At 53.2% G+C, this 121,770-nt stretch overlaps 9 protein-coding genes and 1 pseudogene across 58 annotated transcripts; 5 read left to right on the top strand and 5 right to left on the bottom strand.

Annotated features, from left to right (window-relative positions):
* Positions 1-4,399: 4,399 nt before the first annotated feature.
* KIF1C (kinesin family member 1C) lies at positions 4,400-30,561 on the bottom strand. Of its 3 annotated transcripts, none has more exons than XR_012425163.1 (24): positions 30,362-30,561; positions 28,546-28,666; positions 28,162-28,294; positions 27,665-27,741; positions 27,114-27,293; positions 26,392-26,457; positions 25,874-26,052; positions 25,673-25,784; positions 24,836-24,913; positions 24,631-24,696; positions 24,473-24,548; positions 23,579-23,657; positions 23,223-23,368; positions 21,488-21,657; positions 21,229-21,308; positions 21,029-21,104; positions 15,254-15,333; positions 14,321-14,415; positions 9,227-9,249; positions 9,019-9,102; positions 8,420-8,606; positions 8,219-8,291; positions 6,405-7,022; positions 4,400-5,624 (listed from the first exon to the last, which is right to left on the bottom strand). XR_012425163.1 is itself a non-coding variant. In XM_015437514.3 (24 exons), exons 4-24 carry the CDS (start codon positions 28,265-28,267, stop codon positions 4,941-4,943), a joined length of 3,312 nt encoding a protein of 1,103 aa, XP_015293000.3. In that variant the 5' UTR covers positions 28,268-28,294; positions 28,546-28,666; positions 29,459-29,492; positions 30,362-30,561; the 3' UTR covers positions 4,400-4,940. The 3 variants fall into 3 exon arrangements, 2 of the variants coding, with proteins under 2 accessions (XP_015293000.3, XP_005582690.3); XM_015437514.3 differs by lacking the exon at positions 9,227-9,249 and adding an exon at positions 29,459-29,492; XM_005582633.4 differs by lacking the exon at positions 9,227-9,249.
* Positions 30,562-30,932: 371 nt separating this feature from the next.
* On the top strand, positions 30,933-38,775 carry INCA1 (inhibitor of CDK, cyclin A1 interacting protein 1). Of its 8 annotated transcripts, none has more exons than XM_045376328.2 (7): positions 30,933-31,022; positions 34,993-35,074; positions 36,643-36,756; positions 36,979-37,018; positions 37,320-37,471; positions 37,955-38,120; positions 38,351-38,775. In XM_045376328.2, exons 2-7 carry the CDS (start codon positions 35,031-35,033, stop codon positions 38,498-38,500), a joined length of 666 nt encoding a protein of 221 aa, XP_045232263.1. In that variant the 5' UTR covers positions 30,933-31,022; positions 34,993-35,030; the 3' UTR covers positions 38,501-38,775. The 8 variants fall into 8 exon arrangements, 7 of the variants coding, with proteins under 7 accessions (XP_045232263.1, XP_045232262.1, XP_073874458.1 ...); XM_045376327.2 differs by having other exon boundaries at positions 37,275-37,471; XM_074018357.1 differs by lacking the exon at positions 37,955-38,120 and having other exon boundaries at positions 37,275-37,471.
* Positions 35,187-39,921, bottom strand: LOC135967834 (uncharacterized; annotated as a pseudogene).
* CAMTA2 (calmodulin binding transcription activator 2) lies at positions 39,239-60,391 on the top strand. 31 transcript variants are annotated; one of them, XM_005582627.5, is made up of 23 exons: positions 39,239-39,316; positions 40,616-40,710; positions 40,913-41,016; positions 44,115-44,182; positions 44,266-44,401; positions 44,998-45,069; positions 45,319-45,472; positions 45,791-45,925; positions 46,530-47,467; positions 48,508-48,634; positions 49,942-50,076; positions 53,254-53,369; positions 54,003-54,187; positions 54,530-54,608; positions 54,782-55,004; positions 55,235-55,539; positions 57,859-58,055; positions 58,305-58,488; positions 58,690-58,761; positions 58,871-58,891; positions 59,056-59,243; positions 59,417-59,491; positions 59,565-60,391. In XM_005582627.5, the coding sequence occupies exons 2-23, from the start codon at positions 40,680-40,682 to the stop codon at positions 59,626-59,628; spliced, it is 3,609 nt and encodes a 1,202-aa protein (XP_005582684.3). In that variant the 5' UTR covers positions 39,239-39,316; positions 40,616-40,679; the 3' UTR covers positions 59,629-60,391. The 31 variants fall into 31 exon arrangements, 22 of the variants coding, with proteins under 22 accessions (XP_005582684.3, XP_005582683.3, XP_005582681.3 ...); XM_005582626.5 differs by having other exon boundaries at positions 44,983-45,069; XM_005582624.5 differs by having other exon boundaries at positions 39,239-39,956.
* A 184-nt stretch (positions 60,392-60,575) lies between these two features.
* On the top strand, positions 60,576-70,141 carry SPAG7 (sperm associated antigen 7). The gene is made up of 7 exons (XM_045376329.2): positions 60,576-60,669; positions 68,519-68,586; positions 68,826-68,914; positions 69,055-69,139; positions 69,262-69,351; positions 69,457-69,613; positions 69,729-70,141. The coding sequence occupies exons 1-7, from the start codon at positions 60,585-60,587 to the stop codon at positions 69,836-69,838; spliced, it is 684 nt and encodes a 227-aa protein (XP_045232264.1). The 5' UTR covers positions 60,576-60,584; the 3' UTR covers positions 69,839-70,141.
* Positions 70,142-72,232: 2,091 nt separating this feature from the next.
* ENO3 (enolase 3) lies at positions 72,233-78,989 on the bottom strand. 3 transcript variants are annotated; one of them, XM_005582617.5, is made up of 12 exons: positions 78,939-78,989; positions 77,625-77,711; positions 76,947-77,042; positions 76,728-76,786; positions 76,500-76,569; positions 75,996-76,129; positions 73,932-74,154; positions 73,626-73,823; positions 73,218-73,419; positions 72,681-72,789; positions 72,472-72,530; positions 72,233-72,384 (listed from the first exon to the last, which is right to left on the bottom strand). In XM_005582617.5, exons 1-12 carry the CDS (start codon positions 78,961-78,963, stop codon positions 72,315-72,317), a joined length of 1,332 nt encoding a protein of 443 aa, XP_005582674.1. In that variant the 5' UTR covers positions 78,964-78,989; the 3' UTR covers positions 72,233-72,314. The 3 variants fall into 3 exon arrangements, with proteins under 3 accessions (XP_005582674.1, XP_005582676.1, XP_005582675.1); XM_005582619.4 differs by lacking the exon at positions 78,939-78,989 and adding an exon at positions 78,353-78,416 and having other exon boundaries at positions 77,625-77,814; XM_005582618.4 differs by lacking the exon at positions 78,939-78,989 and adding an exon at positions 78,353-78,416.
* Positions 78,990-80,995: 2,006 nt separating this feature from the next.
* PFN1 (profilin 1) lies at positions 80,996-83,868 on the top strand. 2 transcript variants are annotated; one of them, XM_045376335.2, is made up of 3 exons: positions 80,996-81,290; positions 82,691-82,883; positions 83,518-83,868. In XM_045376335.2, the coding sequence occupies exons 1-3, from the start codon at positions 81,159-81,161 to the stop codon at positions 83,613-83,615; spliced, it is 423 nt and encodes a 140-aa protein (XP_045232270.1). In that variant the 5' UTR covers positions 80,996-81,158; the 3' UTR covers positions 83,616-83,868. The 2 variants fall into 2 exon arrangements, with proteins under 2 accessions (XP_045232270.1, XP_045232269.2); XM_045376334.3 differs by lacking the exon at positions 83,518-83,868 and having other exon boundaries at positions 82,691-83,107.
* Positions 83,869-84,288: 420 nt separating this feature from the next.
* On the bottom strand, positions 84,289-89,349 carry RNF167 (ring finger protein 167). 8 transcript variants are annotated; one of them, XM_065532269.1, is made up of 11 exons: positions 89,210-89,349; positions 88,710-88,949; positions 88,443-88,563; positions 88,279-88,359; positions 87,018-87,143; positions 86,821-86,908; positions 86,547-86,637; positions 86,208-86,313; positions 85,989-86,082; positions 84,877-84,957; positions 84,289-84,800 (listed from the first exon to the last, which is right to left on the bottom strand). In XM_065532269.1, the coding sequence occupies exons 3-11, from the start codon at positions 88,524-88,526 to the stop codon at positions 84,499-84,501; spliced, it is 1,053 nt and encodes a 350-aa protein (XP_065388341.1). In that variant the 5' UTR covers positions 88,527-88,563; positions 88,710-88,949; positions 89,210-89,349; the 3' UTR covers positions 84,289-84,498. The 8 variants fall into 8 exon arrangements, with proteins under 8 accessions (XP_065388341.1, XP_065388342.1, XP_065388344.1 ...); XM_065532270.1 differs by lacking the exon at positions 89,210-89,349 and adding an exon at positions 89,076-89,124; XM_065532272.1 differs by lacking the exon at positions 89,210-89,349 and adding an exon at positions 89,076-89,124 and having other exon boundaries at positions 88,443-88,513.
* A 45-nt stretch (positions 89,350-89,394) lies between these two features.
* Positions 89,395-92,139, top strand: SLC25A11 (solute carrier family 25 member 11). Its single transcript, XM_005582612.4, has 8 exons — positions 89,395-89,625; positions 90,230-90,382; positions 90,467-90,673; positions 90,850-90,940; positions 91,023-91,113; positions 91,199-91,298; positions 91,378-91,429; positions 91,554-92,139. Exons 1-8 carry the CDS (start codon positions 89,531-89,533, stop codon positions 91,707-91,709), a joined length of 945 nt encoding a protein of 314 aa, XP_005582669.1. The 5' UTR covers positions 89,395-89,530; the 3' UTR covers positions 91,710-92,139.
* A 952-nt stretch (positions 92,140-93,091) lies between these two features.
* GP1BA (glycoprotein Ib platelet subunit alpha) lies at positions 93,092-97,503 on the bottom strand. Its single transcript, XM_065532267.2, has 2 exons — positions 97,415-97,503; positions 93,092-97,187 (listed from the first exon to the last, which is right to left on the bottom strand). Exons 1-2 carry the CDS (start codon positions 97,493-97,495, stop codon positions 94,887-94,889), a joined length of 2,382 nt encoding a protein of 793 aa, XP_065388339.1. The 5' UTR covers positions 97,496-97,503; the 3' UTR covers positions 93,092-94,886.
* Between the last annotated feature and the right edge of the window lie 24,267 nt (positions 97,504-121,770).

Raw genomic sequence — 121,770 nt, 5'->3', positions numbered from 1 at the left:
TTTTTTTTTTTTTTTTTTTTTTGAGGCGGAGTCTCGCTCTGTCGCCCAGGCTGGAGTGCAGTGGCGCGATCTCGGCTCACTGCAAGCTCCGCCTCCCGGGTTCCCGCCATTCTCCTGCCTCAGCCTCCCGAGTAGCTGGGACTACAGGCGCCGCCACCACGCCCGGCTAATTTTTTTGTATTTTTAGTGGAGACGGGGTTTCATTGTATTAGTCAGGATGGTCTCGATCTCCTGACCTCGTGATCCGCCCGTCTTGGCCTCCCAAAGTGCTGGGATTACAGGCTTGAGCCACCGCGCCCGGCCAATAAATAAAAGTTAAAAAAAAAAAAAAAAAAACAGGTGTGGTGGCTCACGGCTATAATCCCAATACTTTGGGAAGCTGAGGTGGGTAGATCACTTGAGGTCAGGAGTTCGAGACCAGCCTGGCTAACATGCCAAAACCCCATCTCTACTAAAAATACAAGTATTAGTCGGGTGTGGTAGCACGCACCTGTAATTCCAGCTACTCAGGAGGCTGAGGCAGGAGAATCGCTTGAACCTGGGAGGTGGAGGTTGCAGCAAGCGGACATCGTGCCAGTGCACTCCAGCCTGGGTGACAAGAGCACGACTCCATCTCAAATTAAAAAAAAGGTTTGGGGGAGAACAATTTCAAACCAAATCAAATTTGAAGCTCTTAATATAGAAAGGTATAAATAAGACTGGTGGAGAAAAAATGTATTCGATCCCCAAATTTATTCAAGATACAAAAGTTCCAAGTGACAACAACAACAACAAAATGTCTAAAAGAATAACCAACATATGCTGGTATGGTGTGGGAAGTTAAAAATAAAATAGTGACCAACAAGAGGAAAGAAGCTCCAAAGAAAGACAATGAAAAAAAGCAAATTAATTTCCAAGAAAACAAAGGATGACATTGTAGAAATGTCAAGATTGAGTGAGCTAGAAAACTGAGATTGTTTGGGTGACTTATGATTCCAGAGGTGGCCCATGAAATAGCTGCTCTCACTCACAGGACAACCTGGGCAATTTGGGAGAGAACAGAAACTAGATCCAAGTTCATGAAATACCTCGGAAGATCTGATTTGAGGAGAAGGCCTCGTGGTTTCTAGGAGAGGTGATGGTGATGTCTGATATTCTTTTTATTTTTTATACATATTTTTGAGACAGGGTCTCCCTCTGTCACCCAGGCTGGAGTGACAATCACAGCTCACTGCAGCTGTGACCTCCCAGGCTCAAGCCATCCTCCCACCTCAGCTTCCCAAGTAGCTACAGGTGTGAGCCACTACACCCAGCTAATTTATATATTTTTTGTCTTGCTATGTTGCCCAGGCTGGTCTCAAACTCCTGAGCTCAAACAATCCTTCCACCTCCGCCTCCACCTCCCAAAGTGCTGGGATTACAGACATGAACCACCACACCCAGCCAATATTGGATGGCCTAGAGGGATGAGATGGGGTTTCGGCTTTAGTTACATTGACCTGGATTGGAATCCTAACTTTGCCACTTAAGAACTGTCTGAATTTGGGCAAGTCATTAATCTAATCAAATCTGTCTTCAGGAGCCAGGCACGGTGGCACATGCTTGCAGTACCAGCTACTTGGTTTGGGAGGCTGAGGCAGGATTGCTTGAGCCTGGGAGTTAGAGTTCAGCCTGGGCAACATAGCAAGATCTTGATTCTAAAAAAATAAATAGGCCGGGCATGGTGGCTCATGCTTGAAATCCCAACATTTTGGGAACCAGAGGCGGGCGGATCACCTGAGGTCAGGAGTTGGAAACCAGCCTGGCCAACATAGTGAAACCCCGTCTCTAGTAAAAATACAAAAAATTAGCTGGGCACGGTGGTGGTGCCTGTAATCCCAGCTACTCAAGAAGCTGAGGCAGGAGAATTGCTTGAACCCGGCAGGCGGAGGTTGTAGTGAACCAAGATTGTGCCATCGCACTCCAGCCTGGGCGACGGCGTGAGACTCCGTCTCAAAAAATACATAAATAAAAATAAACAAAACATCAGTCTTCCCATCTGAAAAATGCAGACAAAAGACCTATTTTACAGGGGTACTTTAAGGACTAAATGAAATGCGTATGGAATGCTGGCACATGTAGCACAGATAAAAGATAAGTAGGCAGCCGGGCGCAGTGGTTTACGCCTGTAATCCCAGCACTTTGGGTGGCCGAGGCGGGTGGATCACGAGGTCAGGAGATCGAGACCACGGTGAAACCCCGTCGCTCCTAAAAATACAAAAAATTAGTTGGGCGTGGTGGCTGGCGCCTATAGGCCCAGCTACTTTGGAGGCTGAGGCAGGAGAATGGCGTGAACCTGGCAGGCGGAGTTTGCAGTCAGCCGAGATCACACCACTGCACTCCAGCTTGGGCGACAGAGCGAGACTCCGTCTCAAAAAAAAAAAAAAAGAAAAAAAAAAAAGATAAATAGGCACTACTCTGAATAAAATATAAACAAGTTTGCCTGCATTATTATTTTTCATTTTTATTTTTTGTAAAGATGGGGGGGTCTCACTTTGTTGCCCAGGCTGGTCTCAAATTCCTGGCCTCAAGTGATGCTCCCACCCTAATATCCCAAAGTGCTGGGATTACGGGCGTGAGTCACTGTGCCTGGCCCACGCACATTTTTAAAGATTGACTTGCAAGGCTGGATATGTTGATTTTTTTTTTTTGAGAGGGTCCCATTCTTGCCCAGGCCAGAGTGCAGTGGTGCCTTCATGGCTCACTGCAGCCTCAATCTCCATGGGCTCAGGTGATCCTCCTACCTCCCTAGTAGCTGGAACTACAGGCACACACCACCACACCCAGCTAGTTTTTGTATTTTTTGTAGGTACAGGGTTTTGCTATGTTGCCCAGGCTGGTCTCGAACTCCTGGACTCAACTGATCCTCCTGCCTCAGCCTCCCAAAGTGCTGGGATTACAGGTGTGAGCCTCTGTGCCTGGCCATAAGTGCATTTTTAAAATTATGGATAATATACATTTATATAAGGCAAGGTCTTTTGGGAAAAATAATCCGTCTTTTAAATTAGCAAGCTATTTTTCTCATCTTGAACCCCACAGTGTTCTCTGTAACACTCAGCTCCCTCTGACCTCCAGAGAACTTTGTATTCTATCATTTTCTTGCTCACATTTAGTCTCCCTGGCCAGATTTTAAACTGCTCAAGCAAACACTGTTGCCAAACCATCCATTACATTCCAGGTCTTGGGTCACTGTCGACAGGTCTGTGAAAACCTGGCCGTCAGAGGTGTCAAAATAAAGGTAGGAGCATCGGGGTGTGGAAACCACACCCTGTGGAAACCAAGAGTAAACCTAATCCTTCCTTCGCCCAGAGCCGTGGTTTGGCTGCAGTTGGCATATCCATGGTTTTGGCTGCTTGCAACTGGAGACTGGCCTCAGAAAGCTGTGCAGTAGCAGCTCAGAGCTTCAAGTGGGTCAAAGTGTTTTCCTGAGAACAGGATGAAAATGTGGGGACTCGAGTCTGGCAAGCCTACGGCAGTGCTGGAGTATAATCTAACCTGCAAAATCCTGGCAATGTGGCACAGTCAAGGGCTCGCTGCCTCGATCCAGAACATTAAAACAAGCAGGCAACAGTCTGGGAACAATGACGTACCCCCGCCCGAAGGCAGGTGACACAACCAGGATGAAAACTATCAGGAAAGCGCTTGCCCAACCCATTCGCTATCAGGAGAAACTAGCTACTTGGGAGACCTTTCAAACAAGTGAGGTGACTTAATAAAGCAGAAACTCCTCTGTGCCCCACAGATCCTTCTGTATCTGTCCGCAACAGCCAGTTAGGCACTGACAGGCTGGCAGTCCCTCTACCTCCCCTCGCATCCCCCCTTCTGTGCTTTGTCCATAGCAGACAGTGGTGTGGCTGGCACAGATGGAGACACTGGATAAGCAAAAATGAAAGCAGGGGAGGCCAGGTGCGGTGGCTCACACCTGTAATCCCCAGCACTTTGGGAGGCCGAAGTGGGCGGATCACTTGAGGTCAGGAGTTCGACACCAGCCTGGCCAACATGGTGAAACCTCGTCACTACTGAAAATACAATAATGAGCCGGGTGTGGTGGCACATGCCTGTAATCCCAGCTACTCGGGAGGCGGAGGCTGCAGTGAGCCAAGACTGCACCTCCAGCCTGGGCGACAAAGCAAGACCCTATCTCCACCCCTCCCCCACCAAAAAAGCAGCAGGCGGAAAAGACCGGGCTGCGCACCCTGAAGGAAGAGACAGGAGGCTGCAGTTCAGGACAACAAGATGGAAACATTCTTATGTCCAGATCCGGGTGGTGCCTGCACAGAGCACACATGTAAAACTTCACTGGTAAGTATGCTTAAGACCTGTGCCGTTTCCTTATATAACCTACACCTCCACGAAAACCCAAAACAAACAGGCCACAAGCTCCCTGTTCACTATCCTTTATTAAAGGGGCCACATCCTCATGGGACTCCAGCCACACCAGTCAGGTCCCCCAAATACAGCAGGAGGCCTGGAAGAGGAGGGGAATGACTTATGATCCTACCATGTCTCCCTAGAAACAGAAACCACCACAGACAGACAGACGGACAGGGGCTGGGGAGAACTTGCCTCACTCTGTCCTCTCCCCCTTTCCCCTACTTAAAAAGAAAGTCAAACACTGGCTACGCAGCCCCCCAGCCCCCCACCCCACCCATAGCAGCGTTTGTGGGACCCACCCCCTTGCGAGGGGTGGCCCCGAGGCAGCTTCCTCTCTCGCTTCACTTTGGTTTGCTCCTGGCAACTCCGTGCCCTCTTCCTTTCCTCAGCCTCCAGCTCGGCCTCCCCTGCGTCTTCTATCACCTACTCGGACCTTCTCTCTCATCTCCTGGGCCTCCCTGCCCCAGCTTCCGGGGAAGCAGCGTCTCGGGCGTCTTCCCTTCTCCTAACAAGGGGCCCCACCAGGCCCTCTGCCCAGGATGTGGGACTCACACAGCCGCCCCACTCTCCTTGAGGTCAGGGGCAGAGCGCTGCCGTCTCATTCGTGGGGGAGTAGTGTATGGGGGGTAGCGGGGCCCTGGGGGCCGCTGGGCTGGGTAGGGTTGGGGCGCCTGGGGATGAGAGTTGTGCTTTTTGGGCTGGAAGTGCTGGGGTTCAGGCTGTGCAGAACCCGCTCCCCGGGATCGGCCCCCTCCATCCAGGGAGTTCCTGCGGGGATGGTGGGACCTTCGGGGACTCGGAGGCCTGCGGGCAGGGGTGGCTGGAGGGGGAGTGACCTCCTCAGGGGGTTGGGGTGGAGCTGGAGCCTCCCCGCTCCCCATCCCTGGCCAAGACTCCCGGTGCTGGGGGTTGCTCTTGAAGGGGAAGCGTAGCTTGCAGTCGTGAGGGGGCACAAAGCGGGCTGGGGGCCTGCGCAGCCCCCCGCCCCGGCCCCCAGAGCCCTGCAGTCCCTGCAGCCGTAGCTGCTCCTGCTTAAGCCAGCGAAGACGACCACGACGGAAGGCAGGGTCCTCCTCCATGAGCCGTGACACCCGCTCCCAGCTTGACAGTGGTGGCGACGGGGGCCGGGCTGATGGCATGCGGTCACTGGGGGCTGCCTCCTCTGCTGCCTCTGATCCTTCAGGCGGGGCCCAGGGGACCTCACCACCTTCTTCATTCTCATCCTCATGATCCTGGGAGGGAGGAGTGAGAGAAAAGGAGAAGGGATGTGAGGAGAGCTGAATCCTCAGGACATGTGGATTCAAGAGGGACCTGGAGTGCCTGGAGGTCAAAGGGTCTGGAGAAAAGCCTTGAGATAAGGAAGCTCGAAAAATAGGGGTTTAGGGCTGGGCGCGGTGGCTCATGCCTGTAATCCCAGCACTTTGGGAGGCTGAGGCAGGCAGATCACAAGATCAAGAGATCAAGACCATCCTGGCCAACATGGTGAAACCCTGTCTTTACTAAAATACTAAAAAAAAAAAAAAAAAAAAATTAGCCGGGCATGGTGGTGCACACTTGTAGTCCCAGCTACTCAGGAGGCTGAGGCAGGAGAATTGCTTGAACCTGGGAGGCGGAGGTTGCAGTGATCTGAGATGCGCTACTGCACTCCAGCCTGGCAACAGAGCGAGACTCTGCCTCAGAAAAACAAAACAAAACAAAAAAACCCTGCACACTTTATATCAGTGGGTCTTAAACTTTGCTGTACTTCAGAAACACCCAGAGCTTATTACAAATGCAGATTTGTCCCCAAAGATGTGATTCAGTAGGTCTGGGGTAGAACCCAGAAATCTGCATTTTTAATTAGCAGTCTGGTGACAGTGAGGCATGTGGTTCATAAACGATATTGGAAAAAAACTGTGCTATACTTCAGTGAATTTTTTTCCAGACTCGGGGAAGGTTAGGCTCTGAGATGGAAGGTTCAGATTCCTAAAGGGAAGAGCTGAGGGAGAAGGGCGGGAGAAGGCCAGACCTACCTGGGCCAGGGGGATGACCCTCTCCATGCGGAGCATGCGGTCCCGCAGGGCCTGCAGCTCCCGGTCCTTGCTGCTGTTCTGCAGCTTCACCTCCTGCAGAATCCCCGTCAGCTTGTCGATGTGGGCCCGGAGGTCCTCCACCTCTGCCCCTCGGGCTCCCTCCTCACTGCCACCACCACTGCCAGCTCCACCTCCTTCCTCCTCGCCCACAGTGTCCCAGACATCCCGGGCCACGGCCCTCCAGGCATCTCCGGGGCCCTCCGGCTTGCCATAGGTGCGACACAGCTCCCGCATCTTGAGGGCGGCCAGGGCCTCAATCTCAGCCCGCCCGTGGCGGAAGTCAGCCAGGGCCACCTCGTAGCAGATCTCCTTCACGGCCTGCATCTTCAGGTCAGCCATGGTGGCCCAGCGGGGGTCTTTGCCCTGCAGCCTCCGTCGCTGGGGGATCTGATAAACTCTGCGAGGGGCCCTGCGCTTGCCACTGCTGGGCAGGCCACAGCGTTTGACAATGGTCTGGACCGTGGTGGGCGGCAGCTGCTCTCGCAAGGAGGAGATGAGTCGCCAGCTCTCTTCACAGGAGCGCTTGTCAGAGTCATCCCCGCTGTCTGAGTCCGCATACTGGGGCCAGAGAGAGAAAGAGGAAGAGAGGGCTAAGGACATCCAGAGCCCATGTGTCACTAAGTGACACTGGAAACGCACCCATCAGGGAGCCTGGGTTCAAGTCCTGCTCCATCCCGACAGCACACCCTTGGGCAGACTGCTTAACTTCTGCTCCTCTAGACAACAGAGATAATGACGGTATCTACCTCCCAGATCCATTTGGAGTACTTAGAACCATGGCTGGCACAGAGAAAGTTACCATAAGTATTAGCTGTAGCTAATCAAGTGTGGAACTTTGTGCAAGACTTAAAAGACCATTGAGGGGTGGTGGCGCGTGCCTGCAATCCCAGCATGTTGGAAGGCCAAGGCAGGAGGATCGCTTGAGCCCAGGAGCTGAAGACCAGCCCGGGCAATGTAGTGAGACCACCATCTCTACAAAAAAAAAAAAAAAAAAAATGTAGCCAGGCATGGAAGTGCACACCTGTAATCCCAGCTACTCAGGAGGTTGAGTTGGGAGGATTGCTTGAACCCAAGGAGTTCGAGGCTGCAGTGAGCTATGATCAGGTCACTGCACTCCAGCCAGGGTGACAGAGCAAGATCCTGTCTCAAAAACAAAACAGAAAGTCCACAGCCGGGCGCAGTGGCTCACATCTGTAATCCCAGCACTTTGGAAGGCCAAGGCGGGCAGATCACGAGGTCAGGAGTTCAAGACCAGCCTGGCCAACATGGTGAAACTCTGTCTCTACTAAAAATAGAAAAATTAGCCGGGCGTGGTAGCGGGCTCCTGTAATCCCAGCTACTGGGGAGGCTGAGGCAGGAGAATCGCTTGAACCCGGGAGGCAGAGGCTACAGTGAGCTGAGACTGTCCCACTGCATTCCAGCCTGGGTGACAGAAGGAGACTCTGTCTCAAAAAAAAAAAAAAGAACAATCTTAATAGCAACACAGGTAGTACTTGGATACGGTGAAAATCATAAACGTGGCACGATCAACTGGAGTATGGGAAGCCCTGGTCAACTGGAGGAATCTTACTTCCTTCCTCACAATGGATTCCTCCTGTAGTCACATCTCTCTCCTGGCTTTTTCCTCTCGGACCCTTCCCCTTAGCCCCATGCCCACTTCCTTCCTACTCTGGCTCAGGGGTGAGCACTGCACTCGGACTCAGGCTTGCTGCTCATCCGCCGTCAGCCCATCTCCAGCTCCTGCTGCCCCTCACCAGTCGCTGCTGCTCCAGCAGAAGATCGGCTTCTTCCTTTTCTTTCCGGTACTGATTCTCCAGATCCTGCAGCCTGGGATTGGGCGGGGAGGGAAGGAAGAGCAACCTTGGTGAGGTACCTGACAAGAGGAGGACACGGGCCCAGAGGCCTGGGAGGGACGGCCTAGAGGGCCGTGGGGCACGTGGGCATCCCCCTCGCACCTCTTCTCCATTTCCAGCTTGATGTCGATGCCTTGCTGCTCCAGCAGTTCCTTCTGGGCAAAGTTCCAGTCGACTGGCTCAGAGGGCGGTCCTGGGGGTGGGGGGACCCCTCGTTCCCGTTCCAGCCTCGCCTGCTCCGGGTGGTTGAAGCGGAAGACGTGGTTCTTGCCCATCACAATCCTATTCCCTAGAGATGGGAGGAGGGAAAAGTAAACTCGCTCCCCAACAGCACCAAACCCATCCCTACACCCAAGACAGAGAGGATCTAGCACAGGGGCTGTGACACCCTCTCTTCCATCACCCCAAGTCTGAGGGCAGCTGGAGCCTATGCTCCCCTGGCTGACACCCAGGGACCAACCCCATTCCTGTCGGCCAAAGGGAATTGCGAGAGCTTGGTATCCTCTTCCTGTTCCCTGGGACAGCAGGAGAAACCAAGACCTGACTCCTTGACCTTCGCTTCCCAGTTCCTTCTTTATATCCCCGTGCTATTTCTGATGTATTTCAGGGTCCGCCTCTAGGATGCACCCAGAAGGCCCTCCCTTGAGACTTCCTCCATATAGCCAGGCCCCAGAACCCACACTCTGTGACACATCTTCTACCTGACTTCAGCACCAGCGGCTCCGTCACAAGCTTCCCATTCACATATGTCTCAGCTCCTTCACAAGGCTCCAGAGTGACCACCACTGAACGGAAGGGCAGAGGAAGGGGAAAGATCAGACCCTGGAGGAAGGTGGGTCATGGTCACAGATTCCCACCTTGCCTTACCCCGAAAAACCACACATGCACCACCAGTCCCACCCCCAGTACCTGTGGGGGGTGCCATGGCCCCTCTGGTGGCAGGCAGCACGGGAAAGGAAGAGCAGAAGGAGGGTTAGAGCCCCAACTACAATTCCCAGAAGCCTCTGCAGTGGCTCCTGACTCACCCACCTCTATCCTCCCCAGCAGCAGCTTAGAAAACCAGTAATTGTCAAAAGGATTCATTCCTCATGTTTAACTGCTCAGAGGCCCTGTCATTTCTGCCTTCCAGATGTCCATTCCTACCTTTCCCACTGACATTATCCCTGGTGGGGCCTGGGTTTCTCCAGCAGGCTTGTAGCCCACCTCTCTGCCTCATGCATCTTGCAAACTGCTGCCTGACTCACCTTCTCAAGACACAGCTGATACATGACAAGAGAAAGTCAACCCAACCCAAACATCCATCAAGCTGCTCCTCAGTACAAATCACTGAGCCTGCCAGTTTCTGGGGACACAAAGATGCATGAGGCAACTCCCTGCCCTCAAGGAGCAGTGGCCATTGCCACAGAGGAACCCTGGTTTCCCAAAGGCCCAGGCTCTGCAGCTCCTTAGCCAGGGATGCTGAACAAGTCAATTTAACTTCTGCGATATTCTATTAGATGGGATAATGAAGTCTGAATGAAGAGTTGTTAGAAGGCCCAAATAAGTAAACTATAAAATAACATGCAATCATGTTTTATTATTATAATACTTATACTAGAAGTAATAGAGAAACACAGAAACTGGGATGAACTATAACATCAGGCAGGGATGGGGACAATGGATGCTGCTGGGAGAACAAGGAGAGCAGAGGACTCAGCTTAGGGGCAGAGGACAGGAAATGAGCCAATGCAAAGAGAGACTCAGAAGACGATGGGGAGAGAGGCAGCCAAGGGCATCACGGTGGCTCAGGGAAACGGCAGCAGCAGAAGTGGACAGCAGGACGGGATGTGGGTGCCTAGAGGGGGTGCCATCTATCCCCATCTTTTCTTCATTTCTCATCATGCCCCAAAATTCATTTATTGATTTAAATCCAAATATACCACACTCCTACTATCTTCCAAACGCTATTTTATTAGGTCTTAGAAATACAGTGGTGATATAAAACAAAAAATCCCTGCTCTCATAGACCTTACTTCCGGCTGGAAAGACAGACAATAAACAAGATAATCTAAAGTCATTTAATCGTGATGGTTTTTTTTTTTTTTTTGAGATGGAGTTTCGCTCTTGTTGCCCAGGCTGGACTGCAATGGTGCAATCTTGGCTCACTGCAACCTCTGCCTCCTGGGTTTAAGCAATTCTCCTGCCTCAGCCTCCTGAGTAGCTGGGATTACAGGCATGTGCCACCACACCCAGCTAATTTAGTATTTTTAGTAGAGATGGGGTTTCTCCATGTTGCCCAGGCTGGTCTCTAACTCCCGACCTCAGGTGATCCACCCGCCTCAGCCTCCCAAAGTGCTGGGATTACAGGTGGGAGCCACCGCACCCGGCCAGATGCCATTTATTAAAACGAAAAAAAGAGGGGAAAAAAGGCATTTAATTCTATTAATATTTTTAAAAGCAGATAATCTAAAGTCCTCTCTAAAGAAGGGAGTTGGGTTGGGCACAGTTGCTCATGCCTGTAATCCCAGCACTTTGGGAGGCTGAGGCAGGTTGACTGCTTGGGCTTAGGACCTTGAGACCAGCCTGGGTAACACATTAAAACCCTGTCTGTACAAAAAGTACGAAAATTAGCCAGGTGTGGTGGTGCAGGTCTGTAGTTCCAGCTACTCAGGAGGCTGAAGTGGGAGGATCGCTTTAACCTGGGAGGTTGAGGCTGCAATGAACCATGATCGTGCCACTGCACTCTAGCCTGGGCAACAGGGAAAGACCCTGTCTCAAAAAATAAAAACGAAAATGAAAATAAAAAAGGAGGGTATAGGTGTTATGCAGGGTAAGTGGGGCTGGGTGAGAAGACTGCTCCAGCTTGGCCCAGGCAGCCTTACCCTGAACCCATGATAATCTGACAGTCCAGGGCAGAGTTCCCAGCACAGCCCCTGGTGCCTTCCATCCTGTGTCTGAATCCAGTTCTGCCATTTTGTGTGCTATTTTGTAAATCACCTAACCCCCGAGAGCCTCAGTTCTCTCACCTGTGAGCTGTGTGAGACAATGTAGATGCACAGAGTAGATGGTTAGTAAAAACCATTCTTCTACATCTGTACCTGTCTGTGCTGCCCCCGTCCTCCTGCCTGTCTCTGGCCAGGACTTAAATCTGCTGTTAAGAACCGAGGCCCAGGCCGGGCGCGGTGGCTCACGCCTGTAATCCCAGCACTTTGGGAGATTGAGGCGGGAGGATCACAAGGTCAGGAGTTCAAGACTAGCCTGACCAACATGGTGAAACCCCGTCTCTACTAAAAATATAAAAATTAGCCAGGCGAGGCCGGGCGCGGTGGCTCACGCCTGTAATCCCAGCACTTTGGGAGGCCGAGGCGGGCGGATCACAAGGTCAGGAGATCGAGACCACGGTGAAACCCCGTCTCTACTAAAAATACAAAAAAAAAAATTAGCCGGGCGTGGTTGTGGGCGCCTGTAGTCCCAGCTACTCGGGAGGCTGAGGCAGGAGAATGGCGTGAACCCGGGAGGCGGAGCTTGCAGTGAGCCGAGATCGCGCCACTGCACTCCAGCCTGGGCGACAGAGCGAGACTCCGTCTCAAAAAAAAAAAAAAAAAAAATTAGCCAGGCGCAGTGGCTCATGCCTGTAATCCCAGCACTTTGGGAGGCTGAGGCGGGCGGATCATGAGGTCGGGAGATCGAGACCATCCTGGCTAATACGGTGAAACCCCGTCTCTACTAAAAATACAAAAAATTAGCCAGGCGTGGTGGCGGGTGCCTGTAGTCCCAGCTACTCGAGAAGCTGAGGCAGGAGAATGGTGTGAACCTAGGAGGTGGAGCTTGCAGTGAGCCAAGATCACGCCACTGCACTCCAGCCTGGGTGACAGAGCAAGACTTCGACTCAAAAAAAAAAATAAAAAATAAAAAAAAATTAAAAAAAAAAAAAAAAAAATATATATATATATAAAATTAGGGCTGGGTGCGATGGCTCACACCTGTAATCCCAGCACTTTGGGAGGTCAAGGCAGGCAGATCACCTGAGGTCAGGAGTTCGAGATCAGCCTGACCAACATGGAGAAACCCTGTCTCTACTAAAAACACAAAATTAGCCAGGTGTGGTGGCACACACCTGTAATCCCAGCTACTCAGGAGGCTGAGGCAGGAGAATTGCTTGAACCCGGGAGGTGGAGGTTGCAGCAGTGAGTCAAGATTGCACCACTGCACTCCAGCCTGGGTAATAGAGCAAGACTCTGTCTCAAAAAAAAAAGAAAAAAAAAAAGCTAACCATACAGGCCCCAGGTCCCTTGTTCCCTGGAAGGTGTTAGGCCAAGCACTCCTAGTCTCTGAGGCACAATGCACACACCAGGTCCAAGCTGACAGACGGCACATGTGTACCATGTCCTGCCTCCCTGCCCAATTCATTTTCACAGAGACTTTGCTTGAGTTTATGTGAACCCAAATCATTCTATTTTTTTTTAAAGTGTCAGAACTAAAACAAACTGGCGACCTCAAAAATACACCTCAGCAGGTGCAGTGGCTCATGCCTGTAATCCCAGCGCTTTGGGAGGTCGAGGCAGGCGGATCACCTGAGGTCAGGAGTTTGAGACCAGCCTGACCAACATGGTGAAACCCCGTCTCTACCGAAAATACAAAAATTAGCCTGGTGTGGTGGCACGTGCCTGTAATCCCAGCTACTCAGGGGGTTGAGGCAAGAGAACCACTTGAATCCGGGAGGTGGGGGCTGCAGTGAGCCAAGATCACGCCACTGCACTCCAATCTTGGGGAGACAGCGAGACTCCGTCTCAAAAAAAAAAAAGGCCGGGCGCAGTGGCTCACGCCTGTAATCCCAGCACTTTGGGAGGCCAAGGCAGGCAGATTACCTGAGGTCAGGAGTTCGAGACCAGCCTGACCAACATGGAGAAACCCCGTCTCTACTAAAAACACAAAATTGGCCGGGCGCGGTGGCTCAAGCCTGTAATCCCAGCACTTTGGGAGGCCGAGACGGGCGGATCACGAGGTCAGAAGATCGAGACCATCCTGGTTAACATGGTGAAACCCCGTCTCTACTAAAAAATACAAAAAACTAGCCGGGCGAGGTGGCGGACGCCTGTAGTCCCAGGTACTCGGGAGGCTGAGGCAGGAGAATGGCGTAAACCCGGGAGGCGGAGCTTGCAGTGAGCTGAGATCCGGCCACTGCACTCCAGCCTGGGTGACAAAGCAAGACTCCGTCTCAAAAAAAAAAAAAAAAAAAAAAAAAAACACAAAATTAACCAGGCATGGTGGTGCATGCTTATAATCCCAGCTACTCAGGAGGCTGAGGCAGGAGAATCGCTTGAACTCGGGAGGTGGAGGCTGCAGTGAGCCCAGATAGCGCCATTGCACTCCAGCCTGCACGACAAGAGCAAAAACTCTGTCTCAAAAAAACAAAAACAAAAAGAAAAAGAAACTTCGGCAATCATAGCTGGATAAAAGCAGGTTTTCCACAGGGATAAGTTCCGATATTCAAATACAGGTTTTTATTTAAAAAGGATCAGGGTGCTAGTTTTCATTAACAAGATCAAGAAGGGCAGCATCTTCTCTTCAGCAAAATCCCACCCTCTGGCTCACCAGTGTTCCATTTCTTTTTTTTTCTTCTTTTTTTTTTGAGACGGAGTAGAGACGGGGTTTCACCATGTCAGCCAGGATGGTCTCGATCTCCTGACCTTGTGATCCGCCCGCCTCGGCCTCCCAAAGTGCTGGGATTACAGGCATGAGCCACTGCGCCCGGCCAGTGTCCCATTTCTACCTTGGGACCCTCACCAGTTCCTAAGCATGCAGTAGTCTGCCCTCTCAGGGTGAGTGCAGAGGGCCGGGCCTGGGGTCTTCCTCCATTCATACCCATGAGCCCGAAGCCCCTCTGAGGACAAGACCGCATCCCCTCTTTATATGGCCGCACTCCCTGGTGCCCGACCCAGACCTCTGTGTTCAGTGTCTGGGGTGGAACATGGGGGCCTCTGTGTCTCCCCATCTGGCCTCTCTCATCCCCTCAGCCATTACCTTCTCCATCTGGCTGGGGGATGCTGCGGAAGAGACAGTGTTGCTCCCGAATGAACTGTCCGGTCAGCTTGATGTCCATATCTACCTGGCCGACCCTGGGGAAGCAGTGGCCAACATGTGTGAGCATACGCCAGACTTTAACCAAGCCCTGAACACTAATTTATCCAACTCAATGAGCCAAGCAAATTACTCCCATTTCACAGATGAGGAAGCAGAGGCTCAGGGAGGAGAACGGGTATGCCCAGGGTCATTCTGGTGGGCAGTGGTGATGCTGGGATCTGAGCCCAGGTCTGCCTGACTCTGAAGCCATGCTCTTAGTCACCATGTTATACAGCAAAGGGGAAAAGCAAACCTGGGAGAAAGGGGCACCCTCAGCCACAGGCCTCCACCCATCCTTAGGCTGATGATCCTGAGAGCTCACTCCCTACCCACGATGCTCATCAAGGACAGCCACAAATGCCTGTGGTGGGAGGGGAAGGGCACCCTCACCCCTTTAGGGCAGGCACCGAGCCCCCAGGACTTCATAATACCAGCCCAAGGAGCCACATGCCTTTAGCTGCCCAGCCCTCAACCGCACAGACCAGGCCGTGTTTCCCTTCTCCCACCCCCAGGGAAGGCCCTACCAAGGGAGGCCAAGGCAATGGCATCAGGGGCTAAGAATGCGGGGTCTACGTTTCCCAACTCTCCTGCCCCAGTAAACAAGGATGTCTCGCCCTAACCAGACTGGCAGGTGGAGGCAAGACAACCACTGAGTAGGCAGGCTCAGCGACTTCTCTTGAAGCTGGGAGAGCATGCAGGGCTGTGGAGGCAGCTGTTTAGAGATCTGAGGTATCTCCAGGGACCACCAGGGAAGGGAGACACCAATGTGGCCAACCCCCTGCAGCCACACCCCAAAAGCAGAGGCTGCCCCCCAGGCTGCTGGGTACACGCTACCTGGTGACGCCATCCTTGATGTGGTAGAGCAGACACTCAGACATCAGAGGGTCTTCGTTCAGGTTCACCAGGTGGGGAGTCTAAGATGGGAGAGAAATGTGGTCAGGGGGAGCCAGCCAGGGCTGCTATGGAAAGGAAGAAATGGAGCTATGGGAGGAGACACCCCTTCAGGCCTGGCACTGCCAGCTGCGCCCCCTCACTCTGGAGAGCTCTCCTGCCCTCTGTGCTCCTCCCATCGTCATCCTTCCACCCTGAGGATCATATTGGTCCTTTGGTTCCCACCTCTCACACCAGCCACCTTCAGGACAGCCTGATCCACCCTCTCCTCACACAAGGCGCCTACAAAAATTGCCCCACCCATCCAGCTGTGTCCAGGTCAGCAACCCTCCCCAGGGCCTGTCTCTTCGGAAGCACCTCGACCCACCAGGCTCCCTGACCAGAAGTCCCGGACCCCCCTGCATTCCCTTCTTCTTCCCTATATTCCTGTCTCAGGTCCCATCATTTCTTTCCTCAAAATGTACCTTGCAGCTTCTGGAGAGTTGGGGGAGACTGAGTGAGCAGACTGGTGCTCCCCACCTTTCATCAACCTTGAATTTCCTACACACATGAATCACTTTCACAATTTAAAAATGAAAGTGGCGCTTCAACTTAAAAGCAAATGGAACAAACATGTTTCTTGAAGCGGACTCCCTGACTCTTCCCCAGTGACTACCTCTCCCTGGACTGCTTCACCTCAAGCCCGCGTCCCTGCAGCGCCTGCCTGGGGCTGTCCTTGCCTGAGCCCCTCAGCGAATCCATCCTGAGTGACTGTCATGCTGCTGTGCTGAAAACCCAGCCCATTCCGTTCTCCCAAAGCACCTTCTCCCGACTTGTTCCTGTTACAGCAGCCCTGCCCTTGCTGGGCAGTACTCTGGGTGGCACACAGGCCTTGCTGCCTCTGTACCCGTTCATGCCACTGCTGCCACACCTGAGGAAGCCTCCCTTCCTGCCAGCTGCTGCCCCCTCACACACCTGTCCATCCCTGGGCACCACCCTGTCCCAGGCCCACCTGCCTTCCTGCCACCCCTCAGGTCTCCCAGCTTCCTGCCCACACCTCGCTATGGCCGTGTCTTTGCGTCTCTGCTGAGACCTCTCCAGCTGGAACCCCAGGCCCGCAGGACTGGAGCCTGTTTTTTCCCCTGGCATCCCTGGGCCTCCTCCATGTCCCAGCTCTAGTCCACCTGTCCAAGCCCCCCTCCCAGGCTTCTCTCCCAGGCTCTGGACTTCCACTCAGCGGACCCCTGAGCACTCACTCCAAAGCAGGCCTCCCTGACCGCCAGTGTCCCCAACAACAGCCCTCCTCCCACCCTGCCCCCACCTGCCAAAATCATTCACTTCCTTCACGTTCCTCCCAGTGTCTGAAATGTACCTTCCTCCAGGAAGTTTTCCTGAGCCTTCCATCAGAACACAAGGCCCCTGCCTCTGCTGCAGAAGGACTGACTGTGGCCTCTCCACCTCATCCTGGTGGAGCACGAGGCGGGGCACAGAGATGAGTCAAGCCCAGGCACTGCTGTCCAGTCAGTCAGGAAATCAGAGTCAGCTAGGGGAGGTGAGGCTTGGCATGGAAACACCATTACAAGTGGGAAACGGATGCCTCATGGGGGAGTTTCTGATCGTCTCATGCCCTTGCTTAAGTTCATTTGTTCATTCATTTGTTCCCAGGGGGTTGAGTGCCTCTGTGTTCTGGGAGGGACTCACATGCAAAGAGGAACAAAGTGAAGAACTGTGGGATTTCAAGGGGACCAGGAGGACTTAACGGAAGGGCAACGCGGGAGCCGGCCTTGGAGGATGAGGAGGGCGTGGACATGCACAAGGAAGAGCGCTCCAGGAAAAAGCAGCCCGGACGGAAGCACGGAGGCAGAAAGCACAGGGTACAGAAGGGAAACAGCATGGAGTCAAACCTCTATTTCTCTGGGAGCCACCTGAACACTCAAGAGCCCAAAGCTGTGTCCCCCACGGGTGTCTGTGTATCCTGTGCATCCGCCCTTCGCCCAAGTGCTCCAAGGATCACTCCTGTGACACTTCTCCTGAGGGACACCCATGTCCTTCCCTGCACTGCAGTGTCAGGCCTGCTCTGGGACTCACAAACACTGATGGGCTCCAGAAGCGGAAAGCAATCTATCCCTGGGGAGAGGGAATGCGATTTGGGGCAGTGCTTTTCAACTTTTTCTTCAGCCCTATAACTCTTGGTTCAGAATGAAACCTTCTCTAGAAGCCGAGGACATCAAGCAGAGAAGCAAGAAGCCGCTCAGGCCCAGGGTGGGGGTGGGAGCCCCGGGGTCTGGTCCTGCCCCTCTCCTCAGCCCCTGAGAAGGAAGCTCAGAACCAGGTTTGAATACCACTGATTCAAGCAATCCTTAGCCCCAGTGAGGGGGGTCTTAGCAAGAGGGGACTCCCTCCAAGACAAACTGTAGTTTTTTCCTGTAGGACCCAACCATTCCCTGTTGGAGCTATCCACACCAAACCCATTTCCCCCATGAGTCTAACAGTTCTCTCTTCTGGCTTCAGATCCCATGGCTTTCAAACATGAGAATAGTTTTTTTTTTTTTTTTTTTTTTGAGATGGAGTCTCACTCTGTCACCCAGGCTGGAGTACAGCGGCGTGATCTCGGCTCACTGCAAGTTCCGCCTCCCAGGTTCACGCCATTCTCCTGCCTCAGCCTCCCCAGTAGCTGGGACTACAGGCGCCTGCCACCACGCCCGGCTAATTTTTTTTTTTTTTTGTATTTTTAGTAGAGATGGGGTTTCACCGTGTTAGTCAGGGTGGTCTCGATCTCCCAACCTTGTGATCCGCCCATCTCGACCTCCCAAAGTACTGGGATTACAGGCTTGAGCCACCGCGCCCGGCTGAGACAACACATTTGTAAGACTATGCATTGTAGCCTTTTTTGTAGTGTCAAGGAATGGAAAACATGCTGAATGTCCATCAGTGGGAAGCTGGTTAAATACATTATCCTACATCTACACAACAGAATACCCTGACACCGGGGAAAAAAATAAAGGAACCTTTAAAATAAGGTATACGGGCCAAGCGCAGTAGCTCACACCTGTAATCCCAGCACTTTGGGAGGCCAAGGCCGGCACATCATTTGAGACCAGGAGTTTGAGAATAGCCTGGCCAACATGGCAAAACCCCGTCTCTACCAAAATACAAAAATTAGCCTGGCGTGGTGGCGGGTGCCTATAATCCCGGCTACTCAGGAGGCTGAGGCATGAGAATCACTTGAACCTGGGAGGCTGGGTTTGCACTGAGCCGAGACTGTGCCACTGCACTCCAGCCTGGGTGACAGAGTGTAACTCTGTCTCAAAAATAAATAAATAAATAAATTAATTAATTAAATAAAATAAACTATGCAACTACAACTATTAGAGGCCGTGAATGTGTGCAATGTGTATAGTTCTACATAACACATGCCCGTACACGTATTATAACGTCCCCTAGACAGCCTCTCTAGGAGAACATTTTTTTTTTTTGAGACGGAATCTCGCTGTCACCCAGGCTGCAGTGCAGTGGCGCGATCTCTGCTCACTGCAACCTCCACTCCCGGGTTCATGCCATTCACCTGTCTCAGCCTCCCTAGTAGCTGGGACTACAGGCGCCCACCACCATGCCTGGCTAATGTTTTTGTATTTTTAGTAGCGATGGGGTTTCACCATGTTAGTCAGGCTGGTCTCGAACTCCTGACCTCAGGTGATCCACCTACCTTGGCCTCCCAAAGTGCTGGGATTACAGGTGTGAGCCACCGCACCCGGCCTTAGGTAGTTTTTTATAGGAGTGTGAGAATGGACAAATACTACTATATTAATAAGTCATAATGGGCCGGGCACAGTGACTTACACCTCTAATCCCAAGACTTTGGGACGCCAAAGTGGGTGGATCACGAGGACAGAAGTTCAAGACCACTCTGGCCAACATAGTGAAACCTCATCTCTAATAAAAATACAAAAACTTAGCTGGGTGTGGTGGTGTGCGCCTGTAATCCCAGCTACTCAGGAGGCTGAGGCGGGAGAATCGCATGAACCCACGAAGCAGAGCTTGCAGTGAGCCAAGATCATGCTGTTGCACTCCAGCCCAGGTGACAGTGTGAGACTCCGTCTCAAAAAAAAAAAAAAAGAACTCACAATGAAGGCTGCCTCTGAGAGGGGAACTTAAGGGTGGGAAGGATGGAGAGTTACTTTTTTCTTTTCTATAACAAAATGCTGTAAACGGAGAGACTTTTCACTGTACACACCTTTTATAACTATTAGAATGTTCTCTCTGGTGTGTATTACTTTTATAAGAACAATTAAAAACAAAACAAGAACCCCCTTCTTTGGTCTCCAGGCTTTGGCAGGTGGCATCTCTGCAAGCTCTCCAAGGAACAAACCTTCACCCCACCAGTCTCCCACTCCTTTCTGCTTTTTCTCCATCCTTGCGACCATGGTGGAAGTGGCCCAGCTCCAGGTATACAAAGGTGGCTGGAAGCCATGCTGAGAGCGTCTGTAGCCCCTCTCTCCACCTAGATGTGGCTGCGTCCCAGAAGAATCTGGCTCCTTCAGAAGGACCCCAAAGCCCCGGGTACCCAGCCCCAGACAAGACCCCAGACAAGCAGCCTGGCCTGCTGCCCACAGCTCTCTTACTCCCTCACTGTGGCTTGGGCCAGGCAAGGCAAAACCCCTCTCTTCTTTTCAGAACAGGGGTTCAGTGATCCTTGCTTGCTTAGTCCCCCAGATGGACCTGACTTTACAAAACAGAGAAGAGCCTCGTTCTGATAACCCATCACCTCTTCCAGGCAGCCCCCAGTGACTCTATCAGGCCCAGAGCACAGTGTATCTGATTTAGGGCCTGATCCTCTGCTGCTTCACACCATGGTCCAATGGGCTGGGCTGGTTCCCTGGTGGAACTGGAAGTTCATGCTTTGCTCAAACTGGCCTCTGCACCATCCCTTCATTGGTATGCACCGGTACAGCAGGGTGGCTGTCTATAGCCAGTGTCCTTTCTGACTGGTCAGTCCCTCTGCCGAATGGTTATTAATATTTTGAGTATCATTCCTGCCTCCACCTGAGCCTGACCTCTCCTGCCCTGTTCCTTCCTTCCTTTGAGCAAAGATTTATTAGGCACCTAAAACCTGGCGGCAGGCACGCGTTGGGCACTGGCATGTCCCACTCACCCCAACACGTACCCCAGGCTGTTCAGCCTCATGTCGGCCCTACTCCTCCATACCCCCCAAGTCCTGTCCATCTTTCAGGTTCCACTTTCCAAACCACCTTCTCCAGGAAACCAGTTGCAGCATAGCTCCAAGCCACATGGGTGCCTCTATCTATAACCAACCCCTTGCTGCACTGGCAACCACTGTCTTACATCGCAGTGCTTATGCCTCCTCTATTCCTTTAGTCTAGTCCTCCCAAATTATCCTTTTGAAAATAGATTCCTCTAGTTATTTTTTTAAGCATGCACAGAATACAAAACTCAAATGATACAAAAGCATGCACAGTGCCTCAGTCTCTATCCCAACCAACCTCCGACTTCCCAGGCCCTCTCCCTCTCCTGAGGCTGACTGTCAAGTGGCTGGGGGGAGAAGGCAGGGATGACTAGACAACAGAGAGGAGGTGGCAGGGTGTGGGCAGAAATGATGGAGGGACAAGCCAGGGACCTCAAAGGGAGCGATCAGGGACAGCATTCACTACCCTGCACCTGCTGCCTCTTTTCTAAGCATCCAGAGGCTCTCTAGGTCTCCTCGCCCGATTCCTCACTCACCTTCTTTGGAGAGAAGACGCCCACAGTTCCCCCGTCCTCCCGGACGGCCACCCCCATCTCAGCCAGCAATGCTTCTCTGTGGGCAGAGGAGAGGCAAATGTCAGTCTTACCTTCACTGCCTGTGACCTCCTTCCCTGTGGGACCTGATCTCCCTCGCGGCCTCCAACTCCTCCCAGGACCCCAGCAGTCAGGCCTCACACCTCTCCATCCTCAAGGCTTCTGTCTTGCGTAGCTTCTCCTCCCACGTCTCGTTCAGCTCAGCTATTATCTTCTCTGTCTCCTGGGAGTATAAGGGTGGGTAGGTTTCAGGATGGTCTGGGACAAGCAGACCCAGGGTAGGGACAATCTACCCTGGGGCCATGCTACTCCTAGAATTCCTTCTTTCTCAAGCTTGACTTTGGAGAAGTAAACTCCCAGGAACGCCCAGAGCCCCAGCCCTTGCCAGCTCCAGCTTCCCACCTGTAGCCTCTCCATGGCTTCCTCAGGCCCAATCTGGGGCTCTGTGTTGGGGGAGAATGACGGCTCCAGCTCCCCATTATGTGTGGTGGGTGATGAGGGTGAAACTGGAGCCGGGGGAGATGACACAGCTGGCAGGGCGCTTCCGACATTCCCTTCCTCCGCCTTCAGGCCTGGGAGGGAGATGGGAAAAAGAATGAGGCTAAGGAAAGAAGGAGCTGATGAGAGACAGCCAGGAGACCAAGAGCTTCACAGAAGACCATTCTGTAAGGACTACAGAAGACCGCTGGTCAGCCTCCTACCAGGCAGGGAGTCCTCCTACTACGGCCATGACAAACGGGCACCCAGTCCCTCTGCATGAACTCCAGGGGTGGAGAGCTTGTTACTGAAGAAGGCGGCCAGTCCTTTCCACTATTACATAACTTGCACCATCAGAAAATTTTTAGGTGGGGCCAGGTGTGGTGGCTCACACTTGTAATCCTAGCACTTTGGGAGGCTGAGGTGGATGGATCACCTGAGGTCAGGAGTTCGAGACCAGCCTGGCCAACATGGTGAAGCCCCATCTCTACTAAAATACAAAAATTAGTCTGGTGTGGTGATGGGTGCCTGTAATTCCAGCTATTTGGGAGGCTGGGGGAGGAGAATCACTTAAACCCAGGAAGCGGAGGTTGCAGTGAGCTGAGACCACACCATTGCATTACAGACGGGGTTTCACCATTTGGTCAGGCTGGTCACGAACTCCTGACCTCAGGTGATCTGCCTGATCTGGCCTCCCCAAATGCTGGGATTACAGGCATGAGCCACCATGCCAGGCCAAAACCCCCATCTCTACTAAAAACACAAAAATTAGCCAGGTGTGGTGGCAGGCGCCTGTAATCCCAGGTATTCAGGAGGCTGAGGCAGGAGAATCACTTGAACCCAGGAGGCGGAGGTTGAAGTGAGCCAAGATCGAGCCACTGCACTCCAGCCTGGCGACAGAGCAAGACTCCGTCTCAAAAAATAAATTAATTAATTAAAAAGAAATTCTTGGCTGTGTTGAGCTGAAACTGGCCCCACGTCATGTGTGCTGGTGTTTCTAGTTCTGCCCTCTGGGATAAAAAGTTCTTACTGCTTTCTCTTCTGCAAGACAATCCCTCAAATGTTGGAAGGCAAACATCCTAGTTACCTTCTCCTTCTCTTCCCAAGAACACTCATATTCTCTGCACTGTGCCCTCAGCACCCTAACCATCTTCAATGCCATGATCTCAATACTGAATGCAGGGCCCATTCCTGACCCAGTCAACACAGATTACACATCCTCTGACTTGGACACTGTTTCCATCAGCGAGGCTGAGAATGACATGCCAGAAAGCAGTCCACTGCGAACTGCTAAGCTATGGTCCACCTGGACTCTGGCGTTTTACAAGAACTTCTGTCAAGAAAGTTACAGTAGCCTAGCCTCTTCTCAACAATGTACCGTTTGACCTCTAAGTCCAGATTGCCATTTTTTCCTATAACGGTCATTAGTTCCAGGAGCCTGACAGGTCCCTCTGGATCCTGACTCTCCCCGAGAGTATTAGTCCCTCCCTGTAACATCTGAAGACATACGTCCCCTCTCCACATCTGTGTCCACGTCACTGAGGACATGGAGGGTTTCATAGTGCGTGGTCCCTCCCTGGCTCCAGGACTGGGCAAAGGCAAGGGAGGGATGGGGTGGGCCAAGGGGCATCCCTGAGCTGCCCCTCCCTGGAAACTCGACCTTCTAGAGCAGAGGCTGACAGTCCCTGAGCCATCAGTAGTTCCCGCAGCCGGGCTACTTCCTCCTGCAGCTCTCTGATCAGCCGGGCATTCGGGTCCTCGTTGATGACGGCATTGCAGCGGATTTGCTTGGTGCGGTCAGCGTACCTGGGTGAGAGAAGAGAAGGGTCGGTGAGGACTGGGTGCATGGGACCCTTGCTCTGCTGTTTCTCCTTCCCTCTCTCCCAGGTCTCAAGATATTGTGGCAGGGCTCGGGCATCTCCCCCATCTCGTCTCACGAGCAGGGTCCTGAGCAGCTCGCTGAACGCCTGGCACTTTCCTATGCTGCCCCATCCCTGCCAGAGCCAGAAGCCGCACCTGAGGGTGCTGAGAGTCTCCTCGTAATTGATGTCAGCAGGGCTCAGGGCTGCAATCATTGCTGTGCGTGAGTTCCCACCTGTGAATGGAGTGCAGGGAAAAGCTTTAGCTGAAGCAGGGGCTAAGAAAAGTCAGACCGGGGCCGGGCGCGGTGGCTCAAGCCTGTAATCCCAGCACTTTGGGAGGCCGAGACGGGCAGATCACGAGGTCAGGAGATGGAGACCATCCTAGCTAACCCGGTGAAACCCCCGTCTCTACTAAAAAATACAAAAAAAACTAGCCGGGCGAGGTGGCGGGCGCCTGTAGTCCCAGCTACTCGGGAGGCTGAGGCAGGAGAATGGCGTGAACCCGGGAGGTGGAGCTTGCAGTGAGCTGAGATCCGGCCACTGCACTCCAGCCTGGGTGACAGAGCGAGACTCTGTCTCAAAAAAAAAAAGAAAAGAAAAGTCAGACCGGGTCACGGGGCTGGGGCCCACTGCCCAGGTGTGGGTCTTATAGGGTCACGGTCTGAGGTAGGGGAATCTAGTGGGGTGGAACTAACCATGACATGTGGTTGTGGTAGGGAATGAGGTCAGGGAGATACATCTGCAGGACAGTCACAGAACCATGGAAGGGGGATGAAGTGAGCAGTGCAGCAGTGGGTGTGAGATCAGGGATTGGGGATCAGGGAGGGGTCATGAGTAGCCAGGTCAGTGAGGCCCTTGGCTTGGCGGAGGGTATGGCCTTGTTCTCAGCATCAGGAAATCTTCGAAGGATGTTTCCTTTGAAGGGTCAAGGGGAGAAGTGAGACAATGGGATCTGGGATTCTCGGCATAGCAAGGGGATTTGTCAGACGTATAAAAGGAGTTTGTGGGATATGTCAGGGTCAGCAGGCAGAGAGGAAGAGGCCCTCACCCAAATTTTCCTTGAGCAGCCAGGTGAGCACAGAGTCCCTGTAGGGGATAAAATCCGACTTCCGCTTCTTTGATTGCTGGGGAATAAAAAGGTGAAGGAGTTAGGGTGGGTCACCCCCCTTTCCCAAGCCCCTTCTCTTTCCAACACCCAGGTCTCACCATATCTGCAAGGGCCGAGATCACCTTCCCTAGAGTAGTTAGGGACTTATTAATGTTGGCGCCCTCCTGGAAAAGGATAAGGAATGTGGGGGATAAGTGTGCTCTCCCAATCCGATCCATTTCCCCTTCCTACCTCCCCAGTGAGAGTCTCATGTTCCGACTGGAGACCTCCACATACGGCCCACAACACTGTGAAGCCCCTCACCTTCAGGCGCATGCCCCGGGCCCCTGAGGAGTCGGCTCGCTCACTCCCAGCAAGGTCCACCAAACTGATCTTACTGACCTGGGGTCAGAGGAAACAGGCAGGAGATAAGGTGCGGGTGGGGGATGGGGCAGGCAAATCAGGGAAGCACCCAGCAGGAATGTGGGCAGCTGGCAAGGGCTAGAGAGAGCCAGGAGGAGGCGAGGGAGGAGGCCGGGGGAAACAGAATACATGACAACAGTGAGACGGTGGTTACTCACTCGATTACAAATAGCTACAGGCCCACCGCAGGCACGGACAAGGGACACACAAGGGATCCAAGCCCTGTCCTGGGTCTCGTAAGAACAGCCGGGTGCGGTGGCTCACATCTGTAATCCCAGCACTTTGGGAGGTTGAGGCGGGTGGATCACCTGAGGTCAGGAGTTCAAGACTAGCCTGGCCAACACGGCGAAACCTTGTCTCTACTAAAAATACAAAAAAATTAGCCAGGCCTGGTGGCACATGCCTGTAATCCCAGGTACTCGGGAGGCTGAGGCAGGAGAATCGCTTAAACCCGGGAGGTGGAGGGTGCAGTGAGCTGAGATCGCACCACAGCACCACTGCACTCCAACCTGGGCGACAGAGCAAGACCCTTAAAAAAAATAAAAAAAGACAAGCAAACAGTAGAGGGGGACAGATTGATCTGATGGGAAAACGGGGTCGGGGTGGGGCAGGGTCATGGAAGGCCTGAGGAGGCACTCAACCCAGCATGGGCAAGGAGGGCCCAAGACCTTCTACCATGTCACTGTCCCTGTTGCCAGGGGAGGTTGTGTCCAGTGCAGGGCCAGGGAGCAGTCTCACCTTCTCCGAGTCCAGCCCAGTGAGCTGGTCATGGCAGCGCTGTGTGAAGACGATGGTAAAGACGGCATGGGATCGGCTGCTGGTCTCATTCATGTTGGTGGCAGCCACAGTCCTTGGGGGCAAAGGAAGCAGTCACTGGATCCTGCCTCTCACCTTCCCAACCCTGGCCCCCTTGCCCTCTGCTCCATCAGCCTGCCTCACCGTGCTTTATTTCCACAGTCCATGAGGTCAGCAATGTCTGCATAGGAGGTCACAGCCAACTTGGACAGGTCCTGCACGTAGGGGCCCAGGATGGGATGCTCCCGGACCCGCAGAGAACCCCGACTCTTGGGGTTCAAGAGGTCTCGTACCCGCTCACAGTAGATCTCCATATAGCTCACCTGAGTGGGAAAAGCAAATGAGAAGTAACAAAACTAGCAACAACAATGACAACGAAACTTAATCTGACTCCACTGGACATGATCCAGGTGACTGCAGCTAATACACAGTGCAAAGCATTCTGCAGATGCTAGCTCAGGGACCTGTCCAACAAGCCAGGAGGTGCATCTGATCATTAGCATCTCCCAGATGAACATACGAAGCTGAAGGACAGAATCACTGCCCCAAAGTCACAGTTTGTAACCAGCAGAGCCAGGATTAGATCCCAGGCTGTCTGATTTCAGCAATAGCCCTCAGCAGTCTGAACCGCTCTCAGCCCCGCCACCAGGACCCAGGCTTACCTCCACAGAGTAGGATAGCTGAGCACTCTGGTTCTCACTAACACGAGAGAAGAGGTCCTCACAGAGCTGGAGGGGGACACAGGGAAATACAGAGAAGCTCCTAGTTTAGGGCACACCTAAAGTATCCAGCCACAGGCCAGGCCCAGTCCCAAGTGACCCCATTTAACCCTTGCCGCAGCCCTGAGGGAGGGGTTATTCCCATTTCACAGATGGGAAAACAACCTCAGAGAGGTTCCCACTTGCCCAAGAACATAGGCTAGCGTTCAGCCAGCCAGGGCGCAAACCCCAGGCGTCCTGACTCCCAAGCCTGTGTGCCAGGTTGCTATGCTGGACAGCCAGGGACAATTATGGTTAACTCTGTTATCGCAATTGGCGTTTCTACAGTTAACACTCTGCGATGGTACACAAGCCTGCAGGAGAACCATCCTCATAAATTATTATGAAACTAAGTAAAACAGTAATAAGTGGTAACACTGGCGCTCGAACCCAAGACTCACTGATGCCAAAACCTTGCTCTTCTCAATGAGGCTCGTTGCCTCCAATAGGGACAAAGACCCTCCCACCCCAAAGGGTTGTCCAGCTTGAGTCAACCTCTATCTCCCATCACCAGTGGCCTCAGAGCCAGGTCTCTGTTCCACAATCCTCAGACCCCGGTCCTTCCTTCCTCAGGGGGCAGCTAAAGATGTTCCTGCCCTGGCTGCCCCACCAGGTCCTAGGTGTACCTGGGGCACGATGCCCTGCTGCCCTGGCTCCTGCCGCCCCATCATGGTATAGGATTTCCCAGCCCCGGTCTGCCCATAGGCAAAGATGCACACGTTGTAGCCTTCAAAGGCGTGGAGCAGCATCTCTTCTCCAATGTCCCGATACACTTGCTGCTGAGATGCAAACTGGGGGTCCTCCGCCTAGGACAAAGCGGGGGCAGAGAAAAACAGAAGGAACCCTGGATGTCTTTATCTTTTGTGTCTGTCCCAACAGTCTTGCTTCCAGAACTGATGATTCTCCAAAGGTCCTATGTGCCCTCCCACCCTCATCATTGTCCTAATCACCCCGAGGATCCTATCCAGCCCCTGCTAGTCCTAATTACCCCAAGGGATTCTGCCTTCTTGTCATGGCCTCAATCACAGCCTAAGGGTCCTACCACCCCCATCCAGGATCATCCTCCCAATCAGCCTGAATAATCCCCTGGGGGTCCTATTTCTCAACATGTCCCCTCCCCAGGACCTAAATCCACTGTCTCTCACTGCCCTGCTCTTCCCCCAGCCCAACAACCCACCGAAGTGTGTGACCAGTAGGAGTAGTCAAAGGTGAAGCTTTTGGGGGCATCTTTGCTCTGTTTAGGATTGATGATGGCTGAGGAGCAGGAGGGGGTAAAGGAAGGAAAGTCAAGGTCAGGTACTCCCAGCCCCTGCCCATACCCCCACCAGCCCCTGGAATCCAAGCATCCCACTCCTCACCACTGCCCTGACTCATCTCTCCCCTTTAATATTCCCCACCCCCTCCAGCCACCAAAGCTAATTTTGGCTTCCTAGGACCCGCCCCCACTGAGCTGCCTCCCTGGATTGGGCAATGGAGGGCTCCAGGCCAACATTCCCCCTCCCAGAAGACTGGGAACACGGGAAAGGCCAGCCTGCCCCAGCCCCCGCCCTCACGACTAGCACCTGCCCTGTGCCCGGCACAGAGCTCCTCTTAGTTTGGCCCAGCGGGACTGGCCTGTGCGGTGGGCCCGGCCTTCCCTGTCTGTGCCCAGCCAGGCCCCGGGGACTCACTCACAGGTGGTGTTGCCCTGCATGCTGACCACACACTTGGCATCCTGGCTGGTCTCACGGGCGTTAAAGGGCCGAACCCTCACTGCTACTTTCACCGAGGCACCAGCCATGGCTTCAGACACTCCTGCCCTCCTCAGCTGGAGGACAGAGAAAGGAGTGGTGGGGTCAGAGCCACTGGGGGGACCCAGACATTGCCTCCCAGCTTCTTCCCAGAACCAGTCTCTTCACATCTCCCCCAGAGCCACCCAGCCTCTCAAGGACCCAGCTCTTATTCCCCTGGCTTTCCTCCCAAATGTCACTGTCTTGAGAGACTCCCAAAGGTATTTCTGCCTCTCTCCCCAGCCATATTCCACCTTGCAGGAACCTGGGCGGTCTCCCCCAGAGTTACCTGGCGTCCTGGCTCCAGACCAGGGGGGCTGTATCAGTTCTCGCTGCCACTGGCCCTCGTAGGGGGAGCCCCATCCTACTACTGGGACCTGGCCACACCAGCTGGGGCTCTGGGAGACACCCTGGTTGTGGGGGAAGAGTTGTTAGGAGGCACCTGTGGCTCCAGAGACCTGTCTGGGGTTCCCAGGTTGGAGGGCCACGGTTAGGGGGGAATAGTACAAAACGTTATGGACAGCTGCCCCTCTGGAGTGGCAGAATGCAATGTGAATCCAAGGGCAAGGACGGTGATATTTTTATTCCTCATCACTCGCAAGTGTACTGAACGTTCAGATAGAGGAGAGAGAGAGAAAGAGGCTGGACAGAGGGCAATTCAGAGAGGGGCACATGGGCAGAGACGTGAGGGTGGCGGGAAGAGAGAGACGAGGGGTAGAGAGTCACAGACACCAAGAAAATGAGAGAAATAAGACAAAAGGCAAGCCTGAGGTCATGCTATGAAGGAAAGAATGGGAGAGGAAAGGAGAAAGAGACACAGCACAGCAAACACAAGCTGTTAAAGAGGCAGGAACTACGGGGCCAAAGCACAAACTGGGAGCCCAGAAGAGAGATCAGAAGAAACTGCAAATGCAAAACCTGTCCTGAAATTCCCCACAGGGTCGGCAAGGGAGAATCCAGTTTCCACCTAAGGCCCACAACCTCCACACACCAGGCCGGTAGTGCGGATGGGCAAAGTCCAAGGACAGTAGATAGGGCCCAGGACTGGGATCCACAGGGCCAGCTGTGTGGGCTTTAAGCCCCTTGCCCAGCCCCCAGCACTTCCTCCTCAGGATCCAGGACAATGGGCAGGGGAGGGTGGGGTCATCCTGTAGCCATCAGACCAACCCTCAGGGCTCCACCCTTGGGGTGCCCAGAAATACCTGTGTTTGAGGGTAGAGGGTCCCTGGGGCCTCCCTGAAAGGGAGAAAGAAAAGCAAAAGGAAGCCGGCTGGCCAGTGCCAGCCCCAGCCTGGGGCTAGTGCTATGGCGTCCACTGCCCTGGGGAAGGTGCCAGGCTGGAGCCCAGGAATGTGGGTGATCGGGTGCCCACACCCTGTGAGGAGAGGCTGAGCAGCCTACGCCCACGGACAACAGGGAGGAGAACCACGAAGAGGAATAAGGGATGCTAAGCCCCCTCCTGTGACCCCAGTGGGCCCCAAACTCCCGTCACACTGGGCCTCCCCCTCACCAGCCTTCCTGGGCAGAGCATGGGAGGGTGAGGGGCTGGTCTGTCCCAGGACAGGAAGGGAGTAGCTGGAATCACAGAAGCTGGCTCAGGAAGAACAGCCCTGACCCCCTAGACCCTGACCAGGGGAGGGAAGGACACTGGTGGGGACAAGCCATGGTGACGCCGTTGCTGCAGCTAATGGGACAGGGAATGGGGTGGCATGGCTGGGGGCCAGCAGGGTAAGGGAACAGAGGTAGGGACAGGGGTCAGCCGGTGCAGCTGTGAAGGAGCCGTGGGGTACAAGGAGGATACTGGGCGGCTGGGTGGGGCCGCCCGGCCCGAAAGGGAGTCTTGGGCCACCTGCACCTTGCCCACCCGGCAGTTCTCACACATGTCCCCGCCCGGCCTCTCTGGGCGGCCATGCGGACCGGTCCTCCTGTCTAGCCCTAAGCCGGTGGCCGCCCGGGCCTGGCACCTCTCTGCGCCTCCGCGGAACAAACAGCACATGATCCCGGCTCTCGAGCCTAGATCGCGCCGCCGGACCCCGGCTCCCCGCCCCCCAACCTGGCACATTCCTCCGCGGGCGTCCCTTCCCTCCCCCTTGCCCAGCCCTCACCTCGGCGCGGCGGGGCTCCCGGAGTGGCTCGGCGGAGAAGGACAAGCTTTCCGGGAAGCGTGAGGCGGCGGCGGGAAGGATCGGGGGCCGGTTCGGAGCTGCCCCCGCCCCTCGCCGGGTCCCCGGGCGGCGGGCGGCGGACTCGCGCCCCGGGGGCGGCAGCAGTAGCGGCGCCAGCGGCCGGCGCCCGCCCGGGCAGCGCGAGCTGGGGCGGGAGCGAGGGGCGGGGGACGCGCGGGCGCGCGCGGAGAGGCGGGCGCGCGCCGTCCTGGGAAGGAGCCGGGAGCGACCCGGGCTACTCTTGTTAAAGGGGCAACGCTCCCGGCCTGTGGGGCCCAGCGTGCAGGGACGCGGGGACCGAGCTGCGGACGCAGAAGGGCGAGCAGACGCCGCAACCCAGGAGGGTTGCAGACGCCTGAGGAGCAGGGAAACGTCGGGGGCTGACCCGCGGGGGCACCCAGGCCCCGGCCCAGCTCATGTTGCCGCCGTTGGAGGCGCGTCCAGGGGGCGGAGCCTCCTACCGAGGCCCGCCCAGAAGGCGGCTCCGCTCAGGCCCCGCCCCCAGGCGAGCACCGCCCGCCGGCTCCTCCCGCGGCTCGAATCGCCGTCTCTCTCCTCCCCGCCCCGCCGAGTTCTAGAATTCGCCGCGCAGCTGCTTCAGGTGCTGGGGCCAAGTGCGGCCGGCCGTGGCGCGGCTACTCGGGTGCTCTATCCCCGCCTGGCCCTCAAGTTCGGCCGCCCCGGACGCCGCCTCAGGCCCAAACAACCCCTTCAGGCCCGGGTGCCGCCTAAGGCCGGAGCTGCCCCCTCAGACGCGGGGCTCCCCTCAGGCCCCAGCCTGCCGCTCAGCCTGGGCCCACCACCCCAGGGCCCCTCTCGGGGGACGCAGCCCCCAGTCGTCGCAGCCCCCAGGCTGGGCTGCCCGGAAGGTCCGGCCACGCCCGGTCCACCTGTCGAGGGTCCCGGTCGCCCTTTCAGGCGCCCGCCGCGCTCTCCGGCCCGGCGCTTCCCTCCAGCGGGGCTCCAGGCAGCCCCTCAGCCCCAGCCTGACTCTCGGGTCCTCATCCACCCTTGCAGGCCCGGGCTGTGGCTACCCCGAAGTCAACTGTGGAGGATCCTTCCTGGCTTCCTTCAGCTCCATCCTGCCCTTGGATCTAGGTCACCCGCTTGGGCGCCACTTATCTGAGGCCGGAATGCCCCGCAGCTCCCGCTGACCCCCCCGCCCCCCGCGTTCTGCTGACCCCCCTCCGAGTCAGGACATCCCCTTTAGACCCCACTTTAGGCCCTTTCAGCTCAACTCCAACCTTTGACCTCTCTCCGCCTTTGACCTCACCTGCTTTCTCACCCCATCCCTACTTCCCTTGGATAAATGCTAGTTCACCCCTACAGTTCTAGCTTGCTGCTTCTGTCCTTCAGGAGCCTACAGGCACTGTCTCCTAACTTATCTAGTTTTTGTTTTGTTTTGTTTTTTTGAGACGGATTCTTGCTTTGTTGCCCAGGCTGGAGTTCAGTGGCGCGACCTCGGCTCATGGCAACCTCCGCCTCCTGGGTTCAAGCAATTATCCTGACTCAGCCTTCTGAATAGCTGGGATTACAGGTGCACACCACCACACCCGGCTAATTTTTATAATTTTAGTAGAGACAGGGTTTCACTGTGTTGGTCAGGCTGGTCTCAAACTCCTGATCTCAAGTGATCCGCCCACCTTGGCCTCCCAAAGTACTGGGATTACAGTCTTGAGCCACCGCGCCTGGCTTTTTTTTTTTTTTCTTCTTCTTCTTAGAGACAGGGTTTCACTCTGACGCCCAGGCTGGAGTGCAGTGGTGCGATCTCACCTCACTGCAGCCTTGACCTCCCGGGGCTCAGATGATACTCCCACCTCAGCCTCCCAGATACAAGCGCACACCACCACACTTGGCTAAATTTTTTTGTATTTTTGTAGAGAGGGGGTTTTGCCATGTTACCCAGGCTGTTCTCAAACTCCTGGGCTCAAGTGATCCACCCACTTCCACCTCCCAAATCGCTGGGATTACAGGCGTGAGCCACCGTCCCCAGCCTTAACTGCCCTTTCTCCCCACCCCAACTGGCCTTCAGGTCATCTTTGGCTGTCCCTCATTTTAGCTATATGCAACTGACCTCCCTGCTTACCTTCCTATCCACAGGCATTCCCAACTGCCCCCTCCTTCCCTGTCACCAGTTGACCATTATGTCCACACCTAACTTTTAAAAATTTATTTACTTTTTTTTTTTTTTTTTTTTTTTTTGAGACGGAGTCTTGCTCTGCCGCCCGGGCTGGAGTGCAGTGGCCGGATCTCAGCTCACTGCAAGCTCCGCCTCCCGGGTTCACGCCATTCTCCTGCCTCAGCCTCCCGAGTAGCTGGGACTACAGGTGCCCGCCACCTCGCCCGGCTAGTTTTTTGTGTTTTTTAGTAGAGACGGGGTTTCACCGTGTTAGCCAGGATGGTCTCGATCTCCTGAGCTCGTGATCCGCCCGTCTCGGCCTCCCAAAGTGCTGGGATTACAGGCTTGAGCCACCGCGCCCGGCCTAAAAATTTATTTACTTTTGAGACAGAGTTTCACTCTTGTTGCCCAGGCTGGAGTGTAATGGCATGATCTCTACTCACCACAACCTCTGCCTCCCCGATTCAAGCGATTCTCCTGCCTCAGCCTCCTGAGTAGCTGGAATTACAGACACCCACCACCACCCAGCTAATTTTTGTATTTTTTAGTAGAGAGAGGGTTTCTCCATGTTGGTCAGACTGGTCTCGAACTCCCAACCTCAGGTGATCCACCCGCCTCGGCCTCCCAGAGTGCTGGGATTACAGGCATGAGCCACCACACCCGGCCAACTTTTTTTTTTTTAAATAGAGATGATGTCTCTCTGTGTTGCCCAGGCTGGTCTCCAACTCCTGAGGTCAGGCAATTCTCACGCCCCGGCCCCTCAGAGTGCTGGGATTACAGGTGTGAGCCACAGCGCCCAGTCCACACACTTAACTTTCTTTTTTTTTTTTTTTTGAGACGGAGTCTGGCTCTGTCGCCCATTCTGGAGTGCAGTGGCGCGATCTCAGCTCACTGCAAGCTCCGCCTCCCGGGTTCACGCCATTCTCCTGCCTCAGCCTCCAGAGTAGCTGGGACTACAGGCGCCCGCCACCGCGCCCGGCAAATGTTTTGTATTTTGTAGTAGAGACGGGGTTTCACCGTGTTAGCCAGGATGGTCTCGATCTCCTGACCTCGTGATCCACCCGCCTCGGCCTCCCAAAGTGCTGGGATTACAGGCGTGAGCCACGGCGCCCGGCCTCACGCACTTAACTTTCACTAACCACTCATAGTTGATTCATTGAGAACCCTCAATTCTGTCACTTCTCTTACCCCCAAATGCCTCCGCCCCATCCAATCTCCACTGTCATTATTTTTCAATTTCATTGTTCCATATTGCCAGTTGTCACTTAACTGCCATCTGTAAAATTTTTTTTTTTTTTTTTTTTTTGAGACGGAGTCTCGCTCTGTCGCCCAGGCTGGAGTGCAGTGGTGCAATCTCGGCTCACTGCAAGCTCCGCCTCCCGGGTTCACGCCATTCTCCTGCCTCAGCCTCCCGAGTAGCTGGGACTACAGACGCCCACAACCGCGCCCGGCTAATTTTTTGTATTTTTAGTAGAGACGGGGTTTCACCGTGGTCTCGATCTCCTGACCTTGTGATCCGCCCGCCTCGGCCTCCCAAAGTGCTGGGATTACAGGCGTGAGCCACCGCGCCCGGCCCATGTAAATTTGACTTATTTTGTACATTTAGCTTCAGAAGATTTGCTTTCTCCTTTATCTTTTTACCATATCCACTTTTCCTGTGCTCACTGTCTTCAACCTAATGTTCAATTAATAGTCCAGCACTACAAATACCTTTTTCTTTTTTCTTTTTTTTTGAGACAGAGTCTTTCTCTGTTGCCAGACTGGAGTGCACTGGTGCAATTTCAGCTCACTGCAACTTCCTACTCCCTGGTTCAAACGATTCTTCTGCCTCAGCCTCCCGAGTAGCTGGGATTAGAGGCATGTGCCACCATGCCCAGCTAATTTTGTATTTTTAGTAGAGATGGGGTTTCTCCATGTTGGTCAGACTGGTCTCGAACTCCCGACCTCAGGTGATCCGCCTACCTTGGCCTCCCAAAGGGCTGGGATTACAGGCGTAAGCCACCGTGCCCAGCCGCTACAAATACTTTTTAAGCTCTCTCTTTTTTTCAGCATCCATATGTTCTTTTTCCAGTCTCTAGATCTGCTACTGGTCTCATCCCTACAGACATTATATGAATGAATGTCTTTTTTTTTTTTTTGAGATGGAGTCTTGCTCTGTCCCCCAGGCTAGAGTGCAGTGGCATGATCTCAGCTCACTGCAACCTCCGCCTCCCAGGTTCAAGCGATTCTTCTGCCTCAGTCTTGTGGGTAGCTGGGATTACAGGCGCACACCACCACACCCTACTAATTTTTGTATTTTTAGTAGAGAGAGGGTTTCACCATATTGGCCGGGCTGGTCTCGAACTCCTGACCTCATGATCTGCCTGCCTTGGCCTCCCAAAGTGCTGGGATTACAGGTGTGAGCCACCATGCCCAGCTGGAATGAATGACTTCTTTTCCATTATCCTCCCAGCACCAAAAAGGAAACTAGCTACCCAGCCCAGTCCAGTCATGCAGGTGCAGGATGATGGAGGCAACCTCATCCCCTTTGCCAAGTGAGTCCTCCCACTGGGTGGGGAGCATGGGGAGGGGATGGAGGGAATATTGCATGCCTGGGTCCTTCCCTAAGAGGATTAGGAAATAAAGAACAGGAAATGCAATGCCTGGTCTCAGGGGATTGATGATTCATTAATTTATTCAACAAATAGTTTGAACACTACAGTGTTCCAGGGACTGTATTAGGCACTGGGGATTCAGCAATTAGCAGGATAGAGGTCCTGCTCTTGTAGAGCTTACATTCTAGAGAGGGGAACACATTCTAGAATGTGTAAACAAATAAAATTTCAGCTAATGACGGGTACTATTTAAAACATAAAACACAGGGCCAGGTGTGGTGGCTGACTCCTGTAATCCCAGCACTTTGGGAGGCCGAGGCGGGCGGATCACCTGAGATCAGGAGTTCAAGACCAGCCTGGCCAACATGGCAAAACCCCATCTCTACTAGAAATACAAAAATTAGCCAGGCACGGTGGTGCTCACCTGTAATCCCAGCTACTCGGGAGGCTGAGGCACGAGAATCGCTTGAACCTGGGAGGCGGAGGTTGCCGTGAGCCAAGATCGTGCTATTGCACTCCAGCCTGGGCGACAAAAGCGAAACACCATCTCAAATAAATAAATAAATAAATAAATAAAATTATGAATTTTTTTGTGAATTTTTTTTTCTTTGTGAGATGGAGTCTCGCTCCGTCCCCCAGGCTGGAGTGCAGTGGCGCCATCTTGGCTCACTGCAAGCTCCGCCTCCCGGGTTCCCACCATTCTCCTGCCTCAGCCTCCTGAGTAGCTGGAACTACAGGCACCTGCCACCGCGCCCAGCTAATTTTTTGTATTTTTAATAGAGACGGGGTTTCACCATGGTCTCTATCTCCTGACCTTGTGATCCGCCCGCCTCGGCCTCCCAAAGTGCTGGGATTACAGGCGTGAGCCACCGCGCCTGGCCTTTTTTTCTTTTTTGAGACGGAGTTTCTCCCTTGTCGCCCAGGCTGGAGTACTATGGCGCGATCTTGGCTCACTGCAACCTCCACCCTCTGGCAGGATTCTCCTGCCTCAGCCTCCCAAGTAGCTGAGATTACAGGTGCCTGCCACCACGCCTGGCTAATTTTTTGTAATTTTAGTAGAGACGGGGTTTCAACATGTTGGCCAGGCTGATCTCGGACTTCAGACCTCAAGTGATCCACTCACACTGGCCTCCCAAAGTGTTGGGATTACAGGCGTGAGCCATCACGCCCGGCCAGTGTTCGTGTACTTTATGTGTGGCCCAAGACAATTTTTCTTCTTCCAATGTGGCTCAGGAAGCCAAAAGATTGGATATCCCTGGTATAGAGCTTAGACTCAGTGAGATCTGAGGGTCAAACTACAGCCAATCTCCACCCTCAACCCAGCTTCAATTTCCTTTCAAGGCAGAGGCCTTACCACCTTCTTCAGCTAAAGTGGTTAAGAGAGGACACGGCCTGAGGGAACCTGGGCAGCTTTATAGTCCCATGGAAAGATGGCCCTTGAATCCTTCGGGTGAGTAGATTGCTGTAAGGGAAGAGCCAGACCTGAGCCTACCTTGTCCTCCCCTCAGGTGTTCCAGGGTGGTCAGCCGATCTCCACCACCAAGGTTGCCTTCCCAGAGCCTCAGACTCATGCCCCAGCGTTATGGAGATGTCTTCTGGAAGAACCTCAGTCAAAGGCCCAGGTGAGTAGAGGAGAAAATGGATACCAGCTGGATGTGGTCTTAACTGGATTAAACTACCATAAACCCATATAGCAATAGGCCCTAGTCTGGGGTTAATTTCCCACTGGCTGGTGGACATTGTAGCTCCTAATGACAGAAAGGAGGTTGGGAGAGACTATTAAACAAGCAATATGGATGGACGTGTCCTCTCTGCACTTATAGCCCCCTTTTTGTTCTTCACAGCCTCACTTGGCTGGAGGAGCAGCACATTCCACCCATGCTGGTAAGACAGGCCCTCTGCCTTCAACAGTTCTCTGTTAAAATTGCACCCACTGCTGTCCTGTCCCAAGCTCTCCTCATCACCGCTTCCCTATGGTATTCCCCAACCAGTGCACTTCCTTTCTATGAATCAGTCATCATGTTTTCGAGATATCACAGGGGTCTTCCTAAGACCCCGGACTCCCTACCTAGTTCAATCCAAGCTCCCTTGAGAGAGCCAGTTCTTTTTTCTAGCTCTTTTTCCCCATTCTCTGGCACAGAGAGCCACTGGTTGCTCCCAGCTTGGTCTGTATCCTCCTGAGCAGCTCCCACCCCCTGAAATGCTTTGGAGAAGAAAGAAGAGGAGGCCATGTTTGGAAAGAATGCAGCAGCAGGGACTTGGGGGTGTCCCCGCCCGGGTGAGGGCTGTCACTTACCACCTGGAGGACCTAAGAAGGCGTCAGAGCATCATCAATGAGTAAGGAAGGGAGACATCTAGGTTCTGGCAGTCATGCAGGATTTGGGGGCAGAACAGTTTGAGCTAAGGAAGGGGTTGAGAGCTTTGAGGGGAGGTTTGAGGGGAGCTTTGAGGGGAGACTGCTTGGGAGGAAGCTGTGGGCTTTGGTGTGATTGAAACAGATTTCTGTAATATGAAAAGGAGGAGGGAATTGCGGTAAGGAGGATGAGCCACTTGAGCTGGAAGGAGTAGAAACTGGATCACTGAAGACAGGAAAGCAAACCATAGAACTGGAGGACAATGGGGAGGCTGGGGTCGCCTCTGGGTTCCTAGACAATATGCTTCAGTCTGAGGGTAGCAGAAAATTGGGAGTGGAGAGTTAGAGGTCAAATGACAACTCCCTGGAGTCCCAGCAGGAAGTATTTCAGAACAGAAAGGTGAAGAATGGAGAGACAGGAAGCCTGGCCTCCAGGTACTTCTCTCCTCAGCCTAAAGTCTCCACAGACTGAAGAAGGCCCAGTGGGGCAGCTCTGGGGCTGCATCTGAGCCAGTGGTGCTTGGCGAAGAGGGCTGTGGATTTCCCAGCACCAATGAATACCCTGATCTGGAAGAGGAGAGGGCAACCTATCCACAGGAAGAGAACAGTTTTCTCACTCCTGGCAGGGCCCAGGTATTGTTGGAGTGGAACTGGGTGGAGTGAGAGGGAGTGACGTGGGTTTCTGGTCTTGCATGGAGATGCAGTAGAAGCTGAGAGCCAGGTTGGAGAGCTGGATTTGAGAGGAACAAAAATAACGTAGCTGAGAGCCAGAGACTTTGAGGTACCTAAGCTTGGGTACTAGGAAATCTGGAAAAAAAGACCTACTTTTCCATTCTCTTTTTCAATTTCTCTCATCTTTACAGCTGCTTTGGTCTCCCTGGAGTCCCCTGGGTCAGGAGGCGGCTTGTGCCTCCAGGCAGCTGCACTCTCTGGCCTCCTTCAGCACTGTCACAGCCAGGAGGAACCCCCTTCACAATCCCTGGGGGATGCAGTTGGCAGCGTCTGAAGAGTAAAGAGAAACCACTGATGCCGAGATACTGGTGGTGCCCCAGGAACCCAAGACGAGTTCCGTCACTAGAGTCACCCCCATTGCTGACATGAAGGCGTTTCCCCTTCCTTAGCCTCTCCAACTGCCTTTCCCATCCTCTGAACTAGGCATTAACAGCCCCCCTGGGCTCCCAAATCAACCCACCGCTCTCACAGGAGCACCCCAAGTCCTGTTTTCCTCCAGGCCCCGCCCCTGGCCTTGTGTTCTCTCTGCTCTGTTATTAAAAAGCAAGCAAGCGGAGCCCGAGTTGTCTTTCTTCTTGGGATGCAGCGATGGAGAGGCCAATGGGGAAGGTGGGCTCCTTTCGCTTTCTCGAGGACTCAGCTACAATGAAGTCGGGCTGGGTCCCCAAATTCAAGGAGTCTTGTCCGAGGCGAGAAGGGTCCTGCTCCCAGTCCTGTGTTCCTCGCCCGGCCCCTCGGGTTCCAGCACCGGTCGGCCGCCCCTGCCCCGTTCTCTCGGACTGGGAGTCCGTCGGCCGAGCTTCCGCCTCCAGTACCCTGGAATCCTGCCCCTCAGCGCTGCTGCCTTTTTGGGGACTTCCCAGTAGTATGTCCCTCGGCCTGGCTCAGAGCTTCAGAAGCCGCGTCCCTCTGCCCAGCGCCCCACCCAGAACCCCACGTGTGCTGACCCCAGGTTCCCTTCCTGACCCCCATCCCCTTAATTGGGAAGCCCCGCCCCGTGCGCAGTGACGTCGGACGCCGCTGTCAGCCGGCGCTGGGGGGGGGGTCGGTGTGGGGTAGAATGGCCGCTGCCGCCGTCACCCGCGGGACCCCGGGAGGTAAGAGCCAGGGCCTCTCGCCCGCCTCTCCGCCCCCGCGCCAGGGGGCGCAGCTCCTCCAGGCCCTGACGCGGAGCGCCGCGCCGGGGACCACCGTCCCTCCTCCCCGTTCGCCCTCACCTCCCGCTTCCGTCCTCCTCCCCCGCGCCAGGGGGCGCCGCTCATCGCAGGGCCCCACGGCCGACCAGCGCGTGCCGGGGACTGTCCCGGAGACCCCCGCACCCGGCACCCGCACTGTCCCTCGCCCACCGCGTGCCCGCAGACTCTGCTCCCGGCTTCTCCAGAACATCCCTCTATGCGGGCGGGACCCTCCCACCTCGAAGGTTCTCCTGGGACCACCACTCCGCCGGGGGGCCGCCCAGAGTGCCAAGTGTCCGATCCGGCGCCGCCCAAGTGCGGCCCGAGGACCCGCTCCCTCTCCGCACCCTGGCAGACTGCCTTAGCCGGGACTGCGCACCTGCGCCCTGGGGCGGAGTCCTTACCCCAACCCCAGCTTCACTGCACACAGTCGAGCCCGACCGGCCTCCTCCCATCTCCATCCTGGACACCTGGCGGAGCCCGTGCTGAGAGCCTCCTCCAGCTCCCATCTGTTCCCCCAGAAGGGCGGGGGGCTCAGGCTGGAGCCAGAGCGGTAGATGGGGTAGGCTAGGCCTGGAGGCCAGGGGAGGCAGAGGCGTTTGGGGAGAGGGAGGTAGAGAGGGCTGTCAGCTGGAGGGCGGGTGGTCCTGAGGGTGGGAATCTGGGTGTCTGGCCCAGATTGTATCAGGTCCTAACCAACCTGGAAGAGAGAATAGGTTAGGCTCAGTTATCAGATCTGCCCTTCCCCCTTGGAAAAATCAAATAGAGAAGGAACTCAGGGCGTGTCTTCTAAAGGCCTAGCTCTCTACCGGAGGTAGAATCTCCTGCCCTGCCCCCAGGATCCTGGCTGTCTCACCAAACCATCCTCCAAGGACCGGATGGCCTGAGTCCCAACCCCCAGGACCTGACCCAGCCATAGCCCCAGTCTGTGCAAAAGCTCAAGCTTTAGGGCCTCTGAGGCCCCAGACCTGCCTGTCTTCTCCCCTCCCCCACCCCAACCCATTTCTTCCTGCTCACTCTGTCCAGTCTCCTCACTCATATTGACTCCAGGCACCGTGTCTGGTTCTCCCTTCTACTGTCACATCACAGTCAGCCCCTCCCTCCCTTTCCTCATCCTTCCCAGATACTATGACCCAGTTCTATACTCACTCCCCACCTCATACTTCTCATCCTGGATTAATGTGGGGGCTTCTGCCATGACCTTGTTCTCTCCCTTCCCAGCACAGACTCCCCCTCCCCCCGGCCCCTCAGGCCGGGGGTGACCTTGCCCCCTGGAACCCTCACCATGAATACCAAGGACACCACCGAGGTTGCCGGTAAGTTCACAAAGCAGGTTCCCAATGTGGCCACAGCCTTTCGTTCTCCCCATGCCTTAGTAGCCCTCTAATTCTTGGATTCCTTGTTCTCCTTAGTGAGGTTTCAGTTCTCCCCAGTGCTCTGCATTGCCTTCAGCCCTTTCCCCTTGGACAGGGATGCCCCGGGGTAGCACACTAAACCCTCCCTTCTAATTCCCTTTAGAAAACAGCCACCACCTGAAGATCTTTCTCCCCAAGAAGCTGCTGGAGTGTCTTCCTCGCTGCCCGCTGCTGCCTCCAGAGAGGCTACGGTGGAATACAAATGAGGTTTTCTAGGGAGGCTGGGGGTTGGGGCCCAGCAAGACCTAGTAGGCTGGAGGAGGGTGAGTGGGGGGTCTTTCTGTGTCTCTCGACACTCTTAACTGCAGAGCACCATTCTGAGCTCTTTGGGGATCATAGGAGAGGTATAAAGAACATGGATCTTGGCCGGGCGCGGTGGCTCACGCCTGTAATCGCAGCACTTTGGGAGGCTGAGGCGGGTGGATCACCTGAGGTCAGGAGTTCAAGACCAGCCTGGCCAACATGGTGGAACCGTCTCTACTAAAATTACGAAAAATCAGCCAGGCGTGGTGATGTGCACCTGTATTCCCAGCTACTCGGGAGGCTGAGGTGGGAGAATCACTTGAGCCAGGGAGGCGGAGGCTGCAGTGAGCCGAGATCGCACCACTGCACTCCAGCCTGGGCGACAGAGCGAGACTCTGTCTCAAAAAAAAAAAAAAAAAAAAAAAAAAAAAAGACATGGATCTTGTAGGAGCCCTCTTTTCCATGGCATAGCCCCCTGGGTAAAAACAAAGGCTACTGCCAATAAAATATTCTTTACATACTAGGCACTGTGCTGAACACTTGGCCTGCCTTGTCTCGTTTAATCCTCTAAGGATGCTACAGAGCAAGCCCTGTTGTTGCTCCTATGTTATTGATGAGGAAACTGATTTACCTCATAGTTTATCTAACTTACTCCAGAGCCCCCCTTTTATTTTTTTTTTGAGACGGAGTCTCACTCTTGTTGCCCAGGCTGGAGTGCAATGGTGCGGTGATCTCAGCTCACTGCAACCCCTGCCTCCTGGGTTCAAGCGATTCTCCTGCCTCAGCCTCCCAAGTAGCTGGGATTACAGGCATGTGCCACCATGTTGGTCAGGCTGGTCTCAAACTCCTGACCTCAGGTGATCGTTCTGTTTCGGCCTCCCCAAGCGCTGGGATTACAGGTGTGAGCCACTGAGTTCGGCTTTTTCCTTTTTTTTTTTTTTTTTTGAGATGGAGTCTCACTCTGTCGCCCAGGCTGGAGTGCAATGGTGCGCGGTCTTGGCTCACTGCAACCTCCGCCTCCCAGGTTCAAGTGATTCTTCTGCCTCAGCCTCCCGAGTAGCTGGGACTACAGGCGCACCACCACACCCAGCTAATTTTTGTATTTTTAGTAGAGACAGGGTTTCATTAGGTTGGCCAGGCTGGTCTCGAACACTGGACCTAGTGATCCACCCGCCTCGGCCTCCTACAGTGCTGGGATTACAGGCATGAGCCACCATGCCCGGCCAGAACCTTTGTTTTTAACCACCACTGATACTGGCTCCTTCTGGAGGGGGCACAGTCCTTGCGTACACACCTTCTGTATTCTGCATACTTAGTGCCTTGTATGTAGTTGGTTGTTAATATTTATCAATTTGATGTCAGAAGAAAACTGTCAGTAAAAGGGTGTGCGTACGTATGTATGTGTGATTGTTGTGCTATAGAGCCTTTAGGAAGGGCCAGTGTGGTCAGCAGGGCTTCATGGAGCATCTGAAAAGGGGTTTGGTTTATAGAATGGGTAGGATTTCCAGACACGGAGAGGTGTGCACATGGTACCTGCCTTGTAGGGTACTAACATGCAGGAGGTAATTGTTCAAAGCATGTTCAGGAAGGAATCAATGGACCCATCTGGCAGGAATTATAGGAGCAGTATGGGTAAATAGTGGGCACAGTGAAAGTTTGATCCTTTGTTGGGGAGAACCTTGGAGTCAGGCTAAAGAATCTGAAATTCCAGGCCGGGCGTGGTGGCTCAAGCCTGTAATCCCAGCACTTTGGGAGGCTGAGACGGGCGGATCACGAGGCCAGGAGATCGAGACCATCCTGGCTAACACGGTGAAACCCCATCTCTACTAAAAAATACAAAAAACTAGCCGGACGAGGTGGTGGGCGCCTATAGTCCCAGCTCCTCAGGAGGCTGAGGCAGGAGAATGGCGTAAACCCGGGAGGCTGAGCTTGCAGTGAGCTGAGATCCGGCCATTGCACTCCAGCCTGGGCGACAGAGTGAGACTCCGTCTCAAAAAAAAAGAAAAAAAAAAAAAAATTAAAGAATCTGAAATTCCTGCCAGGCACGGTGGCTCACGCCTGTAATCCCAGCACTTTGGGAGGCCGAGGCAGGCGGATCATGAGGTCAGGTGATCGAGACCAGCCTGGTTAACACGGTGAAACCCTGTCTCTACTAAAAATACAAAAAATTAGCCAGGCGTGGTGGCAGGTGCCTGTGGTCCCAGCTACTCGGGAGGCTGAGGCAGGAGAATGGTGTGAACCCGGGAGGCAGAGCTTGCAGTGAGCTGAGATCACGCCACTGCACTCCAGCCTGGGCGACAGAGCGAGACTCTGTCTCAGTCAATCAATCAATCAATCAATAAAAGAATCTGAAATTCCTGGCAGTGTCAAACTACTGAAATTTTTTGTTAGGAAGGGGCACAGAGGCCAAGCGTGGTGGCTGACGCCTATAATCCCAGCACTTTGGGAGGCCAAGGCGGGTGGATCACCTGAGGTCGGAAGTTCGAGATCAGCCTGAGCAATGTGGAGAAACCCCATCTCTACTCAAAACAAAACAAAACAAAACAAAACAAAACAAACAACAAAATTACCCGGGTGTGGTGGCGCATGCCTATAATCCCAGCTACTTGGGAGGCTGAGGCAGGAGAACTGCTTGAACCTGGGAGGCAGAGGTTGCAGTGAGCTGAGATTGCGCCATTGCACTCCAGCCTGGGCAACAAGAGTGAAACTCCATCTCAAAAGAAAAGAAAAGAAAAAAAAAAAAAAAAAAAGCAAGGGGCACAGAAATGAGATTTTTGGAGAGTAAAATAATTCACAGTATGATGAGTGGACAATGAAGAATGTGGGCCTGCCCCCAAGATAAAGGCCCCAGGTGGGAGTAAGGGAAGGATAAAATGTTAGACTTTTGTCTTAGGACAAAAGAGGGGTTCTTAGGAGGGCAGTGGGTCTTGCTGGGTCCAGATACCTAGAAGCATCCTCCACTAGCTGCCACAATTCAGCAGAGAGAGACACTGACAGGATGACCAAGAGGCCAGGCTGAGACTATGAAGGAGACACCCACCTGAGTGCCTACTCTTCTACAGGAGATTGCATCCTACCTGATCACCTTTGAGAAGCATGATGAGTGGCTGTCTTGTGCCCCAAAGACAAGGTGAGAAAGTTTGAGAACGTGGGGGAGTGGCAGGGGTCCTGGGTTCTGTTCACAGAATTCCAGGGCAACCCTTCCCTTCACAGGCCTCAGAATGGCTCCATCATCCTCTACAATCGCAAGAAGGTGAAATATCGGAAGGACGGTTACCTCTGGAAGAAGCGGAAGGATGGGAAGACCACCCGAGAGGACCACATGAAGCTGAAGGTCCAGGGCATGGAGGTAAGAGAGTCAGACATTCAGCTCATCTTCCCGAGCCTGCCCTCCTCCACCCTTAGCTGGACTCTAGCCCTACCAGGGCTTAGTGGCATTGTCCACCTCAGCCCCCACCCAGTTACTCTTCCCTTCTCACTCACTCTGGGTCGGCTGACATTGCTTTGGCCACTCTCCACTTCCCATTTCCCTCCACGACTCAACTCTCCAGGCTGTAGGCCGTGCCTCCCTTCCGGAACACTGATGCCCAGGCCCCTCACTGCTCTTGTGTTTCCCTCAGGGATCCCAGCAGTGATGCTGTCAGCACAGGTTTCTCTTCCCCAGATCACTGCCCCTCATCTCAGATGCGTTCTTGCTCTGCCCTCTGGTTTCTAGATAGTCCCATATCTCAAATCTGGTCCTCACTGTAAGGCCCCAGCCCCACTGCTCATGTATGACTCAGGGCTGCTGGGCTTCAAAAGGGATGGGGACTAGGTGGGGGCGAGGGTGGGGGAAGGGTTGAAGAGGAACTGGTGGAAAGATTGGGATTCCTGCAAAGGGACTGAACAGAGGAAGAGTTGGGGAGCAGACTAGCCCTCCCCCCACCCCAGCCTGTCTCCTGGCAGTGTCTCTATGGCTGCTACGTTCACTCTTCCATCGTCCCCACATTCCATCGGCGCTGCTACTGGCTGCTCCAGGTAAGGACGGAAGAGCCCAGGGAGCCACAGTCTTCCTGGTTGTTTGAGGGTCTGAAAGAAGGAAGTGAAAGGATGACTAAGTTCTGAGTGAGGAAAGGAGCCTGGGAAGAAGAGAAAGGGGCTTGGGGATGGAGAGAGTCAGAAATTGGGGGTGAGGTTAGGAGGGTGCCCAGGAAGAAGTGAGGATTAGGAAGCTGAGCCCCTGGACCTCAGGACCCCATGGCTCTGTGTGTCCCCTTATGCTCTCAGAACCCTGACATCGTCCTTGTGCACTACCTGAACGTCCCAGCCCTGGAGGACTGTGGAAAGGGCTGCAGCCCCATCTTTTGTTCCATCAGCAGCGACCGTCGAGAGTGGCTGAAGTGGTCCCGGGAGGAGTTGTTGGGACAGCTGAAGCCCATGTGTAAGGCAGCAGGGTGGGGATAGAGCTCCAAGGGGAGAGTAGAAACAGGGCTCCCAGCGGGGCCATGGTTCTGGACCCAAAGCCTGAGGGCTGATTGTCTCCCTCCAAGCTGGGAGGGTGCTAGGATTCCTGGCGTGTTCTCAGGTATTAGAATACGGAGAAAGGACTAAAGCGACATGTCTGAGCAGTCTTGAGGCTGCTGGCCTCTGTTCACCTGGCCAGAAGTCTTGAAGCGTGTCAGGTGCTTGGAGGAGCCATCAAGGTACTCTGGGGCCTGTTTCGTGGGGGTCCCACAGCACTTCCCCCTAACTTCTCTAGTTCATGGCATCAAGTGGAGCTGTGGGAATGGAACAGAGGAGTTCTCTGTAGAACAGCTGGTGCAGCAGATTTTAGACACCCACCCAACCAAGCCTGCGCCCCGAACCCACGCCTGCCTCTGCAGTGGGGGACTTGGTAAGTTACTCCCTGACCTTTTGGCTGTCTTCCCACCAAGCCACCCTGCTCTTACGCAAGCCAGGGGGATATCCGTCTTGATGGGATTTGCATGCTGATTTGCAAGTCTTTTGCATGTCCCAGAAAGATGAGCCAGATGAACAGAGATGTTCCCATCTGGGTGCACACTGGCTGCAGCCTGGCACTCAGCTGTCCTGGCAGCCTCTGCCCTTCTTGTCTTCTACCTTCAGCAATCCCTGTCACCTCAGTACCACCAAGGACATTCAGCCTTAGCCTTCCTCCTAGTTGGCACCCCCTTGGTTCTGTTCTTTTGTCCTTTTCCTATGCCTTTACCTTTGGCTTTTAGCTACTCTCCCAAGCCCTCAGTTTTCCTCTGCGGTGTTCCTCTGGTTTTGCTTGTTCTGGGGGGAAATAGAGAGGGGGAGGGGCAATAAAGGGTAGGGGTAGAGAACAGACATTTCTCATGCCTCCCAGTGGCTACAATCAGTATTACACCTCTGGTTTATAGGGATGTCCCAGGAAATACTTCTGAGGGCTTCGAGGTAGAGAAGGGTACGGAATGATGTGTCTTACCTTCTCTCCTTCCTACTCCTCTCCACTCCAGGTTCTGGGAGCCTTACCCACAAATGCAGCAGCACGAAACACCGCATCATCTCTCCCAAAGTGGAGCCCCGAGCTTTAACCCTGACCTCTGTCCCCCACACTCACCCCCCAGAGCCTCCTCCGCTGATAACCCCACTTCCCCCAGAGCTCCCTAAGGCACACACCTCCCCATCTTCTTCCTCTTCTTCCTCCTCATCGGGATTTGCAGAGCCCCTGGAAATCAGACCTAGCCCACCCACTTCTCGAGGGGGTTCTTCAAGAGGAGGCACGGCTATCCTCCTCCTGACAGGACTGGAGCAGCGGGCTGGGGGCCTGACGCCCACCAGGCACTTGGCTCCCCAGGCTGATCCTAGGCCTTCCATGAGTCTGGCGGTGGTTGTAGGCACTGAGCCTTCTGCCCCACCGGCTCCTCCCAGTCCTGCCTTTGACCCTGATCGTTTTCTCAACAGCCCCCAGAGGGGCCAGACATATGGAGGGGGGCAGGGAGTAAGCCCAGACTTCCCCGAGGCAGAGGCCGCTCATACCCCCTGTTCTGCCCTAGAGCCTGCTGCTGCCCTGGAGCCCCAGGCAGCTGCTCGGGGTCCCCCACCACAGTCGGGAGCAGGTGGGAGAAGAGGAAACTGCTTCTTCATCCAAGATGATGACAGTGGGGAGGAGCTCAAGGGTCAGGGGGCTGCCCCACCCATACCTTCACCCCCTCCCTCACCCCCACCCTCACCTGCCCCCTTGGAGCCATCAAGCAGGGTAGGAAGAGGAGAGGCCTTGTTTGGAGGACCTGTTGGGGCCAGCGAACTGGAGCCCTTCAGTCTTTCATCATTCCCAGACCTTATGGGAGAACTCATCAGTGAGGAAGCTGCAAGCATCCCTGCTCCAACCCCCCAGCTCTCTCCTGCTCTTAGCACCATCACAGACTTCTCCCCAGAGTGGTCCTACCCAGAGGTGAGGCTCAGGCTTATCTCCTCCCTTCTCCCTCCCATTTGTTTTCTGACTGCCCAAAACAAATTGTATGAATGCTTACCCCGTGGTCTGTAACCTAGTTTCCCTCAGTTTTCATGGCTTCTTAGGCTTTACTTAGTTCTCTATCCAATCCCTGTCTTTTTTTTTCTTTTTGAGAAGGAGTCTCACCCTGAGGCCCAGGCTGGAGAGCAATGGCACGATCTCGGCTCACTGCAGCCTCCACCACCTGGGTTCAAATGATTTTCCTGCCTCAGCCTCCTGAGTAGCTGGGATTATAGGTGCCCGCCACCCCGCCTGGCTAATTTTTGTATTTTTAGTAGAGACAGGGTTTCATCATGTTGGCCAGGCTGGTCTCGAACTCCTGACCTCAGGTGATTGCCTGCCTTGGCCTCCCAAAGTGCTGGGATCACAGGCGTGAGCTACCGCGCCCGGGCGCCAATCTCTTTTTTACGTAGAGTGAAGCTGCTTTCCTGTTTCCAGAGTCCTCAGCAACTTAACCTTTTTTCTGTTCCTCTCCCTTTCACGTGTTAGCACGGTTTCTGGAGTCTCGTGGGACCTCATTCCCTTCCTGACTGTTTTCAGGGGTAGGGAACTGGGGCTGTGCAACCTGGAGAAGAAAAGAAAGATCAGGCATGTGATTGCAGACTTTGAGTAGCTGAAAGACTGTCTTCAGCAGTGCAGACGTTCTGTTTTGTGCTGCCTTTGAGAGGGAAAGGAGGAACTGCAGTGGGGGTGAATTAGACCAAGAACAGAACTTCCTTCTGCTGACAGCTCTGTGGTAGCTTTGGGGGAGGCCCTGAATTCCCAGTTGCTGGCAGATTCAGGTAGAGACCAGGCAACCACTGAGCAGGAATGTTGGGGAGGGATAGACTGACTGACCTCACCCCACTGGGTCCTGTCTATCCCTGTACCCCCAGGCTCTAGCACAGGACGTGCCATACCCTATAAGGGTCTGAATACATGAAGGAGGGAGTGGATGAACACCCAGCTCCAGTCACATGGTCTCTGACTTCTGTCTGCAGGGTGGGGTCAAGGTGCTCATCACAGGTCCTTGGACCGAGGCCGCCGAGCATTACTCCTGTGTGTTTGATCACATCGCAGTACCAGCCTCACTTGTCCAGCCTGGTGTCTTACGCTGCTACTGTCCCGGTATGAGGATTGGGAACTGTAGGGGGAGGGACTGACGTGGGCAGTTAGGATAGATCAGGACTTCCAGGCTTCCAGAAAGCACTGGGAACGAATGGGTTGTTTTGAGAGCACAAGGACTTCATGCAGTCCTGAGGTTGAGCCCCATGCTCTCCCAGCAGGCAGAAGAGCCTGGACTTAGGTGTCAGATCTAGGTTCTGGTCCCAGAAATCTACTCCTTAGCCAACCAGTGACCTCAGATAACTCTGATCCTTCCTGAGGTCCTTGGCCTCCCCTCCTGTAGGGTTAGGCATTGACCAAAGGGATTTCTAATGTCCGTCCAGGCTTTCTGGCCTAGTTAGAGCCAGAGTCTCCCACTCCACTCCCGGGGGAAGGAGAAAGAAGACATGTGGGTGTCCTCTAACCAGTCTTGGGACTGAAGGACATTGGCTTTTAGAACTGTGGTGTCCAGTATGGTAGCCATTAGCCACATGAGCCTATTTAATTAAAGCTAAAGAATACTTAAAATTGACTTCCCCAGTCTCACTGACCACATTCCAAGTGCTCAGTAGCCACAGGTGGCTGGTGTTACCCTGTTGGATAGTGACGACATAGAACATTTTTGTCACTGCAGAAATGTTCTTTTCGACAGCACTGGTCTAGACTTCATTGCCAAGGTTCATCTCTGCCCTTTTGCCACCAGCCTTGCCCTTACCCTCCACTCAAAAATCAGCCTTACTAGGGGACCTCAAGGACCACCAGAGTGAGAGGTTGGCAGCTTTGCCGTCTGTGTGTTCGCCCCCAGTCTCTACAGCGGCATCCAGCATGTGTGGTTGGAAAGGGGATGAGACCAGAGAATCTGGGGACTGGGAGAAAAAGTCTCAGCACCTGGTCTTAGGATCAGGGCCTGCTGGTTCCATCCTTATGGCCACTGGACACTGTTTATGAGCAGCGAGCTCCCCTTTCCTCCATCTCAGCAACAAGGTCGTAACTTCTGGACTCTGATCCAGGAATCAAGAGGATTTTCCAACATCAAATTGTTCATAATTAGTCTCTTGACCCTCAGTTTCCAAACCTTCTTGCTGAATAACAAATATCTTCAACTACAGGGTCTAGAATCCAAGGGCTGTCTGGCCCACAGTATGTATTAAGTTCTCAAACAAATGGACTCCCTTCTTAATTAGTGCCAAGGCCACCGAAGCCAGGGGCCTCTTGGCCCACAGCAGGGCAGTAGGGGAAATAGCTGTGGAATAATTGTCTATGGCTGACCCAGGTAGCCAGAGAAGGAGCCAGGCAAAGAGAGCCCTTCTCGCTGATCCTGCCCTCTCCAGCCCACGAGGTAGGGCTGGTGTCTTTGCAGGTGGCAGGGCGGGAGGGGCCCCTTTCTGCTTCTGTGCTCTTTGAGTATCGAGCTCGCCGATTCCTGTCTCTGCCTAGTACTCAACTTGACTGGCTGTCACTGGACGGTGAGTACCTAGCCCTCTGACCCCAAGTATCGGGCCCACAGCCTTCGAGCATGACATGCTCCTAGACCCCTCAGGGTTCAGGTGACCACCAATGAGCCCCAACTTTACCATTCTTTTTTTTTTTCCAATTCCTGTTTCATTAGTGGTTTCTCTCTCTTTTTTTTTTGAGGCTGAGTTTCGCTCTTGTTGCCCAGGCTGGAGTGCAATGGCGCAATCTTGGCTCACTGCAACATCCGCCTCCCGGGTTCAAGCGATTCTCCTGCCTCAGCCTCCAGAGTAGCTGAGATTACAGGCATGTGCCACCATGCCTGGCTAATTTTTTTGTGTTTTTAGTAGAGACGGGGTTTCTCCATGTTGGTCAGGCTGGTCTCAAACTCCCAACCTCAGATGATCCGCCCGCCTCAGCCTCCCAAAGTGCTGGGATTACAGGCGTGAAGCCACCGCGCCCGGCCCTTCATTAGTGATTTCTAAATGTGGCAGCAAACTTCCCTCACCTCCTCTTCCCCATAAATCTTGGGGTCATTTTTATACCAGTTCTTTTTTTTTTTTTTGAGACCGAGTCTCGCTCTGTCACCCAGGCTGGAGTGCAGTGGCATCATCTCAGCTCACTGCAAGCTCCACCTCCTGGGTTCACGCCATTCTCCCGCCTCAGCCTCCGGAGTAGCTGGGACTACAGGTGCCCGCCACCACGCCCGGCTAATTTCTTTTTTTTTTTTTGTATTTTTAATAGAGACGGGGTTTCACCGTGTTAGCCAGGATGGTCTCGAGCTCCTGACCTTATGATCCGCCCGCCTCGTCCTCCCAAAGTGCTGGGATTACAGGCGTGAGCCACCACGCCCGGCCTTTATACCAGTTCTTGACCTGCCCTCCATCCCAAAGGGTGGAATCTAGACAACGAAGGTCAACAGGCAGGGCAGGGACAGTGTCTAGAGCAATATATAGGTGCTATGCACAAGTTTATATATTTATTATTTATTTTTCTCTTCTTTTTTGAGACAGAGTCTCGCTCTGTCTCCCAGGCTGGACTGCAATGGCATGATCTCAGCTCACTGCAACCTCCACCTCCGGGGGTTCAAGTGATCCTCCTGCCTCAGCCTCCCGAGTAGCTGGGATTACAGGCGCCCACCCCCACGCCTGGCTAATTTTTTGTATTTTTAGTAGAGACAGGGTTCTCTATTTGGTCAGGCTGGTCTCGAACTCCTGACCTCAAGCAATCCGCCCCGCTCAGCCTCCCAAAGTGTTGGGATTACAGGCGTGAGCCACCACACCCAGCTGTAGTTACATCTTTAAATTTCTATTGTTTTTCCTCTTCTGATTATAAAGATGCGTTCATTAATGGAAATTCAGAAATTACACAAAAGCACAAAATAGAAAATAAAAATTCCGACTGGGCCTGGTGGCTCACACTTGTAATCCCAGCACTCTGTGGGGCCAGAGCAGATGGATCACCTGAGGTCAGGAGTTTGAGACAAGCCTGACCAATATGGTGAAACCCTATCTCCACTAAAAATGCAAAAATTAGCCGGGCGTGGTGGCGGGTGCCTGTAGTCCCAGCTACTTGGGAGGTCAAGACAGGATGACTGCTTGAACCTGGGAGGCGGAGGTTGCAGTGAGCTGAGATCGCACCACTGCACTGCAGCCTGGGCGACAGAGCGAGACTTCATCTCAAAAAAAAAAAAGAAAAGAAAAATTTCCTATACTACTACTTCTCAGTGATATCCATTGCTAATAACATGGTGTACTAACACAAACACAGAGGCACACGCATACATGTATATATATGTGTGTGTATTTATTTAAATCTGGGATTGTTTTTGTTCCTGTTACTGGTTATCTCTCTCGTGGCCTTGAGCACTGTTTCCGTCTGCACCTGCTGCTTTCTCAAGGTTTGCTTTTCTCCCTGTCTTCCTCTTGGTGTCTTTGTTGGTGCCTCTTGGTTCCTCTCAGTGCTGCGGCCGTCTGTGTTATCTTAGTCTCTCTCTGTCCTTACTTCTCTCTCCGGAGCTCTGGTCCCTAGTTTTGCCTCGGCCTTGGAGCTGGCGCCCACACAAAGCCTGCGTGTGTGCTGGGTTGCTTGTCTCTGACTTGAGTCTGCCTACCTTGGGCTCTGGCCAGGTCTCTCAGTCCTGTGCTGTCTCTGTCCTGCCCTGTGACTGTTCATTATGTTCTTATTTCCCTGTCCCTGTCTAATCTGCATTTTACCATCTCTCCTATGAGTCTCTTCCATCCCTCTTCTTTCCATTTCTTCTTGAACCAACATCTTAACTTGCCTCTCTTTGATCATCCTTTCTTACTGCTTGTTTGGCACTTTCCCCTAGCCCTCCTTTGTCCTTTCTCTATTCTCCTTCACTTGATCTTTTTTGCTCTCTCTCCTCCCTTTGTTTTACTTGGGTTTCTGTTAATCATTCTGTGTCCTCCTCCCTTACTATCACCTGTGTACCTTCATCCCCTTCTATCCTGGCATTTCAGAACCTCTCCAGCCTTCACCTTGTTTCTCTGCGTCTGTTTTCCTATGGCTCTGATCCCCTCCCACCTCCCCTTCTTGTCCTTGTTTGATCTCAGGCCGGGACACATGTAGCTTGGGGGGATGTGTGTGTCTGTGCATATGTGTGTGTTTGTGTATTTGTGTATGGGGGGCAGAAGGAGGAGGAGAAATGGACATGGCTATCCATCTCTGTCACCTTCCCTCCCCCACCATCATCTTTGTGGACAGCTGCAGGGGGCTGGGAGGAGGGAGAGGTGCTTTTCAAATCACAGTCCCTGAGCTCTTTGGGGCAGTGGTTATTACAGAGGAGGGACCCTGGAATCCTTCACCTTCACCATGGGGGACAAAGGTAGTGTCTGCTGCAAAAACTGATGGAACGTTTTACGCAGGAAAAGGCTGGGGGGAAGAGTGTGTATGCATGGGATTTGGGATAGCAGAAGGCTGGATGGCCATCTGGGAATTCCTACTACCTCTGTACCTTGAAGGAAACAGTTTTGGTTCCAGATCCGGGTTCTAGGTCAGTGGGCAGTATTCACAGCCCTAGCTTAAGGACTGAGTCCTGATGGGCTTTATTGGGGTAAAGAATATGGTTCTATGTCCTCATCCCCAGATCTTGGGACAAGTCTACTTTTGGTGTTCAGGGCATCACCTAGACTCTGCCCACTCAGCCTCCCACACCCGTTCCCCCTCAGACAACCAGTTCCGGATGTCCATACTAGAGCGACTGGAGCAGATGGAGAAGCGGATGGCAGAGATCGCAGCAGCTGGGCAGGCGCCTTGCCGGGGTCCTGACGCTCCTCCAGTTCAGGTACTTCTGTGAGGAGGGAGGTGGTCTATGGTGGGAAGCAGGGGGAGGATGCAGCTGAAGAAAATGTCTGGCACCCGTGGCTCTCCTCCCTCCCCTGTCCCCAGCCTCCTCAGCCTGTCTTCCCTCTCCCTGACGTCACCCCGTTCCCATCCCCACCTCACGGATAGAGTGGCTATTCTGGGCATCCTCTTGGCATGACGGGCTTCAGACTATTTCTGGTCGGAAGAAGGGTGGAGGTGAAGGAGAGGGCGGGGGAGGGGTCAGGAGCATTTTGGGGCTTAGATCGCAGTGGGTCCCAAGTTTCTGAAAGAAGAGGGCTGTGGAACTGCTCAGAGAAGGCTCTGGCTTCTGAGGGGAAGAAGCCATGTGTGAATATGGCACTCATCTGAGCTGATGGGAAGGCACGTGGGCAAGATTGTGTGAGCTCTGGCTGCTGGATGGGCCGGAGGAAGTGGCTATGGGAGCAGGAGTCACTGAGGCCACACAGGAACTTTAACTGATGGGATCCTAGAGTGGGACGCGTGGGGAGGGGGTAAAATTCGAAGCTGGGAGGACAGATGTGAGGTGGCCAAGGCCATCCCAAGCCAGGGGAGCAGATACCTGGGTCTCTGCCTAAGAGTGTGTATGTCACAGGATGAAGGCCAGGGGCCTGGGTTCGAGGCACGGGTAGTGGTCTTGGTAGAAAGCATGATCCCACGCTCCACCTGGAAGGGTCCTGAACGTCTGGCCCACGGAAGCCCCTTCCGGGGCATGAGCCTTCTGCACCTGGCTGCTGCCCAGGGCTATGCCCGCCTCATCGAGACCCTGAGCCAGTGGCGGTGAGCAAGGGCAGCTGGGTGAGGGCTGGGCAGCCTCTGGGACAGAAGTGTCAGGGGACTGAAGAGGGACTGAAGAGGAACTGGAGGACCTGGGGCCCTACCAAGTGGGAGCTGGGGTCATTGTGGGAAGGGAGGGGGCTGGGAGAGGACTTACATTTTGGGGAACTTTCATATCCTGATTTAAGACACTTTGACTTCTTGACCTCCTTAAACTAGTGTCCTTGACTGCCTTTTCCCACCGGCCCTGTACAGGTTGCCTCCTAGTGCCTTTACTTCTTATGTTCTTACTTTGCCCACTTCTTCCCTCATTGGGCTCCGCTGTCTCTCTCCCAAACCCTCCAGGAGTGTGGAGACTGGAAGCTTGGACTTAGAGCAAGAGGTTGACCCGCTCAACGTGGATCATTTCTCTTGCACCCCTCTGGTGAGGATGACAATTCCTGAGTGCACATGGGGCACTGGGCAATGGGAACCGCCCTTGAAAAGGAAGATCCTGAGGAATGCAAGAAGTGGGGTGGGCTGGGGTCTGAAGACCTGACTACTGGAGGAAGAGCCCCGGGCCTCAGCCTCCACCTCCTGTCCTGCCCCCTTCCTCAGATGTGGGCTTGTGCCTTGGGACACCTGGAAGCTGCTGTGCTCCTTTTCCGTTGGAACCGACAGGCACTGAGCATTCCCGACTCTCTGGGCCGTCTGCCATTGTCTGTGGCTCATTCCCGGGGTCATGTGCGCCTTGCCCGCTGCCTTGAGGAACTACAGAGACAAGAGGCTTCGGTGGAGCCCCCACTTGCCCTATCACCACCCTCCTCCAGCCCAGACACTGGTGAGGGTGGCCCTAATCTTTTGGAGAGAGGGATGTGGGTAGGAGGCAAGGCCAGGGCAAAGCCAAAGGGTGGGAAACGAGTAAAAGAGGAGACAAACCACAGAGGCAGGGATGAGATAACAGAAGCAAGGACAGACAGGGAGACCGATAACAGGATGGCGGAGGCAGGAGACTCGATCGAGGGATGGCCGTGGCCCCTGCTGCCCTGACTCTCTTCCCTCCCCACACAGGTCTGAGCAGTGTCTCCTCACCCTCGGAGCTGTCGGATGGCACCTTCTCTGTCACATCAGCCTATTCTAGTGCCCCAGATGGCAGTCCCCCACCTGCACCTCTGCCAGCCTCTGAGATGACTATGGAGGATATGGCCCCAGGCCAGCTTTCCTCTGGTGTCCCAGAGGCCCCCCTACTCCTCATGGACTATGAGGCTACCAACTCCAAGGGGCCCGTGTCCTCCCCTCCTGCCCTCCCACCAGCCTCAGATGATGGGGCCGCTCCAGAGGACGCCGACAGCCCACAGGCTGTGGATGTGATCCCGGTACTGCTTCTGTCGATGGAGTTATGGGGGCTAGAAGTGGAGTAGGTAGGGTGAGGCCGACTTCCATGAAGCAGAATCAAAGTCTGGCTTCAGTTTAGGAAGGACCCATTTACTTCATTTTGGGACAGGCAAGGTAGCCTTTTGCGTAGCTCCTTTCAGACCATGTGACTTGGAAGTCATGAGGCAGTGGAGGTTAAAAATTCTGGCTGATCCCACAATTCAAATGGTGGAAAAAAAATTTTTTTTGGCCGGACTGGGTGGCTCACACCTGTAATCCCAGCACTTTGGGTGGCCAAGGCGGGTGGATCACTTCAGGCCGGGAGTTTGAGACCAGCCTGGGCAATATGGCAAAACCCCACCTCTACAAGAGATACAAAAACTAGCCGGGCGCGGTGGCTCAAGCCTGTAATCCCAGCACTTTGGGAGGCCGAGACGGGCGGATCACGAGGTCAGGAGATCGAGACCATCCTGGTTAACACGGTGAAACCCCGTCTCTACTAAAAAATACAAAAAACTAGCCGGCTGAGGTGGCGGACGCCTGTAGTCCCAGCTACTCGGGAGGCGGAGGCAGGAGAATGGCGTGAACCCGGGAGGCGGAGCTTGCAGTGAGCTGAGATCCGGCCACTGCACTCCAGCCTGGGTGACAGCGCGAGACTCCGTCTCAAAAAAAAAAAAAAAAAAAAAAAAAAAACAACTAACTGGGCATGGTGGTACGTGCCTGTAATCCCAGCTGCTTGCGAGGCCGAGACATGAGAATCGCTTGAACCTGGGAGGCATAGGCTGCAGTGAGCTGAGATTGCACCACTGCACTCCAGCCTGGGTGACAGAGTGAGACTCTGTCTCAAAAAAAAAAAAAAAGGACAAAATAGTAAGATTTAAAATATAAAAAGCATTAAAAAATATTCTGGCTGGGTGCGGTCGCTCACCCCTGTAATCCCAGCACTTTAGAGAACGAGGTGGGAGGATCACTTGAGGCCAGGGGTTTGAGACCAGTCTGGCCAACATAACAAGACCCTATCTCTACAAAAAGTAATTTTTGAAAAGTAGGCATGGTGGCACACACCTGCAGTTGTAGCTACTTGGGAGGCTGAAGTAGGAGAACCCCTTGAGCCCATGAGTACGAAGCTGCAGTGAGCTGACTATCATTGCATTCCAGCCTGGGCAAGAAACCCTGTCTCTATAACGAAAATTCTGGGGAGTGGCCGGGCGCGGTGGCTCAAGCCTGTAATCCCAGCACTTTGGGAGGCTGAGACGGGCGGATCATGAGGTCAGGAGATCGAGACCATCCTGGCTAACACGGTGAAACCCCGTCTCTACTAAAAATACAAAAAAAAAAAAACTAGCCGGGCGAGGTGGCGGGCGCCTGTAGTCCCAGCTACTCGGGAGGCTGAGGCAGGAGAATGGCGTGAACCCAGGAGGCGGAGCTTGCAGTGAGCTGAGATCCAGCCACTGCACTCCAGCCTGGGCAACAGAGCAAGACCCCGTCTCAAAAAAAAAAAAAAAAAAGAAAATTCTGGGGAGTATTTTCAATTAGAGCTGGTTTGTAGGAGTTACCTGTTGATCCATGTAGGGACAAGGTTCTAGGAGAACCAAGATGACAGAGGGCAGCTGGGAGTTGTGTGGAGAAGTAAGGTGGGCAAGATGGGGGTATTTGGCAGTGATCCGATGCAGGAAGGAGGCTTGCACATGATAAAGCTAAGAAAGTCTGTGGAATGAAAGTGAATCTTCAAGTATAGCCTTGTACTTCTCTGCTAGAGACTGGGGACATATCTGGTTTAGAGAGACTAATGGGAGTAAGTGGGTGGCACTTTAAGTACAAAAAGCTTAAGAGAACTTCACAAGTAGGCCATGTTGAGTGTGTCCAGCAGGAAGTACTGGAGCATAGGCTTCAGGGCTGGAGCCATTCATCAGGGCAGTAGTTGGCAAGTGTTGGGATGGTTCTTGGAGAGTTGAAAGGGAGTTGGGGGTGGGCACAGCCAAGCCTATGGGGAGCATGTGCTGGTCAGCTGGCATGGGGCAGGCCCAGGTAGGACAGTGGATGGTTGGCCTGAAAGGGTGTCAAGTCCTCCATTTGTTCAGCTTCTGAATCCCCACTTGGGAGTATCTGCTTTTTATCCTGTATTCTCCATAGCATCTCAGCACGGAGGGACCCCCAAGTGGGAGCCCCACCAGTATCAATGAATGAGTCTGGAACAGTGGCCCAGAAAGATAGGGTTAGCAGCGCCTGGCAGGGAGAGAAGGAATGGGACAGGAATGGACGGAGGTTACAGCTGGCAGTTGGGGCCCCTAAGGGTTCACTCAGCTTCTCCCTTCATCCAGGTGGACATGATCTCACTGGCCAAGCAGATCATCGAAGCCACACCAGAGCGGATTAAACGAGAGGACTTTGTGGGGCTGCCTGAGGCTGGAGCCTCAATGCGGGAGCGGACAGGGGCTGTGGGACTCAGTGAGACCATGTCCTGGCTGGCCAGCTACCTGGAGAATGTGGACCATTTCCCCAGCTCAACCCCTCCCAGGTGACTAGCTCAGGACAAAGCCTCCAGATTCTCCAGAGATGGGAGGAACGGAGAAAGGTGGCTTTCCACAGCCAAAGCTCCATTCTGGCGGAGGCCCCAGGGCCTTGGAGAAGCGAACTGAACTGGCTGATGAACTCTGAAGTCACTCTCCAGACTCACTTGCTGGTGGTCTTCCTTCATAGCCACCCATAGGTAGCAGAGGAGACACTTCAGATGCTTCATGACACTCTCTTTCCCTGCCCTCTACAGCGAACTGCCCTTTGAGCGAGGTCGCCTGGCTGTCCCTCCAGCACCCTCCTGGGCAGAGTTTCTCTCTGCATCTACCAGTGGCAAGATGGAAAGTGATTTTGCCCTGCTGACATTATCCGATCATGAGCAGCGGGAACTGTATGAGGCGGCCCGAGTCATCCAGACGGCCTTCCGAAAGTACAAGGTCAGAGGGACGGGGGCTCAGGATGAACTATACCATCTCCAGTCAGGGGAGACTGGGCTCCCAGGGCTTTTGGAGGACGAGTAGTCATGCAGACAGGCCTTGGATGGGGTAAAGGGTCAGGGGAACCCCAGAAAAGTTGGAGGGACAAGTCAGATATCCCATTATGTGGGTCATGAGGTGCTGAGACTTCTCTCCCCTCAGGGCCGGCGGCTGAAGGAGCAGCAGGAGGTAGCAGCAGCTGTAATCCAGCGCTGTTACCGGAAGTACAAGCAGGTGAGACCCTTCTCCCTCAAAAGCATACCCACCAACCCACCAACCCACACCCACGCCTAACCATTCCAGAATGCTGCCAGAGTCCTAACTCCCCTTCTCTCTCCACAAGCTGACCTGGATTGCACTTAAGGTATTAGGCATGAGATCTGAGTGTGAGGTCTGTGATGATTCAGATTTTCCTTGAGTGCGTGGGTTACAGAAAGAGCCTTGCATCAGCCTATCTTGGGTGAGCCCCAGGGCTTTGGGTCTCTGCCCCTCGATTTCAGCCCCTGTCCCTCCTCCCCACCCCTGCAGTTTGCACTCTATAAGAAGATGACCCAGGCGGCCATCCTGATCCAGAGCAAGTTCCGAAGCTACTATGAACAGAAGCGATTTCAGCAGAGCCGCCGAGCGGCTGTGCTCATCCAGCAGCACTACCGCTCCTACCGCCGCAGGCCCGGCCCTCCCCACCGGCCTTCGGCCACCCTGCCTGCCCGCAACAAGTAGGGTTCAGCCCCAGCCCTCTGTGCCCACCCACTGTGTCCACGCCATTCCCCCTTATTCATCTTCTTGATCATCTTGCCTCACTGCCATTCCCCGCGTAGGGTTCCAGGGGGCCGAAGGCATGCAATGCCTGGGGGGTTCTGTGAGGTCCATCTTTTCTTTCTTTCACCAGAGGCTCCTTTCTCACCAAGAAGCAGGACCAGGCAGCCCGGAAGATCATGAGATTCCTGCGGCGCTGCCGACACAGGTACTCATCCCTTCTCCCCCTGCCACCCGTCCTGATCGCCAGTCTTCTCTGACTCCCATCTTTCTCTCTGCAGGATGAGGGAACTGAGGCAGAACCAGGAGCTGGAAGGGCTTCCCCAGCCGGGACTGGCCACCTGACCTGGCCACCGCCTTTCTCACCACCCTGGGGACGCCTCGTGCAGTCTTAACAGGGAGAGGGCTTTCTGGGGCAGGGGGAGCCCCTGTCGGCAGCTTTCCCGTTCACCTTTGTTGGAGCCCTTCGTAGGCCTCCTCCCTCCTCCCCATGCCTTGCTCCCACACCCCTCTCCTCATCCCTCCTGGTCGTGCCCCATCTCTTTTGGTCCTGGCTCCAGAAGAGCCGCGCCCCACATACCTGCATCTTCCGCTGTGACCTCCAGAGCCCTGCCTGCCCCTGCTCCCCAGCTCCTCCTGCCTGCACCCGACTCGGCCCCCTCCTGACTTGCCTTATTTATTTGTTCGACGCGTCTCTGAATGTATCCGCCTCGGTTCCCACCTCTGCCTTCGCTGCGCACGCCCCTCGTGTTTCAGGGCTGACCATGCCCCCACCCGACTCCGCATGTTTGCGTCTGTTTCCTCCCTTTCTGGCCCTGTCTTACCCCATCACCCGACTCTGGCCACCGACCTCAGGGCCGAAGGGGAGGTGGTGTACATAGGAACGCGTTGCGGAGTCCGCCCCGTCCCCCGAGGGGAGGGGTCTTGTACATACTGTAACATACAGAGTATAGTGAAGAATCTATTTAAGGCGCCGCGGGGAGGGCTGCACGGCCGGGCTTGTGGTTCTCTAGCGCGGCGGGGGCCTCCTGCCGGCTCCACGGGCACTTTCTACTTGTGCATGGGCTTGGTTTATACGAATTGCCATTAAACATCGCTGCACCAGCCAGCCTGCGGCCTCTGTCTACGGGGGCGGGGCGGGGCGGGGCCTCGGCCAGCTGGAGGTCGCCACGCGCTGCTGGCCTCGGATCTGCGCCCGGGCTAGGCGGGCTCGGGGTTTTCCGCCTCCGACGTGTTTCCGGCCTTAAAGGCATTCCGCCCTTCCCTTTAAGACGCGCCGCCCCCTCTCAGTCACTCCCAAGATGGCGGACCTACTGGGCTCCATCCTGAGCTCCATGGAGAAGCCACCCAGCCTCGGTGACCAGGAGACTCGGCGCAAGGCCCGAGGTGAGGATCCCAAATTCACAACCGCCTTCCTTCGCCCGGTTCTCAGGACCGCACTTTTCCCTCTTTGGACGATGCCGCCGCCTCAACCTTGAAAGACCCCTCACAGGCCCCTTCCGAGACCCTCAGAGTCCCTAAAAGGGCTGCTGCCACGCCCGCTGTTCTCAGCGGACAGTGATTGGCTACCTGAAAGATAGCGCCAGCCTCCTGCCTCTTCTCCCGACCCTGGCCTTCCGCAGTCCTTGTTTCCCATTAGCCAACCGGCCCGCCTGTCCGCTGCTGACCTGGTCTGATTGGTAGGGTGCCTCCAACCTGCCGCATTCCTTCCCCGCCCGCCTCTAGCTCTATTTCGATTGGATTTAGGACACGCCCATCTACTCTGCCTTCATCTCCATTGGCTATCTCAACTTAAAGCTCTGCCTCCTAGGCCTATTCGACCTTCCTTCGGACCCACCCCAGCCTCAGAACTCCCATTGGTTGTTGGGTCCTCTGTGTCTTCTTGCCCCTCCTGCTTGATTTAACCCAGTCCCTTCTGCCTCCTTTCTACAACCTTTTTCCCATCTGTAGCCTTAAATTCCCGAGCTGCCCAGGCGGATCGTAGTGTTGATTGGAGGGATGAGAATGCCCGCCAGGTCCGATTGGCCACTGTCTCCGCCTGCGTTCTCTGAGTAGCTTCCCTGCGGGCTGGCTGGAGTTCGGCGGCCGGCGTAGGGCGCGGCCCGGCGGGGCCGTGGGACCCTCCCCGGGGTTGCTCGTGTTTGGGCTTGGGATGATCCTGGCGGAATGCAGGACCCCAACTCCCAAACCTGCGGACCTTGACCGCGGACGAGCCCTGGCCCGGCTCCCCACATGCCCCAGGGGGGCCAGGGCAGACAGGACGCCTTCCGAGTATTCAAGGGGTGCTGGATGCCTACACTTCGTCTCGTTATTTCCTGAACAACTGTTAAGGGTCAGGGGTACCCCTCAGGGAGGCCACAGTCCGGGGCTGGGGCGCTCATTGATGCAGTGATCACACGGAAGTTTAATAATCAACTTGATAAGTGCTCTGAGAGAAAAATGACTGTGAGAGCGGCCACCTGAGATTCTCCCCCAGGCTGCAGTGAGCCGAGATCAGAACAGATAATTCTGTAAATGAGAGAGAGAAGCAAAGCGTTACAGGCAGAAGAGTCTATTTGAAATCTCGGCCGGGCGCGGTGGCTCAAGCCTGTAATCCCAGCACTTTAGGAGGCCGAGACGGGCGGATCACGAGGTCAGGAGATCGAAACCATCCTGGCTAATGCGGTGAAACCCCGTCTCTACTAAAAAAAAATACAAAAAAACTAGCCGGGCGAGGCGGCGGGCGCCTGTAGTCCCAGCTACTCGGGAGGCTGAGGCAGGAGAATGGCGTAAACCCGGGAGGCGGAGCTTGCAGTGAGCTGAGATCCGGCCACTGCACTCTAGCCTGGGCGACAGAGCGAGACTCCGTCTCAAAAAAAAAAAAAAAAAAAAGGAAATCTCTGAGGAAGGAGGAAGCATGATGGGAACGGGGAACTGGAATTCTGTAATGCTCTGATGACTGACTGTCTAAGTGGGTGATCACCAGCGGCATTGACAGACTAGGAAGCTTAAGTTAGTCACTCGCCTGAGGTCACATGGTTAGTTTGGTAAGTGGCAGAGTTTCAAACCCAGGTATGACTGGGCTTGAAGCCTATGTTCTTGACCATAATCTTATGCCACTTCTCTAGATGCAGAGAAGACTCGAAAACCAGTTAAAGAACAGTCAATGGGGTCCGGCCTTGTAGCTCACACCTGTAATCCCACCACTTTGGGAGGCTGCGGCGGACGGATCGCTTGAGCCCAGGAGTTCAAGATCAGTCTAGGCAACATGGAGAAACCCCGTCTCTACAAAAAAATACAAAAATTGGCCAGGCGCTGTGGCTCACGCCTGTAATCCCAAAACTTTGGGAGGCCGAGGCGGGCGATCATGAGACCAAGAGATCGAGACCATCCTGGCCAACATGGTGAAACCCCGTCTCTACTAAAAATACAAAAATTAGCTGGGCGTGGTGGCGCGTGCCTGTAATCCCAGCTACTCAGGAGGCTGAGGCAGGAGAATCCCTTGAACCCGGGAGGCGGAGGTTGCAGTGAGCCAAGATTGCGCCACTGCACTCCAGCCTGGCGGCAGAGCGAGACTCCGTCTCATAAATAAATAAATAAATAAATGATAACCGGGCTCAGTGGCGCGCTCCTGTGGTCCCAATTCTCCGGAGAATCTTGGGAGAATTCCAAAAGCGGGGAGAATCACTTGAGTCTGGGAGGTTGAGGCTGCAAGTGAGAGGTGATTGCGTCACTGCACTCCAGTCTGGGCAGTGAAATTGAGACTGTTTCCAACAACAAAAAATGAAATGCCCTGATGGTCAGTGAGGGCAGAGGATGAGAGCTCCTAGGCTGTCAGGCCCTGGGGCTCCAGAGGATAACTGAACAGTAGATGAACAGGATCCCTGCCCTCCAGGAGCTCATACTATGCTAAAGGAGACAAAAAGTTATGATACATTAGTTCTCTATGCTATGCTGGGTGTCTGAGCCAAAGGAGCTTGGAGCCCAGGGGAAGAAGTAACTCTGACTCATGGTAGATCTCAATGTTTGCAAGAGGAGGAAAAGCATTCCAAGCAGAGGAACATGTGCAAAGGCATGGAGTTATTTTAAAAAATGGGGAGAGGGCTGGGCACCGTGGCTCATGCCTATAATCCCAGCACTTTGGGAGGCTGAGGCAGGCAGATCACTTGAAATCAGGAGTTCAAGACTAGCCTGGCCAATATGGTGAAACATCATCTCTACAAAAAATACAAAAAAATGGCCGGGCGTGGTGGCTCACGCCTATAGTCCTAGCACTTTGGGAGGCCGAGGCGGACAGATGAACTCCGACCTGAGGTCAGGAGTTCGAGACCAGCCTCACCAACATGGAGAAACCCCATCTCTACTAAAAATACAAAAATTAGTCAGGTGTGGTGGCGCATGACTGTGATCCCAGCTACTTGGGAGGCTGAGGCAGGAGAATCACTTGAACCCAAGAAGCAGAGGTTGCAGTGAGCCAAGATTGTGCCACTGCATTCCAGCATGGGCAAAGAGAGTGAAACTCCATCTCATAAAAAGAAAAAGAAAAAAAAAATTAGCCAGATGTGGTGGTTCACACCTGTAATCCCAGCTACTTAGGAGGCTGAGGCATGAGAATCACTGGAACCTGGGAGGCAGAGGTTGCAGAGAGCCGAGATCGCGCCACTGCACTCCAGCCTGGGCACAGAGCGAGACTCTGTCTCGAAATAAATAAATAAATAAATAAATGATGGGGAGAGGTTCAGTGCAGCTGGAGAGGATTCAGATCCTGTGGAAGAAGGAGGCCTTAAGGATGTAAAGGATTTGAAACGGCAAAAGAGAGAAAAATTTCAGGCTGAGGAGCAGGAATAGGAAGAAGCATGCACCCAAATCTCAAGAGGTAGTAAAATCACATCGTGGGGAAGACAGGCAAGCATGGAGGGCCTGGGTTAGAAATTCCTCCTCCTCGGCCGGGCGCGGTGGCTCAAGCCTGTAATCCCAGCACTTTGGGAGGCCGAGGCAGGTGGATCAGGAGGTCAGGAGATCGAGACCATCCTAGCTAACATGGTGAAACCCGTCTCTACTAAAAATACAACAAACTAGCCAGGTGTGGTGGCGGGTGCCTGTGTGAACCTGGGAGGCGGAGCTTGCAGTGAGCCGAGATCGCGCCACTGCACTCCAGCCTGGGCGACACAGCGAGACTCTGTCTCAAAAAATAAAAATAAAAAAAAGAAATTCCTCCTCCTCTTCCAGAGGCAGGATCTAAGGAAGAGGAAGAAAGTTAAATAAGACCCTTAGCCAGGCGAGGGGACTCACTGCTGTAATCCCAGCACTTTGGGAGGCTGGTCTTGAACTCCCAGCCTCAAGTGATCCTCCCACCTTGGCCTCTCAAATTGCTTGAGAAGCTTGAGTCTCTGCACCCAGACCTGGCTATTTTTTTTTTTTTAAGTTTTCTGTAAAGATGGGGTCTCGGGCATCTTCAGGCAAGAGGCAGGCAGATCTCTTGAGCCCAATAGTTCAGAAAGAAAAGACCCTTCACAGCTAACCTTGGACTCCCAAAGGAGAAGGGTGTCAGATTATCCATTTCGGCTTTATCCTGTCTGTAGAAGTGGGAAGTGGGGGATTTTACAAAATATAGGAAGTTAAATAATTTCCCCTTTCTGGCCGGGCGCGGTGGCTCAAGCCTGTAATCCTGGTACTTTGGGAGGCCGAGGCAGGTGGATCACAAGGTCAGGAGTTCAAGACCAGCCTGGCCAATATGGTGAAACCTCATCTCTACTAAAAATACAAAAATTAGCTGGGTGTGGTGGCGGGTGCCTATAGTCCCAGCTACTCAGACAGCTGAGGCAGAAGAATCGCTTGAACCCAGGAGGCGGAGGTTGCAGTGAGCCGAGATCATGCCACTGCACTCCAGCCTGGGTGACAAAACAAGGTTCTGTCTCAAAAAAAAATATTCCCCTGGCCGGGCGCGGTGGCTCACGCCTGTAATCCCAGCACTTTGGGAGGCCGAGGCGGGCGGATCACCCGAGGGCGATCTGGCGGAGCCAGATCGAGACCATCCTGGCTAACACGGTGAAACCCTGTCTCTACTAAAAATACAAAAAATTAGCCGGGCACGGTGGCGGGCGCCTGTAGTCCCAGCTGCTCGGGAGGCTGAGGCAGGAGAATGGCGTGAACCCGGGAGGCGGAGCTTGCAGTGAGCCGAGATCGCGCCACCGCACTCCAGCCTGGGCAACAGAGCAAGACTCCGTCTCAAAAAAAAAAAAAATATTCCGCTTTGCTGTGTAGACAACGAGATGATAGACTCTTTGAGGCCAGGGTCTGAGTCTGTTTTCCTTCCCAGATGCATTATAATTCTTCTTCTTTTTTTTTTTTGACAGGGTCTTGCTCTGTCACCTAGACCTCTCGGGCTTAAGTGAGCTTCCTACCTCAACCTCCCGAGTAGCTGGGACTACAGGCATGCATCACCATGCCTGACTAATTCTTTATTTTTTGTAGAGACAGGGTCTCACTATATTGCCCACACTGGTCTCGAACTTCTGGCCTCAAGCAGTTCTCCCACCTTGGCCTTCCAAAATGCTGGAATTATATACGTAAGCCACCGCACTCAGCCCAAACATTTATTTAATGCCCACAATGTACAAACAACTAACTATAGTCCGGGCATGGTGGCTCACACCTATAATCCCAACACTTTGGAAGGCCAAGGTGGGAGGATTGCTTGAAGCCAGTTGGAGACCAGGCTGGGCAACAAACTGAGACCCCATCTTAACAGAAAACTTAAAAAAAAGAAAAAAAAAAAAATCCAAGGCTAGGTGCCGAGGCTTAAGCCTCTCAAGCAGTTTGAGAGGCCCAGGTGGGAAGGGTATTTGAAGCCGAGTTCAAGACCAGCCTGGGCCCACACTTGTAATCCCAGCACTTTGGGAGGCTGAGGTGGGCAGATCACGAGGTCAGGAGTTCGAGACAAGTCTGACCAACATACTGAAACCCCATCTCTACTAAAAATACAAAAATTAGCGAGGTGTGGTGCCACACGCCTGTATTCCCAGCTACTCGGGAGGCTGAGGCAGGAGAATCTCTTGAACCTGGGAGGCAGAGGTTGCAGTCAGCCAAGACTGTGCCATTGCACTCCAGCCTGGGTGACAGGGTGAGACTCTGTCTCAAAAAAAAAAAAATACCATCCTGGGCAACGTAGTGAGACCTCATCTCACAAATATTTTTGTTTAATTATTTTTTTAAAAGTAGCTGAGCATGGAGGCACACGCCTGTGGCCCCAGCTACTTGAGAAGTTAAGGTAGGAGGATCCCTTGAGCCAGGGAGGTCAAGGCTGCAGTGAGCTGTGATTGTGCCACTGCACTCCAGCCTGGGCAATAAAGTGAAATCCTGTCCCAAAAATAAATATATAGGCCGGGTGCAGTGGCTCACGCCTGTAATCCCAGCACTTTGGGAGGCCGAGGTGGGTGGATCACCTGAGCTCAGGAGTTTGAGGCAGCCTAGCCAACATGGTGAAACCCCGTCTGTACTAAAAATACAAAAATTAGCCGGATGTGGTGGTGTGTGCCTGTAATCCCAGCTACTTGGGAGGCTGAGGCAGGAGAATCGCTTGAACCCAGGAGGCAGAGGTTGCAACAAGCTGAGATCATGCCACTGTACTCCAGCCCGGGTGACAGAGCGAGACTCCATCTCAAAAGTCAATCAATCAATCAATGTTTATTCATTGGTTTCCCCAGTGGAGTTGGAAAAGGGGGTTAAGCATTATTCTGATCTTTGTCACTCCCACTAAACTGGGAACTCTTGAAGGGCCACATTGTGTCTTAATCATCTCAGTACTTCAGGGTCTCGCCTGGTGCCAGATACAGTAGTCCCTGCTCTCCCTTATCCAAGGTTTTGCTTTCCAAGGTTTTAGTTACCTGCAGCCTGGAACTATTATATACAATAAGATATTTTGAGAGAGAGAGAGAGCACAGCCGCAAACTTTTATTTCAGTACATTGTTATAAGTGTTCTATTGTATTATTGTTATTCTTAATCTCTCTTTTTTTTTTCTTTTTCTCTGAGGTGGAGTCTAGCTCTGTCGCCCAGGCTGACAGTGGCGCCATCTCGGCTCACTGCAAGCTCCGCCTCCCAGGTTCACGCCATTCTCCTGCCTCAGCCTCCCAAGTAGCTGGGACTACAGGCACCCACCACCACGCCTGGCTAATTTTTTGTATATTTTTTTTTAGTAGAGATGGGGTTTCACCGTGTTAGCCAGGATGGTCTCGATCTCATGACCCCATGATCCGCCCACCTCGGCCTCCCAAAGTGCTGGGATTACAGGTGTGAGCCACCGCGCCCAGCCATCTCTCTCTTTTTTTTTTTTGAGACAGAATTTCACTCTTGTTGCCCAGGCTGGAGTGTAATGGCGCGATCTCAGCTCACTGCAACCTCTGCCTCCCAGGTTCAAGAAATTCTCCTGCCGGCCGGGCGCGGTGGCTCAAGCCTGTAATCCCAGCACTTTGGGAGGCCGAGACGGGTGGATCACGAGGTCAGAAGATCGAGACCATCCTGGCTAACCCGGTGAAACCCCGTCTCTACTAAAAAATACAAAAAACTAGCCGGGTGAGGTGGCGGGCGCCTGTAGTCCCAGCTACTCCGGGGGCTGAGGCAGGAGAATGGCGTGAACCCAGGATGCGGAGCTTGCAGTGAGCTGAGATCCGGCCACTGCACTCCAGCCTGGGCTACAGAGCGAGACTCCATCTCAAAAAAAAAAAAAAAAAAAAAAAAAATTCTCCTGCCTCAGCCTCCCCAGTAGCTGAAATCATAGGTGCCCACCACCACACCTGGCTAATTTTTGTATTTTTAGTAGAGATGGGGTTTCACCATGTTGACTAGGCTGGTCTCGAACTCCTGACCTCAGATGATCCACTCGCCTTGGCCTCCCAAAGTGCTGGGGTATAGGCTTGAGCCACCGTGCCTGGCTTGTTATTCTTAATCTCTTACTGTGCCTAATTTATAAGTTAAACTTTATCATAGCCATGTATGTGTAGAAAAAGATATAGTATATATAAGGGTCAGTACTATCCACAATTTCAGGCATCCACTGAGAGCCTTGGAATGAACCCCCGTGGATAAGGGGGACTATTAGGTAAAATAAACATCAATAAATGCTTGATGAATAAACGCTAATCCTGCCTTCCCAGCCTGACACTTCCCAGGGGGCACCACACTTCACTTGAAGCCTTAGAAACCTTCCCCATCCATGCTTCCAGCCCCGGCTTCATGCTGCCATTTCTCACCCCCAGAACAGGCTGCCCGCCTGAAGAAACTACAAGAGCAAGAGAAACAACAGAAAGTGGAGTTTCGTAAAAGGGTGAGAACAACTGGAGTGATCAAAGGCAGACTCAGGAAGGACTTCCAATAAGTTAAAATTGGAAGGTTGAGGACTCAGTTTTGCTGAAAATGTCTTAAGAGAGGTGATGCCTGGAAGCCAGTGGCATGGAGGCTGGGGAGGGTGCTGGGGAGGCGTAGAAGGGCCGCCAACTCAGCTGGGGTGGGGGGTACTTGGGTGGAGCCATTGTTTCATATCTTCTTCCTTTCCCCTCTCCCAAGATGGAGAAGGAGGTGTCAGATTTCATTCAAGACAGTGGGCAGATCAAGAAAAAGTTTCAGCCAATGAACAAGATCGAGAGGAGCATACTGTGAGTGTCTCGGGGCTGGGGGAAGAAGGAAATGGGTGGCTAGCGGGGCATGAAAGGGCCAGCAGGGGGCTCCTCCAGAGGAGGGCACTAGGCCCACTCCTGGCTCATGATACTCTTTCCCCTCTGCCGTCCCATCCCAGACATGATGTAGTGGAAGTAGCTGGCCTGACATCCTTCTCCTTTGGGGAAGATGATGACTGTCGCTATGTCATGATCTTCAAAAAGGTAAAAGGCCTGAGTTCCTCATTCTCTCCTCTCCCCTTTGTGGCCTTCTCCCCCTTCCCTGATGAAGGAATGAAATGAAACATTTGTATGGACTCTGACCCCATCATTGTGCTCTTCTCTAGGAGTTTGCACCCTCAGATGAAGAGCTAGACTCCTACCGTCGTGGAGAGGAATGGGATCCCCAGAAGGCTGAGGAGAAGCGGAAGCTGAAGGTGAGCTATGCGTGGCAGCCCTTGGGGCCCAGAAGCCCACCACCTGGGAGGGGTGGGGATTTGGGCTGGGGCCCTGAGCACCAGTGCCCCCACTTTCACCCCCAGGAGCTGGCTCAGAGGCAGGAGGAGGAGGCAGCCCAGCAGGGGCCCGTGGTGGTGAGCCCTGCTAGCGACTACAAGGACAAGTACAGCCACCTCATCGGCAAGGGAGCAGCGAAAGACGCAGCCCACATGCTGCAGGCCAATAAAACCTACGGCTGTGGTGAGGCCACAGTGCGGCCGCCGTGGCTGGGAGAGGAGCATGGGATGTGGTGGGAGGGCAGTGGAGGCTGAGGTACGGGTTTCTAAGTCCTCCCTACCCTCCTCTCTGCCCCTAGTGCCCGTGGCCAATAAGAGGGACACACGCTCCATTGAAGAGGCTATGAATGAGATCAGAGCCAAGAAGCGTCTGCGGCAGAGCGGGGAAGAGTTGCCACCAACCTCCTAGGCGCCCCGCCCAGCTCCCTTTGACCCCTGGGGCAGGGCAGGGGGCAGGGAGGGACTAGGCTGCTGCTATTAGAACCCATCCTGGAGCCCCACCTCTGAACCGCCTCCTACCAGCTGTCCCGCGGGCTGGGGGACAACAGGTGTTTGATTTGTCACTGTTCGAGCGTGGATATGTGCGTGGTGTGTGTGTGTGTGAGAGTGTGAATGCACAGCGGGTATTTAATCTGTATGATTCCCCGTTCTTGGAATTTTCTTCCCCATGGGGCTGGGGTACTTTACATTCAATAAATGCTGTTTAACCCAATGTCCTGGTTGGTTTGTACCCGGAAAGGTGGGCCCTGAAGCCACTGGTAGAGAAGAAGGGGAATAATTTTCAGTGGAACAGCATAAAATTGCTGTTTGTGTAGGTTAAACATGGCCAGTTGACACTATCAGAGGTTTTTTGTTTGTTTTGAGACGGAGTCTTTGTTGCCCAGGCTAGAGTGCAGTAGTGTGATCTCGGTTCACTGCAACCTCTGCCTCCAGGGTTCAAGCGATTCTCCTGCCTTAGCCTCCTGAGTAGCTGGGATTACAGGCATGTGTCACCACACCTGGGTAATTTTTTGTATGTTTAGTAGAGACAGGGTTTCATCATATTGGCCAGGCTGGTCTCTAACTCCCAACCTCAGGTGATCTGCCCACCTCAGCCTCCCAAAGTGCTGGGATTACAAGTGTGAGCCACTGTGCCCAGCCCAGAGGGTTTTATAAGATGCAGTATTTTAAGAGTGCAATCAGAGGCTGGGCACAGTGGCTCACACCTGTAATCCCAGCATTTTAGGAGGTCAAGGCTGGAGGATCACTTGAGGCCAGGAGGTCAAGATCAGCCTGGGCAACATAGTGAGACTTTCTCTCTACAAAATTAAAAAATTGGCTGGGTGCAGTGGCTCACACCTGCAATCCGAGCACTTTGGGAGGCCGAGGCGGGCGGATCATGAGGTCAGGAGATCGAGACCATCCTGGCTAACACGGTGAAACCCCGTCTCTACTAAAAATACAAAAAAATTAGCCGGGCGTGGTGGCGGGCGCCTGTAGTCCCAGCTACTTGGGAAGCTGAGGCAGGAGAATGGTGTGAACCCGGGAGGCAGAGCTTGCAGTGAGCTGAGATGATGCCACTGCACTCCAGGCTGGGGGACAGAGCAAGACTCTGTCTCAAAAAATAAATAAATAAAAATTAAATTAAATTAAATAATTGGCTGGGTGCAGTGACTCACACCTGCACTCCCAGCACTTTGGGAGGCCGAGGCAGGAGAATCGCTTGACTCCGGGAGTTTGAGATCAGTCTAGGCCACAAACCTTCTCTACAAAAAGAAAATAAAATATACAAAATTTAAAAATTAGCCATGCCTAGTGGTGTGCACCTGTAGTCCCAGCTACTTTGCAGGCTGAGGCAAGAGGATTGCTTGAGCCCAGGAGTTTGAGGCTACAGTGAACTGTGATCGCATCACTGCACTCCTGCCTGGGTGACAGATCGAGAAGCTGGCTCAAAATAAAGATACAAGAGTATAATCGCTGGAGTCAAATACCTTGGCTTTGGATCCTAATCCTGCCTGCTGCCAACCGTTACTTTGGGTAAGGCATTCAACCTTTTGTGCCTCAGTTTCCTCACCTGTAAAATAAGGATAATTATGGCAGCTATCTGACAGACCTGTTTGAACAATAGCGCAGGACGATACATGTCAAATATTTAGAACAGTTTCAGATCCTGTAAGTTCCGTAGGAGAGGCAGCCACTGTCATTATCACTCTCATTCTCACAAAGCCCTCACTAGGACTGCAGCCTCACTCTAGTGTCCTCTGTAGACCATTTACTTCACAGCCAGCTTCCCCCTCATGGTGGTGGCAGGACCCTCAGCCCCACCCTGCTCCCCTCTCCTGGAGCTGGTTTCTTATTCCCTCTGAAACTCTTTATTAATTTAGTTGTTTGTTTTCGTTTTTGTTGTTGTTGTTGTTGTTGCTTGCAGACAGGGTCTTGCTCTGCAGCCCAGGCTGGAGTGCAGTGGTATGAACAGAGTGTACTGCAGCCTCGACCTCCTGGGCTCAAGCGATCCTCTCAACTCAGCCTCCCAGGTAGCCGGGGCTACAGGCATGTGCCACCATGCCTGGCTCCACTGGCAACTCTGCCTCCTTTTACCATATAGCATCTGCTTTCCCCTACCTCCTTTGGAAATGTGAACACCTCTGTTGTTCTAGATCCACCCAGCTTCCTCTCTGAGTCCCTCACCTCCTCTTTGTCCTAGTGGGTTACACATCTATTTGCCTCCCCTCCCTGCTCCCATGTCTCCACCTCCTGTCTTTCCCAGCTCAGCCCAGAAACCAGCACTCCTCCCCTCGCTCCCACAAAGAAGCACACAGCTGTCTTGGTTGGCACTAGTGTTTATTTCAGGAAGCAGGTCTGGAAGACCTGGGTCTGTCCAGTGGAGTCCTGGAGCCTCCAGCTTCTCACTTGGCCTTCGGGTTACGGAACTTGCGTCCAGCAAAGACTGCCTTGTCCCCAAGAGCCTCCTCGATCCTAGAATGCAGGCAAGGTCAAGGCTGCTGCCTTCCAACCTAATGGCCTCCAGCACCCCAATGCCCAGGCCCACTCTTCCCGCTGTACCTCATGAGTTGGTTGTATTTGGCCAGACGCTCTGAGCGGCAGGGGGCGCCAGTCTTGATCTGATGAGGGAAGAAGGATTTGGAAGGTTGGGTGAGGCTGGAGAGGAGGGGGTTGGACCTGGCCCCAGGGGAACATTCACCTCAGAGGCAGGAGGCCAGAGACCCCAAGAAAACTTGGTGAGACACTCAGTAGACAGAAGCTGCAAGTACCTGTCCTGTGCAGAGCCCCACCACAAGGTCAGCAATGAACGTGTCCTCAGTCTCCCCAGAGCGGTGGCTCACCATCACCCCCCAGCCATTAGACTGAGCCAGTTTGCACCTGAGTGGAGAGGACATTTGATGTGGCCTTCTAGAGGCTCCTCAGTGGGAAAGCAGGGGTTGGGTGGGGCCTGTCCCTGCTGTTTTGGGTAGCAAGCACTCTGCAGGGAGGGCAGTGACTAAGTTCTTTGGGAAGTAGGAGAGGAAAAGAATTCTCATCTTGATTTTGGGCTCTGGAGATGCTGGTGAGAAGAGCAGAATCTGAGAGAGGAATGGTGTGGGCTGCGGGTGGGGGGTCATGAAAGGGCCACAGTGGCAAAGCTCTTGGAGTCAGGCCAAGGATTAGTCAAAGCCTTGAGATCAACGTGTGGGTAGGTCAGGTGCCAGGGGAAAGGTAAGCTTGGAGTTAGTGGGTGAGACTGTAGCTGGAGTGGGCAGAGCGGGGGCAGAGGGAGGCGCCGGTGAGCCTCAGGGTCAGGAGACACTCACGCCTGGATCGATTCGGTCACCGAGCCGATCTGGTTGACCTTTAGCAGTAGACAGTTGCAGGCCTTCTTCTCAACAGCCTGGGCAATCCTCTTGGGGTTGGTGACTGTCAGGTCATCCCCCACAATCTGGATGTTCACCCCCGAGAGGAAGGAGGTCCAAGTGGCCCAGTCATCCTGGTCAAAGGGGTCCTCGATGGAGACCACTGGTGGGGTTTGGGAGCAGAGACAGGGCTAGAGGTCAGAAGGTGCCTCATGGAGGGGTGACAGGGCAGAAGAGCTTAAATGGGGATTTCAATGGGGCTAAGGATTGGTGGGATCCAAGCCCATGGTAAAGCAGGTCACTGAAATCAGGGTATTAGGCAGCTGCAGGGGATTCGGGCAGGAACACTGGGACACCTGAGCGCCTCACCAGGATAGTTCTTGATAAAGCTCTTATAGAGCTCTCCGAGCTTCTCCCCAGTGATGTGCCGTGCGGGATCATCGGGCGACTTGAAGTCAAGATCGTACTTCCCATTGCGATAGAACTCAGATGCTGCCACGTCCATGCCGATCACCACCTTGTCTGGGTAACCAGCTGCCTGGATGGCTGTCTTCAGCAGCTCCAGGGCTGGGGGAGGACCAAGAAAGGACCTGAGACTCAGCACCCCTTGTCTACAGCCTCCTCTGCCCATGTGGAGATCCAGGGGGTCTGCCCCCCAGGGTGCTCAGCACTGACCCTCATTGTTCTCCAGGATGTTGGGTGCGAAGCCACCTTCATCACCCACATTGGTGGCATCCTTCCCATATTTGGCCTTGATGACCCCCTTAAGGTGGTGGTAGACCTCAGCACCAATGCGCATGGCTTCCTTGAAGGAGCTGGCTCCCACAGGCAGAATCATGAACTCCTGCATGGCCAGCTTGTTTCCAGCATGGGAGCCCCCGTTGATCACATTGAAGGCCTGAGATGGGGAGAGGGTGTCTGGACCTGGGCTGGGGCATGAGGGCTCAAGAAGGGATGGGGGCGGGGGGTGTTGGGGTGGAAACCTGGCTTCCCTACTTACTAGCTCAGTGGTCTAGGATGAGTAATTTTGTTCAAGAGCCTCTTTCCTCATTTCTTTTTTTTTTTTTTCTTGAGACAGAGTCTCGCTTTGTCACCAGGCTGGAGGGCAATGGTGCAATCTCGGCTTACCGCAACCTCTGCCTCCCAGGTTCAAGTGATTCTCCTGCCTTAGCCTCCCAAGTAGCTGGGACTATAGGCGGGCGCCACCATGCCCGGCTAATTTTTGTATTTTTAGTAGAGACAGGGTTTCACCATGTTGGTCAGGCTGGTGTCGAACTCCTGACCTCATGATCTGCCTGCCTCGGCCTCCCAAAGTGCTGGGATTACAGGCGTGAGCCACCGCGCCCAGCCTCTCTTTCCTCATTTCTATAAAATGGGGATAGCACCTACTTCCCTGTAGGATCTTTTGCTGAAAATTAGAGAAATTGAATGTAAAGTTCTTATCATGTGCCTAGCATATAATAGCTAACACTTTTTTTTTTTTTTTTGAGACAGAGTCTGGCTCTGTCGCCCAGGCTGGAGTGCAGTGGCGCGATCTCGGCTCACTGCAAGCTCCGCCTCCTGGGTTCACGCCATTCTCCTGCCTCAGCCTCCCGTGTAGCTGGGACTACAGGCGCCCGCCACCATGCCCGACTAATTTTTGTATTTTTAGTAGAGACGGGATTTCACCATGTTAGCCAGGATGGTCTCAATCTCCTGACCTCGTGATCTGCCCATCTTGGCCTCCCAAAGTGCTGGGATTACAGGCATGAGCCACCGCGCCCGGCTTTTTTTTTTTTTAGATGGAGTCTTGCTCTTTTGCCCAGGCTGGAGTGCAGTGGCACGATCTCGGCTCACTGCAACCTCCGCCTCCTGGGTTCAAGAAATTCTCCTGCCTCAGCCTCCTGAGTAGCTGGAATTACAGGCGCCCACCACCACGCCCAGCTAATTTTTTGTATTTTTAGTAGAGATGGGGTTTCACCATGTTGGTCAGGCTGATCTCGAACCACTGACCTCGTGATCCACCCACCTCGGCCTCCCAAAGTGCTGGGATTACAGGCGTGAGCCACCGCGCCCAGCCATAGCTAACACTTTTATATGGCATTTACTACATGCCAGGTACTAAGTACTTTACATATATAAGCCCATTTCATTCTCAAAACACCTCTATTCATTGGTATCATTACCCCCATTTTATAGATGGGGAAACTGAGACACAGCAGTTAAAGAACTTGCCTAAAATCATACAACTAATAACAGGCAGAGCCAGGATTCAAACCCAGCAATCTATCTCTAGAGTCCATGCTCTTATGCAATCTTCCTAGTAAGTAACAAGAAATGGTAACATTATTATTGAGATTAAATTCAAAGAGTTTCCATTCATTAAGAGGGCACTGGTGTAAGAAGGACTCAAGAAGATACAAAGAAATGCCAAGATCTTTGCCTCAAAGAAACTCTCAATATGATTTGGGGTGTGGGGTGTAGGGTGCGGGGTTGGCATGAGGCTGGAGTTACCGAGCCTAGGACTGGAATGGCAAGGAACTGGGTTATATGGCAGGGAAGGAAGCACATAGAGCCTTCAGGGAAGGTTTGGATTGTGGGAAAGAGGGAGGGGCTGGACCACAGCAGGAGAGATTCAGTTTCAGGAAACTGCTTCTTAGGAGCTGGTCTGAAAGGTGGATTTTCCATGGGGGCATCCCTGGCTGGGTGGGGGTGGCTCTGTCACGGCAAGATCTAGTGGGGGTGGGTAGCTGCACTTACTGGCACTGGGAGTATGAGGTCAGGGTTCCCAGCGAGATCTGCGATGTGGCGGTACAGGGGGACCCCCTTCTCAGCTGCTCCCGCCTTACACACGGCCAAGGACACGCCCAGGATGGCATTGGCCCCAAACTTGGCTGGAAGGAGGCAAGCGGGAAGAAAGGATGAGAGCTTCTTCCGGGTTTGGGGTGGCTACTCCAAGAAGACGCCAGAGTTCCAAACCACTGAGCATGAAGAATTGGTTAACAGATCTCTCTCCCACCACCTGAGTAGCTCTGGGAGCCCCCACCCCGGGGGAATGTGTCAGCTGCATGTCTGTGTCCACCGCCCAGCCCAGGCCTGGCAGAGGGCAGGCATAGGAAATGCCTGTGGAATGAACACAAATCCATCCAGCTGCGGTGTGACCCAAAATGGGGGACCCAGAAATAACCCATCAGGCCTCACCCCTGTGGCCTCTCACCATCTCTCCCATACCTCAACCCTTCCCCACCGCTGCCCTTCACTCACACTTATTCTCGGTCCCATCCAGCTCAATCATAAATTTGTCAACTTTTTCTTGATCCACAACACTTAGTTTCTGGAAGGGTGGGTTTGAGAGGGGAGAGCAGAGGTCAGATTTCTCAGAAGTCAGGGCACGTACAAGGGGAGGATAAGTGAAAATGGGGAGAGGCGCGTCTGGGGTGAGGGAGCAGGGGCATGGAGAGGAGACTGCAGGGAGCCGGCTTCCCCACTTGCCTTTTGCAGCAGAGCAGGGCCTAGAGTCTTGTTGATGTGCTCCACAGCCTTCAGGACTCCTAGACAGGCCAGAGGACGAGGTTTGGATCTCAATCAATTGGGCCTCTTTCTGTGGACCCCAGCTCCTCAAGAGCTTTGGGGGTTCTAGTCCTCTACCCATTGTGCACCCATGTCCTAAAGCCACCCACACAGACTCCTTCTGCACTGGTGTCTCCTCACCTTTCCCCAGGTAGCGGCCTTTGTCCCCATCTCTTAGTTCCAGAGCTTCATAGATACCTGTGGAAGCCCCACTGGGCACAGCTGCTCGGAATCGGCCTGAGGCAGGAGGAATTGGAAGATCACAGGGATGGCTAGGCCAAGTGGCTCATGCCTGTAATTCCAGCACTTTGGGAGGCCTAGGCAGGTGGATCACTTGAGGTCAAGAGTTCAAGACCAGCCTGGCCAACATGGTGAAACCGTCTCTATTAAAAATACAAAAATTAGCTGGGCGTGATGGCACAGGCGTGTAATCCCAGCTACTTGGGAGGTTGAGGCAGGAGAATCGCTTGAACCCGGGAGGCGGAGGTTGCAGTGAGCCGAGATTGCATCACTGCACTCCAGCCTGGGTGACAGAGCGAGACTGTCTCAAAAAAAAAAAAAAAAGAGCTCACAGGGAGTCCCCTCTACCCCTCAAAGGGCTGAGGTATCCTCTCTGAGCTCAGGGACAGGAGGCAGCGCAGAGACTCCTGCTTCTCTTCTCCCAGCTTCCAGCTCTGGTTCCATTTTGGAAGAGGGCTTGGGAAGAAGTCTGGGAAAGGGAACCTGAGAGAAAGGAGAGGATATGGCACAGAATTGGGGGGTAAAGGCCAAAGGGTTGGGGTCTTCTGGGGCGAGCCTATCCAATGGGCCTTATGTTACCCTTGGCTGTGTGCAGGTCCACCTCCACTGTGGGGTTGCCCCTGGAGTCCAGGATTTCCCGGGCAAAGATTTTCTGCATGGCCATGGCTGCAGGACAGGAGGTGTGAGGGTAGACAGTTGATCTCTTAAGGAACCAGAAATCCCTTGCCCTTTAAGAGTCTTCCCCACTCCAAGAAGGCAGGTGCTGGAGCTAAAAATACCCTACAAAAAGGTCACAGACCAAAGAGGCAGGCGCAGCCCCCTCCCCCACTCAGAATAGCTCTTATTCCACCCTCCCATCCTAAGAATCCAGGGGCCTCTCATCTATGGCTCCTAGGATGCCATCACTCCCCAAGCCCCCACCTCCCCCAAGGCTGCACTTAGGCCTTCTCCTTCCACCCTCTGGTCAAGCAGTCTGTTCTCCACGGCTGGTGGCCTTCAAATCCTTTCTGGTTCTCATTTTCCTGCTCCGAAATCCTCTTGGGCCCCCAGTTCCCTACCAGGTTCCAACTCTAGCTGCCCTTCTCTATCCATCCTTACTGCCCCTCCTCACAGCCTCCTTTCCCTAGATCCTTGGGTGCTCCCAGAGTTTGTCCCATCTGCTTGCTCCAGCCGCCCCTTCCCCCAGCTTTTTCAAGCACCTCCAGTCCCAGGAGAAAAAAAAGCAGAAACGTCCCCCACTTCCTCCAACTCAACACCATGCGCACCCTTTACTACGTCCACCCCGGGGGCTGGAAGATTTAGCTGACCTGGGATGTCTTCGTTGGAGGTTTGGATGGAGCTCCGAGTCTAGGTGGCAGCTGGGACAGTGTCAGCTCACCCCCTCTCGGGCTGCGCATTTATCCCTGAGCCACTGGGTCCCCAGCCAGCCCCGCCTCTCTCTCTCTCCATCCTCCCCCCTTCACACTGGGCTGGCAGCCAAGTGCCCACTACAGCCTAAAGCAGAAGCCTCTGGCCCTGGGCACCTGCCCCCTTACCAAAGGTCAACTACTATCCCCCACTTTCTTTCCGTCCCCCAGTAACAGTCCCAGTTTTAATTCCCCTTTGGGAGGAGCGGGGGAGGGGCTTCAGATGAGGGGTCTCCCCCACCCCAGGATTACATTCCCCTTTTGCAAACGTCAAGAGGAATGTGTGACCTTTAGGAAAGGCCAGGGGTAACCTGAGCCCTGCAAGGCTGGGGAGGGGGCCTGGAAGAGGGGCTGCAGGATTGACATCCACACATGCTCAGATCGCTGGGCGGGCCTCTGCCCTCAGTGGGGGAAGGGAGGGGACTTCTGGGCAAGCTCTGACGTCTAAAATTGAACCCCCCCACCCCAGAAGGCGAGAGAGTCTCACCTCTTAGGGTCCTCATAACGGCCATTATCGGCGACGCCCCATCCTACCCTCTCCAGGCCAGCCAGGGTGGGGATGAATTAGGGGCCAGGAGACAAATTTAGACGGGCCCTCTCGGCTGGCGCGGCGCCCGATTGATAACGCTGGGACAGCACTTGTCGCCCGGCATGGGGACTATTGGTCAGAGCCCTTCTCCCCACCGACTGTGGGCGCTCAGCGCACGGCCCCAGCCCATCAATGAATGGGGTTGAATCAACAGTGAACAAAAATGAATGGACCGAGGACGGGTGGCCCTTTGTGAGCTTCTGCACGCCTGGGGCTCCTCCGGCGCCCCGCCGTAGCACTGCGGGGAGGTGGGTCTCTGCTCTCGGTAGAGATCTCCACCTTGCCAGCTCTGGGGCCAGTGCGGGGTCTGCCCCGAGCTCCTCTGCAGCCATGCCAGCCGAACGGCTGGGGTCACGGGGCTCGACTCGGAGGCCCTTCCCGCCGGCGCCGGGGCAGCCCGCGCCCGGTGACTCACCCCCGCCTCCCTCTCCCCACCCCTGCTCCCCGCCCCGCCGGCCAGCGCGGCCTCCCAGCCCCCACCTCAAGCCACCTGGCCCGCCACCCGTCCCGTCTCCCATCTTGCCCCGCCCTCTCATCTCAGGCCGCTCCTCCCGGGATTTTTCCACCCTGGGGTGGGGGTGCGGCGGGTCAGGGGTCAGGAGATGGCGGGCGGGGAGCGCCGCCACGTGCCCGGGTGCGGCCCCGCCCGAGCCCGCCAGTGACTCAGCCGCGCGGCTGTCGAGGAACACGGGCTCGAGGGGCGTCGGGGACTGTGGGGTTCGGCGTGGACGCCAGGGATGCGCGCCGCACTCGGGAGGAGGAGAGAGAAAACCAAGCCCCTTTCCGCCCGGGCCGCGCTCCGTGACCTCGCGCCCCTAACCCAGGCTCCGGAAGCGGCCCAGCCCTCGGCGGCGGGTCGGAGAAGACGGCTTCACCTCGGCCGCCACCCGGCCGCCCCGCCCTCCCCAGGTGGCGGCGAGCGCACATCTGACTGAGAAGAAACCCAAAGGGCCCGAAGTGGGACTTTCCCCTTCTTGAAAAAGTTGCCACTCTTGCAACTTGAGTATTCTTCCGCCTCGAAAAATAGCCCCGCCTGTTAAGCCCCGCGGGTGTCCGCGCTCAGTGACCTCTGCAGACTCAGGCCAAGGGGCACGGCCGGTGATCCAGACATTGCCTGCCCGGGGCGGGCGCGGCTGGGATATGGGATAAGGCCCTGGGCTAGAGCCGATCCAGAGAAGGGACAATCCTCTGGACTGAGAATGGGCCCTGGTGAACCTAACCTGCACTACCCGGGAAGACGCTGGGGACCGAAGTGGCCCCGGTGGGTGCCTTCAGCTATGAGAGCGACTAGGGTATTTGGCCAAACTCCCTTTGCTTTCCTATTGAATAAGTAAAATCAAGGGTGGTGAGGCGGCAGCGTGCACGGCTTCGCCCCCGCCCTTTCCGCCAGGCGGGAGACACGTCCCCAGCCCGCCTTCCTTTCCCGGAGGGTCCACAGGGGTCGGGTCGGGCGCGCTCCCGTGCAGCCGGCTCCGGCCCGGACCGCCCCATGCGCTCTCCCTCCCGGCCTTGGCGCAGGCGCAGGCGCGGGCACACGCGCCGCCGCCCGCCGGTCCTTCCCTTCGGCGGAGGTGGGGGAAGGAGGAGTCATCCCGTTTAACCCTGGACTCCCCGAACTCTCCTTAATTTGCTAAATTTGCGGCTTGCTAATTCTTCCTCCTTTCTCTTCCCTTCCTTCCTTCTGGCTCACTCCCTGCCCCGATAGCAAAGTCTGGTTTATATTCAATGCAAATTGGAGCAAACCCTACCCTTCACCTCTCTGCCGCCACCCCCCATCTTTCTACATTGCTTTCCATCGAACTCTGCAAATTTTGCAATAGGGGGAGGGATTTTTAAAATTGCATTTGCAAACTTCGGTGTCTGGGCTGGCGAGTGGGGGAGGGAGGGAATGGGGAGTAGGCCCCGCCCCTACCGTCCTTTGCAAATAAAAATCTAGCGGGGCGGGGGGGAGGAGCAGGAAGTGGCGGTGCGAGGGCTGCTGCACAGCGAGCAGAGCCGCGGTCCGGACGGCAGCGCGTGTCTCGAGCTCTCCGCCTCCCCCCGCCCGCCAGCCGAGGCAGCTCGTGCCCAGCCCGCGGCCCCAGCAGCAGCGCCGAGAGCAGCCCCAGTAGCAGCGCCATGGCCGGGTGGAACGCCTACATCGACAACCTCATGGCGGACGGGACCTGTCAGGACGCGGCCATCGTGGGTTACAAGGACTCGCCCTCCGTCTGGGCCGCCGTCCCCGGGAAAACCTTCGTCAACATCACGGTACTGCGAGGCCTGCGGTCCGGGGCACTGGTCGGGCTTGGACCCTGTGGGAGGGACTTGGGTGGGGGCGGGCGCGGTCTAGAGCGCGCAGCGAGAGGCCCTGACTGGGTGCTTGTCCTGGAAGCGGCGCGAATGGCGGCTGCACGTGAGCGGGTCCCTCGGTTGCTCCTAAGTCGTATGCCCCAGGCGGCGGCGCCCATCCCGCCCGCTACCCCGCTTTCCGCGACGGGGCGTTACATCCGGGGCACAGGGCGGGGAGGGGCGCGGCGCCCGGTGCGGCGGCCCACTTCCGCCTCTCCCAGGGCGGGGTGGGGACGCGCCTCAATTTTAATTGGGGATTGGGATTGAGAGGTGACCCGGGGACCCTCGAATCCCCAGCTCCCCGTCCGGCCGCCAGCTCGCGCCCCTCTACCATTGTTTCCCCTGGTGCGGGAGGGAGCCCCAGGCGCGTGGTATTGGTCCCTTGCCCACCCTCTGTGGACTCCCGGCCCCTCCCAACTCCGTTAGAGAGGGCGAGGCCACCACACGCCCCCCCAGCTCAGCACGTTGGACTCAACATTCCTGCGAGGCCAATCCCGGAAGTCCCCTCGCCCTCCCTTCCCGCCATCCGGCGGGGCCTGGAGCAGGGGAACTTTGTGAGAAGTTCTGAGACAGCATAAGCGAAAGAATATGAGTTGACTACCGCTGCTCCCACCACCATCTCCCTGTCCACACTGCCCGGAAGTGGGGAGGGGGAGCGGAAGTTCGAAAGGGGGGGAAGGGGGTTTCCGGGCGGGAGGGAACCGGATGTGGGGGCTTGGGGTGAAAGGGGGAGGGGGGAAAAGGTTCCTGGGGTACCTAGACCCGAGAGCTGACTTGCCGGGTCTAGCCCCCGTCCACCTTCAGAAGTTTTCCAACTTTCCCGGAAAGCCCCCAGGGGTCTGCTTCCTCTTGTCAGGGCAGACATACCTGGAGCTAAACTAGGTTACTTGGAGACCCAGGCGTCCGGGCCCTAAGAGCTCCTGCAGAACCTTTGACCAAATAAGGGCAAAGTTGCTTCTCTTGCCTCGCCCGCCCCCCTCCCTTCCCCTCTCCGCTTCTGCTTTTCCTGAAGGAGAGTTCTGAGCATCCAAAGACTCCTCACTTTTATCACTGATTCCCTTTATTTCCTGGGTTTACTTTCCCCCATTAACACTGAGATCTAAATCTCTAGAGGAGTATATCATCTCTTCCTCCCTAGTCCCATATTCTAGGTTTGAGAATCATGATCGTTTTCTGCACTAACGTTCCACAGTCCTCAGAGTTTCTCACAGTTTATTGATGGGTACTGAGTATATAACTTCGCGGGGTGGGTCTTTGGAGAACAAGGTGGGAATCTTGGTGCACTGACTAACTTGATGGGCGCTTGGTTCCTCTTCCAGCCAGCTGAGGTGGGTGTCCTGGTTGGCAAAGACCGGTCAAGTTTTTACGTCAATGGGCTGACACTTGGGGGCCAGAAATGTTCGGTGATCCGGGACTCACTGCTGCAGGATGGGGAGTTTAGCATGGATCTTCGTACCAAGAGCACCGGTGGGGCCCCCACCTTCAATGTCACTGTCACCAAGACTGACAAGAGTGAGTTCCTGAGTCTTACCATTCCTCTAGCGTCAAGATCTCTCATGTACCGCCTTCTGGTAATCTTGAGGGTGCTTTCTTGTGTGATTCCCCAGCATGAAGGCAGTCAGACCAGTATTCTGCCCCTTGTCTGCTGGATGCTGGATGGAACATGGGATAGTCCCTCCATTTCCGTCTCAGTTCCTCATCTTGTAATTCGAAGTTGTTGAACTGCATTACCTCTTAAGTTACTTCCTGCCTTGAGCTCGGATTAGAAACTGTTTTCTAGGAGTATAGGTAGATTCTTGGGGTCCTGAATCATCATCTAGTTAATCGTTTGAGCTCTTTTGTTAGAACCTGGAGGTGGCATGCTCATCCACAGCCCTTTCTAGCCTGAACACGAGTCAACAGTCTATGAGCCTTTGACCCCTAAGTTTTTAGTCTGTTCCTCTCCAGCATTTAAGCTTGATTTTCCTCTTTTGAAAAGCCTTATTGTTTCAGGGTGACTGACAGCCTGCCTGTGTGTGTGTGTTGGGGGGGGTTGGGAGAGATGAGGTTGGGTTACAGCCCCCAGGGCTGGACAGCTGCTGAACAGCTGGCAGGGGGTGGAATTGTGACACCTGGGTCCTAGCCTCCTTTCTCTTTCCTCCTCCAGCGCTAGTCCTGCTGATGGGCAAAGAAGGTGTCCACGGTGGTTTGATCAACAAGAAATGTTATGAAATGGCCTCCCACCTTCGGCGCTCCCAGTACTGACCTCGTCTGTCCCTTCCCCTTCACCGCTCCCCACAGCTTTGCACCCCTTTCCTCCCCCATACACACATACACCATTTTATTTTTTAGGCCATTACCCCATACCCCTTATTGCTGCCAAAACCACATGGGCTGGGGACCAGGGCTGGATGGACAGACAACTCCCCCTACCCATACCCCTCCTGTGTGTGGTTGGAAAACTTTTTTGTTTTTTGGGTTTTTTTTTTTTTTTTCTGAATAAAAAAGATTCTAACAAGGTGCTGTGTGATTTGAGCTTGGGTGTCAGAATGGGGGACAGGCACTGTGACTTGCCTCCTTTATCATGGCTTGGGAGCAGGAAGGTTGAGGTACTACAAGGTGCAAGAATTTGAGCTTCTGGCCAGGTGGCCCTGCCCCTCCACAGTGGCATTTCCAGGCCTAAGTCCTCAGTGTGCTGGTTAAATTGGTGGATAATGGAATAGAGCCATCTGGACCAGAGAATGGGTGCAGGCCTGCAGGCAAGGCAGGGCTAGTTGAGTCATCCTTGTGGGTGGGGCTCCCCCTGAGTCATAGCAAATGCCTGCTGGGGCTGTCCCCATGACTATAGGTTAGTGTCTCAGCATTCTCTTGCTCCTTATGGCTAAAGGGGTGATTCCCCCAAAGGGTTAAGTTCACCTAAAAATTATCTCACCCTTCCTTAGTCCACAAAAAACAATTTTATTAGCCCAAGAAGTGAAGACCCAGTCCCTTTGCTTGCCCCAGCCCCACCCCAATGCCCCTCAAAAGGATAGGTGTGGGTAAGGGAGCAACTTAGGATGGAATGTCCCCTATCCCTCAACTTAGAAGACTGGAGGGAAGAAGACGGTCTGTGCAAATAGGTCACCAGAAGTGTACATGTAGAGGGTTATTAGACCAGGATGACGGGGGAAGAGGGAGGAGAGGGTGGGGGATCTGTTGAAGGCCCAGGAAAAACAAGGGGAGCTGGGGCTAGGGAACCAAATGAGGTGGGAAGAGTGGGGCTAGAACCCAAAAGTGGGGTCCTTTCGGAAGCAGGGTGGTCCCTTGGCTCCCCTTCTTCACCCTCCTCTTGCCCCTGAGCTTCTTCCTCTTGCTCTTCGTCCCCAGGACCACGATGAACAGGCTGCTTGCAAATGGGGCAGGTCTTCCGGGTCTGAGTCAGCCAGGGGTCCACGCAGCGGCTGTGGTAGGCTGCAGAGAGGAACAAGGTGAAGCACCTGGTGGCTGCCAGTGGCAGAGGGGCATGGGCAGGCAGTGAGGGCCTCACCATGAGCACAGGGGAGTACCCGCAGCTTGTCTCCATCTTCATATTCATCCAGGCAGATGGCACAGACATCATACTGGTCTCCTGGGACAGAAAGAAAATAATCTAGTCCTTCACTGAGCCATCGTGACCCAGGGCTAAGGCTTTTAAAGCCTTGCGAAAATTTTCCCTCACCTACAAAGCCAGTGGAAGAGCTAAGACAGGTAGGCAGGATAAGGTCAGGGCAGAACATGGAAGAATTTAGGGCTAAAAGGGACAAGCAAAGAGAAGCAGAGGTAAGAAGGGAAGTGGTTTTTGGGGAGGTGTGAGGGTGGAGATACGGAGTGGAAGGGACGGAAATGGGCAGAGCTTCTGCCATAGCCTTATACGGGCACTGGAGGCCCCAGGGCCTAAAGCCCCAGCCCCACAGTACCACTTTCTTCCTTCTCTAACTGAATCCTCCCCCATTCCTCCCATTTTTCTGCTCTCCACATCCCCCATAAGCAAAGTCTGTCCCTCTATTATTTCCCACAATTATTTCACTTAATCATCTTTGCTTTACATCTCTCCCATCTTCACTGTATTTATGGGTAAAAACAAGACAAGACAGCATCTCAAGCTGAAAATTTCTTACTGCCATCTTTATTACTTTTATTTTTTTGAGAAAGGGACTCCCTCTGTTGCCCAGGCTGGAGCACAGTGGTGCAATCTCAGCCCCCTACAACCTCCGCCTTCCTGGTTCAAGTGATTCTCCTTTCTCAGTCTCCCAAGTAGCTGGGACTACAAGCGCACACCACCATGCTCAGCTAATTTTTGTTATATTTTATAGAGATGGGGTCTCACCACGTTGCCCAGGCTGGCCTGGAACTCCTGGGGTCCAGGGATTCACTTGCCTCAGCCTCCCAAAGTGGTGGGATTTTTTTGTTTCATCATGTTGCCCAGGCTGGTCTCAAACTCCTGGGCTCAAGCGACCTACCCACCTCGGCCTTCCAAAGTGCTGGGATTACAGGCACTTAGGATTACGTGAGCCACTGTGCCCAGCCACTGCCATCTTTGTATACCCTATCTTCTGGGCTCAAAGTCCTTCAGAACCAGGTAAACGGTGGGAAAAACCCTCTCCTCCCCTAACCCCTCACCCTTCTGATAGTCATGTGTAGGAATCTGTTTCAGTTGCTCTTTGGTAAGTCGATTCCGCTGGAGCCGTTTCCGGTGCTGGATACAACGAACTATCTGGTGGAAGAGGGGGTGGATGGACAAGGCTTAGGAATAAAACTAGACAATCTAGGACAAGCCACTCCCAACTCCAGATCCAGTCTGGCCTCAGTGCTTCCCATCATGTTCCCTCAGCTACTCACCATTACTGCTCCCATGGCCAAAACCAGCAGTCCCACAATCCCTGTGAAAGGGATGAGGTAATAGCCCAAGGGGAAGGTATTGTCTGGAACCAGAAGCACCCGAGCCCTGGGAAAGGATGACCAGTCTCAGCAGGGAAAGAAAGGCAAAGGGAGAAAAACAGAGGGACAAAGCAACTGGCTCTGGACAAAGCCCATAGGTGGGGATGGGAATGGGAATAAAGTCAAAGAGGCAGGGAAGGAAGGACAGGAGGCTGAATGGTTCGGGTAATGAGGCCTGGGCTCCAGGTTGGCATGGAACTGCTTGCTGAAGGAAGAATGGGAAGGAGGCATATGTCCTACCCCTTTTCGTAGACAAAGAGGGCACGCAGGTACTCGGAGCTTCTCTCCCCAATAAATACAGATGGGATCCAGATCTGCTGCTGGATTTCCTCTGCAGGGATCAAGGTGTTACTCTGGGGACTCACAACCTTCTACTCAAATCCTTTGGGAACCCTGGCATCTGGCACTTTCGCCCCAACCCACCTAAAGGATTGGCTTTTCCTGAAACCTTCAGCCTTCCCACCATCTCTGGGTCCTACTGAAAGCCCAGCTGTATAGATTCCTCCAGCCTTACCACTGTTCCACACCATGTTCAGAAGTTCATTGGAATTCACATTGTGTACTACAGCGGCACCATATCCAGCCTTCTGGGCATTTAGGACCTAGGAAGACAAGGCAGAGGACAAGGAGCCATCATAGGCCTGACTTGTCTTCATTCCTGGTGCCTTTTTTTACCCTCAGCTGCCCAGCTCCCACTCCACATTCAGCAACCTTGAGGTCAAAGTTGCAGTCGAATCTTCGAAGCAGCGCAATAAAGACTGACCCATTGACCGGGGCTGGGGGTGGTGGGGCAATGGGGCTGCAGGCATTGTCTGGGTGAGCCTCCACAAGGAACCCCTGAAGGATGGAAGCAAACAACAGTGAGATTTCTCCTCCCTAGGTTTCACTCCTACAAGGGCCACCAAACACACCAGCCCACATGCTGCACATCCTCTATCCTCACTTCCTTCTCCTTCCTGGGGTCTGAGCATCGCAACCTCACAACTTTCTCTTAGCCTCTTGAAAAGGTAATGACATAAAACATCCCTTCACCAAACTCTCCCATCATCCCTCTCGCTGTCCCAGATGGGCTAATCTGTACCCTAAACCGCAAGCTAATGCAATTACTTTGCCTTCTAATGTTCTGACTCTCAAGTTCTGTTTCACAGTTTCCTCTCCAATACTTACACAGAACACACTCCCTTCCCTTCAATTTTCTTTTTCTTTTTTTGAGATGGAGTCTCGTTCTGCCACCCAGGCTGGAGTGCAGTGGTGCGATCTCGACTCACTGCAACCTCCACCTCCCGGGTTCAGGTGATTCTCCTGCCTCAGTCTCCCAAGTAGTTGGGACTACAGTCATGCACCATCATGCACAGCTAATGTTTGTAATTTTAGTAGAGATAGGGTTTCACTATGTTAGCCAGGCTGGTCTTGAACTGGGATTACAGATGTGAGTCACCGCGCCCGGCCTCTTCAATTTTCTAATTACCCATCTCACAAACAACTCCACTGCTACTACGGCCCAACTGAGTTCTTGCTATGTGGCAGTCTTTGGGATGAAGTACTACAAAAATTGCGTATCTAATTTAATCTTCACAATAACCCTAGGAAAACTTAAAATATCCCATTTTACAGTAAAACAAACTAAGGCTCAAAGAGAAATTAACTTGCCCAAGGTCATACAAGCAATAGCTTCTGAGACCCTCTTGATAAGGACCGTTGATCCTACCTTCCGTCTCTGTCCACTTTCAGTCTCCCTGATAACCTCGGAGTTCCAGGGGTGGACACTTTGTCTTCTCCCTCTGGATTCTGGATTCTACACTATACGTGCTCAGTTCCTAACTTGATTTTCCTACCTCCAGTTTCACCCAGGACAAACCTCCCCAACCCCAGCCCAGGATGGAAGATCTTGCTAAATATTAAAAAAAGAAAAAAGACAGAAAAGGAAGGAAAGGGGGGGAAGGAGAGGAAGAAAGAAAAGAAAGAAAATCACCTGGAGTCCCTCTTGGCTCAAGGTAGCCCCAAACAGAGCTGGGAGGTCTGCAAAGTCCATGCTGGCATTGTGGTCCGAGGTCTGCGGACAAAAAAGGCAATGTTCCCCTTCAGCCTGCAACCCTTCCCTTCAGCGCCCTTGCCTCCTCCGTCCCTCGGACTCACCGCTCGAATGAGCCCCCGGATGGGGGCCGCTCCCCACAGCACAGCGGCCACAACCACAGGAAGCGGGAAGGCTGCAGGGTGCATGGCAGCGGGAGGAAAGAGGCTGAGGAGGCCGCTCGTCCTGGTAGCAAGGAGCAGAAGCGGAGTTCTGCGCCCTCCCTGCCCCTCCTTTAGGATCCCAGGGGTCCAACCACCCCCAGGTCCCACTTCCCAGCTACATGGAGGCGCCGGGGAAGGAACCCCGACTCAAAGAATGAGATATCCAACCCGTTTAGTGGAGCTGGGTGAGAGGCACTAAATGTATCCTTTTCTGGTACGGGGATAAAACGGGGAAAGGGTACGGAGCCTAACACAGGTGACAGAAAAACTTCGGGAAGGGTGGCGGAGCTCAAGGAGGTGGGACTTCCTGCCAGGTGGGCCGTGTTCCCAGCCTCTGGAAAAGGGCTTCCGGTAGAGAAAGTCAGGCCGCTTTCAGCATTTGATGCTTGAGATGAAGAACTTTCGGTCCTAAAAGGCCGGTTAAAGAAAGGTCAGCGATGGAGGGAGTGCCTGTGGAGATGGAAGGAGCACTGGTGGCCCAGAAGACGACCTAATAAAGGTGCCCGGAAACCTGGAGCCACCTAGTTTACAAACCTCTCCTCCCGCTGGCCGCCGCCACCGCTCCTTCAAATCTCGCGAGAGTGCTCCCCACCTCCCCCGTCCCCTCGCTGCTGAACGCTTGGTGTGTCTATCGCGAGAGCTCTCCTACTCTGGTGAGCCGTACTCACTCGATCTCGCGAGACCTTGAGACAAACTCATCTCTATTTTCCCGCGATTCCAATTTGGTGAAAACTGCGCCTTTCCTCTGGTTTCCTAAATCAGTTACACCCCTTCTCGCACGCTTCCCTCAAGCTCCTCCTTCAGCTCCGCCTTACTCCCGGCCGCCTTTGCGCTGCGCGCCTGCGCCCGCGCCGGCTTCCAGCGGGTGCCGGACCTGAGAGCCGGAGGGGCGTGCGCGCGCCCTCGCCCTGTTGCGCGCGCGGTGTCACCTTGGGCGCGAGCGGGGCCGCGCGCGCACGGGACCCGGAGCCGAGGGCCATTGAGTGGCGATGGCGGCGACGGCGAGTGCCGGGGCCGGCGGGATGGACGGGAAGCCCCGTACCTCCCCTAAGTCCATCAAGTTCCTGTTTGGGGGCCTGGCCGGGTAAGCTCAGGCCCCAGGGATGGGAAAAGAGGAGGAAGGGACGGGTGCAAGGAACCGGGCCCGGTTCATCTCTGGGTCTGTTGCAGTGAACTGTGCCGGCACGGGGTCAGCGTGATCTCCAGCGTATTACGAGTTCCCCAATGGGCTGCTAGGGCCCCATGCAAGGCCCCTTCTGGACTGCATGCGGGGTCGTTGCACAATCCCCGCCGGGCCACCTGAGTTTCCCAGCGCATTGCTAAGCTTGGCCGGGCTACAGGGGATTCCAGGCCATTAAATGGCTCCTGGAGGACTACCTGGAGTCCTAAATCTTGGATGCCCCTTCGTCCCCTCCCTGTGTCGGACTGCGTGCAGCCCCAGGTCACTGCTTGACTGTCATGAAGCTGCTTGGAGCACTTGCATTGCATGGCCCCGACTGGACAACTAGACTTTTCAGACCCGTTGCACTCGGTGTACATATAGACTCTTATACACATGCTCACCAGCATCCTGATTCTTGAATCGCATGGCAGGCCCTGACCTTTGTAACCTCTTGCTGCCAGGCTCCAGTGGGCACTGGTAGATCTGGAATAGTGAATCCCTTCACTCCACCTCTATCTTCCCCCAGGATGGGAGCTACAGTTTTTGTCCAGCCCCTGGACCTGGTGAAGAACCGGATGCAGCTGAGTGGGGAAGGGGCCAAGACTCGAGAGTACAAAACCAGCTTCCATGCCCTCACCAGTATCCTGAAGGCAGAAGGCCTGAGGGGCATTTACACCGGGTATTGGGGCCTCAGGATGGAGGGTAGGCTGTGGGTTGGTAGCTCCAGACCTTGGCCTGATATGCTGACCCCTCTGCTCCTCAGGCTGTCGGCTGGCCTGCTGCGCCAGGCCACCTACACCACTACCCGCCTTGGCATCTATACCGTGTTGTTTGAGCGCTTGACTGGGGCTGATGGTACTCCCCCTGGCTTTCTGCTGAAGGCTCTGATTGGCATGACGGCAGGTGCCACTGGTGCCTTTGTGGGAACACCAGCCGAAGTGGCTCTTATCCGCATGACTGCGGATGGCCGGTGAGTTCCAAGTCTGAGCCTCACCCCAGCCCCATTCCCTGGAATCTAGAATGAAAGGACCCCTTTTCTATCCCACATCTAGAGCAGAGCGTTTACCTGTTCTGGCCTTCCTTTCTTTGCATCTGTGGGGCCCTGTGGGCTATCCTGATCTTGACCTCTTCCTGCCTTCTTATCAGGCTTCCAGCTGACCAGCGCCGTGGCTACAAAAATGTGTTTAATGCCCTGATTCGGATCACCCGGGAAGAGGGAGTCCTCACCCTGTGGCGGGTGAGTGGAGGGGCTGGAGACTTGGGGGCTGTGAAGTCCGGTTTTAGGGGTTTCTGACTCTTGCCCGCTCCCCTCCCTCCAGGGCTGCATCCCTACCATGGCTCGGGCCGTCGTCGTCAATGCTGCCCAGCTGGCCTCCTACTCCCAATCCAAGCAGTTCTTGCTGGACTCAGGTGAGACCCAGAGCTGGGCCCTTAGCTCCCAGCCTGGCCTGAGCCACCTCTGAGCTGACTGCCACCCCCGCCTCACCTCCCCCAGGCTACTTCTCTGACAACATCTTGTGCCACTTCTGTGCCAGCATGATAAGCGGTCTTGTCACCACTGCTGCCTCCATGCCTGTGGATATTGCCAAGACCCGGTGAGTGTGCAGTCTGGTCCTGGAGGTGGGTGGGAAGGTGTCCTTTCGGTCTCTCATGCCCCTGCCTTCTCCCCTTCAGAATCCAGAACATGCGGATGATTGATGGGAAGCCGGAATACAAGAACGGACTGGTGAGGAAGCCATTCTGGGAGCCTGGGTGGGGTGTCAGATCCCCTGGGAAAGGTGTGAAGGCAGCTGGGTAAGGGGGATGGGCCCTAGAGTCCCAGCCCCAGCGCCCTGCTTGTCTGTGTCTAGGATGTCCTGTTCAAGGTTGTCCGCTACGAGGGCTTCTTCAGCCTGTGGAAGGGCTTCACACCGTACTATGCCCGCCTGGGTCCCCACACCGTCCTCACCTTCATCTTCTTGGAGCAGATGAACAAGGCCTACAGGCGTCTCTTCCTCAGTGGCTGAAGCGGCCGGGGGCTCCCACTTGCCTGCTGCGTCTATGGCCACTGCGCCCTGGGGGCCTGGGCTCTGCTGCCCTGGACCCCTCTATTTATTTCCCTTCCACAGTGTGGTTTCTTCCTCTGCGGTAAAGGACTTGGTCTGTTCTACCCCCTGCTCCAGCTTGCCCTGCTCATCCTGATCCTGTGATTTCTCTGTCCCTGGCTATTCTTGCAGGGAGCTGGAAAACTTCCTGAGGATTTCTGGCCTCCCCCTGGGTTTTAGTTTCAGGGCACACAGGACAGCAGAAGATCCCCCTTCTCATTGGGGAAACCAAGGCAGAACTGAGGGGATAGGGAGGAGCAGAAGCCATCAAGATGGTCAAAGGACCTACAGAGGGAGATGTGGCCCTTCCTCCCCCTCACTGAGGACTTAATAAATCGGATTGATGACACCAGCCCCAAATCTGGAGAGTCTGGGGGGTGGCTAGGAGAGGGGAGGAGACTGGACAAAGAAGCTGGTGCCCCTGGAGAATAGGAACTGGAGTTTTTAAGAAAAATTGTTAAAGAAAAAGCAGCCGCTGGTTTTATGCAAATGCTGTGTAAATCTGTCATGCCACAGCAGCTGACAGGGCTAGAAAAACTCAAATCCCAGGCCCAGCGTGTTTCCTCCAGCCACTTGCCCAAGAATGCCACAGACGCACAGATCATTTCACATAATCCCCAGGAAAAGCCCCTCGGTCTGATGACTGCTTCTGCAGCCTAAAGAGGGAGGAGTTAAAGAGACTCTGAGAGAGGAAGACCATTGTGGGGTGGAGGCAGTGCGGGTGGAGGGCCAGGGCTTAAGTGGGTGGGCACTGGAAGCTTGAGGAAAGAGGGATGCTGGCCAGAGACCTGATCTTCGTCCTTGGCTGGGGAGAGTGAGAACCTTATCCATTTCTTTAGAAGATGTGTGGTTCCCAGGCCAGCCCTCAAGGAGCCTTAAAACCTCTTTGGGGCATAAAAGAACTTGGGAAGGTCAAACTGAGGAGTGCTGGCCAGGCTAGGGGACAGGCAGGCAGCAGGTGGGAGCTGTCCCTTTGGCAGAGCCTCATCAGCAGAAGAGGTGGAGCTCAGCATCGTGGCACCCCTGCTGCTGCCTCCGTGTACACTCTGTCCTGGGCCTTAGTGGCTATTGTAAGACACTTGAAGCCTAAACCTTGTCCTTAAGGAGTTTCCAGTCCAGAAGGCAAGATTATACAGGAGCAGTTGGGAAACAGTGTAGCAATAGTGTTGCAGGGTAACCTGGAAAGCACCTGACCTCACCTGGGAGAAGTGACTTGCACACTGAGTGGTTATACTGGCTGGGGAGGGGGCAAGGACAGCACACCTGGCTGGACTGAGGGCAAAGGCCTAGAGTAAAACACTGTCGGGGAGCAGGTGATCTATAGGCTTGTGATAGTTGGAGCACAGGCTGTGATCTGCCTTGAGATGAAGCTGGACTGTCAGATGGGGTCAGTGCGTGGCACTCCCTGACTGCCAAGCTCAGGAGTTGGTCCTCCACCGGGGGAGAGATGCAGTCAGACTTTCAGGTTTGGGAGATCTTCCGGGACCATCTGGAGGGGGATGGGGGTCTCCATGGTCCCATTCTCTGGGCCCCAAGCCCTGGATTGGGCTGGAGACAAGGCAGGAGAGGAAGCCACACCAGTGTGTTTAGGGAATGGCAGGATTTATGAGAAAAATGGGGTTCCGTTTGCCTGTGTCCCAGCCTGAGAGCAGGAAACCCAAGACTATTCAGTCACACTCACCAAATGGTGCATGCTGCAGGGCCCACCCCTTGCTGTCCTGCTGACCTGGGCAGTGAGAGCTGCACTTCTGAGACTGCAGGTGCAAAGCAGGCACCCACCTTTGCCCCTAGTACTGCAGGCTGCTGCCAGGTGGGTGTCAGCAGTTGTTGTTAAACTCCAGGAAGATGACAATTTTTGAGCTGGATCTGATGCCTAGGGTGGCCTGGTGGGTGGCCAGCCCTGGAGGAGAGAAGGAGGCACCCCAGGCAGGGGAAGTGCAGGCTATAACTGAAGGTCTATTGGATAAGTTGTGACCAGTGTAGGGGCAGTTGGAGCCTCGTGAATTCTCATGACAGGTGCCCCAGCCACTCTTCACTGAAAGAAACCAAGTTGTTTTGAGACAGGCTCTCACTGGGTCACCCAGGCGGGAGTACAGTGGCACAGTCAGGGCTCACTGCAGCCTCCGTCTCCCAGGCTCAGGTGATCCTCCCTCCTCAGCCACCCAGGTACCTGGGACCACAGGCACACGTCACCACACCTGGCTGACATTTTGTATTTTTTGTAGAGATCAGGTTTTGCCATGTTGCCAAGCCTGGTGTCAAACTCCTGGGTCCAAGCAACCCACCAGCCTCAGCCTTCCAGAGTGTGGAATTCCAGGTGTGAGCCCCTGCACCCGGCCAGAAGGCTTTTTTTTTTTTTTAGATGGAGCCTCACTCTGTTACCCAGGCTGGAGTTCAGTGGCACAATCTTGGCTCTCTGCAACTTCCACCTCCCATGTTCAAGCGATTCTCCGGCCCCAGCCTCCCGAGTAGCTGGGATTACAGGTGTGCACCACCATGCCTGGCTAATTTTTGTATTTTTAGTAGAGACTGGGTTTCACCATGTTTGCCAGGCTGGTCTCAAACTCCCAACCTCTGGCGATCCACCCATCTTGGCCTCCCAAAGTGCTGGGATTACAGGCATGAGCCATCACTCCCAACCCTAAAATTATTGTTTATTATACAGATAATATACAATAATAGTGGAAAACTAGAAAATGCTAAACAGGGAAAAAGAAAATAAAACCACCCATATTTGTAACATCCAGACACAATGAGTGCTCACATCCTGATAAATCACTTTCCAGATTTTCTTCTGTGCATAGATGCACGTGGGAACCATGCTGTATTCCGCCAAAATGATTCACCGTGAGGTCTGGCAGCGCCCCATGCAGCATCGGGAGCTTTGTCCTGTGACCCACCCAACTCCATGTCATTACCCTTTCTGCTTTGCTGGGACTGAAGTTGTGTGCCTGTGGTGCGAAGAGAGGGCTTCTGATACAGAAAAAGGAATTAAGACCCCTCCCCCATGACTCTGTGTTCCTTATCCGCCCAACCCCCAACTAGATTCGATAGGAGAGCTCATAGGCTCCTCTCTCAAGGTCCACAAGCCTCCCACCCTCAGAGGCTGTGGCCAGAGTACCTAATGCTCACTGTGCCCAGCAGGTCCTGACCACGACCCTGACTCAGAGCTGAGGGCCTCCTTCCTGCCACTAGAGGCCCCACACGGCCATTAGGCCGTACCCACAGGAAGAGGCTGGAGCGGAAAGTGGGGAGTGAGCCTCGAAGGAAGAGAAGCCAGGCCCGGGGCACCGTCACTTGCCGTCCCCTCTGCAGCTCCAGATGTGTGGTTTGTGTGGCTGTGGCCAGAGGAGCACCTTGGCCAGAGTCCAGGGCGTGTGGTTTCACATGCCTGACCCAGGTCAGCATCAGGATGAGGACCACAGAGGCAAAGAGCAGCCAGAGGAGACCCAAGACATAGAAGCCCAGGGGGAGGAGGCAGCAAAAGTCGGGGTGAAGAAAAGGGTCATTTCTGTAGCTCTCGAAATGCCCTTGGAGCACCCCACGGAGCTTTGGTTGCTGATCAAATTCAGGGATGTTTTTTTTGGTGGATTCTAAGAGTGATACGGGTTTTGTGGTAGTCAAAAATATGATGCTTTTTGGAGTGATCAGGCTTGTGGTGGACTCCGGGATGGTCGGGCTTGTGGCCAGCTCTGGGGTGATCGGGCTTGGGGAGGGCTCTGGGGTGGTCTGAGTTGGGGTGGGCTCTGGGGTGGTCGGGCTTGGGGTGGGCTCCAGGGTGGTTGGGCTTGGGGAGGGCTCTGAGGTGGTCTGACTTGGGGTGGGCTCTGGGGTGGTCGGGCTTGGGGCAGGCTCTGGGGTGGGCTCTGGGGTGGTCGGGCTTGGGGCAGGCTCTGGGGTGGGCTCTGGGGTGGTCGGGCTTGGGGCAGGCTCTGGGGTGGGCTCCTGGGTGGTTGGGCTTGGGGTGGGCTCTGAGGTGGTCTGACTTGGAGTGGGCTCCGGGGTGATCGGGCTTGGGGTGGACTCCTGGGTGGTTGGGCTTGGGGTGGGCTCAGGGGTGGTCGGGCTTGGGGTGGGCTCCTGGGTGGTTGGGCTTGGGGTGGGCTCAGGGGTGGTCGGGCTTGGGGTGGGCTCCTGGGTGGTTGGGCTTGGGGTGGGCTCAGGGGTGGTCGGGCTTGGGGCGGGCTCTGGGGCGGGCTCCGGGGTAGTTGGGCTTGGGGTGGGCTCTGAGGTGGTCGGGCTTGGGGTCAGTTCAGTAGTGGATTTTGGAGTTTTGGAGAATGTGGCAGATCCCATGTGAAGTGTGAAATCTGGGGTCCGTCTGGGTGGGAATGTGGTCTGCTCCTTAGTGGATTCTTGTGTTGGATGCAAGGAGGAGGGCGTTTGACTGTCTAGAGAAGCAGCAGACCATGAGTGGAACAGACCCCAGGGAGTCGTATGGGCTTTGGTGGAGAACTTGACCACAGTCCTTGTGGCACGCACCTCATCACCCTCAGCGTCCTCGTCTGTGTAGTCATCATATAGGCCTGGGTCATCTTCATCACCAAGGGTGGGGCATCCCTTTCCCGGGTATTTGTAGACAGGAGTCTTGTCTGAATTGTCACACTGCACACTGGCCACGTTAGAGGTCATGGCCTTGACGTCCACACCTTGCTTCCACACGTAGACATTTTCGGCATTGTCCTGCAGCCAGCGACGAAAATAGAGGATCTCACAGTTGCATAACCAGGGGTTCCCATGGAGAAAAGCAAAAGGCAGGAGGTGGAACCCAAAAAAGCCCTTTGGTATCGTATACAGCGAGTTCTCTTGGAGGAGAAGGGTGTCGAGATTCCCCAGCCCATCCAGGAGCCCGGCGGGGAGCTGGGTCAAGTGGTTGTTAGCCAGGCTGAGCTTCTCCAGCTTGGGTGTGGGCGTCAGGAGCCCTGGGGGCAGGGTCTTCAGCTCATTGCCTTTCAGGTAGAGCTCTTGGAGTTTGCCAAGACCATGCAGGGCACCAAGAGGCAGCGAGGTCAGCTGGTTGAAGGAGACGTCCAGGATGGTGAGAGCAGGCAGTGACTGCCCTAGCAAGGGCAGGCTTTGCAGCTTATTGTGGGATAGATCCAGGGTCCCCAGCACTGGCAGTGTCCCATCGACCTGGAGCTTGGTGAGCTCGCACTTATCTAAGTACAGCTGAGTGAGGCGAGTGAAAGGCACCAGGGATGCCAGGGAGAAGGTGTACAGGACGTTCTCCCCCAAGTGGAGGATTGTCATGTCTTTTGGCAGGTCTGGAGGCAGCGCTCTCAGATTGCTCTTGTCACAGTTCACTTCTAGGTGGCTGGCCACTTTGGAGACCTCACAGATGGGGTGGGGACGTAAGGGGCTTGGCAGCAGGAGCAGCAAGAGGAGGAGAGGCATGAGGACCTGTGGGCAAGGGGGCCTTGAGTGGACCCCCCTGCAGCCCCTGGAAGCATTCCCCCAGGTCCCAGTCCCCTTCCCCCTGTAGCTTCGCTTCCAGAAACAGCGTTCACACCTCCTGTCCTCCCTACTCCCCTCTCCCACCCTTGCCTGCAGAGCTTAAACTACTAGCTCCAGGCCCTCTTTCCCCTCCCTCCAACCCCTCTCCTGCCCCAGCACCAACCCCGGCTTACAGGCAGGCAGAAAGACCTCCGAAGGCACATAGCGTCTTCTGAGGTGCCACTCAACTCAGTCCTTCTCTCTTCTAGCCCCATGGAGGACTAAGCCAGTGGCAAGAAAGGGGATGGGGGTGAGGAGGAAATGCAGGCCTGATAGGGATTCCAGTGACCAGGAATCCCTTGGACACAAGCCCTTATCGCCTCACTCCACGGCTTTCCCCCAAGCGGCCTTTGTGGTTCTCTCTTCCGCTTTCCTTTTACACAGGGGAGATGGGGGTGGACTCCTCCAAACAGCCTTCCGCCATCTTTTAAAAACCTCTCCAGGGCCAGGCACAGTGGCTTACACCTGTAATCCCATAGCTTTGGGAGGCTGAGGTGGGTGGATCACCTGAGGTTGGGAGTTCGAGACCAGCCTGACCAACATGGGGAAACCCTGTCTCTACTAAAAATGCATTAGCCAGGTGTGGTGGCACATGCCTGTAATTCCAGCTCCTCAGGAGGCTGAGGCAGGAGAATCACTTGAACCCGGGAAGTGGAAGGAGGTTGCGGTGAGCCGAGATGGTGCCATTGTACTCCAGCCTGGGTGACAAGAGCGAAACTCCATCTTAAAAACAAAAAAACCTCTCCAGATGCCACCTTCTCTTCCTCTTGACAGCTGCATTCTGAGAATTGCCTACTTATTTTTTTTTTTTTTGAGATGGAGTCTCACTCTGTAGCCCAGGCTGAAGTGCAGTGGCACCATCTCGGCTCACTGCAAGCTCCGCCTCCCGGGTTCACGCCATTCTCCTGCCTCAGCCTTCGGAGTAGCTGGGACTACCGGCGCCCGCCACCATGCCTGGCTAATTTTTTGTATTTTTTTCAGTAGAGACGGGGTTTCACCATGTTTGCCAGGATGGTCTTCATCTCCTGACCTCATGATCTGCCCACCTCGGCCTGAGTTGCCTACTTTTAATTCTCTCCCACCTTTCTCTCTGCCTTCTCATCCCAGTCTATGCTGATTTCTTTCCCCTGCTACTCCATTGACTCGGTTCTTACCAAGGTCTTTAATGCCCTCCCTTCACTACGTCCATGGGACACTTCTCCACTGTGATCTTCCTGTATTTCAGCAGCCCACATACCCATGGCCACTCACCCCTTGGGATTCTCCTTTTGGCCTCTGTGACACATGACCCTGTGATTTTCTTGGTTTTCTTCTTACCTGTTTGGTTGGGTCTTCTCAGTCTCCTTCACAGATTCCCCCTCCTGTGCCTTTCCTGAACAATTAACCTGCCCCCAGAGTTTGTGCTTAGGCTCTCTTCTTTCCCTTTTTTTTTGAGACAGAGTCTTGCTCTGTTTCCCAGGCTGGAGTGCAGTGGCATGATCTCAGCTCACTGCAACCTCCGCCTCTCCGGTTCAAGCAATTCTCCTGTCTCAGCCTCCCGAGTAGCCGGGATTACAGGCATGCACCACAATGCCCAGCTAATTTTTTTATTTTTAGTAGAGATGGGATTTCACTATGTTGGTCAGCCTGGTCTCGAACTCCTGACCTCCAGTGATCCACCCACATTGGCCTCCCGAAGTGCTGGGATTAGAGGCAGGAGCCACTGTGCCCGACCTTCTCTTCTTTCCTTATGCTATGCAACCACCTGAGATTATCCTCATCCATTCCCTTGCCTTCAACCACCACCTACAACCTAATGACTCTCAAATCTATGTCTCTAGTCCAGACCCTTCTCCTGAGACACAAGCACATATGTATAGCTGTCTTCTGGACATCTCTAGTTGGATGTCCCACAGACACCAAAACAGTATGTTCAAAGCTGAAGTCATCATTTCTCTCCAAATGGCTTCTCCTTCTGTGTTGCTTAACCTGGTGAATGGCACCATCATCCACTCATTTACCTAACCATTCAATCAACACAGACACAATCCCTAATAGTCATCTATAATGTCTCCCGTCTTTCATCCCCCATCACCAAGTCCTGCTGATTTTACTCCCATCTCTCTCAAATCTACTCTCCATCCACACCATCCTGCCAGCATTCCTAGTCCAAGGTTGTTGTTGTTTCTTCCTCCTCCTCCTCTTCTTCCTCCTCCTTTTCCTCCTTTCTTCTTCTTTCTTGTTGTTCTTTTTTCTTTCTCTTCTTTTTCTTCTCCTCCTCCTCTTCCTCCTCCTCCTCCTCCTCCTCCTCCTCCTTCTTCTTCTTTTTTTCCTTTTTTTGAGATGGAGTCTTGCCCTGTCACCCAGGCTGGACTGCAATGGCGCCATCTTGGCTCACTGCAACCTCTGCCTCCCAGGTTCAAGCGATTCTTCTGCCTCAGCCTCCTGAGTAGCTGGGATTACAGGTGCGTACCACCATGCCCGGCTAATTTTTCGTATCTTTAGTAGAGACAGGGTTTCACCATGTTGTCCAGGCTGGTCTCCCATGCTGTCTCCCAGGCTGGAATGGAGTGGCGCAATCATGGCTCACTCAACAACAAACTCCTGGACCCAAGGGATCCTCCCGCTTCAGCCTCCCAAGAAGTTGGGATTACAGGCGTGCACCACCACTCCCGGCTGATTTAATTTTTTTTTTCTAGAGACAGGGTCTCCCTTTGTTGCCTAGGCTGGTCTCAAACTCCTGGGCTCAAGCGATCCTCCCACCTCAGCTTCCCAAAGTGCTGGAAGTACAGGCATGAGCCACCATGCCCCGCCCAGGGCACCATCTTCTCACTACTGCTTCCCTGCAACAGCCTCCTTGCTGGTCTCCCCACTTCCCAATTCCCTTTCTTCTCTTTATTCTCCACTGGAGTGGTCTTTCAGATCTTCACATTTGCTCATATCCTTCCATTGCTTGAAATTCACCAATGAGGCCGGGCGCGGTGGCTCATGCCTGTAATCCCAGCACTTTGGGAGTCTGAGGCAGGCAGATCACGAGGTCGGGAGATGGAGACCATCCTGGCTAACATGATGAAACCCTGTCTCTACTAAAAATACAAAAAATTAGTTGGGCATGGTGGCGGGCGCCTGTAGTCCCAGCTACTCCGGAGGCTGAGGCAGGAGAATGGCGTGAACCCGGGAGGCGGAGCTTGCAGTAAGCCGAGATAGCGCCACTGCACTCCAGCCTGGGCGACAGAGCGAGACTCCGTCTCAAAAAAAAAAAAAAAGAAAAAAAAGAAAGAAATTCACCAGTGGGCTCACATCTGTAATCCTAGAAGTTTGGGAGGCCAAGGCGGGTGGATCACCTGAGGTCAGGAGTTTGAGACCAGCCTGGCCAACATGGCAAAAACCCGTCTCTACTAAAAATACAAAAAATTAGCCGGGTGTGGTGGCGGGTGCCTGTAATCCCAGCTACTAGGGAGGCTGAGGCAGGAGAATCGCTTGAACCCTGGGGGCATAGGTTGCAGTGAGCTGAGATCACGCCATCTCACTCCAGCCTGGGTGAAAGAGTGAAATTCTGTCTCTAAATAAATAAATAAATAAATTCACCAATGGCTCCTCATACATCTCAGGAGGAAGTCGAAAGTTCCCAACGTGGCATGTGGGATCCTGCAAGATCTCACCTTTGCCTGCGTATCCAGCCCCGTCAGTTACCACTCTACCCTTATTCTTGTTCATTCCCTCCTGTGCCTGAACTTTTTCTTCAACTTTATCCCCTTCTGCCTAACTTTTACTTATTTGGCAAGTTCCAGCTCAGAATTCCTTCCTCTGGAAAGCCTCTTCTGACTTCGCAAGACAAGGTTAAATGTCTATTACAGAAAGTCAGACACCATGTCCTGCCTGTTGGCCCACTGCCCCTTCTGTGATGAGAATGTGCCCTGCACTGTTCCCCAGTAGGAGCTCCAGGCAGCCGCCTGAGCCTGCCCCTGTCTGCTTCCAGCTGGTGACTGGACAAGGGACAGACATTTAAGCCAGATGCAGTTAATCCATAGATTTGCCATTTATATAATTTGCCAGCTGCAAAGGTATTGCAAAATGTGGAGAAAACAAGGTAGTATAGAAAGTGAGGTAGAAGATTGTCTAGAGAGAAGCCAGGAAATTAAATAAGGACCCCAAGCCCCAAAGCTGTTGATTTTTTTTTTTTTTTTTTTTTTTTTTTTTGATACTCATCCAGGCTGGAGTGCAGTGGCATGATCTCAGCTTACTGCAACCTGTTCAAACAATTCTCCTGCCTCAGCCTCCCAGATAGCTGGGATTACAGGTGCACACCACCATGCCGGGCTAATTTTTGTATTTTTAGTAGAGATGGGGTTTCACCATGTTGGCCAGTCTTGTTTTGAACTCGTGCTCTCAAGTGATCTGCCCGCCTCGGCCTCCCAAAGTTCTGGGATGACAGGTCTGAGCCACTGCGCCCAGCCTGCTGTTGATTTTTGAGGGCGTTTTACTGTATCAGAATGTTTAGTTGTAAGCAACAGAAAATGGTCTGCCTAATTTAGGCTGCAAAGGAATTCATTAAAAATACATTGGTGGGGCACATTTCCTTTTTCTTTCTTTTTTTTTTTTTTGAGACAGAGTCTTTCTCTGTCGCCCAGGCTGGAGTGCAGTGGCGCCATCTCGGCTCACTACAATCTCCGCCTCCCAGGTTCACGCCATTCTCCTGCCTCAGCCTCCTGAGTCGCTGGGACTACAGGCGCCCGCCACCACGCCTGGCTAATTTTTTTTTGTATTTTAGTAGAGACGGGGTTTCACCGTGTTAGCCAGGATGGTCTCGATCTCCTGACCTCGTGATCCGCCCGTCTCAGCCTCCCAAAGTGCTGGGATTACAGGCTTGAGCCACTGTGCCCGGCCCGTGGGGCACATTTTCTCAGGACCTCCTGGGACAGTGTCATGGGTGAAAAAACAAAAAACGAAATGAAACGAAACAAAACAACAACAACAACAACAACAAAAACCCTGGCTACTTCAAAGACTTCCCAGTGAGGCCTGGAGAAGCAGACATGGAGCTATGCAGCCAGGAACAGTGCCCAGGACCAGGCTGCAGAACCAGTCTGGTGAGCAAAATTCTGCTCCTGCTGCAAGACCAGGTTATGGAAGCGTGTAGAACTCGAGCTGCTGAGTCAGAAACAGTGTCATCACAACAGCACCTGCTGCAGACAAAATCCTACACCATCCCTATTCCTTTGTGATACTGGCTCCCAATTCAAAGTCTGGGCCGGGCGTGGTGGCTCACACCTGTAATCCCAGCACTCTGGGAGGCCGAGGCAGGTGGATCACCTGAGGTCAGAGTTCGAGACCAGCCTGGCCAACATAGTGAAACCCTGTCTCTACTAAAAATAAAAATTAGCCGGGCGTGGTGGTGCGCACCCGTAATCCCAGCTACTCAGGAGGCTGAGGCAGGAGAATGACTTGAACCCGGAAGGCGGAGGTTGCAGTGAGCCAAGATCGCGCCATTGCACTCCAGCCCTGGTGACAGAGTGAGACTCCGTCTCGAAAAAACAAAACAAAACAAAGTCTGGGTGAGTCTGATTGGGCATGTGTCTGTGACCCAGCTGCAAGAGAGTCTGGGAAAGCAGGTGTCTGGCATTTCCAGCTAGGAAAGCTGAAGCATGCTCCACTTCTCCAAAGATTCTGAAGTTGAAGGATTTTCCAAACACAGACTCACATGCTTTGGCACCTACTAAAGTGATCCTATGTTTTACTTTCCTCAGATGTCAATGTCCTGTTTTTTTATTTTATTTTTTTTTTTTTTTGAGACGGAGTCTCGCTCTGTCGCCCAGCCCAGGCTGGAGTGCAGTGGCGCGATCTCGGCTCACTGCAAGCTCCGCCTCCCGGGTTCACGCCATTCTCCTGCCTCAGCCTCCCGAGTAGCTGGGACTACAGGTGCCCACAACCGCGCCCGGCTAATTTTTTATATTTTTAGTAGAGACGGGGTTTCACCGTGGTCTCGATCTCCTGACCTTGTGATCCGCCCGCCTCGGCCTCCCAAAGTGCTGGGATTACAGGCGTGAGCCACCGCGCCCGGCCTATTTTTTATTTTTATATTCATTTATTTATTTATTTAGTCCTCTGGCTCTGTTGCCCAGGCTGTAGTGCAGTGGCACAATCTCAGCTCACTGCAACCTCTGCCTCCTGGGTTCAAGCAGTCCTCCCACCTCAGCCTCCCAAGAAGCTGGGACTACAGGCACATGCCACCATGTCTGGCTAGTTTTTATTTTTTGTAGAGATGGGTTTTGCGATGGCTGGTTGTGAACTTTGAGTTCAAGCGATCTGCCTGCCTCGGCCTCCCAAAGTATTGAGATTACAGGTGTGAGCCATCATGTCACGCCCTGAATTGTATTAACACATTTTCTTTTTTTTTTTTTTTTGAGACGGAGTCTCACGCTGTCGCCCAGGCTGGAGTGCAGTGGCCGGATCTCGGCTCACTACAAGCTCCGCCTCCTGGGTTCCGGCCATTCTCCTGCCTCAGCCTCCCGAGTAGCTGGGACTACAGGCGCCCGCCACCTCGCCCGGCTAGTTTTTTGTATTTTTTAGTAGAGACGGGGTTTCACCGTGTTAGCCAGGATGGTCTTGATCTCCTGACCTCGTGATCCGCCCGTCTCGGCCTCCCAAAGTGCTGGGATTACAGGCTTGAGCCACCGCGCCCGGCCTTTTTTTTTTTTTTTTTGAGACAGAGTCTTACTCTGTTGCCAGGCTGGAGTGTAGTGGCACGATCTCGGCTCACTACAGCCTCCGCCTCCCAGGTTCAAGCAATTCTCCTCCCTCAGCCTCCTGAGTAGCTGGGATTACAGGCACACCACCACACCGGGCTAATGTTTTGTATTTTTAGTAGAGAGGGTGCTTCACCATGTTGGCCAGGATGGTCTCGATCTCTTTTTTCACTCTTGTTGCCCGGGCGGGAGTTCAATGGCGTGATCTCGGCTCACTGCAACCTCCACCCCTAGGTTCATGTGATTCTCCTGCCTCAGTCTCCCAAGTAGCTGGGATTAAAGGCATGCACCACCACGCCTGACTAATTTTGTATTTTTAATAGAGATAGGGTTTCTCCATGTTGGCAGGCTGGTCTCGATCTTCTGACCTCAGGTGATCAGCCCGCTTCAGCCTCCCAAAGTGCTAGGATTATAGGGGTGAGCCACTGCACCTGGCTAGTCTGGATCTCTTGACCTTGTGATCCGCCCGCCTCGGCCTCCCAAAGTGCTGGGATTACAGGCGTGAGCCACCGCGTCTGGCCTGCTCACATTTTATTTAGGACTTCTGCATCTAAGTTAGAAAATAGGAGTGGCTTATAGATCTCTTTTGGGGATCTTTGTCTGTTTTTCTGTTTGTTTGGTTGTTTGGTTTTATGATCAGAGTTATGCCAGCCTTGTAAATTGGAAAACTATATTCTCTGGAACAGTTATAGATAGGGATTTTCTGTTCTATATAGATTGGTGGAGTTCACCTATAAACCCATCTGGATGTGGTGCCATTTTGGAGATAGCTTTCTGTGTTTTTTGTTTGCTTGGTTTGGTTTGATTTGAGACAGGGTCTCACTTTGTCACCCAGGGTAGAGTGCAGTGGTGCCATCGTGGCTCACTGCAGCCTCAACCTCCCTGGCTCAAGCGATCTTCCCACCTCAGTCTCCTAAGTAGCTGGGACCTCAGGCATGTGCCACTATGCACAGCTATTTTAAAAAATTTTTTGTAGAGACAGAGTCTCACTATGTTACCGAAGCTGGTCTCGAACTCCTGGGCTCAAGCAGTCCTCCTGTCTCCACCTCCCCGCCACTCGAAAGGCTGAGGTAGGAGGATTGCTTGATCCCAGGAGGTCGAGGCTGCAGTAAGCCATGATTGCACCACTGCACTCTGGCCTGGGTGACACAGTGAGACCCTGTCTCAAAAATAAAATAAAATAAAATAAAAGTTCCTTCCCTAATATTCTTCCTGTTATTGAAGCCACCTTTGCAAAATTATGACTGAGACAGTGGAAGAGATCTAACCAACTCCATCATGCTTCTAAACTTTAAGCTGTGCTTGTTCCTTCCCGGGCATAGGCTGAGCTAATTTTGAGAGGAACTTAGTTTATTGTTTATAGTTACAGGCGTGAGCCATCACACCCAGCATATAGTTTATAGTTTAAAACAAAGACGGTAACAGCCCTTTCCCAAAACAAACCTACTTCTTGCCTGGGGACTAGACTGCCTTTGTAGGACTAACAAACTAGCCACGAGATTAGCAATTGTGGTTTAGGAGGCTGGGCGCCAGTGGCTCACGCCTGTAATCCCAGCACTTTGGGAGGCCGAGGTGGGCGGATCACCTGAGGTCGGGAGTTTGAGACCAGCATGACCAACACGGTGAAACCCCATCTCTACTAAAAATATAAAAATTAGCCGGGCGTGGTGGTAGGCACCTGTAATCCCAGCTACTCGGGAGGCTGCGATGGGAGAATTGCTTGAACCCCAGAGGCGGAGGTTGCAGTGAGCCGAGACGGCGCCACTGCCCTCCAGCCTGGCTGACAGAGCAAGACTGTCTCAATAGAGAGAGAAAGAGAGAAAGAGAAAAAGAGAGAGAGAGAGAGAAAGAGAGAAAGAGAAAAAAGGAAAGAAAGGAAAGAAAGAGAGAAAGAAAAGAAGGAAAGAAGGAAAGGAAAGGAAAGGAAGAAAGAAAGAAAGAAAGAAAGAAAGAAAGAAAGAAAGAAAGAAAGAAAGAAAGAAAAGAAAGAAAGAAAGAAAGAAAGAAAGAGAAAGAAAGAGAAAAAGAAATTATGGTTTAGGAGTCATGCAGCTGGCGGCCACAGGATTCTGACCCTCCCTGGACTGCCCCTAAGACCAGTGCTTGAGGTATTTTGCAGACCCTGCCCTTGATGGATCAGCTGGCCCCACCCAGATCAATCAACTGGCCATCTGATCTTGTGGCCCCACCCAGGAACTGACTCAGCACAAGAGAACAGCTTCAGCTTCCCATATTTTCATCTCTGACCTGATCAATCAGCACTCCCGGCTCACTGGCTTTCCCCCACCCACCAAGTTGTTCTTAAAAACTCTCATCCCCAAATGCTCAGGGAGACTGATTTGAGTAACAGTAAAACTCTGGTCTCCCACACAGTCGGCTGTGTGTGAATTACTCTTTCTCTATTGCAGTTCCCCTGTCTTGATAAATCGGCTCTGTCTAGGCAGTGGGCAAGGTGAACCCATTGTACGGTTACCTTATTATCTGAGCCTAGCCCAGGAGTGTGACCTAATCGTGGACAACTGTACTCCTCCTAGGATTCCACATGGTGAATGAGGTGATAAGGGAAGAGGATGCAGAACTGGTCTTCATTCATTTCAGCAGTGTGCAGGAAAAGCTGTAGAGACGTTCCTGCTACTAAGGTCCCCAAAGTTACCTGATTCCTGAGCTGTCCTGTGTTGTCAATGTTCTCTTGCATCCAGTGGGCTCCTGTATCTCTTTCCAAGAAATTTCTGTTGGATTAAGTTAGCTAGAGTAGATTTCTGTTACATGCATTCGAAGAAATCTAATCCAGTTCTTGTTTTTGTTGTCGTTGTTGTTGAGACAGAGTCTCCCTCTGTCAGGCTGGAGTGCAGTGGCACAATCTCGGCTCACTGGAACCTCCTGCTCACTGCAACCTCCGCCTCCCGGGTTCAAGCGATTCTCCTGCCTTAGCCTCCCGAGTAGCTGGGATTACAGGCACACGCCACCACACCTCGCTAATTTTTTTATTTTCGTAGAGACAGGGTTTCACCATGTTGGCCAGGCTGGTCTTGAACTCCTGACCTAAGGTGATCTGCCCACCTTGGCCTCCCAAAGTGCTGGGATTACAGGTGGGAGTCACCACGCCTGGCTCCTAATCCAGTTCTCCAGTCTCTAGTGTAATTCCTTCTTTCCTTTCTTTCCTTTTTCTTTCCTTTCTTTCCTTTCTCTTTCCTTTCTTTCCTTTCTCTTTCCTTTCTTTCCTTTCCCTTCCTTCCTTCCTTCCTTCCCCTTCTTTCCTTCCTTCCTTCCTTCCTTCCGTCCTTCATTCCTTCCTTCCTTCCTTCCCTCCCTTCCTTCCTTCCTTCCTTCCCTCCCTCCCTCCCTCCCTCCCTCCCTCCCTCCCTCCTTCCTTCCTTCTTTCTTTTCTTTTCTTTCTTTCTTTTTTTTTTTTTTTTAGATAGGGTCTCACTCTGTTACCCAGATGGGAGTGCAGTGGAGTGGCGTGATTGTGGCTCGCTGCAACCTCGACCTCCCAAGCTCAAGGGATCCTCCCACCTTGGCCTGCCTGGTGGCTGGGACTGCAGGCGTGTGCCACCACGTCCTGCTAATTTTTGTTTTTGTTTTTTTTTTTTTTTTTGGAGAGATGGAATTTGCCATGTTGCACAGGCTAGTCTTGAACTCCTGGACTCAAGTGATTCACCTGCCTCAGCTTCCCAAAATGCTGGGATTACAGGCGTGAGCCCATGCACCCCCCCAGTGTAGTTCATGTCTAAAGAATTTGTGTAGAAGACATTAGTTGGAGGTCTATCTAAAATCCATTCAACTTTTGCTCCTTTTTTTCTTTTGAGAAACTACTCCTATCTCATCCCTAGAATTTTTGGTGACATTGACTCTCTCTCAGCTGTGAGAGTGGATCTAAGCCACTCAATAGACTCCCTCCTCTTTGACACAGTTTATGGACCCGACAAGTACCCTGACATAAGCTGATTAGGGTGTTCATGGTCAGGGTGATTGGCCCAGGCATAGAAATAGGACGTAAGTTGGTGCTTTCATAATGAAACCCAAGACTCTTGTTTGATGGTTAAGGTATACAAACCTTCTCTGAATGTGGATGAGGAAATATGTAAGTCCAGGTGAGCTGTCAGCTGTTGGCATTATTCTCGTGATTATGATGGGGTCTAGCCTTAGGATGAAGCTATTGTCAGAAAAGGTATGTGTTCATCAACAGTTGACTGGATAAAGAAAATGTGAGGTCAGGGCCGGGCGCGTGGCTCATGCCTGTAATCCGAGCACTTTGGGAGGTGGAGGTGGGCAGATCACGAAGTCAGGAGATCGAGACCATCCTGGCCGACATGGTGAAACCCCGTCTCTACTAAAAAAAAAAATACAACAAATTAGCCAGGCGTAGTGGCGGGTGCCTGTAGTCCCAGCTACTCGTGAGGCTGAGGCAGGAGAATGGCACGAACCCAGGAGGTGGAGATTGCAGTGAGCCGAGATTGCACCACTGCACTGCAGCCTGGACAACAGAGTGAGACTCCGTCTCAAAAAAAAAAAAAAAAAAAAAAGGGAGGTCAGATGTGGTGGCTCCAGCTTGTAACCCCAGCACTTTGGGAGGTCAGAGCCAGGGTTCTGGAGGCTGCAGTGAGCTATGATCATGCCACTGCACTCCAGCCTGGGCGACAGAGCGAAACCCTGTCTCTAAAAATTAATTAAGCCGGGCACGGTGGCTCATGCCTATAATCCCAGCACTTTGGGAGACCGAGGCAGGCAGATCATCTGAGGTCAGGGGTTCGAGACAAGCCTGGCCAACATGGCAAAACCCCATCTCTACTAAAAATATAAAAATTAGCCGGGCTTGGTCATGGGAGCCTGTAATCCCAGTTACTCAGCAGGCTAAAGCAGGAGAATCTCTTGAACCCAGGAGGCAGAGGTTGCAGTGAGCCAAGATTGGGCCGCTACACTCCAGCTTGGGTGACAAAGCAAGATTCCATCTAAAGAAAAAAAAATTACCTAATGGGTCCAGTGTTCACTGTTTGGGTAATGGGCACAGTAGAAGCCCAATCCTCACCAGGGTGCAATATATTCACATAACAAATATGCACATGTACCCCCAAATCAAAAATAAAATAAACATCTTTTAAAAGAGATTGGGGGTGCCGGGCACGGTGGCTCACGCCTGTAATCCTAGCACTTTGGGAGGCTGAGGTGGGTGAATCACGAGGTCAGGAGATTGAGACCATCCTGGTTAACACGGTGAAACCCCATCTCTACTAAAAATATAAGAAATTAGCTAGACGTGGTAGTGGGCACCTGTAGTCCCAGCTACTCAGGAGGCTGAGGAAGGAGAATGGCATGAACCCGGGAGGCGGAGCTTGCCGTGAGCCGAGATCGCACCACTGCACTCCCACCTGGGCGACAGAGAGAGACTCCGTCTCAAAATAAATAAAATAAAATAAGATAAAAGAGCCTGGGGATGGTGGCTCATGCCTGTAACCCCGGCACTTTGGGAGACCGAAGCTGGAGGATTGCTTAAGTTTAGGAGTTTGAGACTGGCCTGGGTAACACAGTGAGATCTCATCTCTACCAAAAACAAAAACAAAAAGATTAGCAGGACTTGGTGGTGTACTCTTATAGTCTCAGCTACTGAGGCAGGAGGATCGCTTTAGCCCAGGAGGCCAGAGCTGCAGTGAAACGTGATTGTGTCACTGTACTCCAGTCTGGATGACAGAGCCAGACCCTGTCTCCCTGTCTCAAAAAAAAAAAAGTTGGGAGGCCGAGGCTGACGGATTGCTTGAGCCCAAGAACTTGAGACCAGCCTGGGCTACATGGCAAAACTTGGTCTCTACAAAAAAATATAAAAAATTAGCCGGGCATGGGCATAGTGGCTCCTGCCTGTGATCCCAGCTACTCAGGACACAGAGGGGGGAGGATCACCTGAGCCTGTGAGATCGAGGGTGCAGTGAGCTGTGATCTCAACACTGTACTCCAGCCTGGGCAACACAGTTAGACCGTTTTTTTTTTTGTTTTTTTTTTTGTTTTGAGATGGAGCCTCAGTCTGTCACCCAGGCTGGAGTGCAGTGGTGCCATCTCAGCTCACTGCAACCTTCGACTCCTGGGTTCAAGCTATTCTCCTGTCTGAGCCTCCCAAGTAGCTGGGACTACAGGCCACGCCTGGCTAATTTTTTTTTTTTTTTTTTTTGTATTTTTAGTAGAGACAGGGTTTTACCGTGTTGCCCAGGCTGGTTTTGAACTCCTAAGCTCAGACAATCCGCTCGCCTCAGCCTCCCACAGTGCTAGGATTATAGGCATGAGCCACCGCACCCAGCCGCCAGACCCTTTTTTTTTTTTTTTTTAAGGTGGAGTCTTGTTCTGTCACCAGGCTGGAGTGTAGCAGCGTGATCTTGGCTCACTGCAACCTCCGCCTCCCAGGTTCAAGCGATTCTCCTGCCTCAGCCTCCCAAGTAGCTGGGATTACAGGCGCCCACCACCACACCCAGCTAATTTTTGTATTTTTAGTAGAGACGCAGTTTCACAATGTTGGCCAGGCTGGTCTCAATCTCTTGACCTTGTGATTTGCCTGCCTCGGCCTCCCAAAGTGCTAGGATTACAGGCGTGAGCCACCGCGCCTAGCCGTGTGCGTGTTTGGTACATGGGTATATTGTGTTCTGTTGGAGATTGGGCTTCCAGTGTACCTATTACCTGATAGGTAATTTTTCAACCCTTGCTCCCTCCCACAAATTCCCTTACATTAAAAAATCATGTACCCTAGAACTTAAAGTATAAAAAAAAAAAAAAAAAATCAGTTGGTATTGGAATAAATTTTAAGAGATAAAAATTGTGCTATCAGGCCGGGCGCGGTGGCTCAAGCCTGTAATCCCAGCACTTTGGGAGGCCGAGGCAGGCGGATCACGAGGTCAGGAGATCGAGACCATCCTGGCTAACACGGTGAAACCCCGTCTCTACTAAAAAATACAAAAAACTAGCCGGGCGAGGTGGCGGGCGCCTGTAGTCCCAGCTACTGGGGAGGCTGAGGCAGGAGAATTGCGTGAACCCGGGAGGCGGAGCCTGCAGTGAGCTGAGATCCGGCCACTGCACTCCAGCCTGGGCGGCAGAGCGAGACTCCGTCTCAAAAAAAAAAAAAAAAATTGTGCTGTCAGTTTTTATTTCTTATTTTACTTTAGTTTAGTTTAGTTTGAAACAGGGTTTCACTCTGTTCCCCAGGCTGAAGAGGCATCGTAGTTCACCGCAACCTCAGCCTCCCAGGCTCAAGTGATCCCCGCCTCAGCCTCCCGAGTAGCTGGGATGACAGGCATGTAACGCCGTGCTCGGTTAATTTTTGTATTTTTTGTAGAGATGGGGTTTCACCATGTTGCCCAGTCTGGTCTCAAACTCCTGGACTCGAGCTATCCCCTCCACCTCAGCCTTCCACAGTGCTGTGATGTCGGCTGTGAGCCACCATGCCTGGGTGCCTGACCTCAATTTTAATTATTATTATTATTTTTTTTTGGAGACAGAGTCTTGCTCTGTCGAGCAGGCTGGAGTACAGTGGTATGATCTTGGCTCACTGCAACCCCCACCTCTGACCTCCTGGGTTCAGACTCCCTAGTGGCTGGGATTCCAGGTGCACGCCACCATGCTTGGCTAATTTTTATGTTTTTAGTAGAGACGGGGTTTTACCATGTTGGCCAGGCTGGTCTCAAACTCCTGGTCTCAAGTGATCCGGCTGCCTCAGCCTCCCAAAGTGCTGGAATTACAGGTGTGAGCCCTTGCGCCTGGCCTCAATTTTTATTTTTTAAGTGGAGTTATCGACAGATATTTTTTATATTTCAGGTGTTTATTGAAATTAAACTTTCTATTTTGATATCACTGTAAATTCACATGCATTTGCAAGAAATTATCTAGAGGGACCCCATGTTCTCTTTACCCAGTTTGCCCCAGTGGGTAACGTCTTACAAAACTATAGTGCAATATCACAACCAGAAAATTGACATTGTTCTGTTTCCATCATCACAAGGATCTCTCATGTTGCCCTTTTACAGTCACAACCACTTCCTTCCTACTGCTACCCTCCTTACTCTCTGGCAACCAGTCATCTCTTCTTCATTTCTATAATTTTGTCATTTCAAGAATGTTATATAAATGGGATTGGGAGCAGTGGCTCATGCCTGTAATCCCAGCCCTTTGGGAGGTGAGGGTGGGCGGATGATTTAAGGTCAGGAGTTCGAGACCAGCCTGGCCGACATGGTGAAACTCCATCTCTTCTAAAAATACAAAAATTAGCCAGGTGTGGCGGTGGGCACCTGTAATCTCAGCTACTCAGGAGGCTGAGGCAGGAGAATTGCTTGAACCCAGGAGGCGGAGGTTGCAGTGAGCTGAGATTGCACCACTGCGCTCCAGTCTGGGCGACAAGAGCGAGACTCCATCTCAAGGAAAAAAAAGAAAAAGAAAAAAAAAAAGAGAATGTTATATAAATGGAATCATACAGTATAGAAATTGGCTTTTTTCATGCAATGTAATTCTCTGGAGATTCATCCAGGTTACATATATCAGTTCATTTCCTCCTCTTCTTTTTCTCTTTTCTTTCCTTTTCTCCTTCCTTCCTTCCTTCCTTCCCTCCCTCCCTGCCTCCCTCACTCCCTCTCTCTCTCTCTTTCTCTCTTTCTTTTATTGAGACAAAGTCTTGCTCTATTACTCAGGCTGGAGTGCAGTGGCACGATCACAGCTCACTGCTGCCTCCAACTCCTGGGCTCCAGTGATCCTCCCACCTTAGCCTCCCTAGTAGCTGGTACTACAGGCACACCACCACGCCAGGCTAATTTTTCAAAATTTTTTTTTTGTGTGTGTGATGCAGTCTTGGTCTGTCACCAGGCTGGAGCGCAGTGGCGCAATCGTGTCTCCCTGCAATCTCCGCCTCCCCGGTTCAAGCAATTCTCTGCCTCGCCCTCCTGAGTGGCTGGGATTACAGGAGCCCACCACCACACCGGGCTAATATTTTGTATTTTTCATAGAAACGGGGTTTCACCATCTTGACCAGGCTGGTCTTGAACTCCTGACCTCGTGATCCACCCGCCTCAGCCTCCCAAAGTGCTGGGATTACAGGTGTGAGCCACCACGCCTGGCTTAATTTTTCAATTTTTTTTTGTAGCAATAAAAGTCTAGTTATGGGGAGGCCGAGGCTGATGGATCACCTGACATCGGGAGTTCAAGACCAGCCTGACCAACATGGAGAAACCCCATCTCTATTAAAAATACAAAATTAGCCGGGTGTGGTGGCACATGCCTGGAATCCCAGCTACTCAGGAGGCTGAGGCAGGAGAATTGCTTGAACCAGGAGGCAGAGCGAAGGTTGTGGTGAGCCGAGATTGAGCCATTGCACTCCATCCTGGGCAACAAGAGTAAGACTCCATCTCAAAAAAAGAAAAAAAAAAAAAAGTCTAGTTATGTTGCCCAGGCTGATCTTTTTTTTTTTTTTTTTTTTTTTGAGACAGAGTCTCGCTCTGTCGCCCAGGCTGGAGTGCAGTGGCGCGATCTCGGCTCACTGCAAGCTCTGCCTCCCGGGTTCACACCATTCTCCTGCCTCAGCCTCCCGAGTAGCTGGGACTACAGGCACCCGCCACCACACCCGGCTAGTTTTTTTGTGTTTTTTAATAGAGACGGGGTTTCACCGTGTTAGTCAGCATGGTCTCGATCTCCTGACCTTGTGATCTGCCCATCTCGGCCTCCCAAAGTGCTGGGATTACAGGCTTGAGCCACCGCTCCTGGCCCACTGAGAAATGTCTATTTAGATTATCAGACTGATGCACTGCCTGTGGCACTAAGGGGGCAACTAGAAATGTCTATTTAGATCTTTTGCCCATTTTTATTTTTTAAATTTTTAGTTATTTATTTATTTATTGAGACGGAGTCTTGCTCTGTCGCCCAGGCTGGAGTGCAGTGGCTCAATCTCGGCTCACTGCAAGCTCCCTGTCCCAGGTTCAAGCAATTCTCCTGCCTCAGCCTCCCAGGTAGCTGGGACTACAGGCGCCCGACATCACGCCCAGCTAATTTTTTGTCTTTTTAGTAGAGACGGGGTTTCACTGTGTTAGCCAGGATGGTCTCGATTTCCTGACCATGTGATCTACCCACCTCGGCCTCCCAAAGTGCTGGGATTACAGGCGCGAGCCACCGTGTCCGGCCTTTTGCCCATTTTTAAATCAGATTATTAGATTTTTTCCTATTGAATTATCTGAGCTCCTTATGTATCGTAGTTATTAATGCCTTGTCGGATGGATAGTTTGCAAATATTTTCTCCCATTCGGTGGGTTGCCTTTTCACTTTTTTGGTTGTTTCCTTTGCTGTACAGAAGCTTCGTTAACTTGATGTGAGTCCATTTGCCCATTTTTGCTTTGGTTGCCTGTGCAAGATTTGTAGTTGTTTTTTTTTTTTTGTTTTTTGTTTTTTTTTTGAGACGGAGTCTCACGCTGTTGCTCAGGCTGGAGTGCAGTGGCGCGATCTCAGCTCACTGCAAGCTCCGCCTCCCGGGTTCCCGCCATTCTCCTGCCTCAGCCTCCTGAGTAGCTGGGACTACAGGCGCCGCCACCGCGCCCGGCTAATTTTTTGTATTTTTAGTAGAGACGGGGTTTCACTGTGGTCTCGATCTCCTGACCTTGTGATCCGCCCGCCTCGGCCTCCCAAAGTGCTGGGATTACAGGCTTGAGCCACCGCGCCCGGCTGTTTTTTTTTTTTTTTTAAGACAGGCATGGTGGGCCGGGCGCGGTGGCTCAAGCCTGTAATCCCAGCACTTTGGGAGGCCGAGACGGGCGGATCACGAGGCCAGGAGATCGAGAGACGATCCCGGCTAACACGGTGAAACCCCGTCTCTACTAAAAAATACAAAAAAACTAGCCGGGCGAGGTGGCGGGCGCCTGTAGTCCCAGCTACTCGGGAGGCTGAGGCAGGAGAATGGCGTGAACACGGGAGGCGGAGCTTGCAGTGAGCTGAGATCCGGCCACTGCACTCCAGCCTGGGTGACAGAGCGAGACTCCGTCTCAAAAAAAAAAAAAAAAAAAAAAAAAAAGACAGGCATGGTGGAAGGACGGCTTGAGCCCAGGAATTCCAGACCAGCCTGGGCTGAACAGAGCAAGATCCCACCTCTAAAAAAAAAAAAAAAAGAAAAACAGAAAAAAAAAGTTTATATTAAAAAAAAATCCATCTGAGAGGCTTCTGCTTCTGGGAAGATGGAGTTACACTTTCTTTTCCCTGTTCCACCTGCTAAGTCCAACAAAACCCTGGATATTATACATAAAACACAAAAACACGGTGGCAGGCTCCTGTAATCTCAGCGGCACAGAAGGCCGAGGCAGGAGAATCGATTGAACCTGGGAGGTAGAGGTTGCAGTGAGCCAAGATTGCACCACTGCTCTCCAGCTTGAGCAACACAGCGAGACTCTGTCTCAAAAAAAGAAAAGAAAACAAAAATGAAAAATGAAAAAACAGCCCACTCTTCTAGATGTTGCTGTGAAGGCATTTTCAGATGTGATTAACATTTAAATCAGTATGCCTGGAGTAGAGCGGATTATCTTTCTTAACGTGGGTGGGCCTCATCCAACCAGTTGAATGGCTTAGGAGGAAAGACTGAGGTTCCCTTGAGAAGGAAGGAATTCTGCCTCCAGACTACCTTTGGACCCAGGATTACGTCAACTCTTCCCTCGGTCTTTAGCTTGCTGACTCGCTAGTCAAGGTTTTGGACTTGCTAGCGCACATAATCATGAATCATGTGAGCCAATTCCTTAAAATAAATATTTGTCGTGTGTGTGTGTGTGTGTGTGTGTGTGTGTGTACATCCTATTGGCTTATTTATTTATTTTTGAGACAGAGTCTCACTCTGTTGCCCAGGGTGGAATGTAGTGGCATGATCATGGTTGACTGCAACCTCCTGAGCTCAAGCCATCCTCCCACCTCAGCCACCCAGGTAGCTGGGACTATAGGCACATGCTACCATGTCTGGCTATGGTTCTGTTTTTGTAGAGTGCCCTGACTAGTACCTATGATTTTCACTTTCCGGAATTTTTTTTTTTTTTTGAGACAGGATCTGTCTCTGTCACCCAGGCTCACTGCAACCTCCGCCTACCAGGCTCGAGGAATCCTCCCACCTCAACCTGCCCAGTAGCTGGGACTACAGGCACATACCACCACACCAAGCTGATTTTTGTATTTTTAGTAGAGATGGGGTTTTGCCATATTGCCCAGGCTGGTCTCCAACTCCTGGCTTCATGTTATACTCTTGCCTTGGCCTCTCAAAATGCTGGGATTACATTAGCGAGCCACCTAGCCTGGCCTCTGGAATTTGTTATTCCCTTAATGTTCTATGTGCATTTTAAAATAATATGTATTCCCTGTTGAGATAATGTATACTCTCAAATCCTGTATAGTTTTTCTTATTTTTCTGTGTGCTTGATCTGTCCATTTCTGAGTGAGGTATGTTAAAATCAAGTACCCCAATTGTGGATTGTTCACTTTATTCTTTATTTCTATACAATTTTACTTTATTTATTTATTTATTTTTATTTTTATGTATTGAGACGGAGTCTCGCTCTGTCGCCCAAGCTGGAGTGCAGTGGCCGGATCTCAGCTCACTGCAAGCTCCGCCTCCTGGGTTTACGCCATTCTCCTGCCTCAGCCTCCTGAGCAGCTGGGACTACAGGTGCCCACCACCTCGCCTGGCTAGTTTTTTGTATTTTTTAGTAGAGACGGGGTTTCACCATGTTAGCCAGGATGGTCTGGATCTCCTGACCTCGTGATCCGCCCATCTCGGCCTCCCAAAGTGCTGGGATTACAGGCTTGAGCCACCGCGCCCAGCCAATTTTACTTTATTTTAAAGCTATGTTTTTAGATAGACAGATGCCTATGACTATTAGCTAGTCGACTTGCTGGCTGCTGTAACATATTACCACAAATCGAGTGGCTTGCAAAAATTAAAATGTATCCTCTCACAGTTCTGGAGGCCAGAAGTCTGAAATCGAGTGGCTTGCAAAAATAAAGAGGTATCCTCTCACAGTTCCGGAGGCCAGAAGCCCCATGGCCACTGGCCACACTTCCCCCGGAGGCTGTAGCAGAGAGTGCCCCCCTGCCTCTCCCAGTGTCTGGCAGCTGCCAGCATTCCAACGCTTTCCCCTGCTTGGAGCTTTATCATTCTAATCTCTGCTACTGTGTTTGTATCACTTTCACTTCTGCGTGTCTTGTCTTCTCCTCTTCTGTCTCTTAGAAGGACACATGTAGGCCGGGCGCGGTGGCTCAAGCCTGTAATCCCAGCACTTTGGGAGGCCGAGACGGGCGGATCACGAGGTCAGGAGATCGAGACCATCCTGGCTGACATGGTGAAACCCCGTCTCTACTTTAAAAATACAAAAAACTAGCTGGGCGAGGTGGCGGGCGCCTATAGTCCCAGCTACTCGGGAGGCTGAGGCAGGAGAATGGCGTGAACCCGGGAGGCAGAGCTTGCAGTGAGCTGAGACCCGGCCACTGCACTCCAGCCTGAGCGGCAGAGCGAGACTCTGTCTCAACAACAAAAAAAAAAAAAAAAAAAAAAAAAAGAAGGACACATGTCATTGGTTTTAGGGTCCTCTTGGATCATCTAGAATGATCTCCTTATCTCAGGCCCTTAACTCATTTACATCTCAAAGATCCTTTTTCCAAATAAGATCACATTCCCAGATGTCAGGGATTAGGATATGGACATATTTTTTGAGGGGAGCCATCCTTCAGCCCACTACAACTATTATACCTTCTTGGTATATTATACCTTTTATAAAGATGAAATATCCCCCTTAGTTCCTTTTAATGCTTTCTGTTTTGAATTCTTTTTTTTTTTTTGGCATTAATATTGCTATATTTGTTTCTTTGTATTAGTATTTTTTTTTTTTAGACGGAGTCTTGCTCTGTTGCCCAGGCTGGAGTGCAGTGGCCGGATCTCAGCTCACTGCAAGCTCCGCCTCCCAGGTTTACACCATTCTCCTGCCTCAGCCTCCCAAGTAGCTGGGACTACAGGCGCCCGCCACCACGCCCGGCTAGTTTTTTTGTATTTTTTTTTTTAGTAGAGACAGGGTTTCACCGTGTTAGCCAGGCTGGTCTCGATTTCCTGACCTCGTGATCCGCCCGTCTCGGCCTCCCAAAGTGCTGGGATTACAGGCTTGAGCCACTGCGCCCGGCCTGTATTAGTATTTTTATGCCATAACTTATTCTCTTATTTTCCAGCTTTTTTTTTTTTTTTTTTTTTTTTGAGATAGAGTTTCACTCTTATTGCCCAGGCTGGAGTGCAGTGGCGCGATCTCGGCTCACCACAACCTCTGCCTCCTGGGTTCAAGTGATTCTCCTGCTTCAGCCTCCCAAGTAGCTGGGATTACAGGTGCCCAGCTAAATTTTTGGTATTTTTAGTAGAGATGGGGTTTCACTGTGGTGGCCAGGATGATCGTGAATTCCTGACCTCAGGTGATCCACCTGCCTGGGCCTCCCAAAGTGCTGGGATTACAGGCATGAACCACCGCGCCCGACATTTTCCAGCTTTTTACCAATTTGTTTTTGTTGTCTCTTGCAAACAGCATGTAGCAGAATTATTTAATTTATTTATTTGTTTGTTTATCTATTTTTGAGATGGAGTCTCGCTCTTTGCCCAGGCTGGTGTGCAGTGGTGCAATCTCAGCTCACTGCAACCTCCTCCTTCCAGGTTCAAGCAATTCTCCTGCCTCAGCCTCCCGAGTAGCTGAGACTACAGGCGTGCGCCACCACGCCTGGGTAATTTTTGTATTTTTAGTAGAGATGGGGTTTCACCATGTTGGCCAAGCTGTTCTTGAACTCCTGACCTCAGGTGATCCACCCTCCTCGGCCTCTTAAAGTGCTGGGATTACAGGCGTGAGCCACCACACCCGCTACCATTCATTGATTCTTAACATTTAAATGTAACTTTCTATCAAAATCTAGAATTAATAACTATTGATTGCACCCAAAACAAGATGAGGTTCTTAGAATGTGTTTTGTTTTCTATCCCTACCCCTTCATGTTCCATGAAATATCATCGAGAATTTAAATTATAGATTACTACTTATACTGTATTTTATGTATTTGTTGACTTATTTATTTATTTTTTGAGACAGGGTCTCGTTCTGTCACCCAGGCTGGAGTATAGTGGTGTGATCATAGCTCACTGCAACCTCCAGCTCCTAGGATCAAGCAATCCTCCCAATTCAGCCTTCTAAGTATCTGGGACTACAGGTGCCCACCATCACACCCAGCTAATTTAAAAATTTTTAGGCTAGGCACAGTGACTTACACCTGTAATCCTAGCACATTGGGAGGCTAAAGTGGACAGATCACGGGAGGTCAGGAGTTTGAGACCAGCCTGACAAACATGGTGAAACCCCATCTTTACTAAAAATAAAAAATTAGCCAGGTGTGGTGGTGGGTGCCTGTAATCCCAGCTACTTGGGAGGCTGAGGCAGGAGAATCTCTTGAACCCGGAAGACGGAAGTTGCAGTGAGCCAAGATCATGCGATTGCATTCCAGCATGGGCAACAAGAGCAAGACTCCAACTCAAACAAACAAACAAACAAAAAAACACAAAGAGATGAGGTCTCAGTAGGTTATCCAGGCAGATCTTAAACTCCTGGGCTTGAGTCTTTCATCACCTGATTCCATTTTAAAACATCAGTTAGAGCTTTCTTTTTTTTTTTTTTTTTTTTGAGACGGAGTCTCACGCTGTTGCCCAGGCTGGAGTGCAGTGGCGCGATCTCGGCTCACTGCAAGCTCCGCCTCCCGGGTTCCCGCCATTCTCCTGCCTCAGCCTCCCGAGTAGCTGGGACTACAGGCGCCCGCCACCACGCCCGGCTAGTTTTTTGTATTTTTTAGTAGAGACGGGGTTTCTACCGTGTTAGCCAGGATGGTCTCGATCTCCTGACCTCGTGATCCGCCCGTCTCAGCCTCCCAAAGTGCTGGGATTACAGGCTTGAGCCACCGCGCCCGGCTTAGAGCTTTCTTAGACTTGCCAGTGCATTAGCTGGTTTCCTTGCTTACTGTTGCTTCGTGAGTCTCACGTCTTCTGAGATCCTGGGATGGTATCTGTCACTCCTCTCAGCTGCTCAGCATCCGAAGTCCTTTTCCTAAGCTCCAGACCCCCCACATCATGAGCAAGATGCTGCCTCTCACTAGCAAATGGGAAAACACCAGACTCTTGGTTCCTTTGCAGCCAGGCCCCAGCCATCTCACCGGGGCTTCTCCAGGCAGGGTCTCCTGCTTGCCTGAAGGGCCGCACCAAATCTGTCCAGGGCGCCAGGCAGCCATTCCTCTTGGTCTCTAACTGCGGGCTGGGCCTACTTCTAAGAGCAGCAGCCATTTAATACTGTATTTTTTTCTCCAGTGTCCTAAACACTTTTGCGTTAACACTAGTTGCCTAGGCTGGAGTGCAATGGTGCGCTCTTGCTCACTGCAACCTCAGCCTCCTGGGTTCAAGCAATTCTCCTGTCTCAGCCTCCCCGGTGACTGGTGTGCCCAACCACGCCCAGCTAATTTTTGTGTTTTTACTAGAGATGGAGTTTCACCATGTTGGCCAGGATGGTCTGAAACTCCTGACTTCAAGTGATCCACCCACCTTGGACTCGGGAAATGCTGGGATTACAGGCGTGAGTCACTATGCCCGGCCAAACATTACATTTTTAAGACATATTCATATTGATGTACCCACAGCTATAATTCATTCATTCGCAATGCTTTACTGTATTCAGTGAGTAAAGGGCATTTTTCCCCTCTGCTGTTTATGATCATTTGTTTCCACTTTTCTCCCCCATTATAAATAATAGCCAGGTGCAGTGGCTCATATCTGTAATCCCAGCAGTTTGGGAGGCTGAGACAGAAGGATTGCTTGAGTGCAGAGGCTTGAAACCAGCCTGGGCAACATAGGGAGACCTCATCTCTGCTAAAAATGAAAACAAAAATAAATCAGCCAGGTATGGTAGCAGGTGCCTGTGGTCCCACCTACTCAGGAGGCTGAGGTGGGAGGATCACTTGAGGTCCAGAGGTCCAGGGTGCAGTGAGCCATGATCACACCACAGCATTCCCATCTGGGTGGCAAAAAAAAAAAAAAAAGTAAAAAAAAAATATATAGTGTTATGAAAAGTCTTCTACATTATGTTAGGGCATATGTGCAAGAATTTCTTTAGGACAAGCCCATGCCCACCCCTTGCCCCTAGACAGTTAAATCAGAAATTGAGTGTGACAAGCCAGGTACAGTGGCTCACGCCTATAATCCTAGCACTTTGGCAGGCCGAGGCAGGCGGATCACTTGACGCCACGAGCAACATGGCAAAACCCCATCTCTACTAAAAATGCAAAAATTAGCCAGGCGGGGTGGCACGTGCCTGTAATCCCAGCTACTGGGAGGCTGAGGTGGGAGGATCACTGGAACCCTGAGGTGGAGGTTGCAGTGAGCTGAGATTGCACCACTGCAGTCCAGCTTGGGTGACAGAGCAAGACATGACCTCAAAATAAATAAATAAATAATATAATAAAAATAATGAATTAATACATTAAAATAAGAAACTGGGGGGGGGTGTGAGTCCCAGACATTAGCATTTTTGCTAAGATTTTATTTTTATATAATTTAAAACTTACAGAAAAAAACCAGAAGAGTACAAAGAACTACATGCCCTTTTCCCAGATTCACCATGTGTTAACATTTTGTCTAATTTGCTTGATCATCCTGTCTTTCTCCCTCTTAAGTGTTTTTTCCTGGAACCATTTGAGAACAAGCTGAAGACATTGTGTTTCTTTACCACTAA

This window comes from Macaca fascicularis, chromosome 16, assembly GCF_037993035.2.
Source record: "Macaca fascicularis isolate 582-1 chromosome 16, T2T-MFA8v1.1".
Lineage (NCBI taxonomy): Eukaryota > Metazoa > Chordata > Mammalia > Primates > Cercopithecidae > Macaca > Macaca fascicularis.
The sequence above is the reverse complement of the archived record's forward strand: the minus strand, read 5'-3'. Positions and strand labels throughout refer to the sequence as shown.

What these genes read in the sequence shown, in the direction of transcription:
- KIF1C (XM_015437514.3), bottom strand. Translation starts at nt 28,267, where the DNA reads ATGGCTGGTGCCTCGGTGAAAGTAGCAGTGAGGGTTCGGCCCTTTAAC. An exon ending in GACTGTGGAAATAAAGCACG is followed by an intron (nt 25,785 to 25,873) that starts GTGAGGCAGGCT and finishes TTTGCCCCCAAG; the next exon opens with GACTGTGGCTGCCACCAACA. An exon ending in GCCGCTGGTGCTGAAGTCAG is followed by an intron (nt 8,607 to 9,018) that starts GTAGAAGATGTG and finishes TCCCATCTCTAG; the next exon opens with GGAATAGGATTGTGATGGGC.
- INCA1 (XM_065532274.2), top strand. Translation starts at nt 34,962, where the DNA reads ATGAATGACTTCTTTTCCATTATCCTCCCAGCACCAAAAAGGAAACTA. An exon ending in AACCTCATCCCCTTTGCCAA is followed by an intron (nt 35,075 to 36,642) that starts GTGAGTCCTCCC and finishes TCCTCCCCTCAG; the next exon opens with GTGTTCCAGGGTGGTCAGCC. An exon ending in CGTCAGAGCATCATCAATGA is followed by an intron (nt 37,472 to 37,954) that starts GTAAGGAAGGGA and finishes AAGTCTCCACAG; the next exon opens with ACTGAAGAAGGCCCAGTGGG.
- CAMTA2 (XM_005582623.5), top strand. An exon ending in TGAAGGTCCAGGGCATGGAG is followed by an intron (nt 44,402 to 44,982) that starts GTAAGAGAGTCA and finishes CCCCCACCCCAG; the next exon opens with CCTGTCTCCTGGCAGTGTCT. An exon ending in AGGCTGTGGATGTGATCCCG is followed by an intron (nt 55,540 to 57,858) that starts GTACTGCTTCTG and finishes CCCTTCATCCAG; the next exon opens with GTGGACATGATCTCACTGGC.
- SPAG7 (XM_045376329.2), top strand. Translation starts at nt 60,585, where the DNA reads ATGGCGGACCTACTGGGCTCCATCCTGAGCTCCATGGAGAAGCCACCC. An exon ending in AAGTGGAGTTTCGTAAAAGG is followed by an intron (nt 68,587 to 68,825) that starts GTGAGAACAACT and finishes CCCTCTCCCAAG; the next exon opens with ATGGAGAAGGAGGTGTCAGA. An exon ending in AAGATCGAGAGGAGCATACT is followed by an intron (nt 68,915 to 69,054) that starts GTGAGTGTCTCG and finishes GTCCCATCCCAG; the next exon opens with ACATGATGTAGTGGAAGTAG.
- ENO3 (XM_005582617.5), bottom strand. Translation starts at nt 78,963, where the DNA reads ATGGCCGTTATGAGGACCCTAAGAG. An exon ending in GTGACCGAATCGATCCAGGC is followed by an intron (nt 72,790 to 73,217) that starts GTGAGTGTCTCC and finishes CTCTCCACTCAG; the next exon opens with GTGCAAACTGGCTCAGTCTA. An exon ending in AAATACAACCAACTCATGAG is followed by an intron (nt 72,385 to 72,471) that starts GTACAGCGGGAA and finishes CCTGCATTCTAG; the next exon opens with GATCGAGGAGGCTCTTGGGG.
- PFN1 (XM_045376334.3), top strand. Translation starts at nt 81,159, where the DNA reads ATGGCCGGGTGGAACGCCTACATCGACAACCTCATGGCGGACGGGACC. An exon ending in AAACCTTCGTCAACATCACG is followed by an intron (nt 81,291 to 82,690) that starts GTACTGCGAGGC and finishes TTCCTCTTCCAG; the next exon opens with CCAGCTGAGGTGGGTGTCCT.
- RNF167 (XM_045376333.3), bottom strand. Translation starts at nt 88,526, where the DNA reads ATGCACCCTGCAGCCTTCCCGCTTCCTGTGGTTGTGGCCGCTGTGCTG. An exon ending in TGAGCCAAGAGGGACTCCAG is followed by an intron (nt 87,144 to 88,278) that starts GTGATTTTCTTT and finishes TCCATCCTTCAG; the next exon opens with GGGTTCCTTGTGGAGGCTCA. An exon ending in GGTACTCCCCTGTGCTCATG is followed by an intron (nt 84,801 to 84,876) that starts GTGAGGCCCTCA and finishes TCCTCTCTGCAG; the next exon opens with CCTACCACAGCCGCTGCGTG.
- SLC25A11 (XM_005582612.4), top strand. Translation starts at nt 89,531, where the DNA reads ATGGCGGCGACGGCGAGTGCCGGGGCCGGCGGGATGGACGGGAAGCCC. An exon ending in CTGTTTGGGGGCCTGGCCGG is followed by an intron (nt 89,626 to 90,229) that starts GTAAGCTCAGGC and finishes ATCTTCCCCCAG; the next exon opens with GATGGGAGCTACAGTTTTTG. An exon ending in CTGAGGGGCATTTACACCGG is followed by an intron (nt 90,383 to 90,466) that starts GTATTGGGGCCT and finishes TCTGCTCCTCAG; the next exon opens with GCTGTCGGCTGGCCTGCTGC.
- GP1BA (XM_065532267.2), bottom strand. Translation starts at nt 97,495, where the DNA reads ATGGGGCTAGAAGAGAGAAGGACTGAGTTGAGTGGCACCTCAGAAGAC. An exon ending in GGAGGTCTTTCTGCCTGCCT is followed by an intron (nt 97,188 to 97,414) that starts GTAAGCCGGGGT and finishes CCTTGCCCACAG; the next exon opens with GTCCTCATGCCTCTCCTCCT.